The 144,179-nt window shown below is 40.9% G+C and overlaps 3 protein-coding genes and 1 pseudogene across 8 annotated transcripts; 2 read left to right on the forward strand and 2 right to left on the reverse strand.

Annotated features, from left to right (window-relative positions):
- The first annotated feature begins 4,634 nt into the window (after window positions 1–4,634).
- Window positions 4,635–9,584, forward strand: Tsr2 (TSR2 ribosome maturation factor). Of its 2 annotated transcripts, XM_005339783.5 has the most exons (5): window positions 4,635–4,792; window positions 4,957–5,047; window positions 7,674–7,765; window positions 8,300–8,476; window positions 8,720–9,584. In XM_005339783.5, the coding sequence occupies exons 1-5, from the start codon at window positions 4,709–4,711 to the stop codon at window positions 8,852–8,854; spliced, it is 579 nt and encodes a 192-aa protein (XP_005339840.1). In that variant the 5' UTR covers window positions 4,635–4,708; the 3' UTR covers window positions 8,855–9,584. The 2 variants fall into 2 exon arrangements, with proteins under 2 accessions (XP_005339840.1, XP_077890903.1); XM_078034777.1 differs by lacking the exon at window positions 4,957–5,047 and having other exon boundaries at window positions 4,710–4,792.
- Window positions 9,585–9,740: 156 nt separating this feature from the next.
- Fgd1 (FYVE, RhoGEF and PH domain containing 1) lies at window positions 9,741–52,337 on the reverse strand. 3 transcript variants are annotated; one of them, XM_005339782.3, is made up of 18 exons: window positions 51,218–52,337; window positions 33,031–33,204; window positions 32,520–32,697; window positions 31,957–32,398; window positions 30,278–30,367; window positions 29,433–29,581; window positions 27,434–27,590; window positions 27,185–27,323; window positions 20,069–20,127; window positions 19,779–19,925; window positions 19,298–19,390; window positions 19,054–19,133; window positions 14,523–14,553; window positions 13,928–14,029; window positions 13,462–13,587; window positions 13,125–13,286; window positions 11,432–11,575; window positions 9,741–10,688 (listed from the first exon to the last, which is right to left on the reverse strand). In XM_005339782.3, exons 1-18 carry the CDS (start codon window positions 51,522–51,524, stop codon window positions 10,383–10,385), a joined length of 2,886 nt encoding a protein of 961 aa, XP_005339839.2. In that variant the 5' UTR covers window positions 51,525–52,337; the 3' UTR covers window positions 9,741–10,382. The 3 variants fall into 3 exon arrangements, with proteins under 3 accessions (XP_005339839.2, XP_040137210.1, XP_040137218.1); XM_040281276.2 differs by lacking the exon at window positions 51,218–52,337 and adding an exon at window positions 34,514–34,897; XM_040281284.2 differs by lacking the exon at window positions 51,218–52,337 and adding an exon at window positions 34,479–34,897.
- Window positions 52,338–70,942: 18,605 nt separating this feature from the next.
- LOC101955251 (thioredoxin domain-containing protein 17 pseudogene) lies at window positions 70,943–78,226 on the reverse strand (annotated as a pseudogene). The gene is made up of 2 exons (XR_013431823.1): window positions 77,604–78,226; window positions 70,943–71,845 (listed from the first exon to the last, which is right to left on the reverse strand). The product of XR_013431823.1 is annotated as a thioredoxin domain-containing protein 17 pseudogene (transcript).
- On the forward strand, window positions 78,205–113,890 carry Gnl3l (G protein nucleolar 3 like). 2 transcript variants are annotated; one of them, XM_013364956.4, is made up of 16 exons: window positions 78,205–78,370; window positions 80,435–80,506; window positions 91,332–91,372; window positions 92,770–92,877; window positions 94,174–94,290; window positions 95,071–95,154; window positions 95,324–95,459; window positions 96,491–96,594; window positions 98,924–99,068; window positions 101,203–101,290; window positions 101,776–101,950; window positions 102,045–102,187; window positions 102,479–102,615; window positions 104,454–104,581; window positions 107,937–108,159; window positions 110,165–113,890. In XM_013364956.4, exons 2-16 carry the CDS (start codon window positions 80,488–80,490, stop codon window positions 110,245–110,247), a joined length of 1,731 nt encoding a protein of 576 aa, XP_013220410.1. In that variant the 5' UTR covers window positions 78,205–78,370; window positions 80,435–80,487; the 3' UTR covers window positions 110,248–113,890. The 2 variants fall into 2 exon arrangements, with proteins under 2 accessions (XP_013220410.1, XP_040137250.1); XM_040281316.2 differs by lacking the exon at window positions 78,205–78,370 and adding an exon at window positions 78,407–78,483.
- The last annotated feature ends 30,289 nt before the right edge of the window (window positions 113,891–144,179 follow it).

Consider the following 144,179-nt stretch of genomic DNA (forward strand, 5'->3'; position numbering starts at 1 on the left):
ATTAATTAATTTAAAAGACAAAAAAACCCAAATACCCCAAAGCAACAAAAAACTTGTAAAGCTTTAACATTTGTGATTTATTTTATAATGATAAAGAAACACTTTTGTACTTGTGTGGGGGGTGGGGGTGTGAAGCCAGGGCTTCTTGCATGCTGAGCAAGTGTACTACCACTGAGCTATCCCAACAGCCGTGTTCTCTTTTTCTTTCCTTTTCTGTTTTCCTGTTTTATTTTTCTTAGAGAGGGCTGGAAAAATTGCATCTAATCAAGTCTAGATTCACCTTAGGCTCTGTTCATTCTCTATGGTCTTTGGACAATCTTGCATGCCAGACTACAAGGTCCTTGAGCAACCCATTAAACTTATGACCAAGCAATGCTCATTACAGGCCCAGGCACAAAACTGTCAGGGCTGCTTGTTAGCATGGTCTAGTTCAAAGTTTGCAACCTTTGATGTGTGAGGAAAATCACCTAGGACACTCTTCTAAAAACACTTTTATTGAGATATTATTTACATGCCATGGCTTCAAGCATTTAAGGTATATAGTTGAATGGTTTTTAGTATACATTTTTAAATTGATAGCATACCCTTATTTTATTTGTTTATTTTAATGTGGTGCTAAGGATTGAGCTCAGTGCCTCACACATGCTAGGCAAGTGCTCTGCCACTGAGCCACAACTCCAGCCCTGTTTTTAGTGTACATAGAGAGTAAACTCTACTATGTTTCTAGGTCTGCAATAGGAAAATATAACAGACTGGGTAGTTTAAACAACAAAAATTTGATTTTCTCAGTTTTGGAGGCTAGAGGTCTAAGATCAAAGTATCAGCAGGATTAGTTTCTATTGATTTCCTCTTTGACTTTTTTAAAAAAAAAATCTTTCTTTCTTTCTTTTTTTATGGTGGGGAGGGGTACGGGGATTGAACTCAGGGGCACTCAATTAATGAGCCACATCCCAAGCTCTATTTTGTATTTTATTTAGAGACAGGATCACACTGAGTTGCTTAGCACTTTACTTTTGCTGAGGCTGGCTTTGAACTCGTGACCATCCTGCTTCAACCTCCTGAGCCACAGGGATTACAGGCATGCATCACCACACCCAGCTTCTTTAATTTTATTGCTGTGTATTCAGCTGATCATCTATGTATGAATACACCTATCCACCTGTTGGTGTCTCTGCCCCTTCTCTCTCTCTCTCTCTCTCTCTCTCTCTCTCTCTCTCTCTCTCTCTCTCTCTCTCTCATCAGGGATTGAACCCAAAGGGGCTTAATTACTGAGCCACACCTCCAGCCCTTTTTAATATTTTATATAGAGACAGGGTCTCGATTAGTTGCTTAGGGCCTGGATAAATTGTCCTGGATAAATTGTTCAAGGTGGCTTTGAACTCACAATCCTGCCTCAGTCTCCCGTGTTGCTGGGATTACAGGCATGCACCGCTGCACCTGGCTTTTATCTCTTTCTTAAATTTTTTTTAGTTGTAGGAGGACACAATACTTTTATTTTATTTGTTCATTTTATGTAGTGACAGGGATTGAACCCAGTGCCTCATGCATGCTAGGCAAGTGCTATACCATTGAACCACAACCCCAGCCCCTTTTATCTCTTTTTCAAAGGATAATAATCATATTACATTAGGGCCTACCCTTATGACCTCACTTCACCTTGATTGCTTCTTGAAAGGCCCTATCCACAAATACAGTCACATTCTAATGTACTGGGCTGTAGGCTTCAACATGTGAATTTAGGGTAGGTGTGGACACAATTTAGCATAGGTGTGGACCCAATGGCACCATATCGCTGTCATTACATATGTAATTTTAGAACATTTTCATTACCCCCAAATTAAACTCTGGACCCATTAAGAGTAAATGCTATTTCCTTTCCTTTCCATGCCCTGCAAAACAATTCATCTATTTTCTGTCCCTACACATTTGCCTATTGTGTACATTTCATATAAATAGTATCATATAATTTGTGGTCTCTTTTGACTAGTCAGTAGTGATGTCCCCTCTTTCATTACTGATTTCAGTGATTTGAGTCTTCTTTTTCCCCCTCTTAGTCTAGCTAATGGGAGATAAATTTTCTTGATTTTATTCATTTCTTTTGTAGTCTTTGAGGTTCTAGAGTTTGAAACCAGGGCCTCACACATGCTAGGCAAGCATTCTACCACTGAGCTACATCCCAGCCATTTTTATTTTGATATAGGGTCTTGCAGAGTTGCTGAGGCTGCCCCTCAATTTGCCACACTCCTGACTTAGCCACTAGAGTAGCTGGGATTATAGGCATGTGCAACACCCAGTTTGTTTGTTTATTTTGGTACCAGGGATTGAACTCAGGGGTGTTTAACCACTCACTCACTGAGCAACTTCCCTAGCCCTTTTTTATACTTTATTAAGAGACAGGGTCTCGCTGAGTTGTTTAAGGCCCCACTAAATTGCTAAGTGCTGGGTTTGAACTCACGATACTCCTGCCTCAACCTCCTAAATTGCTGAGAATACAGGCATGCACCACCACACCTGGCCACAATACCCAGTTTGATCTTTTCAAATAATCAACTTTTGGCTTCACTGATTTTCTCCATTGTCTATTTAACGTTTTCCTGCTCTTCTTCTTCTTATTTCCTTTTTCATGTTTGCTTTGGGATTACTTTTCTTTTGTCCTAAGCTTGTTAATTTAAGATCCTTCTTTTAAAATATTTATATAATGGGGGCCCACTTTATGCTTTTAATATAAACTTTGTTGCTTGGCAGCTTTTAGTTTTTTTTTTTTTTTTTTTTTTTGGTACTGTGGAGTACCCAAAGACACTTAACCAAAGAGCCACATCCCCAGCTCCCCTTTTTTAAAATTTGAGACAGGGTATTGCTAAATTTCTTAGGGCCTGGCTAAATTGCTGAAGCTGGCTTTGAACTTGCAATCCTCCTGTGTAGGCCTCTTGAGTTGCTGGGATTGTAGGCATGTGCCACCATGCCCAGCTTTGATGGCTTATTTTAAAATTGGCCCTTTCCCCTTTTATCTTCTTCTCCCCCATTTCCTAACAGTGGGAGGAAATAACATAACATTTTCCCCATTGCAGGCTAAGCTATCCTGTCCTTTACCGCTCAGAAAGCTATAACTGCCCACAAGAATGAAGAAACTCCAAACCCACATGCTGAAGCAATGACTCTCTCAAGAACACCAGGTGGATATTAACTAAGTATGACTGTTGATAATATTTAAACACCAGCCCTCCTATTCCTCTTTTTAAAGTGCTCTGTTCCCCTGGGAGAGAATCACAGTCTCTGGGACAGGAGTCCCCTGTGTTTCTCCCTTGCTAGCTGAACAATAAAACTTTTCCTTTTTCTCAATACCTTGTCCTCATTATTGGATTGGCAACAGACAAGGATTGAGATTTTGTTATCATTGACAACTACATTTAAAAAAAAAATACAGCTTCAAATTTCCCTCTAAGTGTTGTTCCAGCTATAGCTCACAAATTTTGGTATGCTGTTTTCATTTCAAAGTATTTTCTACTGTCTCTGTGAACTTTCTCCTTTTGGACCCATTCATTACTTTGGAGTGTACATTTCCATGTATTTCAGAAGTTTATTTCTGCTATTGATTTCTAATTTTACTCCATACTGTAACAGAGGTCCACTTTATGCTTTAAATAAGGCCCATGCTGCTCTGCCATTGCAACTTATTTTTTTTCATTTTTTAAAATATATATTTATTTTAGTTGTAAATGGACCTTTATTTTATTTATATGTGGTGCCGAGACTCGAACCCAGGGCCTCACACATGCTAGGCAAATGCTCTACCACTGAGCCACAACCCCATCCCCTTTTTTTCATTAATTTTTTTTTTTACTTGTAGTTGGACACAATACCTTTATTTTATTTATTTATTTATATTTTTAGTGCTGAGGATGGAACCCAGCACTTTGCACTACTGATTTTTAAAACGGACATTTTTCTTTTCTTTTGTGGTCCTGGGAATCAAATCCAAAGCCTGGGCCACATTCCCAGCCCTTTTTATTTATTTTTTAAAAAAATTTTAGATGGACATAGCACCTTTATTTTATTTATCTTTATGTGGTGCTAAGGATCGAGCCCTTGTACTAAGTGAGCACTCTACCAGGCAAGTGCACTACCACTGAGCTGCAATCCCAGCCCATTTTCTAGCCCTTTTTATTTTGAGACAGCGTCTTGCTAAGTTGCCCAGGCTGGTCTCAAACTTGTGATCCTCCTGCCTCACCCTTCATGCACCACTGTGCCCGGCTGATTTATGGACTAATTTATGGTAGATTCTGGAGAATGTTCTTGTGCACTTCAGAAAAATGTGTATTCTGCTCTCGTTGCTGCAGTGTTCCACAGATGTTAGCATGCTATTTATGACATATATTTTGTTTTTAGGCTAAGCTCCGTGAGTCCTCTGTCCCAGAGCCTGGAGTCTGTAGACCTAATAACTACCCCACATTTTTCTTGCGCAGCACCCACGGATCGGGAAATCGAGGCTCAGAAATCATTCACGTTGGTTGTCCTTTGATTTAATTATTACAAGTGTTAACTGTGGTGGTGTCATCAATCGGTCTGATAGACTTTTCTATTGCTCTGGTCTTGTTGCCAGGTCAGCGGAAAAGTCTGAGTCTGTTCTCAGAATCAGCTTTCGGTTGGTTCAGCCTGTAACGATCTGTGGCGGGATTGGGCCGCCTGGGTTTCACGTGGTACAGACTGGATGATGGCGGGCGCCGGGGAAGATGCACGAGCCCTCTTCAGGGCTGGCGTCCGCGCGGCGTTGGAGGCTTGGCCTGCTTTACAGGTGAGTGAGGCCACGGCAGAATCAAGGTTAAGGCCACCCGGGCAAAATAGGAATCGGCCCAGGCGAAGCGCCTGAGGCTTGGCAGCGGCGTAAGCGACAGATCATTCAGGCCACACCAGGCCAGTTCCCAAGCTGACGTGGTGGGCTTGGGCCTGTGTTCGCAGATCGCTGTAGAGAATGGATTCGGGGGCGTGCACAGCCAAGAGAAGGCGGAGTGGCTGGGGGGTGCAGTGGAGGATTACTTCATCCGCAATGGTGAGTGAATGGGAGGCAAAGCGATCTGTGTCTGGGCATGAAGAAGAGGGGCTCCATCCTGCTAAGTACGCACTTCCTCTTTAGCGGTTGTCGGTTGGTACCTGGACCGCGGTGGAATGAACGCAGGCTTTGGAGTCAGAATTCTATCTTAAGGGGCGTGCCACGGAATCATGCTTTCGCCCTGAGCAAGGCATTTTACCTACTGAGACTCAGTTTTCTAATTCCCAAAAATGAATGTAAGAGTCTCTACCCGCAGTGCTGTCCAGTAGAATTGTGTGTCATCCATAACGTAACTTACAAACCGTTGGGCTGTGGTTGTAGCTCAGTGGTAGAACACTTGCTTATCATGCTTAAGGTCCTGGGTTCCAACCCCAGCACCCCCCACACACACACACACCCGTTTTTTACTAAAGCAAAGAGAGGCACATGAAATTAATAATACATACTTTTCAACTCACACTCAAAATATTTTAGTATACCATAAGTATAAAACATTATTGAGCCAGGGGTGGTAGTGCATGCCTGTGATCCCACTAAGTGGGGAGGCTGAGGCAGGATGATAGCAAGTTGGAGGCCAGCTTGGGCAATTTAGTGAAACCCTGTTTCCAAAGTAAAATTTTTAGAAAGATCTGGTGATGTAGCTCAGTGCCTAGGGCCCTGGATCAAGTTCCCAGTTCCACAAAAACAAAACATTATTGAAATATTTTTTATGTTTTTTAGTATTAAGTGTTCAAACTCTGGTAATTTCATTTTAGCCCATCTCAGTTTGGCCTAGCCGCATTTCAAGTGCTCAGTAACCACATGTGGCTATTTCCTGTCTTGAGGATTATGCAAGAACAAGTGGCTCAGAAGGGGGCCTGTTGCATTCTATGGTTTTTTATAAAATTATTCATTTTTTTAGCCTTGGAGATGATATCAGACAGTCATATCTCAAGAAAGTTTACAATCTAGTGAGGGTTGTAAATGGGTAAATGGACAGTTAAAACACTGGGAGATAAGTGTTCTGATAAAGGGGAGCTTGTAATTATTCTGGTTACAGGGACCTTGGAGAGAGGCTTCTCAGGGAAGTGGTGATTAGACTGGGTCTTAAGGGATGAGAAGGAGTTAATTGAATAGGAGAGGCGAAGAAAATAACACTCATGAATACTGTAGTATGAGGAGATAATGTGCTATATTTGGAAAGTGACAGAGGGCTCTATTGTGAAGGAGTAGTAGAGAATGAGGCTAGAGGTAGGGAGACCTTTCCCCCCAAAGAGTAAGATCTGGAAGGCCTTATGTGCCTTTGATTTTATCCTTTAGGCCAGTGTTTGCCAAAATGCATGCTATGGAAAACTTGTCCAGTTAGATGTTCAGTGAAGAAAAAACTTCTCCAGTCAAATTATGTAAGTTCTTTTTCTTCAGCTTCCACTTGGGAGTCACAACATAACACTCATTAACATATTGAAGACATGCATAAGGATAAGAATCACTAAGAACCCTGTTTGCCTTTGTTTTCCATTAACATTCTATGGATAGCTTCCCTTAAAATCAACAGAACAGATGTTTCCCAAAGGCAAACTATGAAACACTGCAGTAGGTGGTAAAAATTTATGGGCAGGTTCTAAGGTGAGTCATAGGATGGGATTTGTTGGATAGAAAGTAACAGTATAGAGCATAGAGTGAAGACAGAAAGACTGAAGGGAAGGTTGTTTTGGTCTAGAAAATGATGAGGTCTGAAGTAGGGCAATGACAATGGTCACAGAAAAGAAAGGAATGGATTATGGCATTGGAGAGTACTTGGCAGGAGAGGGGTGAGGGAAAAAGAGACAGGTTTCTGGTTTGAGTGACTGGGTGGGTGGCTTAGGTGCCTTTTGTAGAACAGAGGAACTCTGGAGGATGAGGTTTGGAGGGTAAGGTGATAAGTCTTTGGATTTGGAGGTCTGAGGCACCTGTGAAACATCTATATACATACATACTCTGAGTTGGAGACAGAGTTGGGTGATATGAGCTTTGAGTGGTAGGGAAAAGCAAGAGGCTTGATGAGTTCTCCCAGGGAGACCATAGAGACAGAAGAGAGATTGAGGAACTTGGTATAAGACATTTTTGAGTTATTCTCTAATTCAGAAAATGTAGAGAACATTGGCCCATAAGATGACTGAAGCCCAAAGAGGAAGACTTGGCCAGAGTCCCATTACAGGATGTGATTTTAGTCATTGGAAGTGGCACATCCATTTCTTCCTAGCCCTTTGGTCTGTGGCTTCCTGTATCAATGGAGCCACAGTTGTAATAGATCTATATATTTTAAACACTTCAGCCCATGAGTGATGGATATTTACACAGATTAGGGATCTCCCCTTTGCCATTCATTGGGTTGAGTGACTTCTTATTACAGATATTCAAGGAGGGCACTACTAGACCCACCGACAGAAGAGGCTGAGAGAGAAGTAAGTAGTTTATACAAGATAACATAGAAGGGAGGCCAGTTAGAATAGGCCAGATGAAAGAGAGCACTCTAGTGAATAAAAGGCTCACGGTTTGGTCTTTTACCTCCAACCAGATTCAGACCTACCAAGTACGTATTGAAAAGTAATGGGCAGGGGTGAAGTTGCCTGGTCTTTGACAGAGGGTCCTATCCTTTCCTACTCAGCTGACTTGGAGCTGGATGAGGTGGAAGACTTCCTTGGGGAGCTGATGACAAATGAGTTTGATACAGTTGTGGAGGATGGGAGTCTGCCCCAGGTGAGATTATCATGGACACAACTGCTACCTCCCCTACCTGTCATCTTTCTTCTCCTCAGGCATATGTTTTGGGCTTTAACTGTTCTTTTCTTGGGTCCTGCACAAGATGCTTCTAAGACTCCTTTAGCCCAGAGGAAAAGGTCTAGTCTTTCTAGGTCTTTTCAAACCTTACATTTCTTATATTTCTTCATATATTATTCCCATCCGGGCCTGTATCTAACCCCAGTAGATTTCTACCTCTGCTATGGTTAACACTGCTCCCCCTGATGAGATTGCTCTCCCTTTGACATCTTCTGTCTTTGAAAGTCTAGTTCTAGTGCCTTTCCTACTAGGAAGCCCTCCTTCAATGCTTCAGACCCTCACCTGAGCCCTACATATGTGATTTCTTCATTAGCAAACTTGTTAGGGAGGAAACAGCCCCATTCTCTTCTGGAAAATACAACTCTTTCCATAGTCTTGCTGCAAGCACAGACTGATTATATATATAGTAGATTCTCTGGAAAAATCTAAGCTGGTTGAATGTTTTCTTGGTAGGTGAGCCAGCAGTTGCAGACCATGTTCCACCACTTCCAGAAGGGTGATGGGGCTGCTCTGAGGGAGATGGCCTCCCACATCACCCAAAAAAAGTGCAAAGTCAAAGCCACTGCACTCAAGGCAGCCAAAGAGACTGATGGGGATCAAGATGATGCAGACAGCGTGGAAGAGATGGAGGTGAAAGGGGTGCTCCTTGGGTGGTGGGGGGATGCAGATGTTTTCAGTTTTCTGGGGGAGGATCTAAAATCACAGAAATGATTGGGGGTGATTATTTCTGGAGGTTGTGGTATTATCCAGAGAGGCATAGGTTATAGCCAGTCCTGGGGAAGTTGGGAGCAGAGCCTGGGTCTACAATGGCTAGTGTATTTAACACTCTATCATGTACTTCTCTTCTATTTTTTATATTTCTTGTATTCACAGGTCACAGCTACAAATGATGGGGCTACCACAGATGGGGTCTCCCCCCAGCCTGAACCCTCTGATCCAAACTCCCAGAATATTAAGGAAGAGGATATAGTGGAAGATGGTTGGACCATTGTCCGGAGAAAGAAATGAGTGGGGCTGGAATTGGTTTGGGCCCTTGTTTTCTAGGTATTCGAAACTTATTTGTAGGGCTTTTATGGAGGGCTATAGACCTCTGGATTGGTTATACTATCCCCACCCTCTTTCTTGTTCCTCTGTGCAGTTCCCTACAGGGGAAGAAAAGCCCTAAGGTTCTTGGTTTTGGGGGGTCTAAGGCACTTGGTCCAACATACCCCCTTGGGCTTTAAGTTATCTGAGTGATGAGGCCAGTTTTCCCAGCATAGTTCCTCTTGGGTGCAGTCAGTGAAGAGGAGGGATGAGTGAATGTGGGCATGGATGGAGGAGCTAGACTCTGGTGGATACTAGACAGGAGGATTATGGAGAGGATGAGCCTGGGGACCAGTACTCAGTGCCAAGAGCTGGCTGGGTCAGGAATGGTGAGATGAACATGCAGATGAAAGAAAAGTTGAAGATGTAAGCAAAAGTAGCTGTGGTGCCTCTCCCTTACCCCACCCCACCCGACACATACCAACTCTTATTCCTGCTCAGAGCTTAAAACCTCCCAGGAATGCTCCCTTCCTCCAGCCCAGCCTCTCACCCCAGGTTCCCTTAGGAATTCTAAGATCTTGGCAAGGTGGTGAGCTTGGAAGAAGAGTTGGGCTATTTTCTGTCTCCTCCAACCTCTTTCCTCATTCTTTATCCCATCCCATTTAAGTTCAGGGATGAGGCTTATGACCCTAATAAATAATACCCTCTTGTTTAATCTGTGGCTTGACCTGTGAGTAGCCTTGGAATCAGTCTTTTGGGAGTTGAACTTGAGAGTTCGGCAAGGGAGTGGTTTCTGGGCCCACCCTAGTAGCCTGGTACTTTGTATAAACAAACTATATGGATGAATGGAACACAGCAGTGCTCTGAAAGGTACTGTAAGCCTGAAATAAACTGTATTTTTCTTTAAAAAAAAAAAAAAACAAAACAAAGAGTATCCATTGTCCTCCCCCCTGTTCCCTTGTCCTGCCCGGTGGCCCTGCCATGGGTCTGGACGATAAAATACTGGGTAGCCTTGGAGCTGGGTAGAAGCTATAAGCCATGGGAGAGGCAGGAGGGGTCTAGTCACCACTCCACGTGGAGTTGTACACGTGAAGACACTGGCTGAGGAGACAGGAGTGGTTTGGGGTTCCAGGGTCAGTGGCAGAGCTGGCACTTTGAATCCAGAACTCCTGCCTCTGATGCTTTTGAGGGAAATTGGGTGGAGGCAGGATCTGTGGGGTATTGTTTTTTTTTGGGGGGGGGAACAGCCTAATTCAGGTGGGTATAGCAACAGCTCCTACCCTCCCTGGAGATGGGGATTTAAAAAAATGAATATCACTGTAGGAATACTTTTTAAAAGCCCACGTTTTGTGAAAAGATGAATTAAAAAACCAAGACCCAGCATTCGGGATTGAAAGTGCCCGTGATGGGAGTTCAAGTATTGACTGAGCTGGGAAGGAGGGGGCTGGAACCCCCCAACTGGACATGGGCAGCTAGTGTGTGGGATGGGGGCTCCCAGTTCCCCCCAAACCCTCTAGGTCTTGTCTCGGGTCTGGGGGACTTCGGGGGGTTCAGCAGTGGCTCCTGAAGCTGCCACTGGTGGCTCTTCCATCTCCCTGTCCTCGGACAGTGTGGGCCCTGGGCAGAACGTGTCCCCACGGCCTGCCCGGCCAAGCACAGCCATCCAGCGTCGCTGGAGCTCCTCTGTTTCAGGGCTGAAGTACCAGCTTAGGTGGCTCTGGGTGATCTTGAAGACGTGTCTTCTGTCGGGCCTCTCCCCTGCCTCAGGAGGCCCCACCTCGAAGCCAATGAGGGGCAGGCTGCGCTGGGCTTTCACATCCTGTGGAGGAGGGATAGGGCTGGGATCACCTGGGGGCTGGACATTCCCCTTTGCCCCAACTTATAACGGGTTTTGCATGTGCTCCCCTTTTTCTTCCCCTGCTCAAGAAGATTTCCTTGGTTAGGGGCCATAGTGCGTGCCTATAACCCAGTAACTCAGAAGGCGGAGTCAGGAAGATCAAAAGTCAGGCCAATCTCAGCAACTTAGTGAGATCCTATCAAATATTACATAAGGACTAGGGATCTCAGTGGTAAAGCATCCCTGAGATCAATCCCTAGTACCAAAAAGAAAAAAAAAATTACTTGGCCTTATTGTAACCAATAGGAAAATGTTTGAACTGGGGCTAGAATGCAGGCTGCTTCAAATACCCGTTTCCTCCCGTACCCCAAAATAGATGGGCTTGTCTCTGGCACAGTGTTTTCAGGACTTTGTCTAGGTCATTGCCCCTATTTACATGCTTTTCCCCACTCCAAATTGAACCTAGTAGTGCCCTGTCTTCACTCCTGATTCTTCCAGAAAGCCAGCTTCTACCCCCAAATTCACCTGTTTTCCCTACATGCCTTGGCCCACAACCACTCCTTGTCTCTAGTCAATCTTTGTCACACAAGGGTGGGAATTCTAACTTTCCCTTAGGTAGTTACCCTATCCCCCCAAGGCCAAGGAAAGGTCAAAGGACTGGAGAGAAGGCGGCTAGCCTGATTTTGCCAGGTGGCTGAAAAGACCCAAAGGAATAGGATGCACACCTGAGGGGCTCCGTAGATGTACAGCACCAAGGGTTCATTCTCAGGGACCACGAACCATGCCTTGTGCCATCCTTTCCCACCCTTCTCCATGTAGTGCAGGAAGCTGCAGATGACACTGTTCTCTGCTGCCACGGAGGCCTGTTTCTGTAGTCAGAGACATGGGGTGGTGTCAATGTTGATAGAAGGCCTAGCCTGACTCCTCTTGGCTTAAAGAGCCCCTTAGTGTATAGATTCTTATTCCCATGTCTTAGAGGAAAACAGTGAAGCTCAGGTGGCAGAATTGATTTGCCTGGTGCCACCCAGAAAGTCAGGTAGAGTCAAAGCTAGGCTTATCTGTCTGGCTCAGGCCAGGGCTGCTGCTTCTAGAACAGGGAAGAGGGGGTATAGTCCTCAGCAGGGGCATCTAATAAATGTCTGTCAGGCACTCTTACTTCTGTCAGTCTATTTATTCAAGTCATTCACACATTCATACCTCACCTTTTTTCATCTTTCATCACATTCATTTGTACACTCAAGAGGCAATCTAGCATTATGGTTAAGGGGTGGGTAGGTGGGTGGTAAATGTAGTCTGGCTCAGAATTCCAGCTCTAGATGAAAATGCATGGTCTTGGAAGGAGAGCACAGAGAGCTGTTGTAAACATCAAATGAATTAATACATGTAAATATTACTCTGTGCTAGGGCTAGTTCCTAGCACAGAGTAAGCACTCTAGGTGTTAAATAATAGTTTGTAAAAACAAACCCTTGGGCTGGGGTTGTGGCTAAGCAGCAGAGTGCTTGCCTAGCACATGTGAGGCCCTGGGTTCGATCCTCAGCACCACATAAAAATAAATAAATAAAGATATTGTGTCCAACTAAAAAATAAATATTAAAAAAACTCAAAATGTATACATGTACATGTGTCTAGAAAGATAGGAAGGATTGATGTTAGCAGCTGTGTCTAGGTAAAAGGAATATAGTATTTTGTTGCTTTTTGTTTATGCTGTCTTATTTAGCCTACTTTGTAATGAGAAAAGGCAGTTTGTTAATTGAAAAAAAATCTTAGGCATGCAAGGTGGTGCGTGCCTATAGTGACAGGTACTTGAGAGACTGAGGCAGCTTTTCCAAGTTCAAGGCCAACCTGGGGAACATAGCCAGACCCTGTCTCAAAAACAATATAAGTCAGGCACAGTGGTGCATGCCTATAATCCCAGCAGCTCAGGAGGCTGAGACAAGAGAATCGCAAGTTCAAAGTCAGCCTCAGCAATGGCGAGGTGCTAAGCAACTCAGTTAGACCCTGTCTCTAAATAAAATACAAAATAAGGCTGGAGATGTGGCTCTTAGGCTACTGCCCCTGAGTTTAATCCCTGGTACCAATCAAACAAAAAGCAACACAAAACTCTAGCTTTGTCACTCACTGGCTATGTAATGGGCAAATAATCTCTCTGGGGCTCAGTTTCCTTATTTGAAAACTAGGGATATTAATAGCATGAGGTAGGTTAGTTACTGTGAGGATTAAATGTGTAAAGCATTTCGAAATAATTACTGTGTTTCATTCACTCTTGCACTCATTTTATTCACTCCAAGCCTGGATCACTTGATCAACAGACGCACATCATACCCTAATATTTTAGAGATTCCCAGGCTTCCTCAATCATACTAGCTAGGTGGCTGATGCCCACTTGTGGGATATTTGGTTAGGGGCCTGGCTCTTACCTCTAGGATGGATCTCCGGCGCTGAGGCGTATGCTGGCTGCAGGCTGGACTGCTCCCAGGCACCCCATGCAAGGCCACGTAGCAGTCAGTGCACACACGGTTGGAGCGGTTGTTGTCATAGATAAGGCGGGCCCGGAACTCGGAGCACTTCCCACAAACCACCTGGGGTGGCAAGTGGGCAAGAGCAGCCTGATTCCAGTGGGCCTTCCCTTCAATGTATCAACTCCCACAGCAGACTTGCAGCCTCCCCCCACTTGGAGGGTGCCCACTTATAAGTGAGTCTTTGGGCTGTCAGCCCAAACCCTCCTGAGCTCCGCCCCTGCCTCCCAACACTCACATGCCCGCAGGCCTTGCAGTGGTGCCTGCGTTTGGTGATGGAATTGAAAGGCTCCTGACAGCGCATGCACATGGTGACTTCCTTTTCCCGGATGGGTGTAGGTGCCCGCTTCCCAAGATCCACGTTCTAGGGGGAGGGCCAGTTCCCAGGTCAGAGACAGTTCTTCCTCTGCCCAGTCCAACCAGTCCTTGTTCCTGCCCCAAGGCTTAGATCATCACAGCGGGGTTGGGGGGGGGGGCGCGGGCAGCAGACAGTCAGAAGCTCTGCCTTTGAGTCTGGCTTTGCTCCATCTCACTGTGTGTCTTTTCCTTTGGGGGCCCTAGTTTCCCCACTGATTTTTCTGTGGCCCTACCAACAGAAGACTGCACATTGACTCCAGAAGGGGAGTGGATCATTGCAAGGGAAGGTGGGAATTTGGAGGCCTGGATAGGGTCCCAGTATAGGAGGAGAGGTTAGGGACTCTTACTGGAGAGTTGGGGGGTGTGTCTTCATCTTCCCTATTTGTTGAGTTCAACAGTTTGAAGGTCTCCAGCGTCTGCTCATGCTTCAGGAGGGTGGAGTTGATGGCCTGGTGAGGGAGGATCAAAAAATGAGAGATCAGATTGCCCTACAAGCCACCCATTTCCATCCTCACCTCACCTTCCTATGCTATCCTGGAGTCAGAAAACTTGAGTTCTGTCCCTGCTAGGCATATGACCTTGAGCAAATTCCTCCCAATCCAAGTCTCAGTGTTATAATTATAAAATGAGGGAGGGGAGCAATAATTGAAAAACCAGGGGCCAGCTTTTCTGGCCCCTGTCTGGGCATAAGGTTTTATAGGGCTTGACTCACCAGGATCACACCCTCAAAGAAGACAGTTTTCTAACAGAAGAATTTGTAAGATTCTGTTTAACCTCTGGACCTCAGTTTGCTTATCTGTAATATGGGAATGCTAAAATTCATTGGAAGGCAAGTGTCCAAGGCCATAGTGTTCAGATGTGTTTTGGGGAAGAGGCCACCAACCCCTATGACACCTGTTAATACTTTTCCAGCCCCCACCACAAAGTCTTCTTGGATGTTACCTGGACCCAGTCTTTCTTCTCCTCCTCTGTCCTTGGGGGAAAAAAGATGTTGGGTTAGGCAGGTCAACAAAAAGCAATTGGAACAAAAAAAAAAGCAACTGGAGAGTTGGGAATATAGCTCAGTGGAAGAATGCTTGCCTAGCAGGCATACATGAGACTCTGGGTTTGATCCCCAGCACTGTGGGGGGAAAGGCAACAACAATGACAACAACAACAACAAAAGCAACTGGTGTGGCAAAGAGCCAGTGTTTTAGAATTAGACAGACCTGGGTTTGACTATCTTCTTCACTTATTACTATGTGACTGGGGACCTGCCCCAGCCTGAAGTTTGGATGGGGGTTTTTAAGGAAACTTTCCTCAGGGAGGTACAAGGGTTAATGTAAAGGAGTAAGGGTGAAGTGGGTGTGAGTATGGAACATACACAAAACCACATCAATAATTCCCTGTGGCTGGAATGTCAAGTTTGAGAAAGGAAGCAGTTTATTTTGTTTTCATTTGTAACAGAAAGATGATTATCACTCTTTGTGTTATTCTTAGCATAACTGAGGTGAAAGATAAAATGTCAATCAATGTGAGGTTTTCTTCCCTTTGCCTTCTTCCTGGACTCTCCTGTCTGCCCTCCATTCTCTCAGGTCTCTGCCCTGGTATAGCTTCATCAACTGCTCACTAGGAATAGGACCCCAAACTCTTGCTGCCTTCTATCTGGCCTATTTTAATTTCTTTCCTCATCCACACACTCTAGACATCAAAAACATTCTTCCAATATGAAAGTTCAATTATATCCCTAGAAACACTTCATGAAAAAGTAAGGATGCAAGTCAATATTTAGCTCCAAGAATGTCCACTGCAAGGCATTTTTATTATAGTAAAAACTTGAAGCAGTTTAAGCATCTGACAATAGAGATCAGGTTAAAACAAAACAGATCATCCATGTCATTACTACAAGAAGACATTAGCTGGGCATGGTGGTGCACACATGTAATCCCAGCAGCTCAGGAGGTTGAGCCATAAGGAAGTTCAAGGCCAGCCTCAGCCACTTAGTGAGGTCTTAAGCAATTTAGTGAGACCTGTCTCAAAATAAAAAAATAAAAGGGGGCTAGGAATGTGGCTCAGAGCTTAAGCACCCTGGATTCAATCTCTGGTACCCCCCCCCCAAAAAAAAATTAATGGGGATGTGGCTCAGCCCTTGTCTGGCATGGTGAGGCCCTGGGATTTATCCCCAGCACAGAGAGAAAGAGAGAAAGAAAAAGAGCTGGGGGATGGAGAGGGAGAAGAGAGCTATTAATGGTATAGAATATTTATAATATGTTGAATGAAAAGAACACATATAAAATTATCTAATATCCAATATCCTATTTTTTTGGCACTGGGGATTGAACTCAAGTGCACTCTACCCCTGATCCTATTTTATTTCAAATTTTGAGACAGGGTCTCACCAAGTTGCTTATGGCCTTGCTAAATTGCAGAGGCTGGCCTTGAACTTGCAATCCTCCTGCTTTAGCCTCTGGAGTTGCTGGGATTACAGGTTGTACACTACCATGCCTGCATGTGTCAAACTCTTGAGGGGGGATGTGTAATGATGTTTGTAATTTATTTTTAAACACATTTAAAAAACAAATCACTTGGCTTGGTAGATGAATAGAATGATAGATACGTGATAAAGTAAATATAGTACAATGTTAACACTTTTATAATCCAAATGGTAGGTTTATGAGTGTTCACTGGGCAATTCTACCAATTTTCTGTATTTTGGAAAACTTTCATAATAAAATGTGGAAAGAAAAGGTCATGGGTTATGTCTATGTGGTAGGGTTCTAGGGAGAATTTTTACTTTATTCTGATGGCTATTTATGTATATTTTCTAATTTATACTTTCTTTGCATTGAAAAAGCATTGCTTTTTTTTGGGAGGAGGGGTTACTGGGGATTTAACTCAGGGGCACTCGACCACTGAGCCACATCCCCAGCCCTATTTTGTCTTTTATTTAGAGACAGAATCTCACTGAGTTGCTTAGCACCTCACCATTGCTGAGGCTGGCTGTGAAATCCCAATCCTCCTGTCTCAGCCTCCAAAGCTGCTGGAATTACAGGTGTGCACCACTGCACCTGGCTTTCTTTTGTTTTTTAAGAACCAAAATAGTATTTTTGGCCATTCATGCTGAATTATATAGGGATAAAATATCATGATTTTTGTAATTTAGTTTAAAATGACTCATGTCAGTGCATGCTTATAGTCCCAACTACTTAAGAGGCTGAGGCAGGAGGATTATTTGAACCTAGTAGTTTGAGGCCTGGGAAACATAGTGAGACCCTGCCTTGAAAAACAAAAACACAGCTGGGTGCAGTGACGCATGCCTGTAATCCCAGTGGCTTGGGAGGCTAAGGCAGGAATCTTGTGAGTTCAAAGCCAGTCTCAGCAATTTAGCAAGGCATTTAGCAACTCAGGACACCCTGTCCCTAATAAAATAATAAAAAAAATCTGGGGATGTGGCTCAGTGGTTAAGCATCCCTGGGTTCAATCTCCAGTACCAAACAAAACAAAACAAAACAAAACACAAAACAAAAAACAAACAACAAGAAAGCAAAAACCCCAAACCAAATTATATTAAACCAAAAAAGATATAGATGGCAAAATGTCCATAGTTGTCTCTCTCTCTCTCTTTCTCTCTTCGTGGTACTGGGAATGGAACTCAGGACCTCATGAATGCTAGGCAAGTGCTCTACCACTTGTTGCATTTGACTTGGTGATTCTAAGCCCTGGTGCACAAATTGAAATAACCTGGGGAGCTTTTAAAACTCCCCATTTTTTAAGGCTACATCCTAGAATAATTAAATCAGAATCTCTGGATGTGGCTCCCAGCTATCAATATTTACTATAAGCTCCTCAGTTGATTCCAAGAGTTGCCAAGGTTGAGAACCAGTTGTCCAAATTGTGAGCATATGGGTGCTTGTTATAGTTCTACTTTTCTTGATACTTGAAAATTTTCATTAAAAAAATAATAAGGGCAGTAAAAGCAGCTGCAAAGCCAACTTTCCATACCTTCCTGTTGCCACTAGGAGGAAACCCTACACTGCTTGGTCCAGTGATCTCTGCAGCCCCCTCCCTCTCTGTAGTCAACGTGTCCCTGTCACGTGGCTTGTCATTCTTTCAGATGTGTCTGTTTTGCTCCTGCTGTCCCTGCTGCAGGCCTCAGGGAGGCTCTCTCAGTCTCCTTCAGTTTCAAGGACCAAGTCTCAGCTAGCTTTACTCTCAGTTCACACTCATCTCTGTTCTGTCTCAATGCAGTCCCTCCACACAGCCTGTCAGAGGCAGGTCATCTGCTGAGGTGAATCTATTCTCCAGTCCTGGCCATGAACTTCATATCCCTTTCCTCAGAAGGCAGCCTAGACAGTGGTTGAGGGTGTGGACATTAGACCCAAGTGGCCTGAACTCCAATTCCAGCTCTGTTCCTTTACAGCTGTGGGATCTGGGGCAACACTGTCTTGTGCCTCAGTTTGCTCATCTGTAAAATGGGTTGATGGCAATCATAACTGAAGTAGCTACTTGAAATAAGTGTTGTTGAAAGGAAGGACTTCAATTAGACAGTTCAATTAAGTTAAAATAGTACCTGGCACAAGAGTAAAACTTTATGAAATATAATCTATTAATATAAACATCCACATAGAGGATAGATATCAAAGCCCCTCTGTTAAAAGGCTCAACACTTTACTCATACTATTACTTTTACAATTTTATTTTATTTTATTACTGTTATTATTTGCAGTACTGGGATTGAACCCAGGGACACTTAACCACTAAGTTACATTCCCTAGACTGTTTTCTTTTTCTCTTTTTTTGATACTGGGAATTTAACCAGTGCTTAAACACCGAGCCACATCACCAGCCCTATTTATTTGTTTGTTTATTTATGTATATATTCATTTATTATTTTGAGACAAGGTCTCACTAAGTTGCTTAGGACCCTGATAAGTTGCTGAGACTGGCTTTGGACTTGTGATCCTCCTTCCTCAGCCTCCTGGGTCACTTGGATTATAGGAATATGACAATGTGCTCATTACATCTAAGGTTCAATTCAATCCTTGTCTAGCAAATCTCATTTAAAGCTGTTTTTCCCAAACCAGGCTTCTATCGTGGAACACACATTGCATTTAGTTATTTTCCTTAAGTCTGTGAATCTGCAATAAACTATCTGTGGTGCTATTATTGTATGTTAGAGTTAGTATTCTACTCTTCCCTGTCCTCTGACAGAACCCACCAGAAGAAATTCTTGTTTGAATCCGGGAGAGCTTATTCTTTCTCCAAAAGCCCCCCCACTGGCAGGAGTGCTGACTTTCTCCCACATCAGTAAGTACTTATCCTTAGTCCAAATATCATCTAGCTCTCAGGGGTGGCCCACATTGCAGAAGAGCAAGCCTGCATCTTTGGGGAAAGGTGGTCATCCTTTCTCTAGAATAATCTCCAGGCCTGGAATACCTAAGCATATCTTAAGGAGAGAGGAGGCTGTAAGGAAGGCATAGGCAAAGGCAGGTACCTGGCCTGGAGCTCCAGGGAGCGCTGCTTTCCTGACACCAGGAAGGTCCGAGGCAGATTGAGGTTGGAGCTCTCCTTTAGCTGAATGGAAGGAGAAAGGGTAGGGGTAAGGCCTACTGAGCTCCCTAGAGCCCTAGTCTTCTGCACTTATACACACAGGCTTATGTTCAAAGCTAGCACGTCTTTGTTCTTCCCAAGACCAACACCCCAGTCTGGATTCCCATTTCCCACCTCCTGGTGCTCACCTCCATGCCATCTACATCAATGCGTGCCCGCACGCTAAACTTCTGGCCAAGGAGCCGCAGCCTGGGCACGCAGTAAAGGAGGCGATCGTTGAACTAGGAAGGAAAAGGTTTGGGATGTATGTGCAGGAGACCTAGTGGGGATGTGGCCTGGCTCCCCACCCTTATGGGACTTCCAAAGCTTTATTGTTGAGGACTCAAGGCAATAGATGGAGGAAAGAAAGCCCAGATTGGGATCAGGGGTCGCAAAGAAAGAGCCTAGGCATGTGAGTCACTTTCTAGTGGGTGACCTTGTTCAAGTCATTTATCTCTTAAGTCTTAGTTACATCATCTGTAAAGAAGAAAAAAATAATTCATAACATAGATAGTGATAATACAAGATACCATAGGAAAGAAAGTCTGGCTGGAGGCATATTCTTGAGTACCATGTCAACATGAATGGGGATCTGGCATGCCTACCCACAACTCTACACCTGGCACTTACTAGTATGAGGTATCGGTCTTGAGTGGTCCCATTCTTCGCTGACAGCTTAAGGATGTGGCCTTCTTTTATGAGCTCTTTGGTGGGGCTGACAATGTCTTCCTCACCCCCTAGCAACTCATATACCTTCAGCAGCTTGTGCATTCGCTCCTGGAAGGAGACAGTGAGCAAAAGGGAAGGCTTGGGGTGCCAACCTCCCTTGCATGTCCTTACATCACAAACCCCCCAAACCCTGGAGAGGGACACCACAAGTGGGTGGCAAAGGAAGGGCAGGATCTAGAAGGGCCACTCACCATTTTTCGGATGGCAGCATTAGAGTGCTCTGCCGCTGTGGCTATCAGCTCCAGAGACTCTACAGGTAGAGAAGTGAGGTCAGATGGAGGGTTAGCAGAAATGAAGCTCTTGGGGGCTTTTTCCCTCCCTGAATACTTCCTCCTGGGCTGACCACACCCCTCAACCCATCTTGGAAAGTTCTAGCCTCAAAGATGTCCAAAGCAACATCATACAGAATCTGAAACTGTCTCAAGGCCACAATAGCAGAATCATAGTATATGGGATGGCAGACAGCCATTAAATGCAAGCTTGGCAAAACTATTATTACCATTAATAGTAATGACAATAATAGTTACATATAAAAATTCATGTTTAGCAAGTTGTCTCTGGATGGTGGGACTGTGGGTGGTTTTTATTACCTTCTTTAGATTTTCTGTATTTTATATATATATAAAATAAACAAATAATATATGAAAACTATATATATTTGTACTGGAGATCAAATGCCAGGGTACTTCACCACTGAACCCAGACCTTTTTATTTTTCATTTCAAGACAGGGTGTAAATTGCCCAGGTTGGCCTTGAACTTGTGATCTTTCTGACTCAGCCTTCTGAGTTGCCGTTACAAGGATGTAGCACCACACCCATCTTCTCTTCCATAGGTGTGAGTGTGTATGTGAGTGTGTGTGTGTGTGTGTATGTTTGCTTTTTAGTATGGGGTGCGGACTGGAGATTGAACCCAGAGGCATTTTACCATTGAGCTACATCCCTAGCCCTTTTTGACTTTTTAATTTTGAGATAGGGTTTTACTAAATTGCTTAGGCTGGCCTTGAATTGACCATTCTGCTTTTGCTTCCCAAGTCATTAGGATTACAGGGTGCACCACTGTGCCTGGCTCTTCCATAGTTTTGACAAAGAACATGTATTATTTTTATAATCAGAAAAGTCATATAAATAAACAAAGAGAGGCTAGAGATATAACCCAGTGTTAGAGTGCTTGCCTAGCATATTTGATGCCCCGGGTTTAATCTCCAGTACCCTAAAAGAGAGTGAGGGAGATGATTCTTTCATCTGTCTCAATAATTCTGATTATAGGCACGAGTTCTATGTATAAACACACTTTCATTGAAGTGATGTTTTTAATGTGCCAAGTCGAAAACAAAAACATCCAACTGTAGCAGTTTGGTTAAATTATGGTACACTCATGTAATGGAATATCAAATAATTTTTATAAGTGATACTTATGTAGGGTTCTTTTTTCTTTTTGTACCAGAGATTGAACCCAGGGGTACTTAACCACTGGGCCACATGCCAAGTCCTTTTTATTTTTTATTTTGAGACAGTTCTAAGTTGCTTAGGGCCTTGCTAAGTTGCTGAGGCTGGCCTCAAACTTGTGATCCTCCTGCTTCAGTTTTCCAAGTCACTGGGATTATAGGTGTGTGCCACCCAGCCCAGTTTATGTAGGGTTTTTAACAGTCTGGGAAATGCTCAGGGTATTTTAAGGATACAATCTTGTATATACAGGATGATCTCATTTTTGCAAAAATACATACCTAAAAAACACTAGGAAGAATAATATCAAAGTGCTCATCATGCTTATTCTACATGGGCTTGGATCACATGAGATTCTCCCCTACTTTAATCTTTTCTGTAATTTCCATATTTCCTACAGTGACCAGGTATCATCAGAAAAAAACTGAAATGTTCTGGGGATGGTGGCACAATGCCTATAATCACAGCACTCAGGACGCTGAGGCAGGAGGATTGCAAGTCCAAGGCCAACCTTGGCAACTTAGTGAGGCCCTAAGCAAAGACCTTGTCTCTAAATACATAAATAAATAAAAAGGGCTGGGAATGTAGTTCAGTAAGGCAGCCCTGGGTTCAATCCCTAGTACCCCAAACAAAACAAAACCCCCAAACCAACAAAAAACCTGAAATGAGTCCCCAAGCACTAAACAAATCCTGCCCCTACTAATTGCCTGGACATAGCTTTACTCGTCCCTATTCTACATACTGTATTTCCCTATGTGTGTATTGGAGGGCTGCAGGTACTTCTGAAGAGGCTCCATATGGTTGGTAAACCAAGTCCTGTTTTGGTGCTCAAGCATCAGGTCCCTGTCCTGGCTCAGGCCTCCCCATGCCTTTCAGGTGTTGGGCTATCCCCAACCTCTTTACTACCCTGATTGCCAGAAGGAGCTTTGTCACACACAGTTCACTGTCACTCCTCTGCTCAAATCTGTCAATGGTTCCCTGTACCTGCAGAGCAACGACCTTTAACCTGGCATTCAAAGCCCTTGGTGATCTGGCTTCTGCTGACCACTCCAACTTCCTCCTCTGCCACTCCCTAAACATGTTTATCTTGCTTCACTCGGCCACTGCTAGTCAGTCTTCCAGATTCTGACCACTACCTCCATTAAGCCTGCCCTGAATTCCCAGGCTGATTGAGGACACTGTGTTTCCAAATTCCCCTTTGCCTCCTTCTGTCCCACTCGTCACACAGTGTGTTCATCATATATCTACATTTGTGTCCCTCAGTAGACTGTGAGCTACTTAGGACAGGGCCAAGGTTCCACTACCTTTTCAGGATTCCCCAATAGATGCTTTTCATAAACTGGCTCCTTTGATCCTCACAACCCTGGCAGATAGGTGTGACTGTGTTCTATTTGTCCAATGACAAAACCAAGACTCAGAAAGCAGGTAGCCACTTTAGGTTGGCTAGCTGAGAGGTGATAGTTGGCATCAGAGCAGGGGCTGATCTCCCTGTTGTCTTTTCTCCTGCATGTCCTCCATTCCAGGGTAAGTGGCAGGCTGAGTGGTGAACATAGGGGAGCCCAAGGGAAGGAAGAGGAATATTCTGGCAAGCTTGAAGCACACAAGCTCGGGCCTATTTTAGGCCACTGGGCTCAGACTGGAAGCTTTGCTATAGGGACCTCTGTCTGAAGAAGTATCACATGAGGTACAGAATGGCATTTCCAGGAGTCTGGTGTGAGCAGGTTCAGTCTAGGGGATTCGTGTGGGGATGTTAGCCCATGATTTCACCTGGGGTTCAGGTGAGGGAGTACAGTTTGGTGCATAAGTTTGGTCTAGAAGCTTTCATGGAGCCTGGTTTGGGCTTGGCAGTCTGGGATCTTGGTTTGGAGTTCAGTCTTAACTCAGTGTAGGCAGCCTACTTAGCCTGGTCTGGGCACTCAGTCTATGGTCTAGGCTCAGGAGTTCACTTTGGAGCTAGAGAGTGGCTAAGTCAGTTTGTGGAACCAGAGATATGATTTAGTGGGGCTCAGCCAAGAGATTTTAGCTGATGGGTAAATAATAGATAGCTCAGTTTAAGATCTTGGGCTGGGGAGCTTAGTGGGCATATCTTAGCTAGCTTTCATTCAGAGATCATCATTCTAAGCAGCTTATAAAACCAGACTGGGAAGTTCTTTCTGGGGGTTCCACCTTTGGGCTCAATGTGGGGAGCCCATTCAGCCAACCTCAAACTCTGAGGTTCATTCTGGGGACTTGGATAGGGTTGGGATTAGTACAAAACAGGAAACTAAGTTTGAAAGGCCCAATCTGGGGGCTAATTTTAGAGGGATTCTGTATGGATGACATTATCCAGGACATTTGGTAATAAAAAACAGCTTGGGCCTTGACCATGTGCCAGGCACTGTGCTACAAAATTATCTCATTTATCCTCAAAACAACCCTAAGAGGTAGCCATCATCATTCTACTTCTGCATGTACAAAAACTGGGGCTGAGAGGCTGAGTAGATTGCTGGAGAATGCACTATTGACAAAAGAGGCTCAACCTGTGGCCCAATCTAGGGAGCTTATATTGGCAGCTCACTTTGGAGTGCAGTTCAGGGAGCTCCTTTAGGGAACTTCCATCTGGGAATCTCATGCTGGGGATCCAGTAAAATGAAAGAACCGAGTCCTAGAAGCTTAATATGGACATGTGATTCTATGGGGCTCAGTAGAGAAATGAGATAGGAGGTACCTTCTGAGGACCCTAGCTGGATGGTACAAAATGTGGGGAGTGAGGCACCTTTCTTGGGTCTCAGCACAGGGCCGTCTGGAGACTTATCTGTTGGACTTGGCCCAGAAATATCAACTCAGGAATTGAAGTCTGAGAGATAGAAAATTAGAGGTTCGGCATGGGGGAAGTCAGTCTGAGTTGAGACTTGGAAAATCAGCCTATGAGGTACTTAGCCTATGTGGCTTAATTTGGGGGACAATCCAGGGCATTAGTCTGAGGGCTTAGTGAAGGACTCTCAATCTGATTGATGAAAAATAGGGCTCTTCAGAGACTTGGGCTAGGGAAAACACAGTCTGGAATACTTGGAGCTCAGGGTGGGCTGCTCAATATCAGGGTCATTTCTGGGGTTTACATTGGGGAACTGTGAGAATCCAGTCTGAGTATTCAGTGATGTTTCAATGTGTGGGATGGAACAGGAAAATCAGTCTTTTGGGTTCAGACTGGAAGTTTTAATCTAAGGGATAAAAATGGTGGGATTAACCTAGGGGGTTCAGTCTGGCAATACCTGTCTAGAGAATGATGGCCAAGGAGAAAAGATTGAGTAGCTCTTTTGGAGGAATCTCACTTTGGGACTCAGGCCAAGGGCAGTGATTAGGAACCCACTCTCAGGGCTAAGAGTGGGGTGATCATTCTTGAGGCCTAGTCTGGGGATCTAAGTTTGAGAGCCCTGTAGGGGTCTATAATTGCGACCTCAGACTTTACTTAGCTTGAGGGCTCAGGTGGGAGATGTCAGTTCATGGGGTTCATCCCAAGGAATCATTCAGGTTCTTTCTAGAGGTTTAGGTTAGGCACCCAGTGGGGCTCTTATTCTGTGGGAGGAATGAGATACTTAGTATTTTGTATCCATTTGGAGATTTCAGCTATCATATCTCTGGATCAAAATAAAGGTAGGGTGAAAGGGGCTAAGTAGGGAGGCAGACACAGCACAGGACACAGTTGTTTACTCTTCACTCTTGTGGCTTCCACACTTTCTCTGTTTTCTTCCTACCTTTATGACTGCCCCTTTTAGAAGAATCCTTTTCTGATTCCACTTCCCTGAGTTTTGTCCTAGGTCCTTTTTCTCCTCCATTTACACTCACTCCTTATGGTGATCCTGGCCAACTCCATGACTTTCTATACTTTCTATGTGCCAGTGAAATCTAAATCTCTCTCTCCCTGGAATTCTAGACTCATCTAACTGCCAAAATTGGCAGCTCATTTTTGTCTAAAAGCCAAATTCCCAAACTTATCTAAAAAAACAATATTCTTGTGGCTCAGTGGTAGAGCACTTGCCTAGCATTTGTGAAGCACTGGGTTCAATTCTCAGCACCACATATAAATAAGTGAATAAAATAAAGGTCCATCAATAACTAAAAAAATTTTTTAAGAGAAGATCCATCATTCTTTTTTTGTACTGGGGATTGAACCTACAGGTGCTTTACCTCTGAGCCACATCCCCAATCCTTCTTATTTTTATATGAGACAGGATCTTACTAAGTTGCTGAGGCTGGCCTTGAACTTGTGATTCTACTACCTCAGCTTCCTGAGTCACAGGTATTACAGGCATGCACCACCATGCCCAGCTAAGAACCATTGTTCTCAGCTCTCCCAGGCTCCATATCCACTCTAAGGCCTTTCAGTGCCACTTCCAAATAGAATATATCCTGAATTTAGTCTTTTCTAACCATTTCCACTGTTTCATTCAAGTCAGCTTTTCTCATTTAGATTATTGCAAAGGTCTTCAAATTAATCACTTGGTTCCCTCTCTTCTTCCCATGTAATCCAGACAAAAACTTTCTCATGGCTATCCACCCCACTCAGAATAAATTCATCTCCTTATCTTGACTTTCAAAGTCTTGCTTATCTCTCCAACCCCACTTCTATTCTACCCTCACTTGCCATGCTTGAATCATAGTGGTCTTTATTTTGATCCAGAGATATGCAAGCTTCCCACCTCTCAAAATTTCCCCAGTATCCCTATTGCCTTGGGGACTCTGCACCTGCTGTTGCCTCTGCCTGAAAAGTGCTCCTCCCATTGGCATGTAGCTATCTTCTTCTTGTTATTCAGGTTTTGACTCAAATGTCTTCTACTCAGAGAAGCCACCCAACTTAAAGTAGACTGCCCAGTCACTGTCATATCACTCTCTTCTAATTCTCTGAGTTAGGGTTAGCATCTACCTAATGCCCTCCTTTGCATTTGTTACTTTAATCGTTTCTCTGCCCAACTAGAATACATGCTTTCTGAAATCAAGGCCCTTATGTGCTTTATTTGCGTCTATATCTCCAGTGCCTAGAGCTCTGCCCTAAATATTAAGGTGCTCAATTGTTAAGTTAATGAATGAATAAATATAAATAGCAGTCTGGGGAAGGGCAAGTGGGGTGGACCTTGAGGAGCTCTACCTGGGGTGTGATGCTATAGGGATGGGACAGGTACTGGAGGAGTCACAATAAAATACTTTTCTAGTGGTAGTGTGTAGGGACTCAGTCTGGGGAGGAAGTTTCTTGGCATAGAGATCCAAATCTGAGGTAGAAAATAAGGGAACCAGTTTAGGGTGATCATTTCTAGAGGTGATTCTGTGGGGCCCTGATCAAATTTGGATGTTCTTTTGGAAGGCTCATTTTGAGGAGTGGATAGTGGACATAGAATGGAGCTCTTTCTGGGGAGCTCAGCCATGGAGACTTAGTAAAAGAGGTCTTGGTCTGAGGAAGTTAGGCTAAGCTCTAGCCTAGAAGCTCAGTCCCTGGGGGTTCATGTTCAGTTTAATTTTGTACTTGTACTTCATTTGGGGATAAATCTGAGGGTCAGCCTAAAAAAATGGATGGCTTCCTTTAGGGGGTCAATCTGGGCATGCCTCTCAAACTCTGGGGTTCCATTTGGGAAGTTCCAGCTGGGAGACTCCTTTTGAGTGTTCTTTCTGGGTACACAGGGAGGGATCTTAACCGGGAGGTTCATCCTGAGATCTCAATTCAGTGTCAATGTAGGTCTTTCAGTTTAGAGATTCTTTCTATTCTTGGATCTCAATCACATGTCAATGGAAAGCTGAACCTGGAAATTAAGTTTTGGGGACCTGCATGAGAGGTCTGACCTAGGGCTATCAGTGTCAGGGAGCAGGGCAGGGTCTGGGTACACACACTCACTTTGGGCATCCTTGCTGTCTGGGGAGCCATGAGGCAGCTTTAACAGATAGTCCTTGAGAAGCAGCTCATAGCGGGGGATGCGCTGCACAGGCTCCAGCATGTGGTGCTGCAATGTCAGATTGCCACAGGCTTCCTCCTTCTGTGACAGGCAGAAAGAGAGGAGCTCAGGTCTAGTTGCAGACACACCCCCCAACAGGTCCCTGCAGATCTTTCCTCCCTCCATCTGCTCCATCCAGGTTCGCCACTCACCTGCACCTCATGAATGATGACTTTGAACTGGGTGGAGCGCTCTGTCCAGGTGTTGACCAGCTCCACAGCCCTATCAAAGTTCTTCACATACTCGCCATACATCTTGAGGAAGGGTGCCAGCTTCTGCAGAATGTCCCCAATGCGTGGGTAGCGGTCCCTGGGGTAGAAATGGGGGCTGATGTGGTCCTGATGAACCTTAGCTCCCAGGGACCTCCCTCATAGGTCTCTAGTCCCAGGCATATCACTCTCATTTCAGTCCTGGAAACCTACTTCCCAACCAGTTGACTTCTTTGGAAATGCTGCTTACATAGGCCAATTAGGCCAGGAGGCTCTTTTGACCTGAGAACATGGCCTGGGAGGCCTCCTGCCCTGACTCCTGATCAAGCACCAGGAACAACATGTCCTGGAACATCTGCCTTGACTTTACTGCAAGGCCTATATAATTGATTCTGTGCCCAATCTTGTGTTAAGTGGTGTTGGGAACACAGAAATGAGTCACACCCAGTTGAGCCCTGAGAGGTTCACTGTCCATTGCGGGAGGCCAAGAAACCAGGTCTGCTCATAATCCTCGCTAGTCATAGTCTGATGTGGGAGATAAACCAGACCTGAGGTCATGGGCTCCTGGGGAGATAGCAAAGCCAGGTTTCATACCAGGCCTCTGTGATCACGGTCTGGTAAGAGGGACACAGTTTATCTTATAAGTGTGGGGAACATGTAGACAATTTTAAGCAGGGACTGATATGATCTGGTTGTTGTTAAATGCTCATTCAAGCAGGTGGTATAGACTCAAAAAGGCTGAATTGAAAGAGGAAAGTCTAGAGGCTAGAGTTTATCTATAAAACCTGTCCTGCTCCCTCAGGACTAGGTTCAGGCATTATCTCCTCTCTAAATCTGTTCTCAGACCCCCAGGCTAGGCTTGATCCATCTGTTTGATCCCTACACCCTCCCATTCTCACCTCTATCATAGCACAGATAAAAATAACAATAGCTAACAAACACTGAGCACTTAGATACTGGGTACTGTTTGTTAAGAGATCTCCACATGTATCAACTTATTTAATCCTTAAAATAACACTTATTATTCCCATTGTAAAGATGAGGGGTCAGGCACAAAGGTTCACACCTATAATAATTCCAGCTACTTAAAATTCGCAGGCAGGAGGATTACAAATTTGAAGCCAGACTCAGCAGTTGAGTAAGGCCTTATCTCCAAATAAAAAGTAGAAAGGGCTGGGAATATAGCTCAATGGTAAATGCCTCTGATTTCAATCTCAGTACCTAAATAAATATGAGGAAACTGAGGCACAGCAATTTAAGAAATTAGCAAGCAGCAGAGTCAGAATTTGAACATGCCAATTTATCTCTGGATAGTTTGGTTTCTCTTGAGATTGTGTAAATCTTTCACCTTGTATCAATTTAGCTTTGAACCTCATACTTTTTTTCTTCCAGTAGTGGGGCTTAAACCCAGAGGTACTTTACTACTGAGTTGCAGCCTGGGCCCTTTTTATTTTTATTTATTTTATTTTGAATTAGGGTCTGGCCAAGTTGCCAAAGCTGGTTTCCAACTTGTGATCCTCCTGCCTTAGCTTACCAAGTAGCTGGGATTACAGGCATGTGCTACCATGTCTGGCCTGAACTTCACCTGCTTAAGGGCTCTGCAATTCTGTTGTAATCTTCTAAATCTACATCTGTGCTGCACTGCTCCTGAGAGGGCCTAGAAGGTGCAGCTTGGGCCTGGTTCTTTTTATGAAATCTGTAGGAGAGGGCAGGTAGGAATGAACTTTCTTCTTTTTATTTTGTGGTGAATATGAGCAAACCAGGGCATGCTAAGCAAGCACTCTACCACTGAACTACACCCCCAGGCCAGGAATGAACTTTATTAAGAGACAAGGTCTTGCTATGTTACCCAGGCTGGCCTCAAACTCCTGGGTTCAAATGTACACATCTGGGCTTAGGATCAGCAGCAAATTGTAGGCAGCCTAGCTCTGGGGCCTCTCACCATTCCTCCATGCGCTTCTCTAGCTCAGGCAACAGGAACTGCTGGTGGAAGCAGTAGATGGAGCAGATGTTAGAGAAGATGCCATGTACAACATCAGCTGGGAAGGAACTGCGGTTCCGAGCTTCTTCTAGCAGACGGGCACAGAACACCTGCAGAGTAAGGCAGGAGCATTTAGCCCAGCTGGGCCTGGGGCTTGGCTGGGGAAGGGCTAGCTTGCAGGTGAGGGTAGTGTTTGTGGAAATTTTTGTGAGGGTTTGGGATCAATATTGGTTTGGAGACTGAAGAGAAAGGGAATGGAATTAGGGTTATATATGGAGTTGGACTTCACAATGTTAAGGTTAGCAGTTAGACATTGGAACAATGAGAAGTCAGGATCAGAGTCAAAGTCAGAAACAGATTCAGGATCAGATAGAAAGTTGGAATTAAATCCATTCATTTAACAAATATTTCTGAGTGCCTACTGTGTTCCAGGCACTGTCCTTCTGGTTAGGATGGAGCAGTGAACAAAGTAGATAAAAATTCCTATTGGATTTGGGGCAGGCAAAGGGCCAGAATTAGAGTGAAGTTCAAATAAGGGGTAAATTTAGGATCTGGAGAATAGTCAGTATTAATGTTAGAGTTGTAATCAGGGCTGGAATACCTATCCAGGCTTAATATCAGGATCAAACTTGGAATAATAAAAATCAGAGTTGGATTCAGGGACAGTTAGCTTCAAGGTCAGAGAGGGGCCTTACCACCTCTAGATTCTAACCTCAGTGGTAGGGTTGGGCTCAGGTCCTATCATTTCTTCCTTGGAACCCATCTATCAGGTAATGGGTCCCTGGGACCCCTGAGGGGACATTCACCTGATCCAGTAGATGGAGCCTGGAAACATAAGCCTTCTCAGTTTGCAGGAGCTCATTGGCAATGTGGAACACCTTCTGCTGCACAGTCAACTGAAAGGAGAAGAGCCGACGCTTGATTCATCATCCTCCACCCTAACCCTTACCCAAGTTTCTAGAATAATTTGTTAAGAGACAAGGTCTTGCTATGTTGCCCAGGCTGGCCTCAAACTCCTGGGTTCAAATAAGTGATCCTTCTACTTCAGCCTCCTCAGTAGCTGGGACTCCAGGCACATGCCACTTTACCTGGCTCCCCTAGAATTCTTACAACAGCTCACATCGTGCTCTAAGCCCAATGCTGCCCTGAGATAACCATGACCCCATCTCTAGACACTTAAGTCCCTCTCCTGCTTCATCCCTGACTCCCCAGTTGATCACAAAGCCCACCCTCAATTCTGATAATATGTACTCACTCACTCAGTCATTCATTTATCTTTTCATCTGCTCTCTCTGTTCACTGGGCATAGTGTAGTGGTTAAGCACAGGGACTGGAATGTCAAGACTTCATGGGTTCAAATCCTAGCTCTGCCGCTTACAAGATTGTGTAAGTTGTTTAACTGCTCTGTATATAAGATCCCTCATCTATAAATTCCAATTATAAGAGGACCTAAGCCCATTTGTAATTCAGACAATTATGTAACAGAGTAAACTACAGATCAAGTAGTCTATAAATATTAGTTAGCTATTTATTAACCCATTCAGTTTATAGTCAGCAAAGGCTTGATGATTACCTGGGGGTGAGATAAACACACAAAAGTATAGAAAGGTCTAAAACTCATTGCCTGCTGGTTCAGTTTCCTGATTTGCTAGATACATATTCACTGAATACCTTTTATCCCAGTAATTTATGGCCTTAGCCCCCACACTTGAGCTTGGTCCTGGCAGAGCAGCTGAGATCTAACTCAAGTGCAAGGATGCCTTTTGAAGAAATATTAGGTTGTAAGGGTACAGAAAGGGGTCCCTGAAGTTAAGAGTCTCCTTCTTGGGCTAGGGGTATAGTTCAGTGGTAGAGCGTATGCCTTGAATGTGTGAGGCACTGGGTTTAATTCTCAGCACCACATATAAATAAATAAAGGTCCATCAGCAACTAAAATGAATAAAAAAAAAAATTTAAAAAAAGAGTCTCCTTCTCCACAGGCTTAAGTCTTTCCGGGGCTCTAGATCTTGTGCCCTCCCTCCAGCTGTCAGGAAGCCTCTCTGGAATGTGAGACTTTCTCTTATACAAACAAGGATACTGAGGTTTGTGGTAGGAGAGCAGAGAGGGAAGAGACTTGACCAATGTCACACAGCTACTGAGTCATGAGATTTTCCCAATTGGGACAGAACTTTAAAGATCCCCCAACCAGAATGCTCATCTTCAGAATGGAAAACTGAGATCTGGCTAGTGGTTCTCTGATGAAGGTAGAACCACCTTCCTAGTGGGCATTTGGAATGATGTATGGTCATTTTAATTAGAGGGGTCACAATAATTAGAGGGGTTTTTGCTATCGGTATTTAGTGCCAGGATACTAGGGAAGCTAAACATCCTAAATGGAAACAATGCCCTGTTTTGAGAAATACCATGCTGGGCAAGAACCAAGCACAAAAGCCAGGTTCCTGGTTTCTCTGCAAGGTCTTGTCTCTTGGTGAACACAGATCAGTACCTCCACAGACTCCTGTCTCTCCATTGGAGGCACTGGGATTTCTCTGTCCTTCTCCTCATCCTCTTCTTCATCATCCTCTTCTTCCAGGTCACTGTCAACCTCCTGGGAGCCAGGCCGGTGGGGGTCGGCCAAAGCAACAGGCATACTGGCCAGGGCAGGGGGCCCAGGACAGAGGCTGTGGCTGGGAGGCCCATCATCACTGACAAAGCAGGTCTCTTCACTGTTGGATGGTGAGCTGATGCTGTCGATGCCGCTGTCACGGTTAGGTACCTTCTCACCATCCCGAGGCCCAGGAGCCAGCAGGAACAGGCAGCGGGAGGCCTCACCCTCAGGGAGCTGGGACACTGGTGGTTGCGGGGGTGGCTGTGGCAACATGGCTGGCTCTGGGGGACCTGGACAGGGGCCAGGGGCTGGCCTATCCGAGGCGACAATCACAGGTTCTCTGAAGTTGGTGGCGGACACATATGGAAGCAGGGTATGAGGTTGACTGAGAGGCTTCTCCTAAAACCATCCCTTCTTATCCCCATCCATTCCCCACAAGGTCCTAGAGGTACCAGACTTACCTTTCAAACTTCTCAATCAGTGAGGATACTGCTGCAGAACTGGGGCTGGCCTCTGCCCTGGGGGCCAGACCCTTGGCCACTCGGGGGTCCGCAGGTAGTGGGCGGGATGGCGGAGGAGGGATAGGCTCAGGTTGGGGGGGCATCCGGGGCATCTGCAGGTAGCTGGGCTTTGGGGGGACTAGAGAGGTTGAGGAAGAGAAGAGATACCTCAATGAGCTGGGTTTAGGGGTGGCTATATGACTAGGCTACCTCCCTCTCTACAAACCCCAGTTTTGTGGGATTTTTTTTGTTTACTTTTGTCTTTGTTTGAGGTAGGCAAAGAGCAAGCCTGAGGTGAGATCCCAGTGCACATTCACCCCAGGCCACAATCCTCTGCCTGCTGGGTAGGTAGCACTCTCTCTGAGACCACAGGGCCTCTTGTTCTAACAAGCCCTCTCCTCTGACACTGGTTAACTTCTCTCCTTTATCCCCTCCCCTGGGCCATTTTTCAGCTCTTTCTGGAAGCACTTACCCTGTGGCTTTGGGCCTGGTGCCCGCTTCAGTGGTGAAGGACGCTGGCTAGGGGTTTCAGTGGGGGGGCCTGGATCTGAGCGAAGCCGCTGGGGGCCTTCTGGATGAGGCTCAAGGCCCTGGCCAGGGTCAAGGGACAAGCTTTTAACCAGGATCCGGTTTCCCTGGTGCAGCCCTGCAGAAAGGGAGAAACTGGATGTGAAGCAACTAACTTTACTCCAAAGGGGAGTTCCATGTCTTAGCAGGTATCTTGGGTATTGGGTTTCATGGAGCCCCTTTTATGGCCACAATGCACTGCTTGGAAACCCCTACCCCAGCCCTCAGATGTGAAGCCAGGCCTAGGGCTTGGGCTGATTGTTTTCATCAACAGATAAGAGTTCTTTGTGATTAGTGCATTGATTTCATGTATATCAGTGGGCATTACTATTAGGAAGTTTAATCAGGCTGGGGATGGGAATGAGCACCCTAAAGTTCGTATATTTGTAGCATTTGTTTATACAGTTACAGTGGGTATGCTTGGCATAAACCATTTTCTATCTTTTTTTTTTTGTACTGGGGATTAAACCCAAGGGTGTTTTATTACTAAGCTACATCCTCAGCCTTTTTTTTTTTTAATTTTGAGATAGAGCCAGGCATGGTGGCATATGCCTATAATTCCAGTGGCTCTGGAGGCTGACGCAGGAGGATTTCGAGTTCAAAGCCAGTCTCAGCAATTTAGCGAGGGCCTAAGAAACGTGGTGAGACCCTGTCTCAGAATGAAATGTAAAAAGGGCTGGAGATATTGCTCAGCTGTTGAGTGCCCCTGGGTTCAATCCCCAGTACAAAAAAAAAAAAAAAGAGAGAGAAAGAAAAGAAACATAAACATCTTGGGATTTGGGGACAGGGTCTTGCTAAATTACTGAGGGTCTCACTAAATTGCTGGTTAATTTCACCAAGATTACAGGTATGTCACCATTCCTGGCTTCAACCTGTTTTTTAAGGCTATGAGAATATTTGAACTTTTTTGTCTACAATTTTGTACAGCTGAGTGAGCTTAAAAATGATGAAACTGTGTTTCATGAGCAAAAGTTTTGCTTCTTAAAACCCCAGTAACTTGGGAGGCTGAGGCAGGAAGCCAGACTTGGCAATTTAGTGAGACCCTATCCCAAAACAAAATATAAAAAGGACTGGGAATGTAGCCTTCTGTTAAAGTGCCCCTGGGTTCAATCCCTAGCACTGAAAAATCCTCCAATAACAACAACAAAAAACAGTGTCTCACCAATCTGTGTTAGTTTCGTCTACTTTCACATCAACATATACCCACACATATGCCACCCCTGACACACACTTCCCAGAATTCTGAGTTCAGGTCACCAGAATGAGTTTAAAAGAGCAAGCAGCAAATTCAGAAAAACAGGAAGTCTTTTTGTATTGTCCCTCCTCCCTTAGTTTAGGGCCTCCTAAACCCACCTGTTTGGGGCCTTGGAGATGATGGTGACACTTACAAGAGAAATTTCAGTCTGGAAGGCAGTGAAGGGTCTCTTAGGGTTGACACGCGGTCTTGACTGGGGAGGGGCCCGTAGGAATGCCTCATATTACAGAGAAGTCAGGTGGGGCCAGAGAGAAGGGGATAAAGCTTGGATGACAGGCTAAGGAGTTGAACATCTATCCTGTGGCAGAAGGGAGCCATAAAAGGTGCTTGTGTAGGGAAAGACGCAGGAAAGCAGGTGTGAGGACAAGAGAGTGAACAGTAGTTCAGAGCTTCTAGAGCTACCAGTGGCACACATTGCCAGTAATGTTGTGCCACAGTTACTTGGACTCTCATAGCCATAAAAGGTCTGTTAACTGTATGACAGTCTCATCAACGACCAGTCACAAATGGTTCCACTCTGTCACAAAAGCACATGGTGTTATTTATAGTTTTACACAACTGTAAGGCCACATAAATTCAAACATCCAAACACAGGTCATTATACTCCTGAAAGTCTGTCTGGTCATATGCAGTTACAAAGTCCTGAAGTTACGATCTCACATATGATCACACAGGATCATGGTATCATATTTACCTGCAAACATGGTCATACAGTTACAAAGATACTCACATAATGGCTAATCTACCATCTCATGATAATCACCTAAACACATACCATCATATACCTTATTATACATCCCTCAAACATGGTTCCATTGAATCATAAAGATACACACTGTCATTTAACTCTATCTCAATTTACAGAATCACGGAGTTGATATACATTATAATGTACCTCCACATATCTGCAAACATGGTTAAACATAAAGACTAGCCATGTGGGGTCAATTATACCAGGCCAGACACAACCTCACACAATGACAACTACTTACTCAGATACATGAACACAGAATCACAGACATAACATAATTTACTATGTCACACTCATGAAATAAACATTAGGGTCTTAGCCCTGGGATATACACAGACATAAGACACTTGCCTCCTCCTGATAAACAATCACCTCCACTACAAAAAGATATAACAGTGGCACACAGAGATATCCATATCCTCCCTTACAAGGTCATAAAGGCAGAGTTTTAAGGGATTTTTAAGTCTCTGAGTCTTGGAAGGAAAGAATATTCAACTCACAGGATTCCAGAACCTTCCTTGTGCCCCTGACCCCACCCACGCTATACCTGGGCCAGGTAGGCCCCAGGAGACTCGGGCCAAGGGCCCTTTCTAGCTGAGGGAACATGGTGTCCCAGGCCAAGCACTCCCCCCGCCATCCCATACCTTGCTTTGGGTACAGTTTCCTCACTTCCTTGCCCACTTGAGCAGTTAGGGCCCGGCCAGGACTGAGGAGGTGCTCCTCTCAGCTTAGCTGGGCTGCTTACCCTGCCCTGCTCAGCACATCCTGGCTGATCCTGCCCTGCCCTCCCCCTGGGCGTGGGGTTGAGGAGGATGAATCACCTGGATGGAGGCACAGGCGGAGACACAGTTGGAAAGACACTTGTCCAGAGAAAGTGAGACACAAGAGAGTAGCTGATAGGGTCAAAGATCAAGAAAACAAATGTAGACACCTCCTCTTCCAGAAATACACACAAGTGCTAAGACCCCAGGAGCTCCTTGTATGCCTCCCTAGGCCTGTGGAACCCACAAATCCCTTCTCCATACCCCAACCCAAGTGTGCCTCTCTAAGAAAGCCCTCCCCACCTGGTCTGTAGCAGGGCAGCAGGTCTCCTGTGGGGCTGTTCCACTGCTATTCTTCATGGTGTAGTGACCCTCTGCTCTTCCTCACCTATCTCACCCTGGAGTCCACACATGGCCCTGTCTCTCTATTCTCTCTGCCTTCTTGTAGGCAGCCCTACAGAATAGTAGGCTGAATCCCAGGTGAGCAGGGCAGGGATTCTCAGCTCAGTTTCTAACGTGGAGATGAAAGCAGACAGAGAGGCAGTGACTACCCGCAGGTCACACAGCAAGTCAATGTCAGACTTTTAGGCAGGCTGATTCTGGACTGGACTCTTCTCTTAACCCTGCTTTCTAAGGGGAAGCTGGAAAAGTAGGGAACCAAGAGGGACAGGGTGGATTCCAGGGATTTAAAGTCACAAATCATAGTGTGGTTAATTAGAGTGACAACCCCAACTCTGCCTATAGGGAAAAACTACATGGTTCAAGTGTAGTGGTATAGGTCTGGCTAAGAACCAGGCTAGGTTCCACCAAGGGGAAAAAGGTTTGAGATCCCTCCATTTCCTATTTCAGTATTCCCTTTCTCTTCTTTACCTACACTCCCAATTTCCCTCCTGTTTTCAGTGGATCCCTTGGCCCCAGGGCTTGCTCCCTCTTGGTGGTTGGCTGCATTTTTAATAATATAGCTTGGTCTTATGACTTATCTACACAAAAACCTTCCATAACTTCCTAACACCCATATAAAAACAGAAACTACTCAGCTAGGTCTCTGCAGCACCTTATAAGACTACTGAATTATCTGATTTCCCCTACAAATATTTCTGAGCCTGGTCCACTGTATGCTGGCAGATAAGAAAATCCCATTCCTGCTCTCAGGGAGCTTCCAGGGTAGGATGTCCCCTTCCTCTTTCTAGAAACCACAGGCCTTCCCACTGACTCACCTAATCAGCACCAAGCTAGGTCCTACATTAGTTTTCTCCAGCCCACTTTTTCTTTGTACTAGGGATTGAACTCAGGGCTATTCTGCCATTGAGCTACATTCCCAATCCTTTCATTTTTTTCTTTAATTAAAAAAAGAATTTAGTTGTAGATGGACACAATACTTTTATTTTATTTATTTATTTTTATGTGGTGCTGAGGATTCAACCTAGTGCCTCACACATGCTAGTTAAGCGCTCTACCACTGAGCTACAACCCCAGCACCCAATCCTTTAACTTTTATTCAAATTTTGAAATGGTCTCATTAAGTCACTGAGGCTTTTACTAAATTGCTGAGGCTGCCCTTGAACTTGTGATCCTATTCCTTCAGCTTCCTGAGTTGCTGAGATTACAGGAATATAAATGGCCCATTTTTAAATGGTTGATAATCCACAACATTCTCACATATAAATCCATACCCCTGACAAGATCCTCTACCAGCACTGCCCTTTTACCCCTGGGTTTACCAGAGTTCTCATTGCCCAACAGAACAGGGGACACAAAGGAGGCCTCCTCACACCCATAAAGACACATCACCAAGTCCTACAACAATATAGTGACACATCTACTGTACACAGTTCTCAAAGATGCAGAGAGAACCACAAAGCCATTCCATATACTCATATACAACATGCAAAGTGCACATACACAACCACTACTACCACTTGGACATCTCTTGGCACTGACAGGAAGCACATCCTGGGCACCCCAAGAGCACCTGGGTTCTTATCAGCTCTGCTGTGGGTGTGGAGGTGGGTGTACATCCTCCTTGCTCCGCCTTCACCCCTCTTGACTCTCAGCATGCTGGAAGGGCAATTGTTTTTTGCAGGCTGGGTGTAGAACACAGGACTTTGCATGCTCCGTAAGTGCTCTACCACTGACCTACACCCCCAGCCCAAGTTAGGGAAATCTTGACTATTACCTTCAGGGAGCTCCCAATCTTAAAGACAAGAGACTCTCATTCAGGAAAAGTTAAGTGGTGGCTCAGAAGGTACAAGGGGGTTAGCCTGTTGGGATTGGGGAACTCAGGAGAGGGAGAGGTCAGGAAAAAGATAGCCAGATAAAATACAGGACACCCAGTAAAATTCAAATTTCACATGAATGACAAATAGATGTTTTAGTATAAGCATGTCTTATGCATACTTATACTAAAATATTATGCTACACAGGTTGAGCATCCCTTATCTGAAATTCTTCAGACCAGAATTTTTCAGATTGTTTCAGATTTTGGAATTTGTTGTTTTGTTTTGGATTGGGGACTATTTGCATAGAGTTTACCAGTTGAGCATCCCATGAAATTCCAACACCACCATTTACTAGCTAAGTGGCTCTCAGTCCCCATCTTTCTGAGTCTTGGTTCCATGTCTGGAAAAGAAGATAATAATAGCAGCTTCCTGGTTTGGTTCTGAAATTTCCAGAAAGAAGGGAAAGTGAAGTAAGGTTCAGTTCCAGTGGGTGTGGGCCAAAGAGAGGAGTCCTTGCTCTTGAATTCAGCTAGAAGCTGAACCCAGCACAAAACTACTGATACATTGAGAAATGCAAGTAAACCCAGCCAGAGATGGGCACAGAATCCAGCCCTCTTCACCACAAGAGCTCCGTAGATCAGGGCAGTATTCCTATTAGAGGTGAAAAGACAATGATGCCCTGTCTCCTCCATTCAAACACAATTCAAAATACAAACCATACAAAAGTGTAAAATATGTGTCAAGAATTGCATCTGAGTTTCAAATTTTCCCATGACAATTTATTATTGTTGAAATAGCAAAATCATTCCAAAAATTGTTTCTGATTGCTGTATGCCCCTGCTTGGCAGGTGCCCTGAGCACATGCTTCTGGGTTTACTGGCAGAGGAGGTCCAGCTTCTAGCTGAGCTTGAGGACAAGGACTCCTCTTTTGGCCCATTCCCACTGGAACCAGACCCTACTTTTCCTTCACCTCTTTCTGGGAATTTCAGCTGCCAGTTTCCCCTCTTCCCTGGCCAGCACTATCCCTTCTCTCTTCTCCCAGCTGTAGCCTTGGCTTAATTTCAAGATAGCTCTTAGGGCCCCAAGACTGGACATTTGGCCATTAACTCCCTGGTGACCTGGGGCAAGGGGATGCATAGCTTGAACTCCCAATTTCCCCATTTGTAAAATTGGGACAATATGTGTGTGCTTTTTGTTGTGAGGAATCTGTGAGATGCTAGGTGGGCAGAAGCTGACCCTAGCATTCAGGCCTTTTCACAGCTAATGTAAACTTCTCCCAACAGCCCTCAAATCTTTGCCTTTCCTGGCTGAGAGGTAGGCCCTAGGGACAGTTGGAATTCCTGGGGTGGGGTTGGGGTGGGGAAAGGGAACAGAGGGAGTGGAGAAGAAAGAACAACAGCAAAGAGGAAAATGCCTTTTGAGAAGCCAGCTCTGTGGGGGGGAGTCCCACAGCTTGAGAGAAAAAGCAAGGGATGAAGGCAAAACTGCCCCACCTCTTCCTGCCTACCCCTTGAATGTGAGCTCCAGCTCAGCTGCCCCAATTCACCTTCAAGGCCAGACTGTACACAGGACTTGCTTGGCCTGGCAGATGTTCTTTCTGGAAGTCCAAACACAAAGCTCTGTCAAGTGTGAAATGTGCAGGAGGAGATGTTTACAGGAACCCTGTGGGTAGTCCAGAGGTTCCTTCCCTTAAGTCCACTAGTCTTCTGAACATAAAGGACTCAGCAGAAAAATGGGGGCACTTTCTGCAGAATGAAGACTTTGTGTTTGTGTGTGTGTGTGTTATTAAGGACTGAACTCAGGAGCACTTAATCATTGAGTCACATTCCCAGCCCTTTTTTTCTTAAAAAACATCTTTATTTTTATTTGTTTATTTTTATGTGGTACTGAGGATGGAACCCAGGGCCTCACACATGTGAGGCAAGCACTCTACCACTGACCTACAACTCCAGCCCATTCCCAGCCCTTTTTTTAAAAAAATTTCAAGATAGGATCTTGCTAAGTTGCAGAGGGCCTCAATGAGTTGCTGAGTCTAGCCTTGAACTTGTGATCTTCCTGCCTCAGCCTCCTCAGCTGCTGAGATTACAGGCATGCACTACTGTGCCTGACTGTGAAGATACTTTTGAGAGCCTACCTGGCATGTGTGAAGCACAGAGTTTGATTCTCAGCACTACATAGAAAAAAAATGAATAAATAAAATAAAGATATTGTGTTCATCTACAACTAAAAATATTTTTTTAAAAAAAGAGTATGTCCTCCATACCCTCCTGAAAAATGGAGAAGCCTTCTATAAAATAGAAGTCTCTGATGAAAAAGCCCTTTCTGAAAAGGAAGAAGTTTCTGTAAAATGAAAGAGCTTCCTTCAAAGTGCAGGGACATTCTGTAAAATGAGGCAAGTTCTATAGAAACTCTTTCGTAAAACGTATGACCTACCAGTAATTGAATGACTCTGACAAAATAGAAGCTTTGTATGAAAAATGGAGGAATGCTTATTTAGTAAAGTGTGGTCCCTTCTGTAAATTGTAGGACCTTCCTGTACAGCATGGACCCTTATGTAAAGGGAGAACCTTTCTGTGGAATGGGATAGTAAAGAGCAATAGGGAATGGTATGAATTGTGGTAAAGTGAAGAGCACATCCTCACCTAAAGTAGGGACAGCAGCTCCTCCCCTCCAATCTGTTTTTACCTTGTAGGACTAGGGCCATGTACTGCCAAATCTTGCAATATTTCAAGAGAATCTAGAAATCCAGATTTTTGTATGAAACTGCATTTTAAAAACAGTGAACAGGTCAAATAAACCTTGGGATCCAATTCAACTTTAGGTCATCGCTTTAAAATCTGAGTTAAGTTATTTCATTTCTGCTGTTCAGCTTTTGCCCTATAAGGCATGCTCTGGTCTTAGGGAGGAGCCTGTTCCACCTCCTGGAAGTACCTGGTCTCTGTTGGGCCTGAGGAGGCCCAAGAAGTTGGCCTATGCAATACTTTTCAGGAATTCATCAAATTAGAATCTGCTTTTTTTTTTTTTCTATCTGGCTCCATTCACCTTCTGCCCTGCACAGGATGCCTAAAGAAAAGAGCAGGGGATTCTAAGAAAATTCTGAATTCTCTGGAACTCAAGCTGTTAATTTTTCTTGTGTGTGGTACTGGCTATTTAACCCAGGAATACTCTGCCACTGAGCTATACCCCCAGTTATTTTTAAATATTTTTAGAGATAGAGTTTCACTAAGTTGTGTTGCCAAGGCTGGCCTTGAACTTTCAATTCTCCTGCCTCAGCTTCCTGAGTCTCTGGGACTACAGGTGTGCACCACAGCAGTCACCTATGCTGATAATATTTTAGTGGGAAATACAAGGTATAGCAATTCAACTGTTTGTTGAACACCTATTCTAGGTCAGGCATTGTCTTGATACTCTCCTGTGTGCCATCCTCCTGCTCTGTGAGCTATTAGCTCCATTTTACAGATGAGGAAACTGAGACACAAAGAAACGAAATAAACTGGGTGCCATGGTGCATGCCTATAATCCCAGCAACTCCTCCTGAGGCAGGAGGATCACAAATTTGAAGCCAGCCTCAACAATTTAGTGTGTCCCTCAGCAATTTAGTGAGACACTATCTCAAGGGCTGAGGGTACAGCTCAGTGGTAGAGCACCCCTGGATTAAATCCTCAGCACTACAAAATAAATAAATAGATAGATAGATAGATAGATAGATAGATAGATAGATAGATAGATAGATAGATAGATAGATAGGGCTGGGGATATATCTTAATGATAGAATGCCCCTGGATTCAATTCACAATACTACAAACAAACAAAACAACTAACCACCAACAGCAACAACCAAAAAAATAAAAAGCAAAATAACCTATTTGAGAATACCCAGCTAATAGTAACTGAACTGGAACCGTATCCCAAGTGTGTCTATGTCCAGAGTCATAGAGTACATCTTCAGTGAATGTTTGATGACTTAGGAAAGAAATCACATTTAGATGCAGTGGAGAGAAATTTTTATAAAGGAGATAGTTTTTAGTTTAGCTGTTCAGGATAGGGTGTTTTTTTTTTTTAATATATGGAGATGGACCCACAGACAAGGAAAGAAGAGTGGGCAAAATTATGGATATTTTGGAGGGTGGTATGGTTGAAGTGTGTGTCTAAAGGACAGAGAGTTCTGGGTTTACAAGAAGGCTCCAGAACAGGAAGAAGGGGCAGGGGAGACCAAAAGATGAAGGCAGGCAGCATCCCTACCCCACTGACCCACCACCACCATCAAGACATAGACCTATATTAGGTGAGGTGGCTTATGCTTGTAATTCCAGGGACCAGGAGGCTGAGGCAGGAGGATCGCAAGTTCAAAAAAGGCTCAGGAACTTAGCAAGGCACTTAGAAATTCAGCAAGACCCTGTCTCTACATAAAATATAAAAATGGGCTGGGGAATGTGCCTCTGTGGTTAAACACCCTGGGTTCAACTCCCAGTACTAAAAAAAAAAAAAAAAAAAAAAAAAAAAAAAGACATAGACCTATAGGGGACACACAGAAACAGACAGACACTAGATATATAGAGACCCATATGCAGAAACATCTAGAAACCTCCACATATTGAGTTAAGGTGACATACTATCTGGAACATACAATATATCTAGACCCAAAAACACACATGAAAACATACAGACATACAAAAACAAGAACATTAAGACACAAAGAAGACCCATGGGGACAAACACAGGCGGACAGCCAGGCACATGTGCGTGCGCACGCGCACATACACACACACAAACATGCACACCACAGTCACATGAGAGCACAAGCAGTCCATCCCTCATCCAGTGGCTTGACTGCTGTGAAGGCCTGGCCACCTCCTCTCTGTTTCTTTGGACCAGAGGCCAGAGAAGGATAGGGGGTGGTAGCTCCACCCCGGGGAGGAGCTGGGGACTTCAGAGGACAGGAAGGGAAGGGAGTGGAACTGCAGCTGGGAGCACTGGGGGCAGTAATTACCCAGTGCTAGGGCTGCCACGCTGGCTGGGATTCCCCTCCCTGGGAGGACAAAGCCACAACGGGATGGTCCCTCTGACCCCTGCCTCGACCCTAGGGACCCCAACACCCACCCATCTCCCTTCCCATGCACCAGTGGCCCAGTCAAATCTGAAAGTTGGAGACACAGAACGACTATGAGGGAAAAAGACACTTGATAGTGAAAGACACTGGGACAAAGAAAGGAGGGAGAAGACAGGAAAACTAGAGACCCAGATACACACACACACACACACACACACACAGCAAAGGGAGGGGACAAGTCAGAAGGGAGACAGAGACAAAGAGGTCCACATGGAGCATGGAAGTCAGTGAGGGATGCAGACCCAGAAAAGCAAAGGGTCAAGGAGAAAAAGAGCAGGCCAGGGCCACTTGTTGAACCATACTGCAGTGTGCCATGCTGAGGGCTGTGGGCTCTGCCGGTAACATGTAATCCTTAAAACAGCCCTAGGAAGTAGGAATTTCAACCCCATTTTACAGATGAGAAAACCTAGGTTTAGAGAGGTGAGGTGACTTTCTCAAGGTCACATGAAACTTTAGAAAGAATCAGACCTGGGTCTGAGGGGACTCTCCCTCTTGCCAGCCCATGCCAGAGACACGGGCCTGAAGAAAAGGGATCCTTGTAGACACTCTCCAGAGAGAGAAGCAGTCAGTGACACCGGGAGACTCACCCTAAGAGATGCACAGCAAGAAAAAGACCCAGGCCTTCCCTGCCCCCCTCCCTTGCGGCCCCGGGGTGGGGGAGGGGCGGCGTCTACACCTGGAATGCATTAGGTAGGGAGGCCCCGCTCAGGGGAGCCAAAAAGAAGCTGGAGGGGAAGCAGGGAAGGTGAAGGTGAAGGTGAAGGCGGCAGCGTGGGCGGTGGTGGTGGCGGCAGCAGCAGCAGCAACAGCGTCCACAGCGGTGGCGGCGCGGGCCTAGCAGGCCCGGGCGGAAAGGCTTCTATGCCAGCTGCAGCTCCCAGGGGCCAGCCCTGCCAGTCCCGCCTTTCCCGCTTTCCACAGGCGCCTTCCCTCCGTGACTTAACCCCTTCCCTTCAGGGGCCACAGGGATGCAGTACAGACAACTAAAAGCCACTGGCACCTGGAAGAGCCTGCTGCTCCCTGGAGGTTTCAGCCACACACGTGTGCCCCTCACCCTCCTAACTTTACTCTGGGGCCCACATAGGTACAGCTGATGTTGGTTGGGCGCTCTCACCTAGATATCCTGACTTTGGACTCCTCGGTGCATCCTAAATCAACCACACTGCTAACCCCACTCTAGTCTGCTCCTCTTGCCTTCCCCATCCCAAGAGCAGCACCTCCCTCTACTCACTTCCCCAAGTCCCAAACTGGGCTTTCTCCACCACTCCTGCCTCTCCCTCAAGTCACACATCCAGTAAGTTCCCAAGTTCTGCAGCTGAGGCTCCCTCAGTAGCTGGAGAATCCATACACTGCCCCCCTCCAGCCTCCTAAGTAATTTCCCTTGCATCCGCAGGGCCCTCTTCAAGGCACTCTCTACAACACAGCCAGCTTTTGGAGAACACAGCCCCTTCAATTCCTTCAGCCTCTGAAGAGCTCCCCTTGCCTTGGGGGTGAACTACAAACTCCTGAGCACAGGGACAAGGAAAGCCTAAGCTCATGAACACTTCCCCACCCCCAATCTCCAGCCACAATGGCCTCTTGTCTGTTCCTCGAAAGTGCTCTCTTCTGCCTGGGGCTTGGGCACATGTTGTTCCCGTGGCCTGAGCCACTTTCCCCATTCTTACCTCTGGACTGCTATTTATCCCTTCAGGTCTCAACTCAAGAGTCCTCTTTTCCCTGCTTCCTCCCCATGTGTTCCTGCAGCATCCTTGCTTGGAATTATTTGTAGTGTGCCTTTCCTGATAGAAATGAGCTCCTTGAGAACAAGGATTATACCTCTCTTGTTGCCCACCCAGCACCCAGCTCAGAACTTAGCATGTAGAAGGCACTCAATGGACACATGTTAAAGAAATGACTTCCTACCCCTTCTTTCTCAATTATTTGCTCACCAAGTATTTATGGATGACATTATATGCTTAACAAGTGGGAAAAAGCAGGTCTGTGATGTTATTGATGGAGAAACTAAGGCCTTGAGTGGGGAGAAGAGGCCTAGAGGAACAATGAACCAATAGTAGAGCCAGGAGTACTGAGGTTCCTTCAGCTGCTGCCCTGCAACCTTGTTTCCAGGTGTTTTGGAGGCATGATGCCTTCCAGGTTCAAGGAACTGGACACTAGAGCTCCAAGAGGCTGGATTTCTTGCTCCAAAGATGTCTGCTCTCAAGATGAGGGAACTTAAACCTGAGGGGCTAGCCAATGGCAGACTTCGCTTCCTGCCCTCATTCCAGACAGGTCCTAGTCCCTCCCAGCCAGTGTCTGGCCAGCTCCACATCTGTCTAAGGCATTTAGTTATCTGGCCCCCAGAAACTCATGGCTTGTGTCTGGTGCAATCTTAGCTACTCATCTTCAGGGAGCAGGCAGCCATATCTGGGCTCTCCCTGAGGTACAGGACCTGAAAGGACTCAGGAGATGATCTACATTTGGAAACCTCAATTCTTCTTCCCTTTTTGTTACTGGTATTGAACCCAGGGGTGGCTTACCACTGAGCTACATTCTCAGCACTTTTTATTTTTTGAGACAAAGTCTCATTGAGATGTTTAGGGCCTCACTTGTATGCTGAGGCTAGCCTCAGACTTGCAATTCTCCTGCCTCAGCTTCCTTAGACACTGGGATTCCAGTTATAGACCACTGTGCCCAGCTAATTCTTTTAGTTCTGTCTGGGGAAGTCCTTTGTCCAGCTAACCAGGGTCTTTTAATTTTGTTGTGTTTATTTGGAAGGCCTCAGCTGACTAGGAACCAAATCTGGGTCTTTTCCCAGATATCCCTCCCCCTAGAATCTGACCTACTATTTTCCAAAACACCCTTCAGAGCCCACTAGGACCCCTCCTGTCCTCAGCCCTCTCTTCTCCTTTCAATGAGCAAACCCCCTCTGTGGCCTCTCAGGATTCCCTCAACAGGGGAAACATTGAGGAAGCCATATGAATTTACTTTACCAGTATTTGGCTTGACTTTCAGGAGTACTTCCTCAGTTCTTTGCAAAAGTCAGCTACCCTGGATGTATGTGAAATAGGTCTCAGCTCCACATACATTTTAAAAACTGCTCCCCTACAGCTGGGCACAGTGGCACATGCCTGTAATCCCAGCAACTCGGGAGGCTAAAGCAGGAGGATCACAAGTTTGAGAGCAGCCTCAGCAACTTAGAGAGGTCGTCAGTAACTTAGCAAGACGCTATTTCAAAGTAAAACATAAAAAGGACTAGAGACATTGCTTAGCGGTAAAATGTTTCTGGGTTCAATCCCCAGCACCCAAAATTAAAAACAAAAACGAAAAAAACCCTGCTCCTCCACAAAAAAGACACATTTGTAGGGCAAACTTTGGGCAGGTAATGAATGATTCACCTGAATGTGACTCTGCTGCCCTCACTGTCTTCAAGGATGGGACTGGCCCTCAGAGCCATACATATCTCTCCATGAGACACCACGTGGTCCATGGGATGTGTTGGTGGTGAAAACTCCCAAATATCTCTGGCCCAGACCATTATGAGATTTTGAATCCATCTTTACTTTGATGTCCCCACCAGGCTTCTCAATCTCACCATGTCTCAAACACAACTCACTATTTTCCCCTAAATCTGCTCCTTCTCTTGCATGTACATGGCCCCACCATCATTCATCAAGTCTGTGGGTTGGTCTCAGAAAACAATCCTGAGCCATCCTGCCCTTTCCCCTCTTCTGGGCCTCTACAGCTGACTATCAAGGCTTGTCCATGTTAGCATCTAAATGTTTCTCAGATCATACTTTCCCTACCTGCTGTTACTCTAATGAGAACTACCATCACCACTCTCTGAAATGACTGCAATACCCACCTGCCTATCTCCCTGCTTGTACCCTTTTCATCCATTCTCCATGTATACTTATGGGGAGCTTCAAACCCCCATATCTGAGCACATCATTCTCCCGTTAATAAACCCTTCAGTGACTACTGACTGCACTCAGGAGAAAGCCCCCTTACCAAACTTATCCCTCTACTCCTCCCAATACCAGCCCCACTCAGTACCCCATGTCTTGGTGTTTTTGCTCTCACCAAACCTCCTGCATAAACTGTCCTCCATGTTCCTCTCTAGTTCTACAATTCTTGACACCTCTCTAGGACCTTTCCCTTGGGACAGGCCCTGTGCTGGGCACTACTGATATCAGGATTTCAACTCCCCAGAGTACCAGAACTACAACTCCCTTCTAATTGGAAACTGCCAAATGACAGCTGTTCACAAGAGCTGGGGTTAGAGGTAAACTGAGGTAACCAGTGTTTGTGTGTATGTGGGTGAGGGATTGATTCACTCCCTTTATCTTAGATCCCATGTCTCCCTTCTGGGCTGAGAGTAAACTGTGGGAGTTCCATATAAGGCCCTGGGGGGGCAATGAATTCTCCTGGCCATCAGGATGCTGACTCACTATAGGACCATGGCTAAACCACTGCCTCTCTAAGCTTCCACTGCCTCAACTGGAAATTGGGCTTGGCTAGTGGTTTCCAACTCTAGGCCATGCATCATAATCACCTGAGAACCTTTTAAAACTTGATCCCTGGGTTCCAACCCCAAGACTCTGGAACTCTGAGTTTGAGTCTGGGAATAGCTTTTATTTCTTTTTATGATAAACAAGGGATTCTGATGCTCACTCAGTTTGGGAGGCCCAGAACCAGACAGTGTCTAGGGTCTTTCCTAGTTCCACTATTTTTTCAGTGGTAGGGATGGAACCAAGACCTCGCACATGCTAGGCAAGTACGCTACAACTGAATTATACCCTTAGACCCTCCCCAGACTCCAAATCAGAAAGATCTAGCCTTTCCTGCTGTCTCCCAAATTGGCTGTTTCCCCTACTACCCGCAAAAAGGCTCTAACAATACATGCAACTCTTTTGAGCTAGGTCAGGCCCTGAGTTCCCCCAAACCTCCAGTATTTGGAAGAACATTCTAGACATCAACCATGGGAAAAAGGATAGGATTCTCTTAAATCCCTATGAGCAAACCAGTACCCTTCCCAACCCTCTCAAAGCCCCTGTGGCAACTCACTGGGTTATCCCAGTGACCCAATTGAAGCCTTAAATTTTATCAACCTGGAAAATGGGCATAATAACTGTCCCTTCCTTCACCAGGAATCAGATAGGACAGCTAAAAGAGAAAGGACTTGGAAGCAATTCAAGGCTTTTCATACAGATAAGATATAATCATTATTTTTAAAAGCCTCCCCCCCCTCCTTGCAGGCCTAGGCCACTGGGCCCTAAGGATGGTGATTCAATAAGGCCTCAGCAGTGTAAGGGAGGAAGTCAGCAGGCATACTGAAATCTTAACATGTGGATTAAAATGTTTCAACCCTTTAATTGAAGTTCAGGAAACCCTCTCTCCCCCTCTTACACACACACACACCCTACAACCACCAACCCTGCCCTCTTTGAGCCAATTATAGGCTAGTCCGGTGGAGAGAGAAGCAAGTCACTTGTGCCTACCCCTGGGCTGGCTGGGCAGTGGGGGAGGCAGGCCTCTCACAACCCATGCTACTGTGAATCACATGGCCCAGCACCCGCCTTGCCAGTGCTTGAGTAATTCCTCCGCCTCCTCTTCAAAAGGTTTTCCTCTCTTCTTATTATTTTCTTTTTTTAAAAAACTCCTGGTTACTGAGGGTTTAAACCATGCTGCAGGCTTTGCAACCAGTACCTCACAGTCTCCTCATGGCATTCTCTAGACAAGGCAATTGAGGCTCAGAAAAGAGAAGTCAGTCACCTGGGGTCACACAGTGAGTCAGTTATGAATGTTTGGATGGGAGACCAGGTCCCTCCCTGATACCTTTTTTATGCCCAATCCTCACTTAAAAAAAACAAAACAACAACAACAACAACAACAAAAAAAAAAAACCCACCATGCAATTACAGAGGCAGATACTTCACTTGGAAAAAGGATCTTGGGAATGCTGTGCTGCTTTTGTCGGGGGTGGGGGGGGATTTGGAAAAATCAGACAGGTCAAGGACCAGGGGTCTAGATGCTCCCAGCTACTAACTCTCAGACCAAGAGTATATGGAGGGCAGGAAGTCAGGGTCCTTCTCTTAAGCTATAGTTATGAGGACCTATGTGCCCATGTAGTATCTGTTCAGGCATTTGTTCAACAAAGATTTATTGAGCACTTTCTGTGTGCCGGGCACTATGCTAGTCACCGGGGATACAATAGTGAACAACACAGACACAATCCCCTTGCCCTCATGGAGCTCACATTCTAGTGGAGGAAGATGGGCAATAAACAAGTAGACCACACAATAAGGTGATTTCAGATTGTATTAAGTACAAGGATGGGAAGCATACTGGCAGCTGTGATAGAGACTCACAAGTGGTCCTATCTAAAGTGGTTAGGAAAGGTCTCTTGGAGGAGGTGACATCTGAGCTGAGACCCAAAAGATGAGGAGCAAACTAGGTGGAGGACTAGGGGAAGAGCTAGCTACAAGGCAGAAGGCAAAGCAAATGCAAAGGCCCTAAGTAGGGTGGGAGTGCTCGTGGGTGTTTTGGGATCTGAAAGAAGAAGCTACATTAAAGTATGAGTAGCCCCCTCCACACAGCATCTGTCAAGGGGAGCTTGGAAAACCAGCAGAAGCAATAAGCAGGGTAGGGTGTTAAGGGCCTGTTGTCAGACTGGCTATCCCCAGTCCACAAGGAGGGAGTTCCCTGAAATCTCCCAGAGGCTCCATGACTACCCCAAGGTCATGACAGCCCAAGGGGCTCATCCTTTCATTGTTTTATGCTTCACTAGTGCTACCTGGTGCTGGTTACCATCCCAAAGACCTGTGGAGCCAGATGTGAGTCCTGAAAGCCCTCAGGCTCAACAACTCCTTCAGTCTCAGTGGAAGGCAGAGCAGATGTGCACTGCTCTTTCCCCATGGCTCCTGAGCTTCGGCCCAATGAGAATGTCCCCATATGGAGGAGGCCTGCTGGGCTCCTCAGACACTTAAGGCTGTGCAGTTCACAGGCCTCTTCAGGCAGTAGTCTGTGGCCCCAGCCTGACCTAGAGCTGCTCCACCTCTGCAAATCTGAGCAACCATTCTGATTTATCCCCACAAACAACCTCATGGCCCACAGCTCTCCAGCTCTGCTACAACTGGTTTCTGCCCTTCTGACCTTTCCACTGTCTCCCTCTACCCACCTCTCAAGCCCTTCTCCTCCAGTCTGACCCCCAAGACCCACATCTTCACCTTTCTCTCTCATCAGCACCTTCTGCTCCTCCCTTCCCTTGTCCTCCTACCACACACACCTGGCACAACCCCAACCTTGGATCAATCCACCCGTCCCTCTTTTTTTTTTTTTCCACTCATACTCCAGGCCTGCTGAATAGTACAGGAGAAAATCACATAAGCAGAAGGCTTGGCATTACTTTCATGGTCTCCAGCCTGAGTTTGGGATAGTGGAAAGACCATAGACTTTGGACTCAGATCTGGTTTTGAATTCAGATTCCATAGTGGCTGTGCAACCTTGGGCAAATTATTTAACTTCTCTGAGTCTCAGTTCCCTCCCTTCCAACAAAATGGGGCTAACATATCTACTTAACAGAGGGCTCCTGAAGGTGAAATGAGAACCTATGTTAAGCACCCAGTTCCGTGCCTTGCACAATGTAGGCACTTGGCTAATGGGAGACTCCTTTTCTCCCATTCCCCCAACTAAACTCCCCCTACTAATCCCCACTTCTGTCTTGCAATACTGTCTCTTTTTCTTGAAGTGCTTCCTCTCCCAGTAGCCTCAACAGATAGAAGGGAAAGGGGTCGGCAGAGTTGATGGGCACCAGGGACAGAAAGAAGAGTCAGGGAACAGAGGTTGAACGGACTGGACAGGAGGTGGAGGGATAAGGGGAGGGAATTGGGGTTGAGGGGACCCAAGAGGCCAGGGTGAGCAGGCAGCCCTGAGGTGGGGCTTGGAGAGCCCGAGAACAAGAACCCGCTCCCAGTACCAGGCCTTTGGCCCGAGCTCCCATGCCTTCTAGATCACTCACCAGGCCGAGGCTGCGAGCCCTCCAGGTGGTAGGAGAAGCGCAGGGCCCGGTGGTGCTGTGGACTGGGGCCGCAGGGCAAGACCCGGGGCCCTGGAGCAGGACCCAGGTTGGTGTCCGAGGGTCCGGCAAACTGGGGATCCAGAGGGCCGCCAAGAGTCGAGCCTGAGCCTCTGCGCACGGGTAGTCCGGGCTCCGAGGTTCCAGGGTCCGAGTCGGCACAGGCCAATGGAGCTGCGCCTGGGGGATTCGTGGCCGGGTGTTGGGGATCCGAAGGCCCGGCGCCCCCCGGGACTCGGTGGCCATGCATGGTCCGGGCCTGGGCGCGGGGCCCGGGCTCCCCGCTTGGCTCCAGCTCCTGGGGCGGAGGCGCGGGCGGAGGAGGCCCGGCGCCCGGCGGAGCAGCGGCCTCAGGCTCGGGGGGCGGGGCTGCGGGCTCAGCCCCACTGCGGAGACTGGAGCCCCCGGCCCGGGCCGGGGCCAGCAGCTGTGGCAGCGGTGGCAGTAGCAGCAGCAGCCGCGGCCACCGCCGCTGCCGTGCCAGGCATCGCCGGCCCTGGCCCCAAGCGGGGAGTGGGCTCCGCGGGGCTGGGGGCCCGCTGGGGAGCGCTGTCTATGCGGCTGCGGCTGGGCAAGGGTCGGAGGGCTGCACTCGGCGCGGGCTCTCCACTGGACTGTGAGCCACTTCCGTGGCCCCGGGGCGAGCGGCCAGTCGGATCTGAGTGCGGGGTCTCTTCTTTCTCCTCAAATGGGAATCGATCTGGGCTCTCTTGGCTGGTCGGAAAGGGTTCTTCCTCCCGCCGCAGCGGAGGCTGGGGGCGGAGAAGAGGGAAGGGGAGGGTAAGGGAGGGAAGAGAGGACGGCGGTGGCCTGGGGGCGCGCGTGTGCGCCGCGCGCTCCGGCTGCGGGGCTCTCCTTCAGCCCGTCCTCCGGACGATGCTCCAGCCGCGGGGGGCAGGGAAACTGCCTGGGCCAGGCTCCACCGTCCTCTCCAGCCTCAGCCTTGGTCTCCGCGGCGGCGGGCGGGAAGAAGCCCTGGGAAGGGGGATGGGGAGGCGGGGGCCCGTCCCTGAGGCAGCCCAGCCGCAGCCACAGCGGCGCTGGGACCCAGTTACCGGGGCCCGCCCCCTCGCCCGGGATTTGCGCTTGACCACGCCCCCTCGTCGGTCCCGCCTCACTTCTCGCAGCGAATGCCTTCAAGGCCCTCCTCCTACCCCTTAAAATTTCTCCCTCAGTTTGCCTTCTCCAACCCTCAATGTTTCCACACCGGCAAATCTCCTGGCACCATCCTCTAAATCTGTTCTTCCATCCCATGTCAAGTCTTCTTCCGCTCGCCTATCACTCTCTTCCAGAAGCCTTTCCACACGTTCCAGAGTTTCCCTAGGGTTTGGTCATAGCTGGCCTGTACTCTTCACTTTGCTCAGACCAGATCTCATGGTCTTTTACTTTTCAACTCTCTTACCAGTAGCCTCAGTTCCCTGATTTGTCGCATGGGCTTGGCAACATCCCAGTCTTGAATCCGTCCAACTGTCCGCCTTTTCCCAGGCAAGAAAACATTGCTGGCAAAAGCTATTCAACTTTACAGACGTGTGCCATTATAAACCCATATTTCCCAGCTTCTGTGACGTCTTCAGTGCTGACCTACAACCCTACTCGTCAGCTCTCATGCGCCCGCCCCCCTCTCTCTCTCTCCCATTCTCCTCACCACTCCCTGATCATCCCTCTCTCCCATTCTTCACGACAGCCATTTCAAACCTTCCCTCACCTGGCCCCCTATTTCTCCATCAGCCTTCTAACCCTTAGCAGATGACCCCATCTCCTACTTCACAGGGTAAACAAAAGCCACCAAACATGAAGTTCTTGACTTTTGCCACCAAGCCTAGGAATCTGCCCCTTGCTCCTTCCCGTTTAAGCATACTCAGGTCTCATCCATCCAAAAATTAATAAATGACTACCCAAAATTCTTTCTCTCCAACCATCCTTATCTTCTCTTTTCTACAAACTTCTCAAGAGGGTTGCCTACCTCAACTGTCTTCATTTCCCCACTTTCCACGTATCTTTGAACCCACTCCAATCTGCCTCCACTTCTTGCCTCTTACCAAGGTCTGCCATGGTTTAAGTTACTAACTCCAATAGAATCTTCATTTTCTCCTCCTTCTCCTCCTTCCTCTCCCTCTCCCTCTCTTTCTCCTTCTCCTTCTCCTTCTTCTTTGTACCAGGAATTGAACCCAGGGGTACTTAACCACTGAGCCATATCTCCAGCCCATTTTATTTTATTTTTTTTTTAATTTTGAGACAGGGTCTTGCTAAATTCCTTAGGGCCTCCCTAAATTGCTGAGGCTGGCTTTGAACTTGAGATCTTTCTGTCTCAGCTTCCCAAAATGCTGGGCAATAGAATCTTTTCAGAGGTGATCCTACTTGGCTTTTAGGTAGCATTTGGCACTGGAGACCACTCCCTCTTCCTTAAACCACTTTCATGACATCATATTCTCCTTATATTTCTCCTACTTCCTTGGTAATTCCTTTTTATTTTCTGAGCTCCTCCTTGTCCAACCCCTAATGTTGCTGTTCTTTAGGGCTGTAATCTAAGCTCCTGTCTTTCTCTCTTCTTTCCTTCAGTTATCTCATTTGCACTCATGGCTTCAATTATTATCTTTGCTGATTACCCCTAAACTGGTAACCCCAAGTCCAAATGTTTCTTCTGACTCATGCATTCCATTGGTTATTAGACAGCTTTACCTGAATATCCCAGAGACACCTAAAACCTCAGCTTGTTTCCAACCCCGGGTATCCTCCTCCAAACTGTTTGTCCTTCTTGGCACCTTATCTTAGTGAATGACCCCAGTGAAAGAAGAAACCTGAGGTACACCCCTGGTTCTGCTTTTTCTTCTAGCCCCCCATGTAATTATTAAGTACTGTCATTTAACTCCTTAATATCTCCCAAGTCTATTTATGTAGACTCTTCATTTTGAAAAAAAATTTTTTAGTTGTAGATGGACACATACCTTTATCTTATTTATTTATTTTTTTACGTGGTGCTGAGGATCGAACCCAGTGCCTTACATGTGCTAGGCAAGTGCTTACCACAGAGTTACAACCCCAGCTCTAGGCTCTTAATTTCTGATGACACAATTCTGGTTTAGACCAGCGCCATTTCTAACCTGCAATACTTCTGCAGCTGCCTTGGTTCATTTCTGTTCTTTGGAATCTATTCTCTACACTATAGGCAATGTGTATCTTTTGAAAAGGCAAATCAAATCATATTACTCCTATGTTTAGAATCTTTCAGCAAGTCCCAACTGACTCAAAAGAAAATCTACCTTCCTTAACTGGGAAGGTTAAGCTGATCCCTTTATCATCTGGCCCCCTGCCAGCTTTTCCAGACTACATGCTTGAGTCAAAGCTGAAATTCTTAGACTTTCCTTAGCCTTATAGCTTCTGAACCTTTGCATATGCTGTTGCCTCTGTGTGAAACTCTCTCCACATTTCCTTAATTCCCCTTCATTTGTTCTCCAAATCTCAGCTCATTCAATGAATGTCTTTTGAGCACACACTATGGGCCAGGCTCCATGTGAAACACTATGCAGTAGTAAGACAGAGATGAACAAGACAGTGGTGAACAAACTCTTTCCTCAGAGTTTATAGCCTGGTATTGAAGATAATATGAAATATACAAACACAGTTATAACACATAAACACATATAATTACAAAATATGATAAGGCTATAAAGGGACAAAACAGGGTGATAGGATAGAAAAAAGAATAATGGGGTTGGGTGATTTAGTCTGAGGCGTCAGGCAAGGCCTGATGTTTAAGCTGAAACTGAAGGAATGGGAGTCAGCAGAGGAAGGGTGAAGGCAAAAATGTTCCAGGCACAGTGGACAACACAAGTAGGAAGGCCCTGGGGAGAAAGAGAAATGATATACAATTGCTCCTCTGTTGCATCCACTGATTCAACCAATTTCAGATAAAAAATATTTTGAACTGGGAGTGGTAGCACACACCTGGAATCCCAGTTACTTGGGAGGCTGAAGAAGGAGGATCACAAGTTCTAGGTCAGCCTGGGTAAACTAGTGAGCCCCTATTTCAAAATAAAGATTTAAAAAAGGGCTGCGGATGTATCTCAGTGGTGGAGCACTTGTCTAGCATGTGTGAAGCTCTGGGTTCACACTCCAGTCTCTCTCTCTCTCTCTCTCTCTCTCTCTCTCTCTCTCTCTCTCTCTATATATATATATATATATATATATATATATATATATATATCCTGTGTATAAATGAAAAATTTGTGCCTGTACCAAATGTATAGATTTTTTATTGTTGTTATTCTTTAAACAGTACAGTATAACAATTATTTACATAGCATGATGTTGCATTAGCTGTTATAAGTAATCTAGAGATGATTTAAAGTATATAGGAGGATGTGCATAGGTTATTTGCAAATACTGTGCCATTCTTTTGTGATGGGGTCTGCTTTGTTAACCAGGCTATGCCATTTTATATAAGTGACTTGAGCATCTGCAGATTTTGGCATCCATGTGGTGAGGGTCCTGGAACCAATTGTCCAAGTATGCCAGTGGACAACTGTATTTAGGAGCTATAGGAAGGCTAGTATGATTGGAACATAGTCAATGGTGAGAGGGGTGGGATATGAGGTTAAAGGAGTCAAATTATGTAGAGCTTTATAGGACATGGTAAGGAGAATGGATTTGAGTCTACAAGCATTGGAAAGGTATTGAAGCAATGATTTTACATGTGGATCCCACTGAAGAAAGTACTGTAGTCAATTTGAGAAAAGAATAGAAAGGGTTAGAGTGTATCATAGAATTATGTAGGAAGGATAAGTACGTTCCATGAAATTCTTCACTTTGTGTCATATGTAAACAGAATCATAAGAAAATAGAATCCCTTTTGTAGGTATTTTATATCTAAAACCTGATGAGATACACTTAAAAATTAAGTTTTTAACTTGGGGTTGACATCGTTGCTGTGGGCTGGATTGATGGTGGACAAGATTAGGAACTCATTGCAAATAGAGATAATGGTGAGTTGACAAATGCTGAAAGTAGTGGCAATTTAGATAGGGAGAGGTATACAAATTTAAGAGATATTTAGAATTGAGAGGATATGGTGTAAAGGCTTGGAAGGGGAGGTGCGGAGGGAGAACTCAAGAATGATTCTCAGGGACTGTAGATGGTGGAGCCAGTCCCTCATTGAAGTGAGAAAAGTAGAAAGAGGAACAGGTTTTTCTGGGGAAGAGCAAGAATTAAGTTTTGGATATGTTAAATGGGACATGCTCTTTTGAAATCCACATGGAAAAGTCAAGTATGTGGTGGTATATTCTAGGGATGTGGTCTGGGTTTTGAATATAAAGGAGAGTCATCAGCATAAAGCCAGGCACAATTGCACACACCTGTAATCTTAGTGACTTGGGAAGCTGAGGCAGGAGGATTGCAAGTTCAAGACCAGCCTTAGCAACTTAGTGATGCCCTAAGCAACTTAGCAAGACTCTGTCTCAAAATTTAAGATAAAACATTCTGGAATATAGCTCAGTGGTAAAGTGCCCTGGGTTAAATCCCCACTATAAACAAGCAAACAAGTAAATGCCATGAGAATAAAAAAGATCAGTAAAGATAAAGCAAAGAGTGAAAATGGAAGAGGATTTATGACTGAGCTCCACAGAGTTCCAACTTTAGTTGTTGGGTGAAAAAGCAGGAGCTGGCAAAGAGACTGAGAGGTAGGGTCCTAAATAGGAGTGTGTCTGGGATCTTTTAAGAATGTTGAGAAGTCAAGTATGATGAGGAATGAAAAGAGTCCATTGGATATAGCAACATAGTTACTGTTGGTGACCTTGATAAGAGCTGTTTCGGAGTGGTTAGGATGAACACCGGAATGGATGAAGAGTGAATGGATACATCATTCATGGGAGTGTAAATTGATACAAGTACTCTAGAAAAAGCTGGGCATTTTCTAGTAAAACTGAATGATACACATACTCTATCACCCAGCAGTTCTAGATATATATCCCAGAGTAGCAGTTCTCACAGTGTGGTCTGGGGATCCTGTGGAGTTGGGGGGAGCCAAAACCATAATACTAGTTATTTGCTTATTTTACTCTCATTCTCTCAAGAATGTAGCAGAGAGTTTTCCAGAGGCTACTTGACATGTGATATCACAACAGATTGAATGTAGAAATGATATAAGAATCCAGATGTCTTTTATTAAGCCATACAGTAGAGATTTATAAAAAATGTATAACAGAGTCACTTTTCTCACTAAATTATTTTTGTTTTGGAAAATATATTCTTCATAAAAACCTTGTGTGAAATTAATATATTTATTATTGTTATTTTGAAATGGATATATTTAAACTTTTCTAATTTTAATTTCTTTTTCTTTTTTGGTGGTACTAGGGACTGAACACAGGAACTAGACCATGCTAGGCAAGTGTTCTACTAGTGAGCTACATCCCCAGCTTTTTTTAAAGTTTATTTTTAGACAGTCTCACTAAGTTACTAGGTTGGCCTCAAACTTGCTATCCTCCTACCCCAGCCTCCTGAGCCACTGAGCCAATGCATGCTGCTTCCTCAGTTTTAATTTATAATACAGCAAATATCAATTGATATTTTATATTTAATATCAATATTAAATATTGATATTAATATTAATTGATATTTGATAATATTTTATATTAGCCCACATAAACTAATGTTATTTGGGGTCTGCAATGCTTTTTAAGAATGCAATCTGGGCACAATGGCATGGGTCTATTGTTCTAGCTATTCAGGAGGCTGAGGCAGGAGGATTGCTTCAGCCCAGGAATTGGAGGCCACCTGGGCAACATAGATGTGTCTCAATTGAAAAGGTGGAGACCTAAAAAAGGGGGACCTAAGACCAAAAAGTTTGGGAACTGCCCTTTAGAGCAATCCTTGCATATGTGTATTGAGAAACACGACAAAAATATTCACAAAAGCCTGTTTATGATAGCAAGAAACTGAAAACACAAACATAGGATGAATATGTTGAGATGTATTTATATAATAGAATATTGTAAGGAAATAAAAAAATGACTGTACTGTAGCTACATGTATCAATGTTGATGAGACTCAGGAAACTAATGCTGATTCAAAATATTCACCAGAAATATATTTCTATAAAGCTGAAAAACATGAAAAAATTAAACAATATATGGATACAGTAGTATGTTGTAAAATCATACAGAAAATGATTGAAAAAGGAAAAATTCTGGACAGCAGTTACCTCTTAGGGAGGAGAAAGAGATGTGACTAGTAAGGGTTCCATAGTGGGGGTTGTCACTAATGCATGATCTGTTTTTGAACCTGGGTGTTAGGGGAGTCTATAGGAACTTATTGTTTATTCAAATTTTACAGATAATGTATATTTTAAATTTTATAATCTGTATCATTAAAATCATTAATTTTTAATGTACAGTACTAGTTGGTTAGAGTGTAATGGGTATGTAGATTGTTACTGGACCCTCACTGACATCAAATGGAAGGGAACACCTATCTCTACCCCACTGAAGTATGACTAGGTGTGTAGAAAATTCTCTTGAGCAACTTGGCTACAAAGAGGAACAGAGCCCTGGGAGACAGGGTAATGGTAGTGTTAGGGTCAAAGTATGATTTTTTAAAGATGGGAGTTAGTGGACTATGCTTGCTTCTGGGAATGATCCAGTAGAGAGGGAGAAAGGGAATAATGCAAGGGAAAGGAGATGTATGGGTCAAGATTTGGGGTACCACACCTCAGAGAGGAGGAGATCCATCCTCGAACTTGTCCTGCCCTAATTTCTTCATCATAACAGGAAGGAACAAGAAAATGAACACTGACACTGGTAGGTTTAGAGATTCAGTGGTGGGAAGATGAGAGACCTGTAACAATTCTCAATGTCTGATGGTTGGTTTCTATTTTGTCACTGAAGCATGAATAAAGGTCATTTTCTATAAAGAGAATAGAAATGTTAGTCTTTCTTAAAAGTATGGTTGATTGAATTTTTTTTCTATTGATAGCTTAGAAAAGTTTCAGCTTCACAACAATAATATCTTACACTTGTTTGTGGTACTAAGGGTTGAACTCAGGGCCTTTTCCATGCTAGGCTGTTTGTTTTTTAACCACTGAGCTATCTTACCTCAGCCCTATCTTACACATATTTAGGACTCCTGTCAAACTTGGTAGAACCTCTGTTCATTTCTTTCAGATATGAGTTGAAGATTTAGGGACAGGATATTTTTGTTGTTCATTAAACAAGGACTTGAAGGGACCTGTGTAAATGAGGGGTCCTGAAACTTAAGCTTCATTGACTTCTATGTAAATCTACCTCTGGCCTCTTAAAACTTCCTCCCCTTCTAAGAATCTTATTTTATTTTCTTTGCTTTTTCCTCAGTTTTCCCACAGGACTTTCCAGTTTCTCTGAAATAGCTAGATTTGTCTCTCCTAGTAGATGGTTAGAACTCCAGAGAATAAGGAGTCTGGATACACTTACCCTAGAGGCTCTGCAGTTCTCCTTTAGCAAGCTGTCATGGAAGAGGTAAGGCATCATGGTCAAACATAAAGGCTTTAGAGACTGGCAGACTAGAATTTTTTGTGCCTCAGGTGCATGGAACAGGATTCATTCCAATCCTTGCTCTATGATATACTCTCACCATTGGTCCTGGCTCCTCTGTGTGACTTTGGACAAGTTACTTATCATTTGAAGTGTCACTTTCCTCATTTGTAAACTGTGGGTGCTAATAATAAAACCCACATTGGCGTTCTGAGGATTTGATGATATAATCCACACAAATGCATGCACAGTCTCTACTAACTAACACTTAATAAACAAGAACCCTCTCCATAAATGGCACTCTATTATGGGTGTAGGCTACATTAGTGAATAACAAAGGCATGGGCCCTGCCTTTCTAAGTTCATAGTCCAGTGGGCCCCTTGCATCCAGTACTGGCCCTAATATAGCCAAAAGATTTGTGAATAGTTATTGTATTGAACTGAATTTTTTTTGTCTATGTTTCTCTATCATTTGCCTGTCCCCCAGCCCAAGTTCTCCATCACTGTCACCATCTCTCAAACATTCCCCAATCTCTCTATTTTATTTTCTCTTGTCATTTTGTTTACATATGTTTGGCTATTTCTTTTTCCTGTCCCTCCTATTCTCTCAAACTTTCTCCTTGTTCTTGCTGTCTCACTTTCTATATGTTAGTTATGTTGGGGTACACCTTGTCTCCCATCTTGCCCCTAATTCACGGTCCTCATCTTGGTCAATGTCTGTCCTTATATTTGTAACCCTGTTGCTCTATCTCATCTGTTTCTGAATTTCTGTCTTTTCTGTTTCTCTTTCAATTTCCTTGGCTCCTGTCCTCCTGACCCCTATCATTCTGTCCTTACTTATCTTATCTCGGCTGTCTTTCAGTCCTTATTTTTCTAATTGTGTTGCTGCATTCATCTGTCTGTTCTCCACCTGTCTTTCTCTGGTCTCACCTTTCTGTCCCAATTTCTATATCTCTGTCTTCATTTTTCTCTGCCCCCTTCACATTTTTTGCTTCTATCTCTTTGTCACTGATGGAATAATTAATCCTAATCCTTGGTTCATGACATATTCTCATTATTGGGTCCAAGCTGGGGCTTCACTCCGTGCTCCTCTGTGTGACCTTGGGCAAGTTGCTTATCACTTGAAGTGTTGCTTTCCCTATTTGTAAACTGTGGATGATAATAATAAAACCTACATCAGAGTTCTGAGGATTCAATGATATAATCTACACAAATACATTCACTGGTGCTAAACTGTTTGAATTCCAATGCTAGCAGTGCCACTGACTTGCTGTGCCTCAGTGTCCTCATCTGTAGAATATGAATAAGAATAGTACCTGCGCTTCATAGTATTACTATGAGGATTAAGTGAGTTTTAATATTAAGCACAGCTTGTAGAATGATGCCCCACATAGAACAAATGCTCAAAAATGTTAGCTGCAATATCAGCATCTTCCTCCTTATTGTCACCAACGTGTTTATTTCCATCTTTGTCTATCTAATCCCAGTTACCCCCTCACAATCTGTCTGGTTCTGTTATCATCTCTGTGTCCTCTTTTTGTGTGTGTGTGGTACTGGGGATTGAACCCAGGGGTGCTCTACTACTGTGATACATCCCCAGTCCTTTTTAATTTTTGAGGCAGGGTCTCACTAAGTTGCTTAAGACCTTGCCAGCTCAGGCTAGCTTCAAACTTGCAATCCTCCTGACTCAGCATCCGAAGTCACTGGGATTACAGACGTGCTCCACTAAGCCTGGCATGTGCCCTCACTTTCAATGGAGTTGCTTCTGTGACCCCAATCTCTATCTCCTCCTATATTCCTACCTAATTTCAGTTAGACTCTCTTTCTTTACCCTGCTTACTTCATTTCTCTGCATATCTTTACCCATCCATCTGTTTCTTTAATCCCCATTTTTTTATAGTCTGCTTCTACCTATCAAACCCTATTTCTTGGTCTCTCTTTGTCTTTATCTATCTGTTCCTGTTCCCATATCAATTTACTTTTAAAAATCTTATATTCTTTGTCCCCATCTCCCTGTGTCTTCCTCTGGCCACTCTGAACAATTAAATTGGAATTGGTCTGGTAGATAATGTAGAGCTATAAAAGGATTCAGGAGGAAGAGGTAGGCCTGGCAAGAGGCAAGTGGCAGGGTGTGGAATTTCATGGCTCTGCCAAAACCTCCTGAAAGATGTGGCCTCCGAGGTCAAGGTTAGCAAAACCCCCCTCAAATCAGCCTCTTGAAGAAAGACAAAGAATGCTGCATTTATTGGGAGGACCAGGAAGGGGTATTTTTCTGAGTGAAATTCCATCCGGAAGCTGGAATCCAGAGCATTTCCTGTTGTAATGTTTCTTCCAGACTTAGAGAGTCTGAACTTGCCACGTAGCATGTGCACTCCATATATATATACTTCAACAGTGAAACAGAGATGCATACACCATCTACCACTGTTAGAGACCCAGGCACATGCAGAGACATACAGATACACATATGATCACAGATTCTCACAGACGCAGTCAGAGGCATGGAATAGTACACAGAATGAATCATCCACTTGCAGAGATACAGATGCACACCAGGACATTGAAGGACCCATGAAATTACCCCCTTGCAGCTCAGGGATCCATGTAGATACTGAAGAATAGCTACAGAGCGAATCATCCAGCCAATTTCCCGTTGAAAAACTGTTCTCTTTCAGTCTTATATTTTTGTATAAACAGAAGCACAGCAGAACATCATGTATAAACACACACATTCATAGAAGAGTACACAATCATATACAGTCCCAAATATTCAAAGCCAGAGAATCACACATAGCCATTTTTTTCTTTTTGCTCAAAGTGCAAAAGGAGCCAAACTTCCACTGGCCCCCAAATGACAGGCATGCTGCTCCTCTGGCGCTCCCCTCTCTGTGAAGGCACTGCCAAGGACTTGAGCCAGAAACCTGACTGTTAGGAACTAGACAGAAATAATCTGAAAAATCAGATAAGAATTTTTCCCTTGAGAAATAGAAAATGACAAAAATGATATAGAAAAAAATACAGAAATTGAATAGACCACTAAGTATTAATGAAATTGAAATGGTAGTCAAGGAACTCCCATCCCACCTCCAATCCAAGCCCAGATGGTTTTATAGGTGCATTGTGCCAAAATCTCCAAGAAACTCTTTTATTTTTTATTTATTTTATAGGATGCTGAGGATCAAACCTAGGACCTCATGTATGCTAGGCAAGCACTAAGCTACATCCTTAGCCAACTCCCTTCTTATGGAAGTTATTCCAGAAAATAGAAGAGGAGAGAAAGCTGCCTGGCTCATTTTATTAGTCTAGTAGAATCTTGGAATGTTGATTCTAAAACCAGATAAGGAAAATAAAAGAAAATAAAATTATAGGTTCATTTCTCTTATGTGAAAATCTCAAATGAAATATTAAATTATAGAACCCAACAGTATGCTAAAAATATAAGATGATCAAATGGAATTTAGTTCAAAAATTAAAGGAGAATTAGTTCAATCTTAGAAAATCTATCAGTGCAATTCATCACATTTTTGGTTATCTCAATTAATGTAGAAAAATCATGTCGTACACCTATAAACAATAAAAATCATTAGTAAATTAGGAGGCCAATTTCATAAATTGGTTAAGGTTATGTACTCAAAATTTACATCATACTTCATATTAAATGAAGAAATGTTAGATGTATTTCCTTGAAGATCAAGAAAAAAACTAGATATTTACTTTCACCAATAACTGTTTAATACAGAACTGAAAATTTTGGTCAAGACTATATGGGGAGAAGGGCTGGGTATGTGGCTCAAGTGATAACGTGCTCACCTGGCATGCACGGGGTGCTGGGTTCGATCCTCAGCACCACATAAAAATAAAATAAAGATGTTGTGTCCACCGAAAACTGAAAAATAAATATATATTTTTTAAATTCTCTCTCTCTCTCTCAAAAATAAAGACTATATGGGGAGAAAAAGAAATGAGAGATGTGAGGGCTAGAAGAAAATATATTAAAACGATTCAACAGACATTATTAGAAGGTTGCCAGATATAAAATCAACTTATAAAAATCAATAATATGAGCCAGCATGGTGTCACATGCCTGTAATCCCAGCTACTCAGGAGGCAAAAGCAGGAGAATTGCAAGTTTGAGGCCAGCTTTGGTAGCTTAGTGAGATCCTATCTCAAAATAAAATAAAAAGGTCTGGAGGTATAGCTCAGTAGTAGAGCACCCCTGGATTTAATCTCTAGCACCACCACCACCAAAAAAAAAAAAAAAAATCAATAACATTTTTTTACTTTAGTAAAAAACAATTAGGAAAATGTAATAAAAAAATAATACACTTAAGTAGGGAGTGGTGGTACATGCCTGTAATCTCAGCTACTTGGGAGACTGAGGCAGGATGATGGCAAACTCACAGCCAACTGTTTCAAAATGAAAAAAAAAGGCATAGTGATATAGCTCAGTGGTAGAGAGGCCCCAATTCAATCCCCAGTACTGCCAAAGGAAAGAAAAAGACACTTAAGATTAATCACGCTGGCATGGTGGCGCATGCCTGTAATCCTAGTGGCTTGGGAAGCTGAGACAGGAGGATCCTGAGTTCAAAGGCAGCCTCAGCAATGGCAAGGTACTAAGCAAGTCAGTGAGAACCTGTCTCTAAATAAAATACAAAGTAGGGCTGGGGATGTGGCTCAGTGGTTGAGTGCCTCTGAGTTCAATCCCTGGTACCAGGAAAAAAAAAAAAAAGATTGATCACTAGTTCAAAATATGAACTTTTTTTTGTTGTCCTGGGGATCAAATCCAGGCCTGTTACTTTACCACTGAGCTACAATCCTAGTCTTTAACTTTTCTGGATGTCAGGATAACTATAAAAACAAATGTGAGAAGAGGCTATGCAGCAAAAAACTTTTAATATATAATATATATATATAAAGAAAGTTTAAAAACTATTATGACAAATCTTTCCTATCAATAAATACAAATGGTCTTAGCTCATTGGATCACCAAGCAAAATCCAACTGCTATATTCAAGCATGTTAACTAGGGCCAAGGATGTGGCTCAATAGTAGACCACTTGCCTAGCAAATGCAAGGCTCAGGATTTGATCTTTAGCAATAAATCAATATCTATCTTTCTATATAGAGATAAACAACTCAAATAAATTGATTCCAAAAGGTTAAAAATAGAAGAATGGGTTGATACGATGGTGCACTGTAATCCCGGTTACTTGGGAGGCTGAGGCAGGAAGATTGAAAATTTGAGTTCTGGACAAGTTAGCAAGATGTTGTCTCAAAATAAAAAAGGGGGGGGATGGAGATGTGGCTCAGTGATATAACACCTCTTGGTTCAATCCTCCATATCAGTTAAAAAAAAAAAAAAGAAAAAAGAATGGGCACCAGGTACCATGGGGCAAGTACCAGCAGCTCTGGAGGCTGAAGCAGGAGGATTGCTAGTTCAAAGCCAGCCTCAGCTACTTAGCGAAGCCCTAAGCAATTCAGTGAGACCCTGTCTCTAAATAAATATAAAAAGGGCTGGGGATGTGGGTTAGTAGTTAAGTGCCCCTGGGTTCAGTCTCTGGTTTTAAAAAGGAAAAAAAAATAGTGGGCAAAGATGTACAAGACAAATGCAACTGAAGAAAGCAAATAATGCAATCTTAATATCAGACAAGTTAGGAACTCAGAAGAAAAAGCACTGATTTATTGTGAAACTCACAAAAAACAAGGAAAGACTGGGAAACTGTCACATATTGAAGCAGACATGATCATTAAATGCAATATGGTATCTTGAATTTGAGCCTGGGATAGAAAAAGAATGCAGTGGAATAACTGATGAAATCTGAAAAAAATGTGGACATTTTAGTTAATAGCAATGTACCAGTGTCAATATCTTAGTTTTTGACAAATGTAGTTATACATGATGTTAACAGAAGGGAAAACTAGGTGAAGGGTATATGGAAATTCTGTATTACCTCTGTAAGTTTCTTATGAATATATTTTTTAAATAAAAGGTTATTTCAAAAAAAACATTGTGACAAAGAAGGCCAAAATTTACAATGAAGATATAAAAATTTTGAATATTTTTGAACCAAATAACATAGCAACTGTCAATGAAATTAAAATGAGATTCAGAGGCCAAGAGATAGTAAATTGAAACACATTAAAACCAAGAGAAATTTAACTCACCTTTTTCATTCCAGGACAGATTAAAGTAATAGAAAATCCAGTAACAACATAGAAAACTTAAACAACAAAGTCAATATTAGGCCAAGAATAAAAATCTCAATAAATTCCAAAAAGTAAACAGAAGATATTTTTCTCTAATCACCACTGGAAAAAATAGAAGTTGATATAAATGGATCTTTTTTTTTTTTAGAGAGAGAGAGAGAGAATTTTTTTTTTTTTTTTTTAGTTTTCTGCGGACACAACATCTTTGTTTATATGTGGTGCTGAGGATCGAACCCAGGCTGCACACATGCCAGGCGAGTGCGCTACCGCTTGAGCCACATTCCCAGCCCATGGATCTTTTTTTGACCATGCAAAAACTCAAAACAACTCTAGGATCAAAGGAGAAACTCAAGCCAAAATTGCTCAATTTTCAGACAATAGTGGTATTGAAAAACTATATATCCAGAATCTATGGTACAGTGAAAGCAGTGATCAGAGGAAAGTTTATAGCCTTAAAATACTTATATGAAAAACATGGAAAAAAGTAAATGAATAAACATTAGACTCAAAGAGTTAGACAAAAAAAAAAAATCCTAGCAGCTTGGGAGGCTGAGGCAGGAGGATCATGAGTTCAAAGCCAGCCTCAGCACAAGAGAGGTGCTAAGCAACTCAGTGAGACCCTGTCTCTAAATAAAATACAAAATAGGGCTGGGGATGTGGCTCAGTGCTTGCTTGATTGGCCCTGAATTCAATCCCTGTACCCAAAATTAATTAATTAATTCAAGGAGAGCAGAAGGAAAGAATTAACCAAGATAAAAACTTGAATCAAAGAGTTAGAAAACATCTAGATAACAGAGGATGAATGAATAAATGTACTGATTCTGTGAAAAAGAAATATATAAGCTCTTAGATAATGTAGTCCAGAAAAGAAAAAGAAAAGCACCAATATACAAAATAAGAAATTAATAGATGAACAGAACTATAGCAAGTAGACTTTTAAACATCAAAAAAGACTTCACACAACTCTACACAAATGGTTTTAAAGACCTAGGAGAAATGGATAATGTAGTAGAAAAATATAACTGAAAATTCCAAACAGAAAAAATATAGAAAAAATATAACTGAAAAATATAACTGAAAATTCCAAACAGAACCATTTCCTTGGAAGAAATAGAGAAAGCTTTAAGGAGCTATGCACCTCCTAAAAGTATTAGACCAAGATCTTTTCACAAGGGAAAGTTCATTAATATCAAACAACAGATAATCCCAATGCTATTTTTAAATTTTTAGATCTCAATGCTATTTTTATTTTTTGAGCCTAAAGGAACATTTTGTGTAGTGCTGGGGACCAAACCCAGGACCTCATGCATGCTAGGAAAGCAATCTACTAGTGAGCTGCAACCCCAGCCCCCAAACACGTTAAAATCTTTTTATGAAGTAAGTATAATACTGATGCCAAGATCTGACACAGATTCTACAAGAAGCCAGGTACAATGGTACATGCCTGGGATCCCAGTAACTTGGGAGGCTGAATCACAGGTTCAAGGCCAGCTTCAGCAATTTAGCAAGACCCTAAGCTGGGGCTGGGGTTGTGGCTCAGTGGTAGAGCACTTGCCTTGCATATGTGGGGCCCTGGGTTCAATCCTCAGCACCACATAAAAATAATTGAAATAGAGGTATTGTGTCCAATTACAACTGAAAAAAAAAAGACCCTCAGCAACTTAGCAAAAACCTGTCTCAAAAAGTAAAAAGGACTGTATGTAAATCACAAAGATTTACATCAGGTTGTGATTTACATCAAGATTCATAAGTAAGGACTAAGGACTATGTGGAGTTTATTCCAAGAATGTAAGAATCACTCAATATTAGGAAATCCATTAATACACATTATTAAATCTAGGTAGAAAATTAATATCAGCATCTCTAGAGATGTCAAAGATTTGTTTGACAAAACTCAATATTATTCTTTTTAAGGAAATTTCAATAAAAGAAATATATCGCTTCTTCTTTATATGATGTTTTATCTCTTTCTTTCTGTTGATAGATTCATAGATTTCCCCAATTCATCATTTTACTTAAGCAGAAAATACTCCCAGCATTTATATGTTAAAATCAGAATTCAGGTAATGGTATTTACTTACTTTCTCTACTATAAATTTAACATTGTATTGGAGGTAGTAATCATTGCAATTAGAAAAAGAATAAATTAAAAGTATATAATTGGAATGGAGGAGACAAAGCTATTACTATTTATATGATAAGATTATAGAGCCAGAAAACTCAAATGAACCAATAGAAAAACTACTACAAATGAGAAAAATCAATAAGGTAGCAAGATATAAAATTAATATATAGAAATCATCCATTTGGAAGATGTATAAAAGAAAAGGCTACATCTATTAAAGAAGAAAGATATAATAACTAGAAATATTAAAAAGAAATGTCTAGCTGGGTGTGGTAGAACACACCTGTAATCCAAGACTCTTAGGAGGATGAAGCAGGAGGATCACAAGTTTGAGACCAGCCTAGGCAACTTAGTGACACCCTGTCCAAAATAAAAAAGGGATGGGGATGTGGCTCAATGGTAGGAGTGCTTGCCTAGTATGTGCAAGGTCCTAGGTTCAATCCCCAGAACTGCCAAAAGAAAAAAATTATGTCTCAAATCTTTGTGAGAAATATTTATATCACCCTAAAGAAAAATATAGAGGTACTCCATGTTCTTATAAAAATTCAAAATCAGGGCTGGGGATGTGGCTCAAGCGGTAGCGCGCTCGCCTGGCATGCGTGCGGCCCGAGTTCGATCCTCAGCACCACATACCAACAAAGATGTTGTGTCCGCCAAGAACTAAAAAATAAATATTAAAAATTCTCTCTCTCTCTATCTCTCTCTCCTCTCCCACTCTCTCTTTAAAAAAAAAAAAAAAAAAAAAAAAAAAAAAAAAAAAAAAAAAAAAAATTCAAAATCATAAAGATGTCAAATTAGTTGCTTTTTTTTGAGATGGGATCTTACTATGTTGCCCAAGCTAGTCTCAAACTCCTGGGCTCAAGTGATGCTCCTAACTCAGCCTTCCAAGTAGCTGGGACTACAGGTATATCACTGTGCCTGTTCAAATTAATTTATAAATTCAGTGTAAGCCCATTAAAATATTTACTTTTTCTGAAATTAGAAAAGCTAACTTTAATGTTGATAAGGGAAAATAATAAGGGGCTGGGAATGTAGCTCAGTGGTGGACTGCTTACTTAGAAATACATTACTCCAGTAATACATAACACACACACAAAGCAAGCACGGTCAGGATATCTCTGAAAGGAAGAACAATGATAGGGGATTCCTGCCATAATAATGATTCACTAAAAAAATAAACCTGTCTCTGTTGATTTCAACTGGGTTAGCTGGCATGTGCCTGTACTTGGTTGGTGGCTTGGTCAGAAGTAGATTGCTATAGGATGCATCAACTGGGATGACCAAGTTCATTTTATTTATTTTAGTTTTAGGTGGACACAATATCTTTATTTTTTATGTGGTGCTGAGGATTGAACCCAGTGCCTAATGTATCCTAGGTGAGTACTCTACCACTGAGCCACAACCCCAGCCCCCAAGTTCATTTTTACGTCTTTCACAGTCCTCCAGTAGGCTAGCGTGGGTATATATGGCTGTGGTAGAGGTCCAAGAGAGGAAGCAGAACATGTAAGAAGTTTTTTTCTAAGTCTGTGTTTATAACAAGATTTCTACTATCCTGTTAGTTAAAGCAAGTCACATGGCCAGACAGTGTGCAAGGGTACCATGAAAAGTGGATACAGAGATAAATGAAAAACTGGGGTCATTAATGAAATATGTCATAAAAATTGCGACTAAAAATCTGGAGGTGGTATATGCCTGTAGCCTAATCTACTTGGGAGGATGAGGAAGGAGGGTTGCTGCTTGAGCCCAGGAGTTCAAGGTCAGCCTGGACAACATAGTAAAACCTAATTTTGAAGGGAGAAAGGAAGGAATGAAGGAAGAAGGAAAGAAGGATGAAAGGAAGGAGAGACCAAGAAAGAGAAAAATAATTAAGAAATGACAATAGAAAGGAAGAAATAAACTAAAAGAGAAAGAAAAATTGGAAAGGGCAAAAGAAAGAAAACATTTACATTTGTTTAGATATAATTTACTTGGAAAAAAATCTATTAGCTAAGTCAAAATAATGACAAACTGGAAAAAATTCCGAAAACTGATACCGCTGACAAAGATGTGATATCTTTAATTATACAACAAGGTTCTAGACATCAAAGAAAGGCCAACAATCCAACAGAAAAAGGAGAGATGATAAAAAGTTAATTCATAGTAAAAGATATAAAGATAATCCTTATACAAATGGAAACATATTCAACTTTACTCATAATAAGAGAAATACAAGTTAAAACTACACTGAGATACCATTTCTCACTTATCACATTGTCAAAAACCTCAGTCTAACAATATACCTCGCTGCTTGTAAGGCTGTGGTGAAACAGATACACCCACACATTGCTGGTAGAAATGCAAAAGGATACACCACCTATGGAGTTCAAGTTTAGCAATATCTATTAAAATTATAAATGTAATTTTGGGGATTTATCCTATGGAAATATCTGCATATGTATGCGATATCTATTCACTGTAATACCAAAAACTAAAAACACCCCAACCATGTATCAGTCAGGAACCACAGTCATTAAATAAGAGTGTACATCCACATAATTTAAGACTCTAAGGCAGTCATCTATGTACTGTTATAAGTGGCTTTCAAAATATTGAAAATGCTCTAATGCTCTGATGTGGAAAAACCTCCAGGTGTATTATTAAGTGAAAAGGCAACATATATAACCATATGGAGAGTATGGTACTTTGTGTAAGGGGGTGGTAGAATATACATTTATAGTGTTTGTAACTGCAGAAAGAAACATTGGAAAGAGAAAACAAATGAACAAAACTGATACCAAAGGGTGTTTTTTTTGGGGGGGGGGGCGGTCAACTGAGTGAAATGTTTCAAAGCACAACTTTATTTTTAATAGCATTCTTTATTGTTTAGACAAAAGCTAATTTTGGCTTCACCATTTATTTATTGCTAAAATAAATTCAAAGCAAGTATGCAGTTTCTTTTATACTAGAGCAAACCAGGAAATCAAGACACAATTACCATCATCAAATCTTTTTTTTTTTTTTTTAATACTGGGGAATGAACCTAGGGTGGCTTAAGCATTGAGCCACATCCCCAATCCTTCCTTTTGATCTTTTATTTTGAGAGGCAGTCTCGCTAAATACCTAGGGCTTCACTAATTTGCTGAGACAGGTCTCGAATTTACAATCCTCCTGCCTCAGCCTTCTGAGCCACTGGGATTATAAGCATGTGTCACCATACCTGGCTCTCCCATCATCTTCCATCTCTACCATCATCTTCTAGACAACAACATGTCCATAAGTTTGGCCTGAAGAAACTCAGATTCTACCAGTTTTTTGAGGCATTCCATATTTAATTAGTGTAGGCACTGCAAATATTTTCAATTGGTTTCTGAAATCATCATTTGGATCTCTCCAGTAAGATTTTTCTCTTGGCAGTGGGTGAAAATACATCCTTCACTAATATGCTTCAGCCCCTCTTGAACAACTGGTTTAGCCTGCACACAGTAGGGATACTAGCTTTTCCCTTCAGGGTCCTTAGTACTGGTAAAGTAGGAGAAAATGGTCTTGTCTGTTGTGCTGCTTCAAAGCCTGATTGAATTCCTCAAAACGCAACATGCTCACTTCCTTGTAGGTAGACATGAGTACTGTGCATTGCATGGTGCTGGAAGAGCCTTCTCTCAAAGCATAATTTTAAAATACTTTAATATTCAGTCCAGTTACTCAGGAGGCTGAGGCAGAAAGTTCACAAGTTTGAGGTCAGCCTGGGCAGTTTAGCAAGACCTGTCTCAAAATTAAAAAAAAAAAATTGAAAACAGGAATGGGGATGTAGCTTAGTAGTAAAGTGCTCCTGAGTTCAAACTTCAGTACCTAAATAAATAAATATTGAATAGTTTTGATACTGAAAATATATGTATATTAGCTATAGAAAATATATAAAAACAAAACACAATAGTAACCAAAACTCTAAAGAAAATATAAATTAATATAAAATAATTCTAAAGAGAAAACCTTAAACTTACAGAATATAGAAGAAGACATGCTGAACCAATTAGGAGATATTCCATGCTCGTGGATGGAATCAGTTAATATTACAATGCTGTCAACTTCCCCAAATTAATTTATAAATTCAGTGTGATCCCCATCAAAATCTCACTTGCATTTTTTAAGACCTTGATAGATTTGATTTAAAACTTATGTGATGATATAATGAAGATAATCTTAAAAGAAGACTAAAGAGGAAAAAAACACCCTATCAGATGTTAAGATACATTATAAAACATTAAAACCAATGTGGCATTAGTGCAAGACTAGACATCGACACACTTATACATATCATAATATGGATATGATAAAGTTGGCATGGCAAATCAATGGGAAAAGGAGGAATTTTTAGTATTTGATGATGGAAAATCTGGCTTATTTTTTTTTTAAAAAAACTATCTTCACCTATCACCACTTGTAAGAATGAATTCTAGCTGGGTGTGGTGGTGCATGCCTGTAATCCCAATAGCTTCGAAGGCTGAGGCAGTAGGATCAAGAGTTCAAAGCCAGCCTCAGCAACGGCTAGGCACTAAGAAACTCAGTGATACCTTGTATCTAAATAAAATATAAAAATAAGGATGGGGATGTGGCTCAGTGGTTGAGTGCCCCTGAGTTCAATCCCTGGTACAAAAAATAAATAAGTAAAAAAAGAATGGATTATGGATTCTAGATGGATTAAGACCTATATTTGAAAGGTGATACTATGAAATTAATGGAAAAAAAGGAGGAGAATATCTTTTTGAGTTAGGAAGGGTAAGTACTTTAAAAATAAAATCCCCAGGGCTGGTTATATGGCTCAGTAGTAGAGTGCTTGCCTAGCATGTGCAAGGCACTGGGTTCAATCTCCAGCACCAAATAAATAAATAAATAAAATCTCTAAACCTCAAACTACAAAGTGAAACTTGTAATCCCAGCTACTAAGGAAGCTCAACAGAAAGACTGTAAATTCAAGGCCAGACTAGACAATTTAGTGAGACCTGTCTCAAACTAAAAATTAAAAAAGCACTGGAGACATAGCTCAGTGGTTAAACACCCCTGGAGTCAATGCCCAGTACTGTAAAAGCAAGTAAGCAAACAGCCAAACAAAACAAAAGAAAAAGCCCACAAAGGGGAAAAAAAACTGATGAATTTTATTTCATCAAAATTAACAATTTCTGTTCAAAGAAGTCTAACATTTTCGAAGTTACAACAGAATATTTACTATGTCTGAATCTGACTAATAGCTAGACTCTGTTAGAAACTCCAGTAAATCAAAATAAAATCCATAGGAAAGATAGGAACTTCAACATAAAATATGAGCTATTAAGCAAGCAATTTACAGAACAGGTGTTTAACACACATATGAAAGGATGCTAAAAATGCATTAGTATACAAAGAAATATAAGCTAAACCAAAATACTGAGTCACACCTGTTAGACTGGCAAATACTAGAAGGCTGGAAAACATCAAATCTTAATGAGGATGCAGGCATATAGAAATCCTTATATGTGGTCAAAGTATGGGACTGGTACAGTCATCCTGGAGAACCATTTAGAAGAACTGGTGTCCAATGTGAAACTAAATATATATGTACACTTTAGGATACAATCGTTCTGCTCTTGGGTGTATGTTCCAGAACAAATTCTCTCTTGACACAGTGACATTCACCTGTAATCCCAGCTATTTATGAGGGTGAGGCAGGAGTATTCCAAGTTCAAGGCCACCCTTGTCAACACAGTGAGTCCTTGTCTCAAAACAAAATGAAAAAAAAAAAAAAGGAGAGGGGATTTGGGATGCAGTTTAGTGGTAGAGTGTTTGTCTAGTATGTATTAGGTCCTAGGCTCAAGTAAGCAAACAGACAAAAGAAAAAAATCCTTATTGCAAAACAAATCCTTATACAGGTCAATAAGGGGACACGTATAAGGATGTTCACTGAAGTATTATTTGTACCATTGGGGAGCTAGAGACAATCATGCTGTCCATTGAATATTTAGAGGAAATGCAGCAAAAGCGCCCTAGTTACCATGAGGAGGTAGAAGCAAGGGATTAGAAGTATACATAAAAACAGAAGAATGGATGAAAAAAGCAACAGAATGAGATATAATTACTTAAAATAAAATATACAAACACAAAGCATCATCAAGGAACAACTTGATATTATGTGCCTCCTGAGGTGATACAATATGAAATAAAGGATATTTTCTATGTACTCCTCTTGCTGAAAACATTTAATCTGAATCTAACCATATTGAAAGAAAGCATGATCCCAGAATGTGGGACATTATACATAATAATGAGCCTGCAAGATAATCTCAACGTGAAGCCAGCTTGAGCAACTCAGTGAGACCCTGTTTCACAATGCAATAAAAATGATTGGGGATGTAGTTTGTGGTAGAGAGCACTTGCATAGAGTGTGTAAGGCCCTGGGTTAAATTCCCATATTGAAGAAAAAGGAAAGGAAAAGTACAATTATCCTGGACTCCTCAAAAAATATCAATGTCATTTGAAACACACAAAAAATATAGGGAGGAGAAAGCCAGGTGTGGTAGCACATGCCTGTAATCCCAGCAGTTTATGAGGCTGAGGCAGGAGGATCACAAATTTGAAGTCAGCCTCAACAGCTTTAGCAAGATCCTCAGCAATTTGGTGAGACCTTGTCTCAAAATAAAAAATAAAAAGGGCTGAAGATGTAGCTCAATAGTAAAATGCCCATGAGTTCAATCCCCAGTATACTCCCTGAAATAGGGGGGAGGTACAATAAAAAACCCACAAAGATATAGGGGTCTGAGCTAAACTCTGAGCCCTTGGCTATATTTGATATTACTGAATAACTGCTAAATTTTCTTAAGTATGATAGTGGTATTGTGATTATGTAGAATATTTGGCAAAATAGTAAGGGCACATGGATTTTCATTATACTTTTCTTCTAACTGTCCTGAATTTTGAAAAATTAAAAATTTGAGGAAATATATGCATCTAAAACAATACATCTATTGCAAGGTGGCAAATGTAAATATATGCATAAAATATCTTAGATTGACTGTGTATAGGAGGGAAATGAAAGTGGGAAGTAGAGATGAAAGTCATTTTAAGTAAAAACAGAAACCTTTCATTAAAATAATACATATTCATCATATAAATGGAAAACACAGAAAAGCACAAGGAAGAAAATTAAATTCACTGATAATCTCATTTTCTCCATCAGTAGTTCTCAAAATGTGGTACCTAGACTAGCAACAATAACAGCTTCTTTGTCGTCATCGTCGTCGTCGTCATCATCATCATCATCATCATCATCATCATCATCACTACCACCATGCTTGGGAATTGTTAGAAACGCAAATTCCTGGGTCCTAAACCCCCTAAACCAGACTTACTGAACCAAAACTCTGGGTGTGGGGCCCAGTAATCAGTAATCCAGTGATTCTGATTCTAGCCAAAGTTAGAGAAATAGTGATCTAGATTCAAACTATTATTAATACTTTGTTGTAGATCCTTTGAGTCATTTGAAAAAATATTATTTGAGGCATTCAAATATGTATAGAGAATAATGCAACACACACCCATGTACCTACTACTCAGCTCAGAAGATAAAATATTAGACAAAACAATTGAAGTCTCCTGTGCATCTCTCTCTCTTTCTGTTCCTATTTTCTTCTCCAGAAATAATCACCATTCTGTTTTTGGTATTTCTATTTTAAAAATATGTTTCAACAACTTGGGAGACTGAGGCATGAGAACTGCAAGTTTGAGGTCAGCCGGGGCAACTTAGTGAGACCATGCCTCAAAACAGAAAATAAGGTCTAGGGATGTAGTTCAGTGGTAGAGTACCTCTTGTTCAATCCCCTGTACCCCCCCCAAATATGTGTCTACATAATCTATAAACAGCATAGTACATTATTTGAGATTTAAAACTCTATGTAAAGTAGTTTCATACTTTGTGTATTCTTCTGCAACTTGTATTTATCTTGGCATTATTTTTGAAATTTATCTGGGTTCATGCACGCAACTCTTACTCATTCTTTGTGTGTGTGTATGTATTTTTTTGAGACAGATTCTTTCTCTGTTGCCTATGCTGGCCTGGAATTGGTGATCCTCCTGCCTCAACATGATTCATTCATTTTCAATGTTGTATAGTATTGTGTTGTATGGCTATAGTACAATTTCTTATTCATTCTCCTATTGGTGACATTCAAATTTTTTTTCTCCACTACAACAGTTCTGCAAAGATTACTCTTGCACATGCCTTCTTGAGCATATGTATAAGAATTTCTTCAGGATTTAACGTGTAGGGGAGATCTTCTACCTATCTCCAACAGGAGAACTGTTGGATCCCAGAGCCATCTTCAACTATTCACGCAATTTGTAATTGTTTTCTGAAGCAATAGTACCAATTTTTATTCCTATCAAAGATTTGATTACATTTGTTCTCTACTGCATTTTCTGTGTACTAAGGATTTTGTTTAAAAAGTCCTTCCCCAAATCAGGTACAGTAATGCAGGCCTATAATCACAGCTACTCAGGAGGCTGAAGCAGGAGGACCTATAAATCTGAGGTCAGCTTAGGCAACTTGGTGAGAACTTGGGTCAAAATAAAAATAAAAAGGGTTAGTGGTATTGCTCAGTAGTAGAGTGCCCCTGGGCTCCATTTCTAGTACCACTCCCCTAAAAAAACCCTTCCCCAGTTAAAGGCCACAAAGGTATTTTCCTGCACATTTTATATTAGCTTTATAGTTTTACCTTCTTATTTGCAGTCCACCTTCTTATGTAGAATAAGTAGAGATCTAGGTTTTTTTTTTTTGTGTGTGTGTGTGTGTGAGAGAGTTAAATTTCCCAATGCTATCCATTAAATTGTTCATTTTCCAATGATTAGAGATATAGGCTTTAAACTCACCCGTTTTGTCAAATTTGCTGAAACCAACCTTGTACCCATTTTGTGCTAGGTATGCTTGAGAACTGGAAGACATATGGTCCCTAATCTCAAGGAGTTCACATAAACAACTACAGTACAATATTCAGTGAGGTGTTAGGTTAACAGTTATATACAAAGTGCTCGGGGTTTTACTCAACTGTGAAAGTTCATAGCAACTTCACAGAAGTGATTAAGGTCTTTCAAAAAACTGAATTTGCAAATGCGGGAGAAATGTGAAGGTGGCCAGGGCTAGTTTGGTGTCCAAAGGAATTTTTATGCCTCTATGGGGAGAGGTTGGTTATAACTCTTTCCTGGCTATAGGGCTAGGGAGTGAGATTAGCATGTGCTAAGGGGTAGGAGGGCTGAGGAAGTCATTTTCAGCAGATGTGTTTAAAGTGGAGGAATATACCCTCCGGGTAAAGCCCCACCTGCCCTTTGCCCCCTCCGGAGGTCTAGATTAGAGGAAGAGGAGGGGCTGGAATTAGATTACCAAGGAAAAGCCATTTCAGACTATTTACTGTTTTTAGGGGTATACCCACTCTCCAACCACGTCAGGTGCTCCTCGAAATGGTTTCTGGAAAAAAAAAAACAACAAAAAAAACCTTACTTGGTCCCACTTCAGAGACACAAATTCATTCCTTCTGCAAACGCTGCTCCGCAATTCAGGGAAGGAGGGAGGAGGGTCAGCATATGGGTGGGAGAAGCTCCCAAGTTATTCCTGGCTCCTTCTCGGGCAGAGCCTGGCCACGGATGTGAGCTTCTGCAGAAGGTTCTGGGAGTGGCTGCCTCAGGGTTCATCTGGAGCCCTGTGAACTGGGAAGGTTGTTGGGAATTGCTAACCCAATTCATTTCAGGTGGGAAATTCTCGGCTAGACATGTGACCCAGGCGGCCATTTTCTCATACCCTGCCGGTCGCCATCTTCCAGGCAGACAAAGAACCCCCTCCCCTGCCTACATCCGAGGCAGGCTGAGTTATTTCCTGACCACTAAGATTTGGGAACATGCTGATTTAATCCTAGAGAGTGTCCGGTATACAAGATTCTGTCTTACAAGTAGGTTACATGACCGTAGGAGGAAATCCGATGATTCCCCTTACCATTTCCCCGCCCCCTTCCCCACCCCCGCTATTTCTTAACCTACGAGACAGTCAGGAGGCGGGGCCGGCGTGGGGGCGGGGAAGGCACCGGAAGGTGAGAGTAGATAATTTGAGACCCCGCCTCTGATGAGGACGCGCAGCGGGCAGAGCCGAGCTCGCGACGGAATCACGCCTCGCGAGGCTGAGATCCGGAAGTCGGAACCTAGCCGTACAAGCGCATGTCCTCCGTCCTGGTAGTTGTGCTACCCTCTCCTCTGTGATCCCCGCCGGAAGTGTAGGTAAGAGACTCTTCTCCTCTTTTCTCTTGGTGAGCGCTCACCCAGCCGGCAGCGCCATAAGGATCGACTATTTGAGGTGAAACCAGAGATGCCTGCCAGCTTGGAATAGAGAGGTAAACGGCTGGCTCTCTTCCAGAGTAGAAAGGCCCGGAAGGAGGACAGGGATAGTTCCGCACGTGGACATGCGCCAAACTGAATTCTCGCGGGGTTGAGGCTTTGCTCCACCCCATCTAGAAAGGTGTAGACCCCGGACGCACTGCCGAGAGGCACAGACCTCACTTGTATGGAAAATCGTTGATGGCCCTCCGCCCCTCGGGATAGTGAGACTCTGTTTCGCATTACTCCCTTAGGTGTTAGGTGGATATCAACCCGCCAAAGGTGTGGCGACATCGTCCCCACCATATAGGGACACAGTGGCCAATACAGGGCTGAGTGGCATAGACCTCTCCTGGTTTAAGACACAGATCCTAATTGAGGCACCTCATCCCCCAGGACAGGCTTTGATGTATCTACCAACCATTATTTCTGAGCTGAGAAACATGTGAAGCGTTAGCGAATCTCTTTTCCTGATGTAGACCCAGTGACCCACGCAAGTCTCCACTTCTGCTGAGTAACAAAAGCCCCGCCCCCACTGCACTGCTGCAGAGCTGATAAGATCACCCCTTCCTGGAGTGGTTAGAGGCACAGGCCTCAGCAAAAGGAGAACCTTGCAAATTACTCCTCCTTCCTGTCCTAGAAGGAGTCCTAATTGTGGAGAATTAAACCCAACCTCTGCACCATATAGTAGCGCTGATTTACTGTATTTGTAAAGGCCCATCCCAAAGTGCCTCACAGCAAATATGAACGGATGTTAATATATGAGGAGGTCGTCAGTGGAGCCCCTCGAGGAATCCCCAGCTAGGAAGACTCAGATTTTTATCCTCTCCTTGTGAAATAGATACAGAGACCTCCTTCCAAGTACTTATAATTAAATGTAGCCAAGGGAGAGACCTCACTAGAGCAGAGGTGCAGTTCCCCCACCCTGTAATGGTAAGAGGTAGCAAAATCACCAATCACCCTATAGTGCAGTGCACATAGGCTTCCTCCTCCTTATCCAAGGTACAGGAACTCAGATTCATTTCTCCTCACCCAGGGTAAAATAACAAGACACCCTCTATCTGTCAATATATGAAGAGATAGATCCACATAAAAGTTCCACCATCCATGGAAGGTTTCAGAACAGCCCCCTGCAGGCAAGGTGTATATCCTACTCATTCAAAGCTGAACATTTTCCCTCTATTAGTTTGGTACTGACGTCATCTCATGGTGAAATCAGGCATATCAGTGCTGCCCCATAGGCCTTTCCAGTGTAGAAAGACCTAGAACCCCCTCCCCTCTCTTCCTAATAATTTGGAGATACATTCAATTGTACTTCTCTCCCATGTACCAGAAGTGCATTCAGCCACTGTTGGTTTCACATTTCTCTGCACCCCAGAGTAGAGGGACAGATGACAGCTCCCCTGAATTGACAAGGTGTACACCCTAGTCACACATGCAGGCACAGATTTCCCTGCTCTAAAATTTTGCACTGACCTCATTCTCATGGACACATAGGTAAGAGGCCTCTTTTCCTCAGGGTAGACTCCTGGAATCTATCCCCACCATTACTTCAACCAGGGTAGATGAGGGACAGGGCTTCCTTCTTGGGAAAAGAAATATCACCCCAATTCATGAAAAAAACAGACATGCCTGCTCCTCTCCCCTCAGTGTGAAGGGGTTTACTCTAGTTCCTTATTTAGGGTATAATATTACAAAATGGAGGAATAGGATCAAGGACCCCATTCAATCCATTGAGATATCAGCTCCACTCAGGAAAAGGGTCTCAGATATACCCCTCCCTTTGGATAATGTGACACTGTGTGTACTCAGCCATATTAGAACCTAGTTCTAGGATAGCCCCTTCTCCCAGCATCTATAGTTAGGTCTTTTTAATCATGTTCTCTGACATTTCATTTTACTTTTAGGGGGCTTGGGGCATTGTGGTTCCCAGGTCTGTATAAATTGCTTCTTCTCCCATTCTAATAGGAAAAAAGTGGGCATATTTGGAATTACCCATTTTCAAGCTGGACTGATACATCATGATGAAGCACAGACACAGTGAGTTTTTTTTAATTAACCCCTCCCAATCTTATGCTTTTAGTGAATATTCATATAATTTCATAGTGACTTTTAAAAATTGCTCGGTATTTTCCAGATCATTCAGAATGTGTGTAAAATGTGGTATAATGGCTGCCCTCCTGACTTCCTTGTAAGAAATGCTTCCCTTATCTACCATTCCCTTTTTACAGGTGAGAAAACTGAGGTTCAGCCAAGTTTAGTGACTTGATCTTAGGTGAATGGCAGTAAATACTATATGGCACTGCCTAATATGCCTAATATTTTTCTTTATGAGTTATACCTTTAAGTTGGTACCATAAGTTGTACCAGTGTTAAGAGCATAGACTCTGGAGCTAGACTGGGTTTGAATCTCAGCTTTCTCACTAATTCTGTGACTGTGGGCAAGTTACTTAACTATATTCTCCATATCTACAAAATAGAAGTAATTAATTATGGCATCTACCTAATTGCAATTATTGTGAGGATTTTTATTTAATTTTATTTTTTGAGACGGGATCTTGCCATGTTACCTAGCTCGCCTCAAACTTCTAGGCTCAAGTGATCCTCCTGCCTCATCCTCCCAAGTAGCTGGAAGCTTAGCATAGTGGCATATGCTTGTAATCCCAGTGACTCAGGAGGTGACTCAGTGGTTAAGTGCCCTTGGGTTCAATCCCTAGTACCAAATATAAATAAATAAATAAGCAAATAGATAAATAAAATTTAGTCTTTTTGTTTCTCTTTGGAATCTGGCCTTTCAGAGAATGCATATACTATGCTACCCACAAATTGTTGTATGGCTTCTCCTGACCTTTGGATTTTTCTTTTTATTTTGTTGGTACTGGGGATTGAACTCAGGGGCACTTAAACACTGAGCTATATCCCCAGTCCTTTTTTTGTATTTTTTATTTTGAGATAAGAGTCTTGCTAAATTGCTGAGATTGGCCTTAAATTTGCAGTCTTCCTGCCTCAGCCTCCCCAGCTGATGGGATTACAGGTGTGTGCCACCACACCTGCCTAGGGTTTTTCTTAACTCTAAAATAAGACATGTGGACAAATTGTTATTCTTTGTGCCTTAGGACTTTCTGCCTCCCCTCCCCTCACTCTTCAACTGAGTAACTATTGATTTTCAGATTTCAGCTTATGCATTACTTCCTCTGGGAATCCCTCTCTGATAACTTCCTTCCTTGGTTTCTACTCTGTGCATCCAAAGAAACTGGGCCTATTGACCAGGGTTGTCTCCACCACTGTACTGTTGACTTCTCATCCTTTTCTGATTCATCATTGTGTCGCAAGGGCCTGGCATGATGAGGCATAGTTTGTATAACATAGTGTATGCCAGGAAGTAGAGTGACTCAGTTTGTAGTGCTCATTCAGTTCCCTCTCCTACCATGATGTATGAAGTCTAGAAGGAGAAGACAAATATGTCACACAGACTCCTGCATAAAAGAGAAGAAAAGGACTTTTGGACAAGTACACTTCTGGGCTTCGCTGCCTTTATCTTGCTATGGTCCACAAAGAAAATGACAACATTTGGATAACACACTTGGTGGACTGGACAAGAATTGTGCAACCATTGTACAGTCTATTGATCCTATGCACCAGTGGTTCTCTATTCTGTGTGAATCATGGCCCTGCCTATGTAGAGCTTGGTGGAAAAAACAAATTTGAATATATTTTCTTTATAAGATAATAAAAATTTTATCAAAAAATTACTTTTAATATCAAGAACAAATAATATTTATAAGTAGCACAAGAATAGTGAACAAAATTAATTATTCTTTATTTAGCAACATCTACTACCAGATAATTAAAATACTGATAATGATGAACAAGACAATAATTAGGTGGTTGCAATAAAGTCATATTTTATAAAATATGTACATGTAGAAATCTAGGCAGTTTAAAAAATGAGGAAATATTGTATGGAAAAATTATTTGGAACAAGAATGTTGTATGAAAAGACCATTAGACGGAAAGATTTTCAAGATTTGTTAAGTTGGAAAAAAAAGCAACTTGTTGATAGAATAGAGTGTTAGCTTTTTTTTAAAAAAAATTAACCACTGTTAAATTATTTTTTTTAAAGTTTTAAAATTGTCAATGGGTCTTTATTTTATTTATTTCTGTGTGGTGCTGAGAATTGAACCCACTGCCTCACACATGTGAGGCAAGCACTCTGTTGCTGAGCTATAATCCCAGCCCCACAGTGTTACCTTTTATGGGAGAAAATAGAAATAAGAATATATGTGTATATTTGCATAAAGAAACTGAACAATGCCCAGTAAGATGGTTTCTTGTGACAGTGAAGGGACTGTAATGGATAGGAGCAAATGTGGGAGAGAAGTCTTTTAAATACATTTTTATTTTTGTGTTGCTGGGGATTGAACCCAGGACTTCATATATGCTAAGCAAATGCTCTACCACTGAGACATACCCCTTATCTGAAAATATACTTTTGATTTTGGAGCTATGTGACTATTGTTAAAAATAAAGAATGATGGGCTGGGATATAGCATGGTGATAGAATGCTTGCCTAACATTCATGATTCCCTGGGTTTGATTTCCCAGCTCCAGAGAGAAAGAAAGAAAGAAGAAAAATAAAGCTATAAAACTACATTAAATGGTAAAAGTTAAATTGAGTATAAAAACTTTTTATAGCGCACACAAAACAGGATTTTCATTGGTAAATTGCAACTAAAATTACCAGACTAACTGGGATGATTACTGGGAAAAATGAGGGGGAGGTGCTGTGTTCTGAACTGGGCATACATAGTTAGGACCCAAATAATAACAATAATGATTAAATCTGGAAAGGTAATTGAGGAATCCTATAAGGAGTGTTCAAATACATTTTTTCCCCTCTGGTACTTGGGATTGAACCCAGGGGTGCTCTGCCAATTAGCTACATCCCTGGCCATTTTTATTTTTTATTTTGAGATAGGGTCTTGCTAAGTTGTCATGTCAAGGCTGGCCTAAACTTGTGATCCTCTGCTTCAGCAGCCTGAGTGACTGGGATTACATTCTTTTGGTGGAATTACATATCAAATCCAGGGTCTTATGTTTGGTAAGCAGGTGTACTCCTGCTGAGCTACATCCCTAACTCAAATATAATTTTTTTGTAATACTTGAGATTGAACCCAGAGAGTCTATACCACTGAGCCACATCCCAGCTTTTTTTTTTTTCTTTTTTAAATTTTGAGACAGGATCTCACTAAGTTGCCCAGTCTGGCCTTGAACTTAAAATCCTCCTGCCTCAGCCTCTGGAGTAGTTGGGATTACTGGCGTGTACCACCATACACCATGAAATAAAATCATTTTTATTTTATTTTTTCTCTCTACATTTATTATTTTTATTATAGGGGTACATAATTATGGGATTTGTTTTTACAAATTTATACATTGACACAATGTAACAATGACTCGAACAAGCTCCCCTCCTCCTTCCTCTCCTTGCTCCCCTCCCTCCCCTCCTCACTCCCCTCCTCCTATCCCCCTGGTCCCTTTCCTCTACTGATATCCCTTAGATTTTCATGAGACCCTTGCTCCCCTCCCAGTGCAATTTTTTTTACATCCATCCATCCATCTGTCTGTTTATCTATCTATCTATTTATTTATTTTATGTGGTGCTGAGGATCGAACCAAGGGCCTTGCATGTGCTAGCCAAGCGCTCTACTGCTGAGCTACAACCCCAGCCCCTCCCAATACATGTTTGAGTAGGTACATGTTTGAGTGGTTATTTAAAGGGGAAGTATAAACACACACACACACACACACACACACACACACACACACAGCATTGAACCTGGGATGCTTTTTGCACACTGAACTGCATTCCAAGTTTCCGATTTTGAGACAGGTTTTTAATATGTTGCTGAGGGTCTCACCAAGTTGCCGATACTGGCCACAAGCTTGAGATCTTCCTGCCTAAATCCTGTCCCCAGTCACCGAGATTACAGTTGTGCACCACTGTGCCTGGCAAAAGGGGAGTGTTTCATTACACGACCATCAGTTTTATTGGTACAGATGTATAATGTTGACAGGTTGTTCAACACACTGGCAAATATATCCCAGTGAGGTGATAGAAGGGCAAGGGAACTGAGGCTTTGTGTGAGAGCATGATTATACTGATAGAATGTGGAATGTTAGTTGGACAGAGGTGGGGGTGACTGAAGAATAAAGAGCTAAACAGATGGTTCATTTCTGTAGAAAGTTATATGAATTTGAAGATAGGAGAGAGGGATATCTGTGACTGCTTGTAGAAGTCTGAGCGATTATAGGTGATGCCTCTATAGGTATAATCAAATGGATGGGTGGTGAGTGACTGAGATGGAGTGGAGATACCTAGAGGTGAGGATGTCAAGGAAATGGGAAACCCCAGGTTATTGGAATAGTTACTCAGTCATCTTCAAAGTTATCCAGGTTGATGGTGATACAGATTGGGTTGAAAGTAAAGCAGTGATCCAGGTACTTTAATAAATCAGGAAAAGTGACATTTAGGTGACAGATACTGCAGCAATGTGGGGTCCTCAAAGAGCAGGGTTTAATCCTACTTTTTTCTTTTCCTTTTTAACAAGAAGTAGTAGTTACAGACTGACAATTGTAAGTCTGGAAGATAGATCTTTTACCTACTGGCCACAAGATAACAGTGTTCCAGACAGAAGCACCACTTTTTGAGAGGCCTGCAAGTGAAGCATTGTTATTGGGAAAGTGAAGTCTCAAGGCAGGAGGCTGAGGAATGTTCCCAAGGACAGGTTGAAGAATTAGGGTAGTGTTGATCACCTCCATGGGATTTTTACTCAATAATTTCCATCTGTCTAACTTCCCTGGAAACTGAGTGTCTGTGCTGGCTGGATACAGGCACACAATGAAAGAAAATACATCACACTGAAAAGAGAAAAGCATCTGCTTCAGAGGGAAGAAGTTAAGGAAGGAACAGTGAAGAGGAAAAGAGAGCCGTGCTGTCTCATCACTCCCAGTACTGCAGCACTCATGAGCCTCTGTATATTGGTTTATTTTTATTATAGTGATACATAATGATGTTTTTATATTGAATCATGTGGTGTTTGATGACAGGGTAGAGGGAGAATGGGATAGATGAAGTCAGTGCAAAGGTGGGTGTACAGGGTATAGGGGAAGTATAGGTACCTAGAGCGTGGGAAATGAGGGATGAGAGATGAATGAATGGAGAGATCAGTTTTAGAATATCCATGTGAGAGTTGGTGGGTTTTGGCCTAGATGTTGGATATAGACATTGAGGCTCAGAGATTTTTTTTTTTTTAAAAAAAAAAAATCTTCAGCCTGGTGCATTGGTGTACATTTATAGTCCCAGCTCCTTGGGAAGATTGCTTTAGTTAGGGTTTGAGACCAGCCTGGGCAACATAGCAGACACTTCATCTCAAAAACAAGCAAATAGAAACAAAATTGTTCAGGGTCATATAGCTATGTAGTTGGTGAGCCAGAATAAGTACTGCCATCTGCCAGCTGCAATATGGTGGCTGTTTTCTTTCTGAAGCTGTTGATAAACCGATATACAGAGGCTCCTGCGAGTGCTGCAGTAGTGGGAGTGATGAGATGGCACTCCTCCCCTCTTCTCTTCAATGTTCCCCCTTCACTTCTTCCCTCTGAAGCAGATGCTTTTCTCTTTTCAGTGTGATGTATTTTCTTTCATTGTGTGCCTGTATCCAGCCAGCACCGGCACTCAGTTTCCAGGGAAGTTAGACAGATGGAAATTATTGAGTAAAATGGCCAGACCTGGTTCATTCTAATCCTCACATTCTTTTTTGTTGCAACATGAGTACTTTGTAAGAAAAGGAGACATGGTTTCTGTTTTTGTTGTATATGTTTTTTTTTAATAGGGAAATTCAACACATATTCATTATGGTAACTAAATTATCTGGTCCAATTTCTACGTATTTTTGATCAAATTTCTACTATTTTGTTTTTATTGTTGATTTCCTCTTATTGCTTTATTTGTTTATGTTTTGCTCAATTGATAAAGTTTTAAAATAATCCTTCACCATCAAATTATACAGCTTTTGCACAGTAATGAAAATGATTAGGAATGTGAAGAGAGAACCTACAGAATGGGAAACATTTTTGATAACTACTCTTCTGACAGAGGATTAAGTCTATAATATATATAAAGTAACTCAAAGAGCTTTACAACAAAAAATCAAATAACTAAAAATGGGCAAATGAATTAAACAGATACTTCTCAAGAGAAATAGTGATGGCCAACTATATATGAAAAAAATGTTCAACATCATTAGCAATTAAGGAAATGAAAATCAAAACTACACTTGAGATTTCATGTCATACCTGTCAGAATGGCAGTCATCAAGAATACAAATAATAATAAATGCTGGAGAGAATGTGGAGAAAAAGGAATACTTTTATGCTGTTGGTGGAATTGTAAATTACAGCCACTATGGAAATCAGTATGAGGTTCCTCCAAAGGCTAGGTATAGAACTGCCATATGACCCAGCTGTACCACTCCTCAATATTTATCCTGAGTAATTAAACTTATCATACTGTAGTGGTACATGCATATTCATGTTTAAATAGCTTAATTCACAATAGCCAAACTGTGGAACCAACTCAGGTGTCCAGTGGTTGAATGAATAAAGAAAATGTGATATATACACACAATGGAAGCAAAATAAGTCAAACTGAGAAGGTTAAGGGTTGAATGTTTTCTTTCATATGTGGAAGCTCAGAAAAATAGCAGCAAATCTCATGAAAATCAAAAAGAGATCAGTAGAGGAAAGGGATTAAAGGATGAGAGGTGGGAAAAAATAAATAATCCTACCTGAGTAATTAAAGTTATATTAGGAATTAACAAACATAATTAGGGCTGGGATGTGGGTCACTGGTAGAGTGCTTATCTAGCATGCATAAGGCACTGTGTTCAGTTTTCAGTATTGAAAAAAAGACAAAAGCATAATTAAAACTGTATTTCTCTATCATGTTATAAAGTTAAATAATAGCTTTTTTTTTGGTATTGAAGATTGAACTCAGAGGCACTCAACCACTGGGCCACATCCGCATTCCTATTTTGTATTTTATTTAGAGACAGGGTCTCACTGAGTTGCCTAGGCATCTTGCCATTGCTGAGGCTGGCTTTGAACTCGTGGTCCTCCTGCCTCATCCTCCCCAGCCATTGGGATTATAGGCATGTGCCACTGTGCCCAACAATAATAGCTGTTTGATACTATCTTACAGAGTGAAGCTTTTAGTGTGATTTCATATTTTTGCTTCTCTAAGCTAACCCCTAATTTTTATTTTTTTCAAGTAGTTTTACCAGAAGGGAAACAGATGGTAATCTTTGCATGTCTGAAAATGTCTTTAATTTTCACATACGAGTCATCTATTGGTCAGATAGAGGAATTTGATTTGATATACAGTCCATTTTCTCAGATCTTTGTACAAATTCAGCATCCCTAATCTAATATTCCAAAATCTGAAATGTATTTAGTGCTGACATAATGTAACAAGTGGAAAATTCCACGCTGAAATTTTGTTTCATACATGTTAATTTAAAAATATTGTATAAGAGTATTTTCAGGATATGTTGTAAGGTATATGTGAAACATAAATAAATTGCATGTTTAGATTTGTGTCCCATCCCCAAGATATTTTATATGTATATGTAAATATTCCAGAATCCAAAATTCTTATTTATTATTATTTTTTCAGTACTGAGGATTGAACCTGGGGGCAATTTACCACTGAACTATATCCCCAGCTTTTTTATTTTTTGACTCAGGGTCTCACTAAATTGTTAAGACTGGCCTAGAACCTGAGATCTGCCTTCCTCAGCCTTCCCAGTAGCTAGGATTACATGCCTGTGCCACCATGTCCAGCTCCAAAACACTTCTGATCCCTTTTATTTTGGATAAGGGATACTCAGCTTGCAATAACTGTTGCAGATTTGGGAATGCTGTCTACTTCTCTCTTATTTGTTACAGGCTCCTGTTTGGAAGCTTATATGATTTTTATCTTTAGCCATGGAGTTCAGAAATTTCATCTGAATATGCCTAGGATATGTTTATTTTTGTTTGTTTGTTGTTTTGTTTTTGATTAGTCCTTTTTAAAAAATTTTCTTTTGCCATGCTGGGGATTGAATCCAGGGCTTTACACGTGCTAAGCACATTCTTTGCTACTGAGCTACACTTCTACCCACCTTGTTGTAAATTTTATTTTATTTTTTGTGCTGTAGATTGAGCCCAGGGGGTCCTTTACTACTGAGCTATATTCCCAGCCATTTTTATTTATTATTTTGAGACAGGGTCTTAGTAATTTGCTGAGGCTACCTTCAAACTTGCAACCCTCCTGCCTCAGCCCCCTAAGTAACTTTGATTACAGGCATGCACTACCACACTTGGAAGCTTTTTTAAAGTATTTTTTAGTTGTTGATATACCTTTATTATTTATTTATTTATATGTGGTGCTGAGGATCAAATCCAGTGCCTCACAAATGCTAGGCAAGTGCTTTGCCACTGAGCCACAACCCCAGCCTCAGGATGCTTTTTAATCTTGATCCTCCATGTGCCTTTTCAATCTGGATCCTCAAGCCTGTTTTTGATTTAAGGAACTTTCATATATTATTTAAGAAAGCTATTGTGTCTCCTTTTGTACCTTTTTCTCTTCCATCTTCTTTTTTTTTTCATTATAATTTCCATTTCTTTTGGATTTTTTGTTTAAAGTAAGCTCTCTCGTGTTGTCCTCTAGCTTAATATTTTTTCTCCCACATTTCTTATTGGTGTGTTATAGTTATATATACTGATGGTATTTGTTGTTACATATTTGTGCATGCATACAATATACAATATAACTACATAATTTGATCAATATCACCCCCAGCACTTCTCCCTTCCTCCCCATTCCCCACCCCTTGGACCCTTTCCTCTATTGATCTCCCTTTGATTTTCATGCGATCCACCCACATCTTTCTTTTCCTTTTCCTTTCTAGCTTCCACATATGAGAGAAAATATGACCCTTAATTTTATGAGTTTGATTTATTTCACCTAACATAATGATCTCTAGTTCCATCTATTTTCCTGCAGATGTAATGATTTCGTTTTTCTTTATGGCTGAATAAAATCCCATTGTGTATATATACCATGTTTTCTTTATCTGTTCATCCATTGATGGAAACCTAGGTTGGTTCCATAGTTTGGCTATTGTGAGTTGTGCTGCTGTAATCATGGGTATGCTTGTATCACTATATTATGATGAATTTAATTCTTCAGGATAAATACTGAGGAGTGGTATAGATGGGTGGTTCTATGCCTAGCCTTTGGAGGAACCTCATACTGATTTTCATAGTGGTTATAATAATTTATAATCCGACTAACAGTATAAAAGTGTTCCTTTTTCTCCACATCCTTTCCAGCATTTATCATTATTTGTATTCTTGATGACTGCCATTCTGACAGGTGTGACATAAAATCTCAGTGTGTTTTTTTAAAAATAACTGTATTTATTTATTTATTTATGTGGTACGGAGGATCGAACTCAGTGCCTTACACATGCTAGACAAATGCCCTACCATTGAGCCACAACTTCAGCCTCTCAGTTTTGATTTTCATTTCCCTAATTGCTAATGATTTTGAATGTTTTTTCATATATTTATTGGCCATCTCTATTTCTTCTTTTGAGAAGTCTGTTTAATTCATTTGCCCATTTATTAATTGGGTTATTTGATTTTTTTGTTGTAAAGTTTTTGTGTTCTTTATATATTATAGATATTAATTGTCTGTCAGAAGAGTTATTCTAGGTTAATATTAATTTGATGGTTATTGATGTCCATTCTGTTTTCGACTACATCTATTACATTTCTATTCAATATCAACTTTTGGGAATCTTTTTTTCCCCCAAGACTTAGTCGTACACATTCAAGAAACTTCTCTAGTAACAAGTTCTCCAGTAACTATAGAAATGATCCCTTAAGTTTTAGGAATCTTTCTCACACAGTTCTTTTGAAGTGTCTTCTTGAACTTCCTTACAGATTTGCAGTAATATTTAAGTTCTGTTTCCTGTATTAACTCTGCTTCAGTGTGAACCACTCCATATGATAGTGGAGCCTGTTTTTTTTTGTATGTGGTAATCTCGAACTGCTCATACATTTGTATATATCTTGACCTTCCAGAACCTCCTCCCTCTCTAGGAATTCCTTTGACCCCCTTGAAAGTGGTGAGAATTAAGGGAAACCATTTTTCCCCAGGAGGCCAGCTGTGAAGGGGATGACAGATGGGACTTCTCTTTGAAGTTGGGGAAAGGCCTCTTAAGTTCCTAAGCCATGGTTTGAGAAGTGGTAGCTCTCTCTTTCTTGGATCCAAGGGAGGCAGCAGTTTAGTGAGTGGGTCAAGTCTCTTAAAGGCGATGGCCAGAGCAGAGCCAGCAGGAAGGGATAGTTCTCTCCTAACATGCTGAGGGCATTTTTGCAGGATTAGCCTGCTGGGCATCCTCAGATCACCTTACCTTGCTTCTTGCTCCCTGATCTCACCCTGACTCTGAAATTATTGAGGTGCCCCAAACAAGGAGATTGGCACTGGAGGCTTGTAGTCACAAGCACACATTTAGGTAACTACAGAATTCTTTGAAAATTTGTTTGAGTTTACATTGAAATAACTCTCAAAACATTATATCCTATATTTCTTTGATACTGTTGTTACTATCTGCATCTCTGTCTTATGCTGAATCTAGATAGACACAGTGTATGAGGATTTTTAGGTTTCAGGGTGGCCTGACCTTGATTAAATTGTGACCAAATTTGGATAGATGTATGATGATTCCTTCCTTTTTTCTTTTTTCCTTTTTTGCAGAAAATAAAAAGCCAAGTAAAGGTTCCAAAGGCTGTAAGAAGGTAAGTTGGCTCTACCATCATATGGGGTGGCTCACACTTAAGGTATGCCCATTATTGGAGATCAGTTCAGTAGATATTGGCTGACTCTGGACAGAGCACCACATTGGAATTAGTAGACCTGGCTTTTGGTGGCTGCAGCAGAGATTCAGCAGCATATATTAAGTTCCTACTATAAGCCATACATTGCTTTTTATGCTTGATTTACGTTGGTTGGGATTATTGTCATTCCCATTTTTTAAAATATATTTTTAGTTGTAGATAGGCAGAATACCTTTATTTTATTTATTTATTATTGTGTGGTGCTGGGGGTCTCACCCAGTGCCTCACATGTACTAGGCAAATGCTCTACCACTGAGCTACAACTCCATCTCACTCCCCATTTTTTAAAAGTGCTGAGGATTAAACTCAGGGCATCAGTTCATGCTGGGAAAGAGCAGCTGTGTTGCTAAGTTGTGTCCCCAGCCCTCACATCTGCTTTCTTTATTTATATTTTATGGTGTTGGGGATAGAACCCAGGACCTTGTGCCATGATAGGCAAGAGTTCTACCACTGAGCTATACTGCTACCCCAGTTCCATTTAAAAAAACTTTTAATATATTTTTTGTGGTACTGGGGATTGAAACCCAGGGACACTATATAACTGAGCCACATCCCAGCCCTTTCTTTTTAAAATATTTTTTAGTTGTAGGCAAACACAGTATATTTTATTTTTATGTGGTGCTGGGGATCAAACTCAGTGCCTCAAGCATGGTAGGCTAGCGCTCTACCTCTGAGGCACAACCCCAGCCCCCATCCCAGCTCTTTCTATTTTTTTTTTTTTTTTTGAGACAGGATCTTGCTAAATTGCTGAGGGTTTCTGTAAGTTGTTGGCCTCAAACTTGTTATCTTCTTGCTTTGGCTATCTGAGTAACTGGGATTACAGACATGAGCCACCATGCCTGACTACAAACTTTAAACCACCCTCCAGAATCATATTTAGGGTGGCTTTAAACAGAATGCTGAGTGCTGCCCCAAAGCTTCTTATTTAGTAGGTCTGGCATGGCATTTAATAATTTGTATTTCTACCAAGTCCCCTGGTGCTTCTGTGGTTGGCCCAGGGACCACATTTTGGGAACTACTTGTCTAGAAAGCTTTTCCCTTGGCCTTGGTAAACCTTTTTAGCTGCCCCTGCCTCCACCAGTTTCCTGGAGTTTTTAGTTAGTCCCTGCCTGGGTAAGTAAGGGAGGGTCTCTTCTCAGCCAAACAGGCAGTTCTCTAGGGATGAAGCCCTTTGGGCCTACTCCTTTCTTTCCCTCCAGAGCTACAGTCCTCTGAACAGGTTTAACCTCTGTGGGTGATTTCTTTGGGTTTATTTTCTGTTTGATTTTTTTTTCTTCTTCTTCTTGTGTGGCGACCAGCCTATAAAGCAAAATGGAAAGAAAGCAACTTCCAAAGTGCCCTCCGCTCCCCAGTTTGTTCATTGCAATGATCATGCCAGCCGGGAGGCAGAATTAAAGAAGAAGAGGGTGAGCCCTTCTTTACCTTGGGGGAGGGAGAGGGCCTGGTTTAAATGCTGGATCTGCAGAAGTGTTCAGTGGAAGGGTAGAGGTGAGAGATGTTAGGATTCTTGAGGCTGTTTGTGGATGGGGAAAGTGAGGGAGGGAAGTTACCTTGATATAGGATTTAGTTTTTCTGTTTGCTGACTTCCCCCTCATGTCCCCATCCATTACTCTCTGGCTTATATTCCCACTTCTCCATGGAAACCACCCCTGTTGGCTTCCCCATTGCCAACCTTCATGCCATATTCATTGATAGCGTTTTTCTCTCATCTTAGTAGAATTCTCAGCATTTGAGACCATGCTTTCCTTGAAGCATTCCCGATTTTGACTTTGACATACCACTCGCCTGAATGTTTCCTTCCTCTTGACCAACCTTTTGCATTTCTCTCTTGCTGCTCTTCTTCCTGCTTTTTTGTTTGCTTGCTTGCTTGTGTGATTTTTGAGACTGGATATCTATGTTGCCCAGAGTATCCTTGAAATCCTGGGATGAAGGGATCTACCTCCTTTATCCTCCTGAATAGCTGGGAATACAGGCCAGCACCATGGCATCCAGCTTTTTCTTCCAACTTTTAAAATGAGGTTGTATCCCAGGACCTTGTCCTTTTTTCTTGTCTGGTCTTAAGTGATTCCTCTCTGCTTATAATGCACTCTCTTAGCTTCGCATACCCTCTTTTTCTTACTTACTTACTTACTTACTTACTTACTTATTTATTTATTTATTTATTTGTGATACTGGGGATTGAACCTAGCGGTATTCTATGCAATGAGCTACATCCTCAGCCCTTTTTATTTATATTTAAAAATATTTTTCTAGTTGTAAATGAGCATAATACCTTTATTTTATTTATTTTTATGTGGTACTTGGGGATTGAGCCTAGTGTCTCACGCATGCTAGGCAGGCACTCTACCAATGAGCTATAATCCCAGCCTTAACCCTTTTTATTTTTGAGACAAGGTCTTTCTAAGTCACCTAGGCTGGGTTCAATACTTCTGATCCTCTTGTCAGCCTCATGAGTCTCTGGGATTACATGTGTGTGCCACTGTGTCCACTCTCTTTTTATTTTTCTCTACCACTATCTCCTTCCCTTCATTTCTCCAATTTCTTCCTCTCAAGTACTCTACTTCCTGCTGTTCTATCTGCCCTCACTCTGTATCCCAGTTTCTCTAACCTCTGCCATGTAGCACTATTTACTCTGTCATCCATTTCTCTCTTAGTATGTAGATCTAGTCAGCTCTAATCCTAGCAATCTGTTCACTTGGTAGGTTGAGGAGATGAGGGAGAAGCAGCAGGCTGCCCGGGAGCAAGAGAGACACAGACGCAGGACCATTGAGAGCTACTGTCAGGATGTCCTGAGACGCCAGGAGGAGTTTGAACGCAAGGTAAGAGAGCAGCCTGTGCCCCTGGGTGGGATTAGTGTGGGTTTGCTGTCACACTGCAAAAGGGACAGGAAGGGTGTGAGGTTATTGGAGGGGAAGAAAGGAATAAGTACAGAGAGGAAAGATTAGGGACAGGGAGGGAGGGTAAAAGGGAGATAAGGGCCATTTTGAACCTTATTTCTCACTAGTATCTCTGGAGAGCATCTCTCTCCCAAACTTGTGCCCCAAATGGAAGTGGTGGTAGGGTTGGGGGCTTGGAAAGGTGTGATGAGTGGAGGGGGTACAAAAGAGGGAGTAAGAGTATAAGGGGGAGGGTTGAGAGAGAGAAGCATATGGGGGGATTTCGTTTTCCTTCTGGGCCTTCTCACTGCTTTTCTGGCATCTGTTCTTGATTCAAATACAGAATATGGAATTACCAACTCCATACTTTATTCCCTGATATATAGTGCAGATTTTGGCTTCCCAATTCTATATCTACCATAGATTGTTTTCCTCACATCCCTCCCTTACACTCCACTGTGCATGCTCAGGCGTCTGACTGGTGCTCAAGTATATGCATACACATAGCTAAACACATGCACCATGTGGTTCTGTTCATTCTTTTTCCAGTTTTCAACTGTGTGGGTTGGTCAAAGTTACTTTTAGGTGGACTGAGACTGACATGGCTTCTCTAGCCTCCTGTGGTTTCCAAAGTCCTTGAGCATGTACACTTCTGTACTCTTTGTCTTTTCCCCCTTCTCCTCCCTTCTTTCCCCAATCCATTCTCTTTATTTTCTCTTTTAGGAGGAGGTTTTGCAGGAATTAAATATGTTTCCTCAGCTGGATGATGAGGCTACAAGGAAGGCTTATTACAAGGAGTTCCGTAAGGTGCAGGGATCCGTTTCTTAAGACCTTTTTGGGAGGGTCCCAATCCATTTTCATTTCTTTTCCATTTCTGATTTTTCCTTACTGAAATGGAGACCTTTTCTTTCATGAGCCTATATGACTACTGCCCACTCTATTCCCTGCCTTCATCCCTCTGTCCTCTGCTGTACAGGTAGTACAATACTCTGATGTGATTCTGGAAGTCCTGGATGCCAGAGACCCATTGGGCTGTCGGTGTTTCCAAATGGAGGAGGCTGTTTTGCGGGCAGAGGGCAATAAGAAGCTGGTCCTGGTCTTAAACAAGATTGGTAGGTGTTTGGCTGGATTGAGTAAGGCAGGGAAGGGGTCAGCCTTCTTGAAAGACTAGCTCATACCAGATATAGATCGAGCAACACATTGGTACTCATAACTGTCATGCCAGGTAGAAATTCTTATTCCAGTTTTCAAAGCCAGGAATATTGTCTGAAGGTACACAAATACATACATACACAAATGAGTGTAATGCAAGGTGGATGTGAAGTCAACCTTTCAGGTCACCATTCTTGCCATTTTTGAGCCATTTTTATGACTTGACAGTCCTGGAGAGCTCTTCTCTTCCCCAAACTGGAACTCAAAGATTGGAGTAAAAGAGCATATGGACTGAAGAATCATTCAGGTTTGTGTCTCATCCTACCTGTGTTATTTTCTTTTGAGTTATTAGACAAGTCATGTCACTTCTGAGATCTCCTATTTCTCTGTTTATAAAATGGGTCATGAATGTCCCAACCTGACAGGTTTGTTTGAGGGTTAATGTTTGGTACATGGTCAGTCTTCACAAATGATAGTCTTTCTTGTGATAGTTGTTATTTTTCTTTTTACAGTACTGGAGTTTGAATCCAGGAGTGCTCTACCACTGACTACATCCTTAATACTTCGAGAGAGAGAATTTTTGTGCTAGGGGACCACTTTATTAATTTTTGTACCAGGCACTAAACTTATTTTTTAAGGGTACTCTACCACTGAGCTATATCTCCAACCCTTTGAGAGGGAAAGCAGTCTTTGGCAGGCCTCTGGCACCTTGGGCACCTTGACTTGGAAGGAGGCCATTTGGGACCAAACAACTAGTTTGCACATTTTTTTTCTGAGCGAACAGTTGCCTTCAGAGAGGGCCAACTGGTCCCGTAGACCAGACTCTCCTTTGTAACTCCCATCTGGAGACTGGGCAGGGACTGACAGAGCCAGTGGAGAGATCTATTGGCAGGAGGTGGCCCTACCCTTTGGTGTTTATAGATATGTCTTTGGAGTGAGCCATGGAGGTGATGTTCTCCTTGCCAACCCCATCTGTTCCTATTTTCCCCAGACCTGGTTCCTAAGGAGATTGTGGAGAAGTGGTTGGATTACCTTCGTAATGAGCTGCCAACTGTGGCTTTTAAGGCCAGCACCCAACATCAGGTCAAAAACCTGGTAAGTCTGGGATCAGGGTATCTGTCCTTTTTCAGGGTAGCCTAGGACCAGGGTTAGGGAGTTATGATGTGGAATGGGTCCTTTATCCCTTTAGTAATTGAACTGTGCCTTCAATGTTGAGCCTTAATTAGGATCCCATTTTTGTGTTTATACATGATGTGGAGTTTCATTGGTTGTGTATTCATATATGAATATAAGAAAGTTATATTTTACTGTTAATCATATCATTAATATAGAAATACATTTTTTTATTATGAAAAAGTATTACAGAAACATTGGTTGCTTCTAGAGAGAGAATTTGGGTGCTAGGGGAACTTTTTTTTTTTTTCCAGTTTTGCACCAGGCATTAAACTTAGTTTTTTAATACCTTTATTTTATTTATTTTTTATTTTTGTGTGGTGCTGAGGCTTAAACCCAGTACCCACACATGCTAGGCAAATATTCTACCACTGAGCCACAAACCCAGCCCAGGCATTAAACTTAGTATTTTTTGTAGTGCTAGGAATGGCACCCAGGGCCTTAAGAATGCTAGGCAAGCACTTTACTATTGAGCTACATCCCAGGCCCCTAGTTTACCATTTTTCATTGTTATAATCTGTACTTCCACAAATTCCCTTGTACATTCTCCTTGTATGGAGGCAAGTATTGGTGTGGGTTAGGTACTGAGAAATGGAGTCACTGGGTCATACATAGGCTTTGTGCATTTTGCATTTTTCACGACATAGATGGAATTGCTTTCATAATGGCTGTCACAGTTTATCCTCCCACCAGTGGGGTAGATGAATAGGACCCCCTGTGTCTTTTTTAAATACTGGGTCTTGAACCCAAGATTGTTTCATCCCTAGTCTTCCTATTTTTTATTTTGAGACAGGGTCTTACTAAGTTGCTGAGGCTGACTTCAAACTTGCAATCCTTTTAGCCTCCTGAGTCACTGGGATTATGGGCATGCACCACCACACCTGGCTCCCTGTCCCCTTGCCAATATTTAATAGTATTAATGTTTTTATTTAAAAATTTTTTATAAATAGACACAATACTTTTATTTTATTTGATTTGATTTTTATGTGGTGCCAGGGATTGAACCCAGTGCCTCATTCTTGCTAGGCAAGCGCTCTATCACTGAGCCACAACCCCGGCCCCATGTTTTTATTTTTCTATTGTAGGCATGCCTGTTTTTATTCCCAGGGACATGTGATTCTCAAGTCAACATTTCCCAAACAGAAATCCCTATATAAACAGGGTTAATCTATGTTGGATTTATTTAGATAACTTTGAACTTTTATGGCTTTGAGAAATATGTTGTCTCATTTATAGTCTTTTGACCTTTTTTTTTTTTTTTCACATGGGTTTGTGTGCTGTTAGTGATCAAACCCAGGGTCTTGTGCATGCTAGATAAGCAGTCTACTACTGAGCCCAATTTTGTGGCCGTTTTGAAAGCAAAGATGTTTTGAACAGTTGTATTCCAGCTGGGCATGGTGGTGCAAATTTGTAATCCCAGACAATCAGGAGGCTGAGGCAAGAAGATTGCAAGTTTGAGGCCAAGGCCAGCAATTTATTAAGACTCTGTCTCAAAATTTTAAAAAACAAACAGGACTGAATGTGCTTCTCAGTGGTATAATGCCCCTGGGTTCAATCCCCAGTACCTCAAGAAACAAACAAATGAAAGAAGAAACCTGTTGTGTTACATTTGTATTCTACCTTAAGGATATGCCAGATAGGCTTTTTGAACCTATTTCTTATTGATAGATGTTTAGTTTAATTCTAACTTTCTGGCACTAGAAACAATGTTGAAGTGAGTAAGGGATGAAGAAAAGGAGGAAAGGCATTCTGGGAAGAGGAGATGGTATTAGGAATAAAGATGTGGAGGCTGGGATGGCCTTGTCTTGTGTGGGGTGTCAAGGGAATGTAGTCTGTGGTTCAGTCACCTCCTCATCCCTGTAGAGGCAAGGAGGGCAGGCATTCCTGTTGTGTACATGAGGCCTAGAGAAGGGAAGCAGGCTTTGCTTGAAATAGGCGTATTAGAGGTAGAACTGGCACTCAAACGTGGCTTATCTAGAGCCAGGATGCCTCCCTGCCCCCTTCTATGGGAAGCAAGAAACATATGTGAAGTCAGAAGCAGAGACAAGAGAAATCTGGAGATGCAAAGACAGTGGAGGGGAGTGAGTGGTAAAGAGTAGGTGTTCAGTACCTGTCTGAGAAGCCCTCTGTTTTAGGCTGAGGAGTTTGATGATCACAGGGACTTCCTGAATGTTTCCCTCTAAGTTGAAAATCTGGACTCAGATTTCATCTGCTACCTGATGCCTCTTCTGTAACAGCCCTTATTTTCCAGAATCGGTGTAATGTGCCAGTGGATCAAGCCCCTGAATCGCTGCTAAAAAGCAAAGCTTGCTTTGGAGCTGAAAATCTCATGAGGGTTCTGGGAAACTATTGCCGCCTGGGTGAAGTACGCACCCACATCCGTGTGGGTGTTGTGGGTAAGGCATGGTGAACAGTCTTGGGGTCTAGGTTCCTTCTTTGAAGAGGGATTTCACTGGGGAAAATATGCCTTTTGGGGGAAGAAGGGAGTGGTTCAGAAAGGGTTTTCTGAGCTGTAATTTGGATAGGTGGACATGGAAAAGCATGTTCATAGTCACCACAGTGATTGAATGTTAGAACCATGGACCACATACATAGTGCCAAGCTTGGAATTGTTATCATCTCATCTTGTCAGAGCTGTGGGAAGGAGGTGTTACTGTCTCTTTTTTACAGATGAGAACACTGAGACCCAGAAAAAGGGGAAAAAAAAAAAGACTTGTGGAGTTAGCCCAGTGCAAGACAAGGCAGGGCTGAGGTTTAAACCTGAGCTTTTATGGAACCCAGGGTACTGAGGGAAGGATCATGGGAAGGGACTAGGGAAATCATGAGAGACAAAAGAAGACAGATCATCAGGCAGAGAAAGTAAAGCCAAGATAGAGAAATGGAGAGAGAGTTAGACAGTTGAGAATGTATAGATACATATACTTGAATAGACAGAGGAAGATGCAGAAAAATAAAACAGGAAGGCCAGATGGCAGGGTTAGTAGAGAATGAAAAATTAGACAAATTTAAATGACAGAGGGATGCAGAGAGAGAGAGAGGGATATAATGACCAAAAAGAAATACCAAAAGGGACATTGAGTTAGATTTGTGTGTACAGAAACTTACAGAGGGAGGCATAGCAAGGATAAGGACACCCCATGTATATAGAGTGCGACATCATACCCAAAGAAAGAACATTCAGGGATGAAGGCAGACTCAAAGAGAGATATATAGACACAAAGAAACACACACACACCTACACACCTACATGTGTAGGATCTTGTACACACCCAGCAGATGCACATCTGGAGACACAGAGGGGCCAATATATGCAGACCAAGCCTTTTCCACATGTATGTATTCACCCCAACTCTGTTCTCTTAAAGCAAATAGAGTCATAGGGTAACACTCATGTTCCTAGATAACCCTCTAACACAATCTAGAGTCATCGGGAGAGAGATACATGAACATGTCTATGATGAGACAGATATGTTCATGTCTCTCTCCCGATGAGACAGATTGTGTGTATGTGTAGAGAGAGAAACACACACAAACACACATAGGCTTAGGGAGATACCTGCAGAGATAAAAAGAGTTACAATGAAACACATTCAGGAAGCAAATACATAGAGGAACTCATAGAGAGGAGGCTTCCATGTCTTCAGCCCCTTCTAATTTTGTACCATCCTCTGATTCTTACTCTGGGCATGGGAGTCTCTAATAGCCATCATTTACCTGATTCACCTTAGGTATGGTCAGAAGGAGGCTGACAGAAGTTAGCATAGAGGGAATTACAGAGAGGCAGAATTGGTGGGGTGTAGAGAATCAGAAAGAACTATGGCCAGAATGAGAAATAGATGCTTAGATACAAACATACACAGAAAAAGAAAAAGAGATGCTAGAGAAATAGACTGGGAGAGAGACAAAAAAAAAAAAAAAAAAAAAACACAAAACAGTCATATTTTGGAATGAGAATCACTAAGAGAGGTGTATAGAAACCAAAGCACATATATGAGAGAGTAGTCTACATATGTAAATTCATGCACATGCAGAGAGAGAATGGTGAGAATGAGAGACCCAAGGAGGAAGAAACGAGCTATTCATAGGCTGAGAGCAGTTCACAGGTGGCACAAGAAAAGACAGCTGCACAAAGAGACTGGTATCTGGAGAGAACCCCCTTATCCCCCAGGGCAATTACACAGCAGAACAGATGGCCCTGTGTTTTACAGACGTTTCTTGATGTCCACCTTCTGTTGCATTGGGCCTATGAGGCCTTGAATTGAGCTCTTCTCCAGGCTGGTTGTGGGTAGGAGGTGGGTGTCACATCTAGAGAGAAGAACACATTTACTGAACATGTCCACAAAAGGAAGAGAGGAAGAAAGGCCCTGTAAGGGTCTTGATCAGAGCCTAGAGTGGGAAGGCAGGAGGCCAGGCTCTGTTTTTGGCTTCTCCGTGGCCTGACCAGTGCTCCTGCCAGGCTTCCCTCACAGAGTCTGACTTGATGTTCCTGAGGGTCATTTCTACCCTGAGTTATCTGCTGCTACTTTCTAGGCCTTCCCAATGTTGGGAAGAGCAGCCTGATCAATAGCCTGAAGCGCAGCCGTGCATGCAGTGTGGGAGCCGTTCCTGGGGTTACCAAGTAAGCACCTGCTCGTCTACTTCACAACTTCTTAACGCTAAAGTTCCCTCAGACTCCTATTCCTTCAGCCCTCATCCCTTTCCTAATTTTGTACAGTCCTCTGATTCTTTTCCTGAGCGTGGGAGTCCCTCATTTTCCTAGTACCCCCAGGTGTGGGACAGGCACCCTGCTGGGTCCTTCTCATTAGTTCCTCCTAAGAACAATGCAAGATTGGGCTACTCATGAGTTGCTCGGTGCATAGATGGAGCAACTGAAACCCAGAGAGTCAGAAGCATACTTATGGTTCTGTAGCCTGGTCCCCAGCAGATACTGAATTTTAGAATCAGCCCAAGGTCTATAGGGCCCCAGACCCCACCAGCTCTACATTTTTCAGCTTCTGAAAGACACCTTCTCCTTGCTCCTTTATCCCCTCCCCCACCTCTCTAGGCTCAACCTTTATTACTAAATGTCAAGCACATGCAGTTTTTTCTTCTCTCCCACCCCAGATTCATGCAGGAGGTCTACCTAGACAAGTTCATCAGGCTGCTGGATGCTCCAGGCATTGTCCCAGGACCCAACTCCGAGGTGGGCACTATTTTGCGTAACTGCATCCATGTGCAGAAGCTGGCAGATCCTGTGACCCCAGTGGAGACCATTTTACAGCGCTGCAACCTGGAAGAGGTACACAGCAGGTCCCCTGGTGGATGCCCTACCCTACCCACTCCAAGAACTATTTTTTCTTCCTAATGACTTCTTTTCTTCTTTCCTAAACTAGATTTCCAACTACTATGGAGTGTCTGGGTTCCAGACCACTGAGCACTTTCTGACTGCAGTGGCCCACCGCTTGGGAAAGAAGAAGAAGGGAGGCTTATACAGTCAGGAGCAGGCTGCTAAAGCTGTCCTAGCTGACTGGGTGAGGTGAGGAAGGGACTGAGCATGAGGCCTGCTGGGAGTCTGGCTCTACAATAGCTCATCTGTGTTTATCACAGCTGGTGTGGCTATCCCAAGGCAGGGGAAAACCAAGGTACGAGGGCATGTTGTGCTTGGGACTTTGTGCCAGTGATTATCCAGCAACTCATCCTATTGTTCAGAAGCCACTCTGGGTTTTCTTGTCCCTTACTGTTTCTGGCTTTTGAACTCGTCCTCTTTTTGATTGATCATTATTTCTCTCAATGACCATCATCAATTTCCTTCCACCTCTCAATGCAGTGGAAAGATCAGTTTCTATACACCACCACCACCCACCCACACTCTACCAGCCCACCTGAGTGCTGAGATTGTTAAGGAAATGACTGAGGTCTTTGACATTGAAGATACTGAGCAGGCCAATGAAGACACCATGGAATGTAAGTATGGATAACTGGTTGTACTTGGTCTTCTCCTGATGGTGCCATACAGACCTGATGGCAGATCCCATTTACAATCTCCTCTTCCCTGGTTCTACTACTTGTGTTTTGTACAAGTTTAACAAACTCAGCCTAATTTCTTTTCCTGCAAGGTAGAGAATTGTAATCTGGGCCAGGGGTTGGTTGTGATGGTAATGGTTGTGAGCTTTTGTTAGGTGCAAATTCTTATCTCTTGGGACCTGGCCTGGAGTGAGTTTAGATGTTCCTTTCAAAAGCCCTTTGTCTAGTGTTGCTATAGGCTTTTCCACCACCATGGCAAATGTATTCCTAGGCTTTCCTTCTTAATGCCCATTGGCTGGTGAGGTGTCTAATTCACAAAATGGTAATGTTTGCCAAAAGGCACATAGACAGTGGCATGCAAAGGTAGCCTTGGAACCAGCTCTACTTCCCTGTTATCTAAGACACCCAGCTCTGAGTAGCTAGGTGGCTGAAAGGTTGAACTGCCTGCATTCAGTCCAAGCTTTGTTTCTTATTAGCTATATGAGGCTGAACAGTTATTTCACTTCTCCCTGTATCAATGATGTCATCTGTAAAATGGTGACAACAGCACCCATGGTAAGTAATGGTAAGGATTTATTTACTGTGTAAAAGATAGCTATGGAGTGTAGCTCAGTGGCTTAGTGTGCTCACAGCCCTGGGTTCAATGCTTAGCACACGAGAAAGGAAAAGACATGTAGAACAGTAATTTGCATATAGTAAATAAATGCTTAGTAAATTTTAGCTATTATTAAGGTGATTATTATACAGAGGTGTGACTTTCAGAAACTTTTTAGAAAGTTTCTTTGCACAAGACACTACCCTCTGAAGCCCTGGCTTTGTGGCTCTAGCCTCTTTCTGTATCCAGTCCCAAGACTCCCTGGACCCATGTGTAGACACTGTGAGGTAGTTGAGAATGTCTTGGTAACCTAGCTTCTGGTATCTGTTTCTCTTGGAGGGTCAGATATTTTCTTCTCTGGGTTTTCTAATTTCCTTTTATTACAAATGAGGACGAGAGAACTTGTTTACTTCCTTATTTATTCTCCCTGTGGCTTTAGGCAGGTCATCCTCCCCCTTTCTGAGCTTTAGTTTTCACTTCTCTCCGGGGGAACTTGAGAGGGATGGGAGGTCATGTTTTCAGGATAATGCTTGACTCTTGATGGGTGTGAGGACAAGTGGGGCTTCATCACTGAGAGTACATTTAGGCAAAAGATTGAGGTCTGGGACATAGAGAAGAGGGTGGGGGAGAGCTTAGTAGTGAAGCATTTTTGGATGAGTTGGTCCTAGTACTGAATCTTAAAGGGTGAGTAGGGACTAGGAAGAAGGGAATGGGGGCAGAACTATAGGAGGTATGAGGATAGTGTGGCACAAGGCAGTTGGCACATCTGAGATTACAGTGGAGACCAACTCCAGACAATGGGCCAGAAGAAACAGAGAGTCCTGGTCCTAGGGAGGTAATCCTGGTAGTTTCCAGTTATAGAGCAACATCATGGTTGGGTTAAACAATAATAGGGCTCCTCTGCCATGTCTCACAGCAGCCCTCTGTGTATAGGGCTTGTGAAATTTCTATTTTTCAGATTAGCAAGCCAAGACTCTGAGGCCAGTCCCCAGTAGGCGAATGTCGTATTATAAAACTCATGCTTTTAATCATTCTTCATGTAGCCTTTTAGTAGGACTGAGAAGCTTCTCCCCCACTTGATTCCCCTGAGCAGCATCCACATGTCCTTTCTGCTGACACCTGACCAAGGGGCTGACAGCAGAGAGGAGCAAGGATCCTGATGATGGTTTTGGTTCTGTTAAAGGCTTGGCCACCGGAGAATCAGATGAGCTGTTGGGCGACACAGACCCGCTTGAAATGGAGATTAAGTGGCTTCATTCTCCGATGGTGAAAATAGCAGATGCCATTGAAAATAAAACCACCGTATATAAGGTACCTCTCCTCTTTCTTCATGGCAACCCTTTCCTCTACCCACATTCTAGAAAGGGGTTAGTCTGTCTTGCCTAGCTCCTACAAGGTGGGTGTGAGTGGTTCAAATACTCCCTGTGGGTTCCTGGATGCCTGACCTGGTGTGTCTTTTGCCAAATGATAATAGGTCTAAGGAGAAGAGAGATAATCTTCCAAGCTTTTTTTCCCAGACCTGGTTCTAGTCCATAGAACAGGTATCACTATTTAGTCACTCAATTGTTTTAAGTTGCAAATGACTTTTTTTTCCCACTTAGTACCCAAGATGCTATAACTGTCAGCTAGCAAGTCCTATGGTTTTTCCCTTCAAAATCTCTTGAGAATCTGTCAATTTCCCTATGTTTCTACCATTTACATAATCCTAGAGTCAACTCACCTAGACATATGCCCCAGGTCTGTTTTTTATGGCCTAGTCTGACCATGTTAACCTCCTCTGATTAAATGCCATTCGTGGCTCCCTAGCATCTATAGAATTAGGTTCTTATTATCTGAGTTCTGTTATTCAAGACTTGCATGGATGACTCTAGGTGGTTTTTTCCAGTCTCTTTTTCTTCCAGTTCCCCCATCTCTGCATTTCAGAAAGACATCTTCACTCTGATGAGTGGCACATGGAGTGTTGGCAGGGATGGGAATGGGAGTGGGGTGAAGGTTGAAGACAGCATGACTCTAAGAGCCCTCATCTATACTGTTTGTGGGTTAGAGAAGAAGGATACAGCTCATTTATAAAGTACCCCAGGGTTTAATCCCAAGTACCACCACTTAAAAAGTTGCTTAAGTCTTTGCTAAATTGCTGAGGCTGGACTTGAACTTGCTATCCTCCTGCCTTAGCCTCTCAAGGTGCTGGCGTTGCTGGGATTACAGGGATGTGCCATTGTTGTGCACAGCCTTTTTTTCTTTTTTTTTTTAAATTTTGAGACAGGGTCTTCCCAAGTTGTTGAGGTTGACCTTGAATTTACTATATTCTTGCCTCAACCTCCCAGGTCACTGGGATTAGTGGTGTGCACCACTGCACCTGCCTTCAAAGGGATTTTCACCTCTGTTGTGCTTATTAATTTTTTTCTTTTTAAAAATTTTTAAAATAGGTAATACAAATCATATTTTAAAATTTAAAAGGTACTAAAAGCTATACAGCAAGAAGTAAATCTTTCTCTTTGTTTCTGTGTCTCATCACCCTGTCCCTTTCTTAGAGCCAGTCACTATTAGACTTTTGGATGTCTTTTCAGAGCTATTCCATATTTATATGTGCACATATACTCACACAAGCAGTTACAGATAACTATTTTAATGCTGTTCATATAGTTCTGCATTTTACTTGATTCATGTACAAATTCATCTTGGAGATTGTTCCACATGCTTAATTTCAGGAGCTGTCTTTTGTTTTTATGGTTATATATCTGGAAGGGTTTCTTAGGCAGGGAAATGACATAGGCAGGTTTGTATATTAGAACATTAATAATAAAGAAAGGGGCCACCATAGGGCATGTAATCAGTCCAAGGAGGAAACCATAGTCTCTAGTTAGTCTGGAAGGGAATTTGTGGTCTGCAGCTATGAAGGAATCACACTATTCTTGTTTTCACATAGTTTTAGAGGATTCCCGTTGCTTAAAGGGAAAATCTGTGTAAAGTTGTAATATTTTTCACTGAGTTCCTAAGCTCCAGAACACACCCTTTTTCCTCAGAAACCTGCAAGGAGTTCCCTGGTATACTGCATCGTGAATAGTGCTTCTGCCCTCAACCCAAGTCCCATCTCTTGCCTTTTCTTTGCTACAGGGAAGTGGGTGGTCATATGCATGGGCTCTGGAGCTAGTCTGCTTAGGTTCTAATTTACTCCACTGCATGTTAGATGTGTGACCTCATGTGCTTTGTTTGTCATAGCATTGTTAGAAGGATTAAGTTAATTAACACATATATACAAAGGGGTAAATATAGTCACATATGATGCCTCACAATGGGGAGATGTTCTGAGAGATGCATTGTTAGGTGATTTTTATGGTTGTACAAATATCCAAGAATGTACTTAAACTAAGACACACACACACTCACATGTATATTCATATATGAACTTAGAATGCTACTGGGCATATAATAAACTTTCTGTTAATACTGACTTGTAGTACTCACATACATTTTTCACTCCTGCCACTCCCATTCCCTTTTTGGTGCCCCCCAAGTATGCTCTGTGCTTTTCCAGTGTTTAGTTAGCAATGACCCTAACTGCTGGGCATGGTTGTGTATGCCTGTAATACTGGTGACTCTGGATGCTGAGATAGGAGGACAGCTTTGGTAACCTGGGGAGAACCTGTCTCAAAAAGGTCAGGGGTACAGCTCATTTATAAAGTACCCCAGGGTTCAATCCCTAGTACCACCACCAAACAAAGAAAGAGGGAAAGAAGGGACCCTCCCCATCAGTAGTATGTTGACAGTTATCATCTGTCACTCATCCATGAGTCCCTCATGGGCAGACGCCATGCTTATGAGATAGATTGTTATATGTTCTTTAGCTTGGTTGCTCCCTGAAGGTAGAAATGAGTTTGACTCTTTTTCTTTGTTCCCACACAGAGCTGGGAACATAATAGGTTCCAAGAATATTTGTTAAATTTAATTAGACCTTAGAAAACTTAAGCAAAGTGTCATTATAATACAATTGTCATTGATCAAGTAACCTTAGATTTTCATTTTATTCTTTTTGGTGGGATGATGAACCCAGAGGCACTTAACCACTGAGCCACATCCCCAACCCTTTTTTTAAAATTTTGAGACAGAGTCTTGTTAAGTTGTTCCAAGATTCACTAAGTTGATGAGGCTGGCTTTGAACTTGCAATCCTCTTGCCTTAGCCTCCTGAGCCGCTGGGATTACGGGCATGCACCACCACACCCAGCTCATTTTATTCTTGTAAAAGTCATACAGGCTACCTGTTATTCACTCCCATGTGACAAAGGAGCAAGCTGATGTTGTGAGGCTAACTAAGCACCTGCTAGTATATGGTGAAGCCAGAATTGGAGCCTGGTTTGCATGACTCTAGGCTCCATTTTTTCCCTTTATTGGGCATTGAATCCAGGGGCACTCAACCACTGAACTACATATCCAGCTCCTATTTATTTATTTATTTATTTATGAGCCGGGGTCTGAGTTTCCCAGGCTGTCCTTGAATTTAAGATTCTTCTGCTTCATATTCCAAGTAGTTTGAATTACAGATGTGTGTCATCATACCCAGATATAGGCTTCCTATTCTTTACTAAGCCTGTTCCTTCCTCCTTTGTAGAAGTCTCTGGAGGTCCTCTGGAGGTCAGGACCTCACCATTATCCTCTTTCTCTCTCCAGATTGGAGACCTCACTGGGTATTGCACCAATCCAAACCGCCATCAGATGGGGTGGGCTAAACGCAATGTGGACTACCCCCGTCCCAAGAACAACAGTGTGGTGGATGTCAGCCCAATGGACCGCCGTCCGATGCTGCAGAGGATCATGGAGACCGATCCCTTGCAACAGGGTCAGGCTTTGGCATCTGCCTTGAAAAATAAGAAGAAGATGCAGAAGCGTACAGGTGGGGGTACTTGGCTGACTCTTTGCTCTGAAAAGGTCCAGTCTGGGGCCTGGAATAGAGGCTCCTGAATGAGCATATCCATGTGTCTAGCTCTAGGCTAGGGTTGGGGGGCAGGCATGGGTTAGGGGCTCAACTACTAGAATAGTGGTTCTCAACTTTAGCTTGTACTAGAATCATCTGGAGGGTTTGTTAAGGCAGATATATAGAGCCCTTCCCTAGAGTTTCTAATTGAATAAATCAACTGATACTGGTCCTCTGGGGACTATACTTGGAAAACCAGTGGCCTAGTCTTTGTATAAATGTGGCCACATTTATCAGGTACTTTCTATGTGTTAGGTAGTTAACAGGCTATATAATTTATACTTTATCATTTGGCATTGCACTCAAAATCCTAAAGGATTTTGTAAACAGTAAAACATCTTTCCTATCTGCTAGTCATCTAGGTCTCTCATAGGCAACCAGTTAGTTTCTTGTGTCTCTTTCCTGATACACAAGAAAATACCTATATATTCTCTGTTGTTTTTTCTACTCAAATGCTAGTCTACTGAGCCCATGGTTTTGCCCCATCACTTTTCTGTTCAATAGTCTTAGGGATATTTCCATATCAATACATGAAAGACCTTACCTTCATTTTAATGATGGTCCATTGTGTAGCTGGCCCATTGAGGTTTTCATGCTTTATTCTTGCTCCTCCATATCTGTGGCTTCTGTACTTGCAGATTCAACCAACTACAAATCAGAAATATTTGAAAAAAAAATTGCACTTGTATTGAATGTACAAATACTATATTTTTGTCATTATTTCCTTAACAACATGATATGACAACTACTTACATAGTACCTATCCTGTATTAAGTATTATCTAAAAATGACTTAAAGCATTCAGGAGGATGTGTGTAGTTTATATACAGATACTACACCATTTTAATATAAGGGCCTTCAGAATACCAAATCTGGATTTGGTGTCTTCCAAATCTTTCTCTATGGATACTGAAGGATGGTTGCGCTTACCCTCACTAACTCATTCTAAAAGATTTATATCACATGTAGTAAGTGAGGTAACTAAGGCCCAGAGATATTCAGTGACACTTTCAAGGTGAGACAGCTAGTAATAAGTGGAGGCAAAATGTAAACTAGGTAGGGTTGATTGGCCCTGTCAGCCCTATTTTTTGAACTAGGCCATATTTTATAACCAAACATTCATTCTTGGCCTGGCTCTACACGGAATCCTAGGACTCCAGAAATAAACTGCCCTTGAACTTCTGGTTTTATTAGAGAGTGTGGAGGAGACAAAACAGACATTTGACAGTACAGAGTGATCACTCTGAAGAGACAACAAGTACTGTGAGGAGATCTAACCCATTCTCAGGGAATCCTCAAGAATCATGGGACAAATGAGAGATGTGAGCTGTGAGCATTCAGGCCCAAAGCTATTACTGCTGTGTTGCTCTTTTGCTGTGGGAGCTTTGTTTTTTTGTTTTGTTTTTGTGGTACTGGGGATTGAACCTAGCGAGCGGCACTGAGCTACATCGATGCTCAGCCTTTTAATATTTTATTTTGAGACAAGGTCTTGACAAGTTGCCCAGGCTGGCCTCCCACTTGTGATCCACCTGCTTCAACCTCCCTAGTCATTAGGGTCACAGGTGTGCATGGCCATGCCTGGTGAGAGCTTTGTTTTGAGGGTAAGGATGGAGTGCTAAGTTCAACACAGTATAAAAAAATTACTATTTTGGTTCTTGGAAGACACAAAAATATTTGGAGCCCTGAGAGTTGAAACTCTTGAGATAGAAGTTATATTATGGTGTCCACAGGTTGATAAATGGTTCTACTTGTGAGGTTTAATAGTGGCTTCCAACAGCCCATCAGTTGTTTTGTTTAATGTTTGGGGATTATGTGAGCCATTTTGGGAGCTTGGTGCAGACCAAGCTTCATTTAGGCCAGCTCAGGTAGGCCTTCTTTTGGCAAGCCAGTCACCAAAAGATTGCATCTATTTCTTCATTTGCAGATAAAATCGCCAGCAAGCTGTCTGATTCCATGATGTCTGTTCTCGACCTCTCCGCCAATGGTGATGACAGTGCTGGTGACTGATCAGCTGATCCCACTCCCCTCCCCCACCAAGCACTGGTTCCTATGGGATGGGGGAGTACAAATGGAGTTTGGTTCTCTCGGAAGTACCTATATATATATATCTATATATATAAAAAAAAACTTCCCATGCTGTGTGTCCCCTCCCAATACTGTTCCCTCCATTCTCTCTAGAGAGGTTGCAGTTGCCAAATCCAGTGAACTTTACTTAATCCCTGCTGTGTTTTATAAGAGAAAATATCAGCAGAGCCCAGGTGCTAACAATTTATCCCTCACTCTTAATCCCAGGATCCCACCCTGTAGGTTGAGCTGATATTAAGGATGACCTCCCACAAGCCCTCTTAGACCACTGAATGTACAAATAAAGGCTAGACTGTTAGTAGATGTAGAGCCCCTGCAGGGAAGATGATTTCTTTACCATTCAATGAGAGGTATCACCACCAAGGTATCCCTATAATGGGCTTCTGGCCATGCATCTTTCTTCCAAGTTCATAGGTCCTCACTTCGGTGGCAGTGGGGACATGGGAATAGTGATGAGCCTTTTTATATCTGTGCAAGGGTCTGGAGATAGGATAAAGGGAAGAAGAAAACAAATAAGCCTGGCTGGTATTAAAGTGTGTTAGAGACTATATTGTAGGAGGAGAAAACTAGGTACCTGTTGGTAGGGCAGCTGGGTGCTTTAGGGACAAATCCCATCTTGGTATATGTGAGAATTTGGAGAAATTCCGTTAACTGAAGTGCTCTGGCTGATCCTTGCCCTTGTATGACCTTATCCAGCATCAGCATTTGAATCCCACAATTCTGATACCAGTTATTCAGAGTGTGTCCTTGAGAGAGTTGCTGTATTTGGGACTGTACCAGCTATCTCCTTTCTCAGTGGCTGGAAGCTACCCATTAAAATATAATTAACTATCACCTCTTGGAGGGCCTACCCTATCAGACAAGGGCATCAGGCCCAAGCACTACTAGGGGCCTGGCTTAGTCAGCTTGCTGTCACTATTATAAAATACTTGAGATATCAGTTTATAATGAGAAAAGGCTTATTTTGACTTAAAGTTTTAAAAGTTCCAGTCCATGATTGATTGGCTCTATTGCTTTGGCTTTCTGGTGAGATAGCATAGATAAGCTGGTACATGTGGTGACCAAAACCTTTCATTTTATGGCCAGGAAGCAAAAGTAAAAAAAAAAAAAAAAGTGGGAGTGCCTGAAGTCCCACAATCCCTTTCAATATCCCAATGATTTAAGGATCTCCCACCAGGCCCCACCTCCTAGAAGTTTTACTTTACCCTGAAATCAAGTCTTTTAACATATGGGCCTTTGGGATACATTTAGGATCCTAGTTATAACAGACTCTTGTAAAGGGTCTGGGATAGAAGATTACAACTGAAATGATCTCATTTTACTAGGAATTTTTGTTTCTTGTACAGAATTTCAGTTCCTAGCCATTTATCCAGAGTTGATATATTTGTAAGGAGTGGGCATTACATTACTTCAGTCTTTGCTACCTACACTAAACTTCCATACCATTCTTTGACCATGAATATATACCGTTTAGTCTTGCTCTTGCCTCTGCCTCTCAGGCTGGCACCCAAAGTTTACCTAACCAGATCCTGAATCAGGTGACACAGGAGAAAGCTACTGACTATAGGCTCTTCTGTCTGGAAAGTGCGGACTTCTACTGTATTCAGGCACAGCCAATGGAAGGAGGTAGTTACTAATTGTGCACAAACTGCAACAAGCTCTGGAAATCTGTTAAACCTCCTTAATTCTCAGTGTGGCTATACTGGTATGGGATTAATATCATAAGAAAAATAAATAGGCTCAGAAAGTTGACAGGTTATGCCCAAGACAACATTAACTGGTGGTGCCAAGTGTGATTAAAACCCTATGCAGGCCCTTTCCTCTGCATTATACTGCCTTCTTAACAAAAGTACATTAATTAAGCACCTACTGTGTGCCTGTCTCTGTTATCAAGTCCTTAAAATGCATTTTCTTTTTTTTTCTGTAAAAATCCTGGTATTGTCTTGCTAAAAGTTTGCTCTCATAGTCTCCTTGAATGAGGTCCAGTTTAATTCACATCACATTATAAGGCTCTCCTGGTAGGTAATTCTGTTAAAATAAAAAATTGTGTACTGAGACTGCCAAAGCCATTTTACAACCATATAGAATTTTATTTATACACACACACACACACACACAAATGCATATACATGCACCCTTTTTTAAAGTGCTGGGGATTTAACCCAGGACCTCAAGCATACTAGGCAAGCACTGAACTACATCCTCATCCCTTTTTATTTTTTATTTGAGACAGAGTTTTGAAAGTTGCCCAGGCTGGCCTCAAGCTTGCAATACCCCCCCTCAGCATCCCGAGTAGTTGTGATTACAGGCATGTGCCACCATATCCAGTTGGAATTTCATAATTTAATATTTAAAATAGTTTTTTTTTAAATTCCTAAATGGTTCTGGTAAACAAGGATGAGAAATAGAAATATCTGGGTGATTGAGAAACATAGGAACATAATTTGGCCAAAATCAAATGGAAGAATTAAAATATAGTCATGTTGGGATAAGAATTTTAGATTCTAGATATTCCCCCTGTAGCATATCTTGTTTTTTTAAAAACTCCTGAGTACCTGGGATTACAGATGTGCACCACTGTTTCTGACTTAAAGCTAGTTATTGAATGTTTTTCCTCTTCTTTTTTAAAAAATTAAGATAATTTGTATAAAGTTTCCCTTTCTAGTTTAAGTTCTGTGGACTTGGACACATTAATATGTGAGTGAACCACCACCACAGTCCAGATACAGAATATTTGTTATCACCCCAAAACTCCGCAGGCCTTGTTGTTGTCAACTCTTATCCCTTATCTTCAGTTCCTGGCAACCACTGATCTGTTTTCTGTCCCTGTGTTTTTGCTTTAGCATGAATGCCATATAAATAGAATCATACAGTATATAGGCTTATTTTACACCATCAAGTTTTAAACTTGTATTCTTAGAATTTACATTAGAACCAGGCATATCGACATTCACCTATAATCCCAGTTACTCTGGAGGCAGAGGCAGGATAATTATAAATTTGAGGCCAGCCTGGGTAATTTAGCAAGACTGTCTTAAAATAAAAAAAATAAAAAGTTCTGGGGTTGTATCTCATTGATAGAGTGCCCTGAATTTAGTCCCTATTACTGCAAAAAAAAAAAAAAAAGGTAAAATTTACTCTGGGTTACAGTTATATAAGCTTTGATAAATTATGCATTGAGGTATGTAATAACCATAACAATCAAGGTATGGAATGGTCCTATTAGCCTACCCCCACCAAATTCACTCCTGCTACTTTATAGTTAAAACCAGTCCTCTATAACTAACCTCTAGTAATCATTGATTTGTCTTTGTCCTTATGGTTTATGTTTTGAAGAGTGTTATATAAGTGGAATTATACAGATATAACTTTTTGAGATTCAATTTACTAATAATAAATTTGGATTTACCAATGTCATTGGTTGTTAACATTAGTTCTTGTTCCTGAGTCATACGCCATTGTGTGGATGTACTACCATTTGTTTTATCTATTCCCCATTTGTAGGACATTTTAGATTCTTTGCAGTTTTGGGCAATTATGAATAAAGCTGCTATGTAAACATTTGTATGCGACTTTTTGTGTTTTCATTTCTTTAGAGCAATTTCCCAGAGTTGGATTGCTGGGATATATGGTAAGTTTATGTTTAACATTCTTAGAAACTGCTGAACTGTTTTGTGAAGTGGCTCTACCATTTTGACATTCTCATGAAAGGTTTAGTCCCACATTTTCTCTAGCACTTGGTTTTGCCAGTTTTTTTTTTTTTTTCACCCGACATTAGCTATTCTCATAGGTATGTAGTGGTATCTCTTTGTGGTTTCAATCTGTATTTCCCTAATGACTAATGATTTGAATATTTTCATGTTGCCATCTGAATATCCTCTTTGGCAAAATATTCATCTCTTGCATGTTTTGTAATGGTTTTATTATTTGTTGAATTTAAAAGATTCTGTTCTGGGTTCATGTTCTTTATATGCTTTCTGACAATTTTTTCCCAAATATGGGAAAGCTTTGTTGACAAATTTTATTTAAAAATTGTAGTAAATGATACATAATAAAAGTTACTGTCAACCATTTTTGAAAAATATTTATTTTTTAGTCTTAGATGGACACAATATCTTTATTTTTATGTGATACTGAGGCTCAAACCCAGTGCCCCATGCATGCTAGGTGGGCACTCTACCACTGAACCACAACCCCAGGTAACTGTCATTCCTTTTTAAGTATACAATTCATGCCATTAAGTACATTCACATTATTTTGCAATCATCACCACAGTCCTTCTTCAAAACTCTTCTTATCCTGTGTAACCAAAGCTCTGTACCCACTAATGATAACCTTGTTCTGCCATTCCTCCACAATTATTTTTTTCATTTTTCATTTTTATTTTCCTTTTTATTGGTGCATTGTAATATGTATTAACATTGTTATATATTTGTACATGCACACAATATATAATTCTGCTTTCCATAAATATTCTTAAGAACATCATATAAATAGAATAATACAATATTTGTCCTTATGTGACTGGCATATTTTGTTTAGCATAATGTCTTCAAGATTCATCCATGTTATAATGTGTCATAATTTCATTTTTAAGAGTTAATTTATTACACTTATCTACCTTTTTCAGCTTTTGGGGTTTAATTGACAAAAATTGTATATATTACAACATGATGATTTTTGTTTTTTGTTTTTGTGTTGCTGGGGATGGACCCAGGGCCTTGTGCATGCCAGGCACTCTACCACTGAGCTATACCCCTGGCTCTAATGTGATGCTTTGTTATATGTGTACATTGTGAAATGATTGCCACAGTCAAGTTAATTAACATTTATCACTTCACAGAGTTATCTGTTTTTAAGTAGTGAAAACTCTTGATCTACTCTCTTAGCCAATTTCAAGTATATAACATTTTATTATTAACTAAAGTCAACATTAGGTCTCCAAGAATCGTACAGTGCCAGCGCGTGCACACGTGCACACACACAGAAATACATATGTATACTGGGAATTGAAATTTTGAGCTTAACCACTGAGTCATATCCCTAACATGTTTTATATTTTATTTAGGGACATGGTCTTGCTAAATTGCTTAGTTCCTTGCTAAATTGCTGAGGCTGGCTTTGAACTGGCCATCCTCCTGCCTCAGCCACTTGATCCTCTGGGATTACAGGTATAAGCCACCATGCCCAGCTAGTTATTCATATTTTAATTGCAAGTTTGTACATTTTGGCTAACATCTCCCCGTTTCCCTTAGTTCTTACTCATAGCCCCTAATTTTTACCCTACTACTTTCTAAGAGTTTATATTTTTTGGGGGGGTAGGGTACCAGGTATTGAACTCAGGGGCACTTGACCATTGAGCCACATCCCCGCCCTATTTTGTACTTTATTTAGAGACAGAGTCACGCTAAGTTGCTTAGTGCCTTGCTTTTGCGGAGGCTGGCTTTGAACTAACAATCCTCCTGCTTCAGCCTCCCTAACCTCTGGGATGATGGGTGTGGACCACTCTGCCCAGCTTGAGTTTACCTTTCTTAGAAATTCTACATGTAAGTGAGATCCTGTAATATTTGTCTTTCTGTGAATGGCCCATTTCACTTAGCACAGAATCCTATGTTGTCACAAATGGCAGAATTTCTTTGTTTAAGGCTGAATAAGTTTATATATATATATATGCCCATATATTTATTTACATAACCCACTATATTTTCTTCATTCATCCATCCATCTTTCCATCTACAAACACTTAGATTATTTCAATATATACCTTATCGTGAATGTTGTAATGAACACAGAAGTGCAGCTCTATCTTAGAGGTAGAGATAAATCTTTCCTTTGGATACATCCCTAGATTTGGTATTGATGAATCCTATTTTGGTTCTTATTTTTAATTTTTTTTTTGGTACTGAGAATTGAATCCAGTGGTTCCTTCTCGCTGAGCTACATCCCCTGTTCCCTTTTTTAAATTTAGAGACAGGGTTTCTAAGTTGTTGAGGGTCTTGCCAAGTTGCTGAGGCTGTCCTCAAACTTGTGATCCTCTTGCTTCAGCCTACATGGAATCTTCATTGTTTTCCATATGGAAAACGTGGACTGGACATGTGGAACATAGAAGATGAAAAGATAAAGTCCTTGTCTTCAGGAAGCTCATAGTCTAAAAGAGGAGACAAACAGTAAAAATTTAATAAGGTCATTGCTACGAAAGAGGTTTGTACAAATAACTTTGGTAGCCAAGGCTAAGGAAGGCCTAATTTGTTAAGGAAAGGTTTCATAGAGGAGGGAATTTCTAAGCTGAGACTTGAAGGGTAAAGGAATGTTGTGCCAGGCAAATGGAGAACAGATACATCCCAACAGTTTAAGCTTCTTGAGCAAAAGCAAATGTAACACCATTACTTTGAAGAAACTTCTTTTCTCATTGTGTGTACTAGGTAACTTTTGTCAAATCAGTTGGATATAAATGTGTAGATTTGTTTCAGGGCTTTTTATATTGCCTCATTGTTCTATGTATCTATTTTTATGAACTATACTTTTTAGGTTTCTATACCTTTGTAATATAATTTTTTTATAATTGGAAATCAGGAAATGCTCTTGAGGGATATATGGTGGATGTGTATTCACCTTTTTTATTTAAATAATATATTCTTTTTTAAAATTTTAATATTTATTTTTTTAGTTTTCGGCGGACACAGCATCTTTGTATGTGGTGCTGAGGATCAAACCCTTGCCGCATGCATGCCAGGCGAGCGCGCTGCTACCACTTGAGCCACATCCCCAGCCCAAATAATATATTCTTTAAGGATTAATGAGTATGTAAAAGGATATTTGTCCTTCATACCCAATTAGGGCAATTCTTTAATCATCATCTTGAGCCATCAGAAAATCAAGTTGAGTGTTAGTTACAGCTGGGTAGATATAATCAGGATCCCTGCCACATATGGCTTAACAGCAATTTTTGTCTTTCATAATTAAATGTGCCTTTTGTAAAAACCTAGGACAAATATTATGTCCTATTGATGGGGTAAAAATATCCATTTAATTATATCTAATTTTTTATGAATGTGTTCCAGAGTGGGAGGTTAGGATTAAATCAAGAAAGGGTTTTGTTTGTTTTTTATATAGAATAATACCTGTAAGTTGAATTTTAGTCCTTAATTATCTTGTTTTTAGTGAAGACCCTGAAACAAAGTCATCTTAAGCTTTTAATTTACTAACAATCTATAAAAATACAGTAAATTCCCCAAATATATTATTATAGAACTTGAGAAGCCAAGAGTACTTAATTAGTAGTTGATGTTATAGTATTTAACTTTGTATATGAATCAGATATTTTAAATAAACTTATTTATGAAGATTAATTCCATTTATGTTAAATTTATTTGTTGTAAAACATGTTACCCATGAAGATAAAGATATAGGATGTTGTATTTTAAACATTTTATAGATTCTATTTTTTTGATTGGCTGATCACCTAGAAAAACTTGCAGATTAGTAATTTTGAAGACATCTTTTATTTTTTATCTTAACTAATTTAAGTCACATGACCTGAAAAGCATTGGGTACTTAAAAAATATTATGCATGCTCATTTATCTATATGCTAATTTTGGTACCATGTACATGATTTATAGACACAAGTGAACAACACACAATACTCAGCTGTGCACACATGTACATAAAAATCAATAGGAAGAAAAGATATTATAGCCCTTTGTTAGGTATTAGATGCCCACAGGTAGGAAGCAAAAGAGTTATAGATGTTTAATTAAATAGACTGTCAGACTTAATCCTTTATATGTTAAATTAGAGTTTTCGCAGATTCTTGTAATATAACTCAGATATAGGATAGTCATGTTCAATTGGGGACGTTAGGAGTAGAGTCTGTCATCCATGGCAGATGCTGAAATCAGAGGTTCAGGTGGCATCCTTCATGGGGTTAGTTTCATTCCCACCATAACCATTGTTTATTATTATTGTTATTATTTTTTTAGTATTCTTTTTAGAAATTTTTTAATATTTATTTTTCAGTGGACACAACATCTTTATTTTTATGTGGTGCTCAGAATCAAACCCAGCGCCCCGCACATGCCAGGCGAGCGAGTTACTGCTTGAGCCACATCCCCAGCCCTTGTTTAGAATTCTTTCAAGGAGAAGACTCTTTCCTTTTTTTAGTGTATTTGAAAGTTAATCTCTGAACAATTCACCCTGAATAAAAATAGCAGAAAGAAAAACAGGACTACAAATTCTAGTTAGACAAATTCAGACTAATTGGTGTAGGACCAAATACTAATTTATTAGAAAACCTTGAGTTTAGAATAAGGCAAAGACCTTGAAAAAAGCAAAAAAAAATGATATGGCTGCAATTTTTTTATTAAAAGAGCATATGGAGCATGTTTATCAGACCAGAGAACACTTTGGATCAGATTAGAGTCGGCATAGATATTTAAAGAATTTGGAAACTCATGAAGTCCTCAGAAAAAGTGTTTTAAGGAAATGAAAACTTGCATCTATGGGATCTTTTATCTATCTGCCTGTCTATCTATCTATCCATCTATCTATCTATCTATTTATCTATCTATTTTTTATGTGTCTATCTGGTGAGAAGAGAAATCTATTTAGAGAGGAGCTTACTGAAGGGGCAGGAACCCAGAGCGTAAGAAAAGAGAAAACAGTCTTTTATGTCTTATAGCAACTTATATTATAAAGTGACACTTATTCTTTGGGGGCTGACTTCTTAAACCTATAGATCTAATGATACACTGTCTTTGTAGGAATGTCTAATATGGGTTTGATTTAATTGATATTTTCTAGTAATCTTTGTAAATCATTTAATCTGTAAAAATTTGGTAAATTAAGTTGAAGCTTCTATGGTTTAATGGCTTGATTAGTTACTAAAAATCCTAAGTAATTCCATGGTTCTTTAGTTCCTTTTACTTGGGAGCTTGAGGAGGTAGTCTATCTAGAGGGGGAAGATTGGGGCATAATATTTGTAAATTTTGAATAGGTTGAATAGCTAAATGGCATTGATTCCAAGTAATTAAATACTTACTCAATAGACATTTTGAGGCATTCTCCTATTTGCTTGCAAGTTTCTGCTACCAGCATCTGGATACCAAGGGTATTGTTTCCTAATAACAGTTAAAAGCTCTAAATAATAAATGATAAAGAACAGTTGGTCCTATTTTCTTTATTAAAGCTCTTAACTGAAAAGCATGCCCTTTAACTTCAGGAGAAATGGAATTCCTCATATTTGCTTGACTTGAGAAAGAGAAAGCAGACTCCATCCCATGCTTAATGGGACAGAACCCCAAACCTGTTGTTGATTTACCACTGGGATGTCCAACCAAGATACACTCTCACTGGGTTGTTTCCTCAGTCTGTAGGTGACTAGATAGTTCCCTTACAGGGGATCATTGCACTGGGGTCCTCACATGGGGGGCATCAATTGCAAGCACAATGAAATAAAGGAAAACTAACTCATGGAGTAGTTTAAACCATGGGGAAGCTGAACTCCCAAGCAGCTGGATTCCTCATACTTTTATGATGGTAGTTATCAGCAATTACATATCAACAAGCAGGAATTTAAACTACAAAAATACAAGATGTTTTTCTCCTGTTAATGTCTAAATTCCCTTTCTGGAGAGTGTCATAATTTTCTTGGAAAAGTTCTGTTTGTAGAACTAAGATACTAATCAGCTGTGTGCAGCACGTGTTGTTTTGTACTTTCCTACATCCTATTTCCTCACAAGATCTATCTTTAGAAAAACATCCACAAGTACAAGATGGAGCCATAATACAAAATGGAGTCAGTCATGGTAATCAATTTGCTTCACTGTGAAGTCCACATTTCTAGTTTTGTTCTCACTCAAGATTGTTTTAGCTATTAGGGTCTTTTGTGGTTCCACATGAATTTTAGAAATCTACCCCCTGTTTCTACACAAAAAAGCCATAGGAATTTTAAGAGATTGCATTGAAACTGTAGATCTCTTTGGGTAGTATGGACAATATTAATTCTGATCCATGAATATGGGATGTCTTTTATTGATTTGTGTCTTTAATTTTTGTCATGAAGTTTTAGTTTCCAGTGTACAAATATTTAACTTCTTTGGTTAAATTTATTCCTAAGTATTTAATTTTTTGATGTATTAAAATGAGATTGTGTTCTTAATTTCTCTTTCAGTAGTTCTTTTTTTAGTATATAGAAAATGCAACTGATTTTTAAATATTGGTTTTTTTATTTAGCAATGTTACTGACTTTTCTTATTCTAACAGTTTTTTGGTGGAGTCTTTAGCATGTTCTATATATGAGAACATGTCATCTGAGAAGAGTTTAGCAACTTTTCTTTTTTTTAATTTTTTATTTTTTTTTATTGGTTGTTCACAACATTACAAAGCTCTTGACATATCATATTTCATACATTAGATTGAAGTGGGTTATGAACTCCCAATTTTACCCCAAATGCAGATTGCAGAATCACGTCGGTTACACATCCACAATTTTACATAATGCCCAATTAGTAATTGTTGTATTCTGCTACCTTTCCTATCCCCTACTATCCCCCGTCCCCTCCCCTCCCATCTTCTCTCTCTACCCCATCTACTGTAATTCATTATTCTCCTTGTTCTTATTTGGATGCCTTTTAAATCTCTATTGAGTAGTTGCTTTGTTTAGGACTTGCATTACTATATTGATTAGAAGTGATGAGAATGGATATTCTTGTCTTATTCCTGAATTTACAGGGGAAGTTTTCAGCTTTTCACCTCTAAGCATGACATTAGCTATGGGACTTAATACATAGACCTTATTATATTGAGGCATATTTCTTCTGTGCCTAATTCATTGAGAATATTTATCATGAAAGGTTGTTGAATTTTATCAAATAATTTTTCTACACTTACTGAGACAATTACAATTTTTGTCCTTCATTCTGTCAGTGGGATGTATCATATTTGTTGATTTGCATATCTCAAAACCCTCACTTCATTCCAGGGATAAATCTTGCTTGATCTTTCATTGTTGTTTGTTTTATTTTTGCAGTCCTAGGATCAAACCTAGGGCCTCACACATTATAAGCAATCACTCTACCACTGATCTATACCCTCAGACCAAGAAGGCTTTTTGTTATTGTTGTTGCTGGGGATTGAACTCAAGGCCTCATATATTCTATGAAAGCACTCTATCATTGAGCCACACTCTTTATTCTCAAAAATGGTATTTTAAAATTTTAAATCAGTAGACTTTGAGTAAATTGCTTACCCTTCAGAATGTAGATAGGTCTCATCCAGTCAATGGAAGGCCTAAGTAAAAAGACTATCTTGATAACAATGACTAACTTGTGGAGAAAAATGTTGTTGTTTTGAGTCAAACTGCTTTCAGACTCAGGACAGCAGGATTCATCTCTTCCCTTGGTCTCTAGCCTGCTGTCCCACATTGTATTTTTGGATTTATACCCTCTACAATTATGTAACACAATTCCTTAACATCTTAACATATATCTCTTTCTCTTTTCCAATTCTCTCTCTCTCTCTCTCTCTCTCTCTCTCTCTCTCTCTCTCTCTCTCTCTCTCTCTCTCTCTCTCTCTCTCTCCCTCTCTCTTTCTCCATTTATATGGTTGGTAGTTTGCCAATTTTGTTGATTTTCTTCAAAGAGTCACTTTCTTAGTCTTGTAGATTTTCTTTGCTGATTTTCTATTTTCAATTTCATTGATTTCTGTTATTTTTATTCTTTCTTCCTGTATTGGGTTAATCTGTTCCTTTTATTTTTTCTTAAGTAGAAATCTAGATCATTGACTTGAGATACTTGTCTTCATGTGTGTGTGTGTGTGTGTGTGTGTGTGTGTGTGTGTGTGTGTGCGCGCACACGTGCTTGGTGCTGGGTATCAAACTCACAACCTTGTGTATGCTAGGTAAGCACTCTACCACTGAGCTATATCCCTAGCTGTGTAATATATTTACTTAATGATATGAATTTCTCTCTAATCATTGTTTTACCCATCTCCCATAAATTTTGATGAATTATCCTGTTCACTTTCATTCAATTTGAAGTGTCTTAAAATTCCCCTTTTATTTTTCCTATTAATTTCCCATTAACTTGTTTTCCTGTTTAGATGTGTATCACTCAATTTTCAATTATTTGGGAGTTTACCAGGTATCTTTCTGTTACTGATTTTGAGTTTAATTTTATTATTGTCAGAGAATATGCTTTGTATAGTTTTTGTTTCAAAATTTGGTAAGTGTATCAGGATTCTCTAGTGAAACAGAACTTAAAGGATACAGATATTACAGGACATTTATTAGATTGGCCCACATGATCTGAAGCTGAATATTCCCACAATGGCTTTCTATAGGCTAGAGACCCAAAGAAAATAGAAGCTGTTCAGTCCAGGAAGCCAGAAACCTTAGAATGAAAGAGACGCCAATAATTCAGCCTCAGCCAGAAGCTGAAGGACTGAAAGTGCCCTGGTAGTGCAAATCTGCATTCAGAGACTAGAAAATCTGGAATCTGATGCCCATGGATGACAGCAGCAGAAAAATGCACCAGCTCAAGAAGGGTCAGCCAACAGTGAGAGCTAGGTTTTCCTTCCTGCTTTTTCATTCCATCTGAGTCTCTAACCTATTGTATGGTGCTGTCCACATTCCAGGTGGATCTTTCCCACCCAGGCTACTGACCTTTGGAAACACCTTCACAGACACACCCAGAAATGTTCTTAACCAATTTTCTAGGACTCTTCCAATCCAATCAAGTTGAGAACCAAAATTAGCCATCACGATAAGTGTTTTATTATGACTCTCACTATGTCTATCATGATGAATGTTCCATGTGAACTCTAGCAGAGTTTACCCAGAACTCTGCTGTTTTTGGGTAAATTCTTCTGTAAATGTCAATTAATAGGTCATATTGGTTGATAGTGTTGTTCAGGTCTTATATATACTTAGTGATTTTACATTTAAACATTCTGTCAATTACTAAGGTAGGAATATTGAAGTCTCCATCTGAGTAGAGTGATGGTTTTGTCAATTTTTCCTTTCTGGTCCTTCAATTTTTAGCTGCTATTTATTTTGAATTTCTGTATTTTGGTACATTCAAGGTTGTTATGTCTTTTTGGAGAATTGACCACACTATTATTGTGAAATAAGCTTGTTTACCTGTGGTAATATTTCTTGTTCCATAGTCTACTTTATGTGATATTAATATAACTAATCCAGTGTCCTTTTTAAAAATATATTTTTAGTTGTAGATGGACACAATACTTTTTATTTATTTTTATGTGGTGCTGAGTATCAAACCCAGTGTCTCACATGTGCCAAGCAAGTGCTCTACCACTGAGCTACATCTCCAGTCCCTCCAGTGTCCTTTTGATTATTTCTTTCACTACACACATGCACGTGTGTGCACACGCATGCACGCACGTGTGCGTGCACATACGTGCACACACACACTCTTTTAACCTTTTTATGTCTTGATATTTAAAGTGGATTTCTTTTAAACAGCTAGGTTTCATGTTTTAGTCTAATCTCACATTATTTGTTTTCTATGTGGTATATCTAGAGTATTTTTATTTAATATAATCATTGAAATGGTTGTATTAAAATCATAGCTATTTCCAGTTTGTTTCATCTGTCCTCTTTTTTGGATTGTTTTTCATGTTTTTATTTTATTCCACTATTGGCTTATTATTTATACTTTATAATACATCTTTGTTTTATTTTTTAAGTTGTAGATGGACACAATACCTTTATTTTATTTATTTATTTTTATGTGGTGCTGGGGATCGAACCCAGTGCTTCACACATACTAGGCAAGTGCTCTACCACTGAGCCACAACCTCAGTCCTATAATACATCTTTAGTTTAAGTCAACATTAAAATTATCTTATTTGCATGAATTATAAAGATCTTATGACAGTATTATCCCAATTATTCCCCCATGCCATTGTGATATTAGTATTATTTAGTTTTACATATTCTCTGAACACCCAATACCTGGGTACTCTTGTGTTGTATTTTTTATTTTTGTGTGTGTATACAAGTATCTTTCTGAAGTTCTGCTTTGGAAATCTTTGTTTCTTCTTCAATTGATTTTATTTTATAAAAAAAAAAATTGTGCCCGGTACAGTGGCCCATGCCTGTAACCCCAGCAGCTGGGGAGTCTGAGGCCAGGAGGATGGTGGTTCAAAGTCAGCTTCTGCAAAAGTGAGATGCCAAGCAACTCAGTGAGACCCTATCTCTAAATAAAATACAAAATAGGACTGGGATGTGGCTCAGTGGTTGAGTGCCCCTGAGTTTAATCTTCAGTACCAAAAGAAAAAAAATTGTTTCTTGTGGTATTGGGCTTGAACATGCTAGAGCTACATCCTCAGCCATTTTCTTTATTTTATTTTGAGACAGAGTCTCACTAAATTGCCCAGACTGGCCTTGAACTTTGAATCCTCCAGCCTCAGTCTTCAGCTGGCATTACAGGCATGTGTCACCATGGGTCAATAATTGTTTTTATTTTTTTATTATCATAGTAAAATTCACCCTTTTTACATGACAAATACATACTGTTATTTAATCAACACCAGAATTAGGATGAAGTTAAAAACTTCATCACTTTCATAATTTCCTTGTTCTTCCATTTTTCAGTGAAATCTTTGGCTACCCAAAAATCTGATTTGTTCTCCCATGCTAATTATTTTGCAGTTTTTAGAATGTCATATAAAGTTTATAGGCTTTCAATCTAGCTTCTTTCACACAGCATAATGCATTTGGGATTTATCTAGTTTGTTTTATGTATGAATCATATTGTTTTAAATTGCTGATTAGTATTTCATTGTATGAACATATCACAGTTTATTCATAAATTCAGGTTTTTTCCAACTCTTAGCAGTTGTGAAGAAAGCTGCTATCAATATTTTTAAGCACATGTTTGTGTGAAACTAGGTTTTCATTTCTTTTGTTAAATATATAGAATATGTATTTCTAGGTTGCATAATAAATGTTTAATATTATTGGAAACTGAAAAAATGTGGGAGAGTACTATTTAGTCTATATCCTTACTGGCATTCAGTAGTATTTTTTTAAGATTTATTTATTTAGTGCCAGGGGTTGGCCGGGGGCACTCGATCACTGAAGCCACATCCCCAGCCTTATTTTGTATTTTATTTAGAGACAGGGTCTCACTGAGTTGCTTAGTGTCTTACTTTTACTGAGGCTGGCTTTAACCTCTTGATCCTCCTGCATCAGCTTCCCAAGCTGCTGAGATTATAGGCATGTGCCATCGCACCTGGCCTCAGCAGTGTTACCTTTTTTTTTTTTTTTAACTTTTAAAAAAATCCATTCTAGTAGTTCTGAAATGCTATATCATTGTGGTTTAAGTATGCAATTCTCTGATGATTAATGTTGTTGGAAATCTTTTCATGTACTTATTTGATACCTATACATCTTCTGTAAAGAAGTGTCTATTCAAATATTTGGATTGTTTTTAAAAATTGAGGTATTTTCTTATGATTTAATTTTATGAATTCTTTATATATTCTATACATATGTCCTTTATACTACATGTGATTTGCATATATTCTCTCTCAGTCTTTGGCTTCCTTTTTATTAAAAGTGTTTTTCACAGAGGAAAAGTTTTAAATTTTGTTGAACTTTATTTTATTTCTTTTATGGATTGTACTTTTGATGTCTTTGAAATTATTGCTTTACCTTGTTACAAAGTTATTCTATTTTTATAAAGTTCTAAAAAGTGTTCTATAATGTTGTTTTAAAGGTATCTATTGTCTATTTTGATTTTCCCTTTCCTTTTCTTTTTTCCTTCTTTCTTTGATTGAACCCAGGGTCTAACACATTCTAAGCATGCTCTCTACTATTGAGCTCTACCCCCACCTTGATTTCTTATATAAATTGTGGCATTTAGGTAAAGGTTTTGTTTGTTTGTGATCCAATTTTTCGCTCATCATTTTAATTAAATTAATTAATTAATTATTGTGGTAGTGGGGATTGAACCCAGGGTGCTCTACTACTGAACTACATACCTATCCCTTTTTTAAAAATTTTATTTTAAGACAGGGTCTTGCTAAGTTGCTGAAGCTGCCCTCAAACTTGCAATCCTCCTGCCTTAGTTTCTCCCATTGATGAGATTACAGATGTGTGCCACTGTGCCCAACTCTAGAACTTTTTAAAATAAAACAATACTTTCTTCATTGAATTGCCTTTGTACCTTTCTCAAAAAAATTGACTATATTCATGCCAGTGTATTCTGCACCCTTTATTTTATTTCATTAATCAGTGCATATATTCTTTCATCAGTATCACACTGTATAGATGATTTATTTTTCAGTCTTGACATCAGATAGTATGAATTCTACAAATTTGCTATTTTGACTTAAAATTGTTTTGGCTGTTTTATTTAATTGCCTTTTCACATAAGCTTTAGAATCAGCTTGAGGATATCTACAAAAAAGTCCTACTGGAAGTTTTATTAGGATTATGTTGAAACTACAAACCATATTAGAAAGAAATGATAACAACATAGTCTTTTAACCCATGAACATGTTGTATCACTCCATTTTAAAAACTCTTGGTTTTCTTTCATCAGTGTTTTATAATGTTTTATCAGAATAATGACTAGTTTATGTGCTATTGCAAATTGTTTTTAAATTTTTTTAGTTTCTGGGGCTGGGGTTGTGGCTCAGCAGTAGAGCACTCGCCTAGCATGTGTGAGGCACCTGGGTTTGATCCTCAGCACCACATAAAAAATAGATAACTAAAATAAAGGTATTGTGTCCAATTACAACTAAAAAAATTTTTAAAAATTTAAAATTTCCAATTTTTTTTCAGTACTGGAGATTGAACCAAGGGCCTCACAACATTCTAGGTAAGAGCTCTACCACACCATGGTATTTTCTTCCATTTACATTACAATTTTTCACTGTAGTACTGTTTTTAAAAATGTACATCCTTTTAGATCTTGTCCCTTTCAATTAGCAAAAAGTATTTAAGATTTATCTGTATTGTTGTATGAATTGACACCCTTTTTAAACTTTTTATTTTAAAATAATTATAGGATCACAATAAATAAATTATAAAAATAATACAAAGTGCCATTTTAGGATATTTGTGTATATGCCATTTTATCATACATGTAGATTGGTTTAATTACTACTACAATCAAATTATAAGACTATTAATTGCCATAAAGTTATCCCTTATGCTGCCCCTTTAAAATTTTACTCCTCTCCCACTTCCCTAACAATACGTACCCTTGGGAACCACTAATCTGTTTTCCATCTTTATAATTTTGTGATTTGAAAAGTTATAAAATGGTAATATTTGGTGTATGACTTTTTAGTAAATAAAGCAATCGGCATTTATTTAGCTTGTGGAGGGAGGTATAGCTCAGTGGCTCATGTATACATTAAGACCAGGGGGGTGGCTGGGGTTGTGGCTCAGTGGTATAGCACTTCCCTAGCATGCGTAAGGCACTGGGTTCTATCCTCAGCATCACGTAAAAATATAAAAAATAAAATAAAGTTATAAAAAGCAAGTTACTGCTGTGTGTGCTGGCACACACCTGTAATCCCAGCACCTCCGCAGGCAGAGACAGGAGGATCTCGTTCAAAGCCAGCCTCAGGAATGGTATGTAATTAAGCAACACAGTGAGACCCTATCTCTAAATAAAATACAAAATAGGGCTGGGATATGGCTCAGTGGTTGAGTGCCCCTGAGTTCAATCCCTGATACCAAAAAAGTAAGTTACTGTTGAAAAAACCAAAACTAAAACCATGGGTTCCATTCCCAGGACCACAAAAAATGTTACATAGTTAAGACTCAAACAGTGATCTTTTAGGATAGGATTTTTATAGTTAGCATATTTCTTTGGAGAGTCATCCAAAGTGTTGAATGTGTCAATAATTTGTTCTTTTTATTATTGAATAGTCTTCCTTGGTATGGTTGTACTAGTTTAACAATTCATCTGTTGAAAGATTGGGGGGTGATTCCAATTTTGACTATTATAAATATAGCTGCTGTAAGCTTTTTTCACGCAGACTTTTGTGTGAATATGTTTTAGTTTCTCTGGGATAAATACCCCAGGAGTGCAATTTCTGGGTCATATAGTAGAACTTTAATATTTTTTATATTTATTTTTTAGTTATAGGTGGACACAATATCTCTTTTTTATTTTATTGCTTTTTAAAAAATATTTATTTATTTATTTTTAGTTATCGGCGGGCACAACATCTTTGTTTGTATGTGGTGCTGAGAATCGAACCCGGGCCGCACGCATGCCAGGCGAGCGCGCTACCGCTTGAGCCACATCCCCAGACCTTTATTGCTTTTTTAATGTGGTTCTTTCTATATTCTATATTTCTATATTCTAGAGAGTTCTTTCTATATTCTATATTCTAGTCCTTTGTACAATGTGTGATTTGCAAATATTTTCTTTCAGTCTGTAGCTTGTCTTTTTGATAGTTTGTTCTATCAGGAGTTCCAGAGCAAGAGTTTTTAAATATGATGAGATCCTATTTATTGATCTTTTTTCTTTATAGATTGTGTTTTTGATGTCAAGTCTAAGAATTCTTTGCTGAGTCCTAGATCCTGATGGTTTTCGTCTATTTTTTTTCTATATGTTTTATAGTTTTAAACTTAGGTTTGCAATCATTTTGGGTTGGTATTTTTATAAAGTGTGAGACATCTATTGAAGTTCATATTTGTGATACCTGGGGTTGAACCCAGGGGTGCTTAGCCATTGAACCAAATCCCCTGTTGTTGTTGTTGTTATTATTGTTCTCCTCCTCCTCCTCCTCCTCCTCCTTATTATTATTATTATTATTTGGAGGCAGGGTCTCACTTAGGGCCTCAGTAAGTTGCTGAGGCTGACCTCAAACTTGAGATCTTCCTATCTCAGCGTCCTGAGTTGTTGCAAATACAGGTGTGCACGACCATACCAGGTTGAAGTTCATTTCTGATTAAGTTAAATTCACATAAAATTAGCCATTTAAAAATGTACAGTTCAGTGGTATTTAGTATATTTATAGTGCTGTAAAACCATTTTTTCCAAAATATTTTCATCACCCATAGAGCAAACCATATTTTCCACCTATTAAAGAGTGGAAAATTGAAATCTCCAACTTTTATTGTTGAATTGTCTGTTTCTCAGTTAAGTTCTAGCAGTTTTTGCTTTATGTATTTTGGGATTCTCTCAAGTACATATATATAATTGTTATACATTGACCTTTTTGGCTCTAGTAATAATTTTTGTCTTGAGTGTGTTTTGTCTGTTTAAAAATTAAATTTTTGGGGGGGCCTGGGGTTGTGGCTCAGAGGTAGAGCACTCGCCTAGCAAGCTTGAGGCACTGGGTTCGATCCTCAGCACCACATAAAAATAAAATAAAGATATTGTGTCCACTTATAAGTAAAATATCAATGTTAAAAAATTAAATTTTTGACTGACAAAAATTTGTACATATTTATATCATGTACATATTATAATGTAATATTTCATTCATATATACCTTGGGCAGTGATCATTTTAGGGATATAGACATCTCATCTCTCTTTTTTTAAAAAAATATTTTTTAGTTGTAAATGGACATAATATCTTATTATGTATTCATTTTTATGTGGTGCTGAGGATTGAACCCAGTGCCTCACATGTGTGAGGCAAGCACTCTACCACTGAGCTATAGCCCCAGCTCCTCAGCTTTCTTTTGATTACTCTTGGCATAGTATTTTCTACTATTTATTCTGTTTTGGTACTGGGGATTGGCTCCATGGGTACTTTACTATTGAGTTATATCCTGAGCCCTTTTCAATTTTTATTTTGAGACAGGATCTAACTAAGTTGCTGAGGCTGGCTTTGAACTTGCAATCTTCCTGCCTCAGCCTCCCAAACTGCTGGTTATTTGGTAGTGGGCATATCCTAGGTTTGGATTTGCTGGATCCTATAGTAACTCCATGTTTAATCTTTTTTTTTTTTTTTGGTACTGGGTATTGAACCCAGAGGATCTTAACCACTGAGAAACACTGCCTGTCCTTTTAAAAATATTTTATTTTGAGTCAGGGTCTCAAAAAGTTGCTTAGAGCTTCATTAAGTTGCTGAGGCTGGCTTTGAACTCATGATCCTCCTGCATCAGTGTCCTGAGTGGCTGGGATTACCTGTCAAGTTTGATCTTAGGAATTGTAAGACTGTTTTTCCAAACTGGTTGCACTACTTTTTTATTTTAAAGTTTAATTTTAATTTTTATAGTGTTGGGAATTGAACACAAGGCCTAGTGCATGCTAGGCAAGTGCTCTAACATTGAGTTACACCTCCATCTTGGCTATACCATTTTATATATACTATATATCAACAATGTACATTTTTTGTAATCCTTATATATATATATTATTGACTGTCCTTTTTTTTTGTACTGGAGATTAAACCCAGGGCACTTAACCATTGTATTTAGAGACAGGTGAGAGAGAGATAGAAGGGCTTAGGCAGCCAAGGCAAAATGTTGAGTGAGTGGGCAGGGCCAGAACAAAGGAGCATGGAGAGGGTCTTCTGATGAGGTCAACTACCTGTGGACATAAGCAGGGGACCCAATCTGACAGACACTTCTGTATTTCTGCTCTTAAGTGGGGGATCCAATAGAAAACCAAAAAACAGACACATGGACACAGTGGGGCACCAGCCAATAATACTGAGGAGTACGTGGACAGGGGAGGAGATAAGGAAAGGAGGAAATTCCAGAGACCATAAAAAGAATAGGCCAAAATTCCCCCACTGGATTCCCAGCTCTGGGGCCCCTTCTCTTCAGAGAAGTCTATGTCTATATTTCTGTCGCCTTTACAATAAACCTACTTCTTTCTTGCTATCTCTTTGTCCTGTTCTTCAATTCTTTGCTGATTGGAGATGACAAAACCAGCACCTCTACATGGTAACACAGGGTCTCACTGTGTTGTTTAAGGCCTCACTAATTTGCTGAGGCTGACTTTGAATTTATGATCCTCCTGCCTCAGCCTTCCTAGCTACTGGGATGATAGGCATGTGCCACTGCACCTGGCCTTGATTGTCTTTTTGTTTATGGCCACACTGTGGTTTATATTTGCATTTTTATATCAGCTAATGTAAAGGTAAAATTTCTAAGCTGATTCCAAGCTGCAAAAGCTTGAGTTAAAGTGTAAATGTGTGCATTATAAAGCTTCTAAATGGCAAGGCCTGGGCTAAAAAGTAAAGACCAGGTATTGTTAAAATTCCTCTGCTACCTCCAGAACCTGTAATCTCTGTAGCTTTTAGGACAGTGCTGGAACTGCCCAGTAAATATTTCCATTGATTCCCTGGTTGTTTAATAGCTAAGGGCTCTAGGTAGCTTGGCACGTAAGCATCTAGGCTCCAAAACCAATCAGTTTAAATGTGTACCCTGCTTACCTGCTTAGAAATGACCAATCACCCCTGCCCAGACTGTTCCCGCCAATGAATGTACTAATCCTGACTCAGAGTTGTTGTTCAATTTTCCCGTGCTTCATGATGATTTGTTCTGATGTATGCAAAGCCCACCGCCCTCTCCAGAAAGTGTACTTAAGCTCTGCTTGACCTCTGCTCTGGGCTTTGGGCTGCTCTCCCTTCTTGAGTGAGCACGGAGCCCCAGTGCGCTGGAATGGATCCCTAATAAATATCCCCTTTTGCCAATTGCATGGAGCCGGTCTCTTGTGTGGTCTCTCCCTTCAACGCTCCGCCGGACCCCTTTTACACTAATGATATTAAACATTTTTTCTTGTACTTATTGGCAATTTTCTTATCTTTTTTGAGAAATGTTATTTAGATCCTTTGCCCACTAATTCACTGGGTTGTTTTTCTTCTTAATGTTAAATTGTGAGACTCCTTTATATAGTCTAGATATAGCATGTGAACAAATTCATGATTTATAAATATTTCAACTGTATTCCTTTGGTTTGTTTTATCACATTTTTTTTTGTACTAAGGATTGAAGCCAGGGACACTTAACCACTGAGCCACACCCTCATCCCATTTTTTTGTTTTTTATTTTGAGACAGGGCAAGTTGCTCAGGGCCTCACTAAATTGCTGAGGTTTGGGATTACAGGCAAGCACTTCCACACCCAGATTATTTTATCACTTTATTAATGGTGTTTTTTGAAGCTCAAACCCTTTAAGTTTTGATGAAGTCCAACTTGACTATGTTTTTTTGTTTTGATTTTGATGTTATAGCTGATAATAACAGATATGAATCCAAGATCATGAAGATTTAAACATTTTCTCTACATATTATATAGTTTTAGCTCTTATAGTTTTTTGGTGCATTTTGAGTTTTTTTTTTTTTTTTTGCATAGAGTTTGAAACAGGCATCCAACTTTATTCTTTTGCATGTGGATATCCAGTTGTTCCAGTAACACTTGTTGAAAAGATCACCTGTTCCCAACAGAATGATCTTGTCAAAAATTAATTGGCCATAAGTGTCAGAGTTTACTTCTGGAGTTTCAATTTATTCCACTTATCTAGATATATATTCTTATGCCAAGTACCATGATGTATTATTTACTATAACTGTTGTTGAGAGCCACAGTTTAGAGGGAATAGTTGAAAGGTGACCCTGCTGGGGGGGGGGGATTAGGGCGGATCCTGCTGGGATTAGGGCGGATCCTGCTGCCTCCAGTGCCTGCTACTTTTTGAGTTCTCCCAGGGGTTCCGGGAGAATTGGCATTCGGAGCCTGGTGGAGGGAGTGTGTTCCCGGGAAGTGTATGGAGAGTGCCAGTGAGAGTTCGGGAATAAAGAGTTGCTGTTTGAACCTACAAGGCTGTGTGACGGCTCGATTATTTTGTGCCCAGCCAGACTGCGGCAACTGTAGTAAGCATTGGAATCAGGAACTTCAAATCCTCTATCTTCATTCCTCTTCCTCAAGTTTTTTAAAATTCCAAGACCTTGAATTTCCATAAAATTTAGGTTAAGCTTATTAATTTCTGCATTTAAAAAAATCATGGCAAAGCCCACCTAACATAAAATATACTATTTTAACCATTTAGAAGTGTATAATTCAGTAGCATTAAATACATTCACAATGTTGTACAACTCTCATCACTGTCATGTTCCAGAAATTTTTCATCATAACAAAAGGTAATCCTGTATGCATTAAGTATTTACTTCTAGTTGCCCATTCCCTCTGCTCCTAACAATCACTAATTTGCTTTTCATCTCTAACAATTTTCCTATTCTGTAGTATTTCATATAAATGTAATCGTGATTTTTGTCTGACTTCTTTCACATAGCCAAATATTTTGGGGATTCATTCATGTTTTAGAATCATTACTTCATCCCTTTTTATGTTTGAATGATATTCCCTTATATAGATACACCACATTTTATTTATCCATTAATTGTTGGATACTAGTGAATAGTGCTTTTCTAAACATTTGTGTATAAGTTTTTCTCTGAACATGTGTTTTTCATTTTTATGGATCTATACCTAGGAGTGTAATTCCTGGGTGATATGGCACCTTTATGTTTAACTTTTTGAGGAACTGACAGTTTTCAAAGTACCTGTATTTCCATTTCCATTGACAATTATCTGAGAGTTCCATTGTCTCCACATCCTTCCCCTTGCTTGTTATCTATCTACGTATCTATTGATATTTATGGGTACTGGAGATTGAACTCAGGGGCACTCAACCACTGAGCCACATCCCCAGCCCTATTTTGTATTTTATTTAGTGACAGGGTCTCACTGAGTTGCTTAGTGCCTCGCTTTTGCTGAGGCTGGCTTTGAACTCGCAATTCTCCTGCCTCAGTCTCCCAAGCCATGGGGATATCAGGCATGCTCCACTGTGCCTGACAAGGAAATTACTTTTGATTTATTTGATTCTATTATTTTGTCTATGCTCTATTTCTTTTATCTCCACTATAATCTTTATTTTTTCCTTTCTGCTAACTTTAAATTTAGTTTACTTTTGTTTTCCTGGCCCCTTAGAGTATATAGTTGGGTCATTGCTTTGAGATATTTATCTTTTTTAAGTAAGTGATTTACAGTTAAACATTTTTCTCTTAGCATTGTATTTGCAATATTCCATTGGTTTTGGTATGTTGTGGTTTACTTTTTAGAGTGTCAAAGTGTTTTCTAATTTACCTTGTGAGTTTTTCTTTGATCCATTGGTTGTTCAAAATTCTGTTGTAAATTTGCACATTTGTGAAAATATTCCATTTTTTCTCTGACTGATGTTCAATTGTTCCATTATGATCAGAGAAGGTACTTTGTATGATGTAATGTTTTAAATTTTATTAAGCCTTCTTATGTGGTCTAACACATGTTATTTTCTGGAACATGTTCAGTAAGTATTCAATCTTTACCTCCCAAAGTCCTTGATTGTGGAGTCTCCATTCTACCTCATATTCTTTAACAGCAGCTCATGAAGGGAAGTCTAAGTATACATGGTCCTAGTTTATTAGTTTTGAAATGTTTTTCAGGCTTATTGAGTTATAATTGATAAATAAAATTATATGTAGTTTTAGTGCACAATGCAATGATTAGGTGTATGTATACATCATGAAATTATTACCTCAATACTGTTATAACACATTGATCAAATCACATAGCTACTTTTATGGGAGAGAAAGATTAAGATCTCTACTCGCAGCACATTTCAAGTGCACAATACAGTATTATTAACTATAGTCACCATGCTGTATATTATATCTTCAGAATTTCTTCATCTTACAGATGAAAAGTTCATACCCTTTGACCAACAGTCTTCTTTGCTCCTAGTCATTTCCAGTCTACTCTGGTAAGCCAATCTCCTCAGCAATTCTTTCAGTGTGGTTATTTTTTTTCTCTACTATTTTGCTGTAGGTTCTTAATTGGACTCTTGACCCCCTCAAGGCTATTTTTGTCCATGGATAGGTGTTTAATTTTATGTTGTTTTGAGGGAGGAGGAAGGCTGGTTTCTCCTACTCCACCATCTTAATTATGTCACTGTCACAGATTTCCTTTTACTTTCAATCTGTTTGTGTCTTGGATTTAAAGGTTTTTTTGTTGTTGTTGTATACAGCATATATTTGGGTCAGACTTTTGCCATTTTACTTTTTTATATTATTTGTGTTTTATGACATTTTTGTTCTTCAATTCCTCCATTACTGTTTTCTTTTGTGTTTCTTTTTTTGTTGTGTACTTTTTTTTTTTGTCAAATCATTTTATTGAGAAGGTTGGAGATTAAGGAGTGTGGAAGCGCTGAAATTAAGGATTAAATCCGACGTCCTTCGCAAGGACAGACCTTGCTGCCGCCGAAAGTTGTTGTGTACTATTTTTATTACCTTATCATTTCCTCTGAATTTTCAAATTGTAGTGGCAATTACAATTAACATCTCAATCATTTAACAATTTAGTTTTAATTATTATCAACTTAGCTTTAATAGTATAGAGTATTCTGGTCCTGTACAACTCTGTTCTTCCCTCTTTTTGTTGCTATGACCACAAATAATATCTATACATTATGTGCCCATTATTATATAATTATGAATAATAATAATTATTGTTCTATGCATTTGTTTTTTAAAAAATCATTTAGGAAAAATAAAAGAGTTACAAATCAAAATTCAGTAACGTTAGTTTTTTTTTTTAAAGAGAGAGAGAGGAGAGAGAGAGAGAGAGAGAGAGAGAGAGAGAGAGAATTTTTAATATTTTATTTTTTAGTTCTTGGCAGACACAACTTCTTTGTTGGTATGTGGTGCTGAGGATTGAACCTGGGCCGCACGCATGCCAGAGGAGCGCGCTACCGCCTGAGCCACATTCCCAGCCCAGTAATGTTAGTTTTTTTTAAAAAAAATTTTAGTTGTAAATGAACACAATACCTTTATTTTATTTATTTATTTTTATGTGGTGCTGAGGATCAAACCCAGTGCCTCACACATGCCAGGCAAGTGCTCTACCACTGAGGCACAACCCCAGCCCAAAATGTTAGTTTTTATATTTATCTTTCTAGCTATCTTTTCCAGTGTTTTTTATTTCTTCATTTAGCCTTAAGTTTCTATTTACTATTCTTTCTCTACCTCTTGGAGAACAACTTTTAGCATAACTTCTGTGGCAGATTCTTCTACTTACAAATTCCCTCAGATTTTGTTATGTATGATTTTCTTCTTATTCTACATATTATTTGGTACTGGGGATTGAACCCAGCATGCTTAACAACTGAGCCACATCCCCAGCACTTTTTTGTGTTTTATTTAGAGACAGGGTATTGCTGAGTTGCTTAGGGCCTTGCTAAGTTGCTGAAGCTGGCTTTGAATTCATGATCCTCCTTCCTCAGACTCCCAAGACACTGGGATTACATGTGTGTGCCATTGTTTCTGGTTTATTCTACGCTTTTTGAAGAAAAGTTTTTCCAGATAGAGAAATTTTGATTAACATTTTTCTTTTCTTTTTTTTTAATGAGCAGAGCCCTTTTTTTAAAGAGAGAGAGAGAGAGAGAGAGAGAGAGAGAGAGAGAGAGAGAGAGAGAGAATTTTTTAATATTTATTTCTTAGTTATTGGCGGACACAACATCCTTGTTGGTATGTGGTGCTGAGGATCGAACCCGGGCCGCTCGCATGCCAGGCGAGCGCGCTACCGCTTGAGCCACATCCCCAGCCCCTTGATTAACATTTTTCAATTCAGTGATTTTAATATTTTATCCCACTGCTTTACAGCCTCTATTGTTTCTGATGAGAAATTGGGTGTTAAATTTAATGAAGAACTTTTGTATATGATAATTCACTTTTCTCTTATTGCTTTCAGAATTTTCTCTTTTTTCTTTTAAACATTTGATTATAGTGTGTTAGTGTGGATATCTTTGAATTCATCCAGTTGAAGTTCCTTAAAATTCTTAGATTTCTATTTGTGTCTTTCTTCAAATTGAAAAGGTTTTGGCCATTATTTTTCAAATCATTTTTCATTATGTTTTCTTTGTGTTCCTCAGACTGAATACTTTAATTTACTTGTTTTCACATCCATTGATTGTTTCCTATGCCTGCAAAAAAATCTGCTATTGAATTTCTCCAGTAAATTTTTCATTTTAGTTATTTTATTTCACAGTTCCAGAATTTTTATTTGTCTACTTTCTATTTGTCTACTTTTTATTTGTCTAATTTCTCTGCCTTTGTGTATTTTGTTTATTTGTTGAGACTTTATTCTCTCCTTTTGTTAGCTTTTTGAGTATACTTAAAGTAATTGACAATAAATTATAAGTTGAATCTTTGGACATCCCAAGGGACTGGGATGCTTCTACTGGTTGCCATTTTTTTCTGTGAAACATACTTTCTAATTTCTTTGTATGCCTATAGTTTTTTGTTGAAACCAAGAAATTTTAAATATATAATGTGACAATCCTGATACTATTATCTTTCTTTGTAATATGTTGTTTCCTTATAATATGTTGTTTACTGTCTTTAATGACCTAAATTTGTAAGGTCCTTATTATTTGTCATGTGTGACCACTGAAGGATCTCCCTGGTGAGCAAGATGATCAAGTAATGATTGGACATAGATTTCCTTACATATCTGGAACCAGTAGCTCTGTCTTTTCTGATGGTTTCCTTGTTGTTGGGGGCACATCTTCATCACACAGTCCTGCAGTTTACAACTGTACCATGTCTTCATTTACGTGAACAGATCCTCACTGTCAGCTACAGGTGAGAGTTTATGATGTTCTCATGTCTTTCATCAATGTGCACACTGTCTTAGTCATGAACATAGCTCTATGTAGTATGTGGTATTCTGGATTTTCAGGAATATGTTGGAGCATTTCAAAGACCCCATGGACATTTCATTTCTCAGATTTTTCATCTAAAATTTTGAATTTGCTTGTTTTCATCTTTAAAAATTTACAGGATTTTAGCATTAATTCCATTAAGCCCCAGTATTAGTTTGAGATAAATGCCTTTTATAAAACTATAATAAGGTTTTAAAAACCTGAACATGATGCATCTCCAGTGAAATCTTTGATTTTATTCTTCAGCATTTTGTAGTTTAAAGCATAAAAGTCCTGTACATGTTTAGTTAGATTTATTTCTAGTTATTTAATTTCTTTGAACTGAAATAGGGATTGTATTCTTATTTTCAGTTTCCATGTTGTCATTTTTGCTATGTAGAAATATTATTGTTTTCTATATGTGTATCTTGTATTATGTGATCTTGCTGAACTCATTTACTTATATTAGGAGGATTTAATGGTTGTCTTGATATTTTTATGTATGTTATCATTTTGTCTGCAAATGTATACAGTTTTATTTGTTGCTTTTCAGTTTGTATGCCTCTTCTTTTTCTTGCCAATTGCACAGCTAGATTTTCTAGTACAATGTTGATGTCATGTGAGTGGACATCTTTGCTTTCTTTATATCTTAGGGAAAAGCATTTGATCTTTCACCATTTTGTGTAATGTTAGTTGTGGGTTTGTTTGTCAAATCAAGAAAATAATATATTACTATTTTGCTGTCTAAAAATCATCAATGGATGTTAAATTTTGTCAAGTACTTTTCTGCATCAATTGATATGATTTTATCATATTTAGTCTATCAAAATGGTGGATTCTTGGGCTGGGGATGTGGCTCAAGCGGTAGCACACTCGCCTGGCATGCGTGCGGCCCGGGTTCGATCCTCAGCACTACATACAAACTAAAAAAAATATTAAAAAATTCTCTGTCTCTCACTGTTAAAAAAAAAAAAACAACCAAAATGGTGGATTCTGTGAGTTGATTACAAATATGAAGCTTGCCATGTTGGAAATGCTTTGCTTTGCTCCTCAATTTTTATGCTTTATATTATTTTTCATTCAGCTGTTTGTTTTTAAAATCTTCTTTTGTTCGGTTTATTTTTTATGTGGTGCTGGGTATTGAACCCAGGGCCTCTTGTATGCTAGACAAGTGCTTTACCACTGAGCTATCTCCCCAGTCCATTTAAATGTATTTTTGATGACCTTTTTGTTTTTGTTTTTTCTTTGGCCCATGGTTATTTGGAAATGTGTTGTTTAGTTTGCAAGTGTTTGAAGATTTTCCTGTGATCTTTCTGATTTGATTTCTTTGGTTCTTTTGTGGTTGGAGAACACAATGTGTATTCAATCTTCCAATTTATTGAGTTTTGTTTCATAGCCCATGTCTTAGTAAATGTTTCACTGATACTTGAAAATAATATGTATTCTACTGTTGTATGTCTTTTCCCATACTTTTTTGTCTTTCCATATTTTTATCAGTGCATTATTTTAGTTGAACAATAATGATGGGATTTGTTGTTACAAATTTATACATGCACACAATAGCACCATATAATTTGTACAATACCACTCCCCAACACTTTCCCCTCTCTTCCCTCCTTCACCTCCTGATCCCTTTCCTTTACTGATCTCCCTTTGATTTTTATGAGATCCCGCCCACAGCCACCTTCTTTTCCTTTTTCTCTCTAGATTCCATGTATGAAAGAAAATATATGATCTTTGACCTTCTGAGTTCGGCTTGTTTATAGTGCTCTCTATTTTCATCCATTTTCCTGCAAATGACAATTTTATTTTTCTTTATGGCTGAATAAAACTCCATTGTGACTATATGCCCCATTTTATTTATCCATTCATTTTTAAAATAATTTTAGTTGTTGATAGACCTTTATTTTATTTATTTATATATAGTGCTGAGAATCGAACCCAGAGCCTTACACATGCTAGGCAACTGAGCCCCAGCCCTTATCCATTCATCTTTTAAATTCAACTTCCTTATTTCATTCTCTTTGAAGTATTTTTGTAGAAAGCTTGTAGTTTTTTGTAGAATGCATGTGTTCTGCCTTTAACTCCTCTACACCAATCTTTTTCCTCAGTTATATACATTGATACTCTCTCTATATATCTATTTTTAAAAAATATTTCATTGTAGATGGACATAATACCTTTTTATTTTGTTTATTTAGTTTTTTTAATGTGGTGCTGGGGATGAAACCCAGTGCCTCACATGTTCTAGGTAAGTGCTCTACCACTGAGCCACAACCCCAGCCCTCTATATGTCTTTTAACAAAAAATTACAAGACACATGAAAAAAAGGCAAGAAAAAGCATTCTGAAAAGACAAATTATGTACCATAACCAGACTCAGATAATATACAGATGTTGTAATTATCAGTCAGGAAATTAAAATAATTATGATCAATATGTTAAAGGCTTTAATGAAAACAATTAGAAAACATGAAAGAACATATTGACTAAGTAAGGATGTGTAAATTCTTGAAAAACATAAAAATGAAATGCTAAAAATTAATAATACTCTACCAGAAACAAAGAACATTTTAGGGGCTGGAGTTGTGGTTCAGTGGCAGAGCGCTTGCCTCGCACATATGAGGCACTGGGTTTAATCCTCAGTACCATATAAAAATAAATAAACAATAAAGATATTTTAAAATAAACATTTTAGGTAGGTTCATCAATAGACTCAGTATGGCTGAGGTAGGAGTCAGTGAGTCAGAAGAAATATCAATATATGCAAATTGCAAGAAGAAAGAATGAAGAAAAAACATAATATCCAATAATTGTGGAAATTCTTAAAAATATAGCATAAAAACATAATTGAGATAACCAGTAGTAGAAGAAGGAAAGAAAGGAGCAAAATAAATATTGGAGTCAACTAGCCAAGAAGTTTTCAAAATTAATGATAGACACCAAACTACAAATCCAGGAATCTCAGCGAACATGAAATACAATAAATATCAAAACATTTACCCTGGTGTATCATATTCAAGCTACAGAAAACAAAATCAAAGAGAAAATCTTGAAAGAAGTCAGAGGACAAAAACACCTTCCCTATAGGGAAAAAGGATAAAAATTATGGTAGATTTTTTTTGTATTAGGAATTGAAAGAGGTGCTTACTTACCCCTCCCCGCCCTTTTAATTTTTTTTATTTTGAGATAGAGTCTTGCTAATTTTCTTAGGCCTTGCTAAGTTTCTGAGGCTTGTCTTGATCTTATGATCCTTCTGCATCAGCCTCCTGAGTTGCAGGCATTATAGGCATGCACTGGCATGCCCAGCTATGGCAGACTTCTTGTGAGAAAAAATGCAAGCAAGAAGTGGGTGGAGTGAAATATTTAAAGTATTGAAATTAAAACCCATCTATCTAGAATGTTATATCTAGATAAGTTATCTTTCAAAAGTGAAGAAGATACACATTCAATGAGAAACTAAAATAAGGAAATATATCAGCAATAGACATGCCCTTCAAGAAATGCTTAAGTAGTCTGGGAATGTAAATCAGTGGTAGAGCACTTACCTAGCATGTGCTAGGTCCTGGGTTCAATCCCCAGTCACTACCAAAAAAAAAACCCCAGAAAAATATAAACATAAATACAAAATATTAAAATATTTTCTCCAGACATAAGGAAAATGAAGGTAAATCAATATAGCTTTGGAATATTTTTCTTCTATAAGTAAGGCCTGGTTTCTCTCTCCCTGCCTTCAAGACTTTTCTATTGTCTTTCATTTTTAGCAGTTTGACTATGATATGTCTTGCTGTGAATTTCTTTAGGATACTATGTATTAGATTTGGGGTTCACACAACTTCTTGAATCTGTAAGTTTAAGTATTGCCCAAATTTGAGAAATATTTATCCATAATTCTGAGTACATTTTTAGCACTTGTTTCCTTGGTCCTTTCTTTCTAGACTCTGATGATGGTATTGCTATATATTATTGTCTCTATATTAATGTAACTTGGTATAGTCCCATAGGTCCCTGAGATTCACTTCATTTTTCACAGTGTTTTCCTCTTTTTTTCCAGTTGGATAATTTCTCCTATTTTATGCTTAAATGCACTGATTCTTTCTTCTGTTCTTTCCATTTTTATGTTGAAACTATTGTTTAGTTTTATAATTTTGTTAAAGTATTTTTTTCAATTCTCAAATTTCCACTTGTTTTTGCTTCATGTCTTCTATATCTTTATAGAGTCTTTATGACTTTGATGAAACTTTCTATTTTTTCTTTTGTTTCAAGCCATTCATAATCACTTGTTGAAGCAACTTTATGATGACCAATTAAAAGTATTTCTCAGACAGTTCTAAAATCTGTCTTCTCAGTGTTGGCATCTAATAATTGTCTTTTTTCCTTTGGTTTGATATTTTTTTCTCATTCTTGGTATGATAAATGATGAAAATCTGGATATTTAGGATATATGTTATAAAACTCTGGGTATTGTTACTTTTTTTGGTGGTACTAGGAACTTAACCCAGGGCCTTGTGCATTTGAGACAAGCACTCTACTAACCAAGCTATATCCCCAGCCCACTCTGGGTTTAAACCTCTGTTTTAGCTGGGTTTCTATGATACTGGTCTGTCAGTTGAAGTAGTTAGAGATGTACTACTACATCATTTCCAGTTGTATGTAGATTTCCAGATTCCTTACTTGCCCCCATTGATACCCAAGGAAAGCCTTTTTATTTTTGCTGGGAAAAGGTAGGACTTCTGTCTTCACACTTAGGCTTTCACTTATACCTCCCTTGCTGGAAGGAGTTAGAGTTTTGTGTTACTGCTACCTACATGTATGTACTGCTTTGGAAAACAGTCTGACAGTCTTCAAAAAGTTAAAAATAGAGGTACTATAGACCCAGCAACTCTACTCAGTTATAATCACAATAAAATTTAAAACATGCCCACACAATAGCTAATACACAAATGTTTGCAACAGCTTATTTATAATAGCTAAAAAGTTGAAACAACTCAGGGCTGGGGTGTGGCTCAGTGGTAGATGCTCGCCTAGCACGTGCGAGGCCCTGGGTTTGATCCTCAGCACCACATATAAATAAATAAAATAAAGATATTGTGCCCAACTACAACTAAAAAATAAATATTAAAAAGAAAAAGTTGAGACAACTCAGGTGTTCATCAAGTGATGATGGATAAACCAAATGTGGTATATCCATCCAATGGAGTCTTATTGAGCAGTAACAGGAAATGATGTATTGAACATGTTACAACATGGGCTAGCCTTGAGTCATTATGCTAAGTGAAAGAAGTCAGTTATGAAACCTAAATATTGTAAGTTTCCATTTATATAAATCTATATATACCGAAAATTGATAGCTGTGCAGAGTATGGCTTGTGGGCAAATGGGAATGACTACTAAAAGGTTTCCTTTTTGAGTAAATGACAATGTTTTAAAATTGTGATAGTGGTTGCATCACCCAGTAAATAAACTAAAACCCATTGAATTTTATACTTAAAATATAGATGAATTATATGCACTGTGAAAAATATCTCAGTAAAGGTTTACAAAAAAAAAACCACAAGGAAATTATCATCTTACATTTCCTCAGGCTCAAAGGTCTTTAGCTATTCTGTTTTCTTCTCTCCAACTTTCAGCATCTTCTTATGTTTGTTTTATTCATGTTTATGTTTGTACTGCTAACTAAAATTTGTTTTCTTTTTGTGGGGGGGGGTGTTTGGGATTGAACCCAGGGGTGCTTTACCACTGATCTATATCCTCATCTCTTTTTATTTTGAGACAGGTTCTTGCTAAGTTGCTGAGGGTTTTATTAAATTGTGGAGGCTGTCATTGAACTTGCAATCCTCCTGCCTTCCACGTCCCCGGGGATAACAATTGTGCTGCTGCTTCTGGCTGAATTCATTCATTTTTAAATTTACCTTTTATCTTTCATTTTAAAAATTAGCTTGTCATGCTGGATGCAGTGGGGCACACCTGTAATCCCAATGGCTTGGGAGGCTGAGGCAGGAAGATTCCATGTTCAATGCCAGCCTCAGAAAAGCAAGGTGCTAAGCAACTCACCGAGACCCTGTCTCTAAATAAAATACAAAAAAAAGGGTTATGGTTCAGTGGTTAAGTGCACCTGAGTTCAATCCTTGGTACCAAAAAAAAAAAAATGCTTGTCATAACATTTTAGT

The sequence above is a fragment of the Ictidomys tridecemlineatus genome, chromosome X (genome assembly GCF_052094955.1).
Source record: "Ictidomys tridecemlineatus isolate mIctTri1 chromosome X, mIctTri1.hap1, whole genome shotgun sequence".
In the NCBI taxonomy this organism is placed as follows: domain Eukaryota; kingdom Metazoa; phylum Chordata; class Mammalia; order Rodentia; family Sciuridae; genus Ictidomys; species Ictidomys tridecemlineatus.

Coding starts and splice junctions, on each gene's coding strand:
- Tsr2 (XM_005339783.5), top strand. CDS start 4,709: ATGATGGCGGGCGCCGGGGAAGATGCACGAGCCCTCTTCAGGGCTGGC. Junction 7,766..8,299: donor AGGATGGGAGTCTGCCCCAG/GTGAGATTATCA, acceptor TTTTCTTGGTAG/GTGAGCCAGCAGTTGCAGAC. Junction 8,477..8,719: donor ACAGCGTGGAAGAGATGGAG/GTGAAAGGGGTG, acceptor TTGTATTCACAG/GTCACAGCTACAAATGATGG.
- Fgd1 (XM_005339782.3), bottom strand. CDS start 51,524: ATGCATGGCCACCGAGTCCCGGGGGGCGCCGGGCCTTCGGATCCCCAA. Junction 27,324..27,433: donor TCATCATTCATGAGGTGCAG/GTGAGTGGCGAA, acceptor TGCCTGTCACAG/AAGGAGGAAGCCTGTGGCAA. Junction 13,588..13,927: donor ACACACCCCCCAACTCTCCA/GTAAGAGTCCCT, acceptor CCCTCCCCCTAG/AACGTGGATCTTGGGAAGCG.
- Gnl3l (XM_013364956.4), top strand. Junction 95,460..96,490: donor CCTGGTCTTAAACAAGATTG/GTAGGTGTTTGG, acceptor TATTTTCCCCAG/ACCTGGTTCCTAAGGAGATT. Junction 102,616..104,453: donor CAATGAAGACACCATGGAAT/GTAAGTATGGAT, acceptor GTTCTGTTAAAG/GCTTGGCCACCGGAGAATCA.